Below are 144179 nucleotides of genomic sequence, written 5' to 3'. Positions count from 1 at the left end.
TGATCGGTTGAGGCGTGAAGGCTCGGTATCAGCGGCTGTACTTTAAGGGTCGGGACGAGGTGAGAAGGAACGAGAGTGGTCATCATAAATAGAGGAGGGTGGAAGACGGGACCTTTGTGGCTTGAACCAACGATTTCTGCAATGACGCCTGATATGGCCAACGCAGGAACATGTAAAACAAATAGGTCGGTTATCGGATGTGTGCCATTCGTCTGGATTACGTCGACGCGAGGCTACATAGGCAGGTCGGCCAGAATAACGATCCGGAACGTCGGTGCTATAAGCAAGTTGGCCAGTATATAAACAGAGCGAACGCCAGTGTCAAAAGCAGGTCGGCCAATCTAAACTGCGTGAATGTCGGCGACAGGGGGCGGTGTGATGGCAGCAACAGAGTTGAGTCCCAAGTTGGCGAGCTCTTGGTGGACAAAGGCCTGAATTAGGGGAACGTCCGAGTGGGGGCCGTCGGCCAACTGAGGCGGCAAGGTAGCGGGAGAAATGGCCTCGAGTTCGCGGCGGACGATACGGGTCACATTTTCGGTCGACGTTGGCTGGCGTTGGGGCTTCAAATCTTGACACTAAGTCGGAGCAGTATTAAGAAGGCAGGAAAATTACTATGCTATGCGACGGCTTTTGACGTCATCAAAACGCCAGCATTCTTTGATGATGGTAACAACTGTTTTGCAGTCTTTGTACACTTTAATGCATCGTCTGCGATGCCCTTTAAGGCATGACCAACTTTGGCGGACTCAGACATGTTGTGATCCACTTTGTGGCAAAGGACGAGGACATCCTGAAAGTAGGCCACGTATGATTTGGTGGCTGTCTGTAGACGGGTCTCGAGGGTTCGCTCTGCGGTAAGCTCTCGGCGAAGGGGTTTTCCAAGAGTTCGCGGAGCTTTTCTTTGGAAGTATCCCAACTGGTCAGATTAGCTGGTCTTCGTGAGTACCAGGCTAGCGAGGTAAAAAACAACATTCGCTAGCATGAGGGTGGGGTCCCAGCGATTATATGTGGTCACAAATTCTTACTTGCGCATCCATTCGTTCCCGTCCTGGCTGTTTTCCTGGTACGGCCGTACCAGTAAAACAGGCAAGATTGCGCGGGTGGGTGAGGATGACCGATATCAAGGCCCCTGTTGGTGTGGGGATGGTATCTTGAGGAATAGTCGGGCAGGAAAGCAGGTGGCCGCTGCTGCGGATTTCCGTCGTGCGGAGGCTGACGCCGGGATCAAACGGCCGTGCCTCCACCAAGATGTTACATGGAATCTTAATGCATTTACAGTATATTTACAATAGCCTCAACTGGCATAGCAGCGAGCAGCAATACGGAACCAGAACCAGACCCAGGACAATCAATCTCCGCACGTTTACACGCCAGTTGGCACTATTGTATCAGCTGGAGCTGCCCTGGCGTAAATTATATATTGCTCGCGTGCGTTTAAAGAGGGATTTAAATTCTAGCACGAAGAATTTCGATTGAATTTTGTAGCGAGGTGTTTGATGACTAATGACACCGCATAAGTGTTGTTTATCAATCTGTTCCGTGCACATGAAACATGAATATCAGTGCAATTAAAATGAAATCAAAGATGCGATGACCATCGAATTGTCAAAGCCGTGCACATGCTGCTGTCCTTTGCTTTACTCCGGAATGGCTGCTCCAACAGAGTTATATATTTTGATTTAGATTATTTGACTACTTTCTCGCAAATTTCGAATAAAGGCGCTCACAAGAATAAGTCGAGGTAATCTCAAGGACGTTAGCACTCAAGCGATCCAAATAAAACAAAAAGTGCCCCAGGACCGATTCTAAAAAGAGGAGCCGAGTCGGGAACACATTTAGAGATTCGATATTTGCCTTCTTATTAGCTGATCTTGCTTTTTTATTAGCTCTGTGATGATTTGTAGTTTTGCATTTGCTCAACCAATTGTGAACAGAGAAAGAAGAGTGGTCAGTACTTTTGTGTCTCACATTCAAAAACAGTTTTCGTACTAACGAAAAAAAAAACTATCCTACGGTAAAAGACCTACCAACGCACCTCACCTTTCTAGCACGGGCGCGCAGACTGACTGACAGTGCCGTGAGAATATATATGAGTCTAAAAACACTCGGAAGGCAAACGGAGGGAGAAATCTTCTTTTCATAAAAGATTACCATGATCAGACATTGCATTCGTGCCTAAATTCATGCGATACAGAAGCATGAATACAAGGCCTGAAATGTATATGCCCTGTACAGGTTCAGCAGTAGTGCCTTTATGACTGGCTTTGTACGACGCTGCCGCTGACAACTGTAGACACAGGACATCTTATTCTTTGTTTGCCTCGGATATTACACATTGATCCTGTCTTTTTTAGATTTCCACGTGTGACGTTTGCGATGAAGCCCATCGCTGATCTGCGTTCTACGCATAACAAAACCTTAACGATAGGCGAAAACCCTTCGGTTATCAGTCCTAACCCAGCATCATTTTTTTTAACGTCTCCCTGAACAAACCAAATGCGCCCTTCAAGCTACGGTACCTCGGCGTAAATAAAGCAACTTCCGGGGCACTTTTCTATTTCTGAGTTTCCCCGTCCCTTTCCCGTTACTATTGAAAAAATACCCAAAACATAACTGCGCGAGTGCATGGCACAGCAATACTGTTCAATAAATTCGCCACTGAGAAGGGTCGTTTTTTTTTTTTGTTCCCAATATTCTTGTTTTCCTAAAAAAAAAAAAAAAGCTTTACAGAAACAGAAAATAAATGGGTCTTTAAGAACTATATATGTTGCGTGTACGACTTCGCATTTTATTGCATCTTTTCTTTGCATGAGCTTTCTTTTTTTTTTCAGGTCGGACTGTTTACCATTTGATATTACCAAGAATTGAAAGCGTTCGCAGGAAGGAAACACTGGCGTGAATATTTGTCCAAGTGCGTGAAATAGCTCCATTAAATATTTATGCATGTTATGACATGTATTAAAATACGATTTTCCCGTCGTTATCCAGAAGCTGTTTTCAGCATTTTCGCTGCGTACGAAGATATCATTTTCCGGCGCTCCTTTGTGACTTGGAACAAGGGTTTATGCCATGCGTGAGGCAGAAAATCTCACATTTAGAGTCTCACGTCGGCGAATACAAGGAAAAAGAAAATTCGGGCAAAATTCACACTTCCTTGAAATAAGAGTTTTCGCATTCAGATATTAGGGGGCCAGGAAGTAAGGCTTACAAAGCCTGGAAAAAAATGAAATAAAGTTTTTTTTTTCAGACTTGTTATACATACACAAGCTGTTAGTAAGGCGTGATTCCTTAGATTTTTTGCCCCTATTCAATGCCTGAAAATAGTGGGCACTAAGGAGCTCTGATTCTCAAGGAGGGAGGTGCATCCGCATAGACGTGTACGTACTCGCTACTCCAACACTGACCTTAGAAACATATCATTTGGTGAAGGAACAGTGCAAGGGACGGGACACAGTGACACCAAGAAGCACAAATACAAGACGCTGACTATCAATTGAGGTTTATTTTGAAAAATATAGATTATATAACGAAATGAAAAGTGGGTGGCACATCGATAGCGATAATGCTCTGTCACCGGCCGTCGGAAGAAAGTGACGTCAGTGAGTTAAAACATCTGCTAATGAGCCATCGAGGGAACACAAGATAAACAATTGATTAATAATAATGGAAGATGAAGTGGAAGCGCAATAGCGATAAAATCTATACAGCGTAAAAGGTAAAAAAAGAGGTGTACAAGACCCTGATGAGAACAGAACACACTAAAACATATTGAAACCGAATGGCAGAAGCAATTGAAAGTGCCCAAATAAGGGTAAAATCTTTTAAAAAACAAAAACAAAAGGTAACGTTGCGAGTTGTAAATGGCCTACGGATGAAAAAACAATTGAAACCGGTAAAAGTATAAATACAGCAAATAGTGAGGCGATAACCAACAAAACGCTAACAAGTGATTATTTATATTTTTAGATAAACAAGTTTTGAGATTATGATCATATATTTATAGAATTAGCAAGGACATCTGCTTAATGCCCCGCTTAGTATACAAATAAAAAAAGAAATAGCGTGTTCAAATATATTTCCAAAGGTACATTTATCGTTCTTCACACTGTAAATAGTAAATAAAGGTCATGCTCTCTGGTAATTCGTGTTTAGAATTTAATAAAACGCCACTTATATATAAATAAGCTGCCTTTGTCATTCATTCATTCATTCACTCATTCATTCATTGCTTTATTTCTTTCGGACAATCATTTATTTCTCTCGGACAGAAAAATGACCCCAGGCAAAAAGCTACTTGCAAAGTAGCTTTACTGTGCACGGAATCTTCTTCAGAGCACCATACAGTATGTAAGATTGATTGAATAATATATAATATATGATGATGGATTATAAATAAGTGATTTCATCCTTAATAAATACAAAAATAGAATGCATGAGCAATTTTCATCAATAGAATCAAGCTTATATTGGGAACAGTGTATAATGTAATAGAAAGGAGAAAAACACGCGGACAAAGAAAAATAAAACATAAGAATATAGAACATGCTACCACTCAGCTCTTGTTGAATCCATGATGACGAAAACAAACTGCAATAGTAAGCATATATTATTTCTGAGACAGCAGATAGCAAAATAAAGCATGCCAGAAAAACTAAAAACTAGGTGCTCAAACGAAAAAAAAAAATTATTATTCATGATATATTCTAGAAGTTCCCCAACTAAACACCATCATTGAGGGTGGTATTTTCGCGCCATCCTTCAGTCCATAATTAGTACGTTGCTGAGGTATTGTCCATTTGAGTTTTTGGCGTGTTCGATTAGGTTTGTGTTGAGTTGAGTTGTATGCTACAGGTGGGATTATCCTTGCTTATTCTGCCGGCAGTTGCTCCACCGTAGCTTCACTTATGTGTTCAAGAAAGTCCTAATATCTGCTAAATCTGCCCTACTATGCGCGCAATCACTTGTTCCAGCTTCCACCATCTATCAAGAGCAGTGTCTTGCAGAAATTGTAAACGAAGGCCTCCCTCCTGCATGTGTGGTTTCCCCTCGGGTAGACAATGTCCTGAAGTGCCCTATGAAGAGCTCCTGTCTTCTTAAAGGAAGCGAGCATCGCACACCTTTCCGCTCTGTACTCTGGACAGCACATTATATAATGCTATATATCCCCGTACACACCACATATAGAGCATAGCGGATACGATGCTATGCCCGTCTTATGCATCCAGGCAGGAGCAGAGCCCCTGTTAGTGTTTTTTTTTTTTTTCAAAGATGTCGATTTGCCAAGAAAGTTACTCCGGCGCGTAGCCTTAGATTTCATTAGAAGCAAGATGCTATATTGCAGCATTTTGTTGAGCGCGGAATCTTATGTAAAATAAATAACGGTGATGTAAGTGCTGAATAGCCAGTAGATAATAGTACAAATCGCCCTTTCTGCATAAGAAGTTGGATTATATGTGTACGGGCTGCGGTTCCTCAGACAAAATGGCAATAGTTAATCTTATATTGAAATAATGCATGGTATATCATTTTCGTAATTTTCACTGGCAGTATGTCACGACATCAACACAGCTCATCGACTGTTTTTGATAAATCACAAGTGATGTGTTGGATATGGTCAGACCACTTAAGATGCTCGTCACGAATTACTCCTAGGCTTTTATGCTTCGTGACGACTTCAATGTTATTGATTCTGAAGGTTAGCGACATAGGTGTTCGTGTTATACGGTTTACAGAACCAAAAACTATTGCTTTATGTTGTCACATGCCTAGCACCGCGCGGCCTCGGCGCTGAGCCGCAACGACGATGAAGTGGTTCTCGGGCCGGACTTGCTCGAAGATTATCAGAACGTTTTGTGGATCTACCTGAGTGTCGCTCTGCGTCCGCACAGCGTCTACTCGCACGTCTGAGGCTCTTTGGGTCGTGACATTTGTGGAGGGGCTGGGTATGTGACAATATTTTTTCGGTATTCGCTTCTCGGGAGTTAAGGTTGGGCCAGTGTAGCAGCCTTTCTAAAATAGCATTTCGAGAAGCCAGTAATTCATTTGAAGATCTACTTCAATGGAACAGGCTAGCGTCATCGGCGTGAAATATAAAAGTTTCCACGCCTGTAAACTTCGCAAGGTCGTTAATATATACAGTAAACAGAAAAGGGCCTAACATACTTCTCTGAAGAACACCACACTTAACATATTAAAAGTAGAAGTACGAGCCATTAATTCCAAGACATTATTCGCGGGCATTGAGATATGATGCATTGAGCCGCAATGCATTTCCTCTGGATCAATATCTACGTAATGTATCGTCTAGAATGTTGTGATCAATAAACTCAAAGGCTTTACTGAAATCAATAAACATACCTAAAGCAAGTTGCTTTTCTTCTACATTTTGTAAAACTAATTTTTTTGTTTCAGTAGAGCAAACTCAGTTGATAAGCCCGGGCAGAAAACAGAGCGTCGACAATAAGGGAGCGTTTATTAGAGAAGAATTCTAGACGCCTAAGTAAAACTTTTTTCAGTGGCTTTGAAAATATAGGAAGAATTTTCACCGAGATGTAATTGCTCATTTCATTCTTTGAACCACCTTTGTGACGAACAATACTTTGGCCTGCTTTATTTTATTTGAAATACACTGGATGAAATTATGAAGCTAAACATGTACGATAGGTGAGGCGCATGAAGGTCGGCAACAAATTTATTTGGCTTTTTTTTTTGTGAGACCCTCGGTGTCGAAACTAGTACTGCTACTCAATGCTAAAAGCGTAGAGAGTTACTTGAGATGGATCAGTAGGCTGAAAAAAATAAAGAGTTAGTTATATGCTTCAAAATAGAGCAAGTCGCATTTTCGTTGTATCTGGTATCCCATCGGTTGAAGCGGTCCGCTCCCGCGGCTCCCTTTACTGGCTATCCATCAATTAATACCTCAGCTATGCAATCATTCTAGTTACGGCTGTCGATTGCCTCATCACGGCGAGCCTCATCATTTTCAAATTATTGCTCCTGTTTTTCTGAAACAGTTCTTCACAATAACCTTTTCGGGCCTTGCGTTGCTCAGCAGTCAGAGTTCCTAAACTTTTTGAAAGCTATTAGGCCATCTTTCTCTATACTTATAATGACAATTTTTGATATATAATGTACTTGGTTTTAATCCTGTGAAAAAGTTCGGGAGCTACCCAAGGTTTTATTATTTGTGGTGTTTTCGCTTTGTTATTCAAGAAAATGGGAATTGTAGACTGTTTTAAACTTTTCAATGAATGAAATGTAAACGTCATTAAAGCACGCATGGTTGTAGGCTGACCAATTCTAGCTTTCTATTGTTTGCTTGAATGCAATTAGGTTTTTATTACTGAATTATTGAAATTCTCTAAATGGTTAGGTAACAGTCGTACACCACCGCTCTTTATTGATTCGAGAATCGGATAGTGATCACTAATATCACAGGACATAGTGCCGGCACAGTGAACGTTTAAGTCAACATTAACGATGAAGAAATCAATGAGGCTGAAGCTGGATGGCGTAATTCGTGTTGGCAAAGAGAGCACATTGGTGAATCCATTTGATTCAATGATGCTACAGCATGTTAAAGATCGGGGGCTCTCCTCAGGCGTATTTACATTGAGATATTGTCAATGAAATTTTAAAAGCAAGGACTCATCTTACTCCCAATGAGCGGGGCATTTTATTCTGCATTCTAGTAATTATATGTTCTTTGATATGGGAAGCATTTATGGGGAATGCGGCGGCGGAGAAATAAATTTCAATATTTTTAAGCTGTTCTCAATAGAGAAAGCGAAATACGTTTGCGACGCATAAGACGAAAGGTAAAACAGTAAACATGGTTTCTGAGGGCACGTGGAAGCTCTTTCATAAACCCGTGGGTTTGCTCCGACTCCGCTCTTTCAAGCAATTTTTCATCTCGATTATTGCAAATCCGTGAGTACTCTAGCCGCGAAAAGAACCCGAACTAGCGGTAAAATGCTGCAATCTTTTTAACGCTTCCTTCTTGTCCACGTGCTGGCAATTTGTCAAGTCTTCGTGCTTGGCACGAACCTCTTACCATGTCGTAGCAGCAGCAAGCGACCTTTCACGAGTAGACGGCAGAGGACCTAAACAGTGGCACGTGCGCTTGCATGGAACCAGCAAGAAAGAAAAAAAGATTTCTCTAGGACCGCGTTTTTCTGCACGTGTGCAAACCTCTTGTGGAAGCAGCACACGTTATAAACTTCCTTTCTAAACCTTACCGCTCTAAATGCCGAATTAAAAAGAGGGAACGCGTGAACGATCGATTTTATTTGAATAACTACGTTGCACGGGAATGAATAAGTTGTAGATGTTCGACTATTTACCTCAAGCCTTTGCTACTATCTGGAGTGTGATATGAGATAGAGATTCCTGGATAAAACACTGTTCTGAATATTTTGCATTCGTTGGATGCACTCTGCATTTTAAACAAGTGAGGTCGTGATGCGTTCAATAGCTGCGAGGGAAACAAAACAAGAAAAGGATTTCTGTCATATAAGGCTCAGAATAGCGTACAAAATCTATAAATTATCAGTGGCAGCGCATTGACTGTTTGGGACCTTATTTTATCTAAACCACAGTTAACGATCCAAGCCGTGTGATTTAATTGTAAGAAACCATACTAAATTCCGTAAATAAGGGTTTCGCAAATGGTAAATCAGAGACCAAATTTTATGTCACCAATTTTGGGGTGATAGAGCCGAACGATTATTCAGACAACCAGATGATAAGCATCTCTCTAGTGGCCGTCTGTTTTCATTTCAAAAAGCGATGGTTCCTCTGTTTTGCGGCAATGGAATCAAAGCCCACTTTACAGCACATAAGAGGAGCGCAGTGTACCAGAAAAGAACCCCTGCCTCAAAAAGTACTGCGACACAGATTTACACACGAGGTTATTTTCGGGTTTCACAAGTGTAAGATTGTTTTCGTTTCAACCCATGGTCATTTGCAGGAAAGTATAGCCGGTTTCGGCTTAAACTACATCAGAGGCCCAGGTAATTGGGAGGGAACCGACGTTGGAAAATTAATTATTCCTGCGCACCAGCGCCACGATAAGCTCTGGCGTTGGCCGGTTTCGGTACATCACTAGGTTTCGAGGTACTTTTTTTCGCTGGTGACTGTAAAAATGGCCCTCGAGGACTGAAATTTGTCTTTCTTGGTACTGTTCCCATGACAACTATATGCAATCTAGTACAGGCCTCCTTCTCACTGCTATGAAAGGAATTGGCGCTGTCATATACAAGTAGGCGAACAATGCCTTTTATATAAGTTTACTACCCCTAGCATAGGCAATCTGAGGAGGGGGATGTGAGCTGAAAACATTGCAAGAGAACAAGCTCCATCGTTTTTGCAGCTCGTAGTGGGACGAGGACTAAGCACCGAGCGAAAAGTAACTTATGTGTCTGACTTGTCCCTCCACGCTTTTTCCTAGTCTTGCTACGCGCTGCAAAAAGGGCTGAAAACGTTGAGCATAATCACCTCCAAACCAGGTCCCCGCTATCTAACATGCCGAACTCTTGGCAGGCGACAAGAAAGAGCTTAAGGTAGGAACACAAAATTAACAAATATTACAAGCAAGCTGAGGGCAAAGGGTTCTTTTGTAGCGGGAGCAGCATGTCTTAATGTTTAAATGGGGTCTCTGGGGAAGCGAGTGAGATACTGAGGCGGTCTAGCCCACATATTATTAGCCCGCGCACGATGTTGTGTTTTGAGCATGCGCGACTGTATAAGAGCATAGACATTCGGTCCCCACCTCCAGACTTGCCTACAACTGTAGCTTGAAGCAAACACTCAATGCAACCTTAAACAAATCAAAGGAAACGGCGAGTGTTAGTGTGTTCTTACCCGTCCGCACAAATATTCCTTCATCTTTGCACATGCGCAGAACGAAAGATGGCGTGCCGGTGAATGCATGGTGTGAACCCACCTCCGACACATTGTAACATCTTACACAATGTGATATCCCCCTAATGGATAAAACACGTACGTAACAAAATAGTATGGGACCGCGATCTTGATTCAAAACGTGACGAAGCACGCTCGTCAGTCTCTGCATACAAAAGTAAGTTATCGCCGCATCTAGATATGCACGGAATAAATAGTCCACTATCTAGCGCTATGCATCGGCCTCTTCACGAAATGCAATTCGTGCCAAAATGCCAAAAGCGCAAGCCAGAACTTAAACGCCTGGCCTCGTCTGCATGGTCAAATAATTTTGTTCTGTTCTGCATCGAGAGCTGCTGTCAGAAATGGCAGGGATAGAGAGCAAAGGCTGCTGTTTGCGCTCCCGACTCGGAGCCTCCCCCACCGCACACGTTTCGGCAGCAAATTCCAATCCGCTTACTTTGGCAGATGCGCTATGCCACTAAACGTAGCTCTACAAATGATATTTTCACCCAGCAGCGGAAGTACCTGCGGAACGTCAAGAAATGGGCATGGTTGAATTAGGTGAGGATGTCGTCGGTGAAGCTATGAGAAAAGCTGAAATAATTCCGCTCTACCAGAACTTGACATCCTAGCATCAACGGCTACATTGCCTCTAAAAGACTTGCTCACGTGGTGTGTGTGGACAGTGGACAAGAGTTTTGATGGCCGCAAGCAGTATATAAATAAGTCATCCTAGATGCACGGTTCTGTTTTGTTGCGCAGTTGCTGCATTTTGCAGGTAGTTCAGTCACGTTCTGGTGGTTTAGATTGTAAATGAGAATGATCGTTTGTTATGACCGGCGTACCCACGTGCCTGCTACTGTTTTATTCCAGCTACTGCTGTGTGTTTTCAGCGGTCTTTTCTCGTAGCAATAATGTACACCCTTTGTCAAAAATTTACAGCCCAGGAGGTGTACTTCTGAGCCATTCTATGTGGCTCATAATGCATTCCCAGTTTTCCAAATTTGCTGAAGGTAAGGATATTTTTCGTCCTACCCTCTCTAATGCCTACGACTTCCATGATTGTTAAAGAAGTCATAATATACTGCTTAAAAGCGAACCCTCTGGGCCCCAAACTTCTGACAAAGGCTGTACATTAGGATAGGTCCGGTGTGTTCTGGAAAATTGTCAGGGGCTTGGTGATGGTTCGTAGCGTCCGTGTTGTTCTCCTTGTACTTTTTCCAACATGAGTGCAAGCGTACCAGTTTATTTCACAATTAAGACACGCTCTGTATAATGTAGGGTTTGGGTGCCACAGTTTGGTCACATCAGCAGCTCTCTCTGTGTGCATTGATTTTGTAAATGTGCTCCAGTATGCAATGTGGAGTGAAGAGGTTTGGAACAATGCCTCATGATTGGGTCCATGGATCTCACACTTGTAACATTGCGCTGCTGTCACAACCTATTTAGTTACGAAGCACCTACGATAAATGAGACAGGTTTTGGCTATGATGAATCGGTTCCGAATTCAAAGGTAAAAGAATGACGACACACCTCGTCAACCTCGCATCGTCTTCAGGAGCGTTGGCTCTAAGCTTCCCTGTTTAGACGACACACTGCTCAGGTACTGCTGTATGCCTTTATTTTATAACTAGTCGTATGCGAGTATAGCACGCGGGCCTCTACATCATATTCAGCAATTGCTGCGAACAGGTGGTTGGCGTTGGGCAGCATCGACGCCGGTGCCACGACGCTCAGAACGTTCTCTTGTGCTGGCCTATCAAAACGCGATGCCACAATGTTGGAATTCGATTTGCATAAACTTCCTGTATCCCGAGTAGGCTAGAAAAGGCTTCCTTCATCCTGTGCAGGCCGGGAAACCACCTGTTACCAGCAGCTGTTTTGTTTTACCTAGTATGATAAATCTGTGAACAATGCCTGATGCTTCCCCTCTGTTGAAGACTAGCGACAGTCCGATTCATTTCTGTTCTTTCTTTCTAATGTCCCTTCTGTGTTAAAGAAATGCTACCAAATATGACTTCAAATGCTTTCCAACTCGCCCAAGTTTCCACCTTATTCCCCTATACATTTTTGTCCAAATGCTCTCTGGGAACTTGCTCTTCACGTAGCCTCTTGTTTATATGAGACTGCCTTGTGGGCGTGGCTAAAATGGCCACCGAATTTGTGCTTGTCACTGCTACCTTGAGCACAGTATAGAGTTCAGATTTGGGTGGTGTTCGATACAAGAGCGGAGAATGGGCATATATTGTTTGGAAGTGACTGCCAGATTAGTTAACTGCGAGTGCACAAACCAGGAGAGTACTAACGACGCTCAGACTATTAAAAACCACCAAATATTAGGAAATTGACACGAGCAGTCGTGACACGGATCGCCGTTGCCATCGTTTCCTTTCATCTTTCCGTAAAGATGTCTAAGGAGTCGGCACAGTGTTGAATATTGAAAAGTATACTGAAAATGTACTTTTATGATTATTAGATTCAATCCGAAAAGTTTTCTCACTTGCACTGTTCATATCGCGAATCTCTTGAAATCATCATTGAACTTCATGTTCTCAGTAGGCAAGAGTGACTGGCTTCAACAAATTTATAGTTCTAGCTTCTAGCAGTGCTGACGACAAGAATCATAATGAGTTCCGTTGAACCAAACGAACCGAAAATAAACAGGATTCGAAAGCGGGTTTCACACCCAGCTAAACTTCTCGTGGGTATGCATTGCGTGAGTCTTATCATACCATAAATTCCACCTTCATATGAGCCACAGGATGCACGATCGAGTCAACGTGGAATGTTTTTGCAGACGCGACAGACAGGTAGAGATGGTTTTTTTTATATATTTGCTTCATAGTTACTGTCTATGCATTCCTAGTGGCACTGTATGTAAGGACATGTTGCAATCCTAAAGTCGGAAGAATTTTAATAAGGCTCTTTTCGTTTTTCGCCTCGCTAGCGGTCTAGCGGGCAGACACAGACTGTTTACCAGCTCTTAAATTTTATGTGCACTCGGGCACAGTCCCAAACCTGTGGCCAACTTTTCACAGAAGAAGTAGCAGTCGTTCAACGAGGTTATGGGAAACTCCAGAGGAGGAAATATGTGCAAATAAAGGTCTAGGCATATATATATATATTTTTAAAATTCCGTTATCATTTTTTCTCTTCGTATTATTTATTAAGGGGAAATGAAGCAGCTGCCTAGCCCGGCTTCAGTGATTCTGTAGGCTAACATGGATCCAGAACAAATAAGAACCGTTTTGCTATCAGAGTACCTCAATAATGATTCCGCAGTGTCCGCAGTTGCTAAAAGTAATGCATCGTTATTGTGGGACGTAAAAAACACCTAATGAAAGGTGCAAGACTCCCGAGTGAGTTAGGGAAGAAATGATGCTTGTCGGTATACAAAGCCGAACATTATGTATTGGCTTGATTTCCTATTGCGAGAAGGGTAGACTGCATTTCGGAATGAGCCCATATTTTATAAGGAAAACAGAAGTATATTGTTACAGACATGAACGAAACACATACGACAGACACAGCGGCAAGAAATGCGATTGTTGAAGAAACAATGAAATACTTCTTTTATTTTTGTTGGCAACGGTTTCCGGTGTCTTCGGACTGTTTCAAGTATCTCTCTTCCATTTGACTATGAGCTCGACGTTTTCAGTCAGTATAAATGGTCAGCAGTGTGGCCCAAACGTAGCAGTCAGTCAGCACTTAGTTGAAGTGGATATGAGAAATAAAAGATCAGAAAATTAATTAAGTATGTACGCACTGCAACCAAGTATCTAACTTTGGAGAAAACAAAACATTGAAAGCATTACTTGCTGCAAACCTGCCAGTCACAGCGGCTGTACTTTATTAGCACCGTTTTCTCAATTTCTACTAAAACGAGCATGAGCGGCAATCAGGAGGCATTGACGCTACTAACGCTTACTTTCTTTGGTTTCGCAAAGACAGGCTTCTTGTTGTGACAGCCCTGTTGAAATACGAAAGGAAATAAGAGGGATGCAGAGAAGGAAAGTTCTTTTAGTACGCTGAAGAAAAGATACCAGGCATATTAAGAAATAAATAAAGAAATCGAAACGAATACACGTCGTTCATCACCTCATCAGAGCCAACCGGATCTGAATGGAAGGAATCGCTTGATAAATGACGGCTATGTCTCGGAATAGCGGTGACATTACCTTGAAAGGACAGAAATTGTTTTCTTTTCACATGGTCGACTCTAGCTAACAAACGTTGCAGAGAAGAAGGGCTTTATTGTGTGCGTAGAACCAAGGAACTTTTTTTAGCAAACTTATGTCATTCTATGCCAATTTACTCCCATTCGTTTAGGGCTGTTCGAGGAAGTTAAGGCTTTGGACCTTCGAATCTTACCCTTTTCTAGACTAAGTGAGGCTATAAAGACCACCGCAAATATCCAGTACATTGTGCCAGTATTCAAGCGCGGAACACGGATTACTTGTCTACCTTATTTTATTGCCTATCCTGCTACGACATGCCGTTAAGGGGGAGACAAATCGAGCGTGTCACATGGTGCTAAAACTTTATCATGGCTTTTATGTATAACAATCATAGCTAATTCATGATAAAGATGAAATGGAGTTCTTTCGCGGTGAATAAGTAGATCGTATACCGCTTCCGCATTTCACATTTAAAGCTTGTCCGCTACAGAGGTTCAGGACTGACCATGGTTTTTAAAGCGACAATGTAAAAGCGTAAAGCGCTCCGTACTTGGAATATCTGGCGTTGACGTTGAGGTTGTTAACTTGGGCGTTGTAAGCAAAACACGAGCATGCCTTTAGCAAGCTGTAATGAGCAGCTGATATGACCAAGCAATGATTGGTCGGCAAGTTTTGTGACTTCACGATGAGAGCCAACCCGAGCTCCTCCTGTGAAATGGGAAGCAAGCCTTCAGCACCATGGGATCCCGAGTGACGTAGGCTCCTATGCTATGTAGTCACGTTCGTAAGCCTTGGGTAAAGTATGTCACGGCGTAATATCTGTGTCGAGTGGTCTTCACCATAATGTTCTAGCTTGCGACAGTCTCATTATTATATGTGTCAGATAAATTAGGCAAAATTAAGAACTTGGCAATTAAACGAAGAGTAAAGGATACAAAGGCAAGAACCCCCAGAGCATCTGAAGGCGGAAGTCACTAAGCTGTTGCGCAGTACTCTTGAAGGTGGATATTAAGTGGCCTTCTGACTTGTTCTTCATTTCAAATGGTCACTTCAATACGGAAAAATGAGATAGCAGTAGCTCATTCCTCGTCGTAGTAGGCATCGTGACTAAAACCAGCGGAGGCGACTGTCTCTCCTACACGCTCCAATTTCACCAGCCGCATCCATTTGATCCCCGCGAATTTCCTATTCCTAAACTCATCCATCGTCCTAGGTTTCCGCCGCCTTCTGCCACGCTTTCCTGCGCTTCGAATTCATTCTTGCACTCCATAGTCACATTGTTTCTTCAACTCATGTATACTTTGCATATTTTTGGCCACGTTTTTCAAACAATATTCCTAGAATTGCATGGGCGGGTCTAATTGCGGAGAATCACCTATTCAATCCTTAATTTCCCATCTATACATTTCAACTGTTGCTTAAAGAGAAAGTTGCTTTGTTGAGATGTCTTTACCGCGCCGGCTTGACCGATGGACAGACGGAAAAAGGCAGGCACTAATGTATAGCTGTTAAACTCATTCCTCTATTAAAATAACAAATACGGGTTAGTGGTACCATTTCTAGACCTTTATATTTCAACTCATGCAGACGGGCGTCCTTCGAAGATATTCTCGTTTGGGTCATTACGACTACACTTCGATCAGCAAAGATCACTGCTGGCCAGATGTTTCATCAAAAAGAAAGCGAAGCCAGTGTGGTGCTGTTGTTTCCCCATTTTCAGTCAGCTTTGATGGGACCGAGCCAGACTAGAAACCTTGGTCTAATAGAAAAAAACTGTTTCGTGATACTATTTCTACCCATTCATATCGCAGTCCAATGAGACAGAGGTCCATCGAATTAGTTCTCGTTTGTTCTCATACTGTGATGGCGAGAAATAAAAAAAAAATTTGTTTAGAAGCCTTGAGAAGCTCCTACCTTACGAAAGGTTGCTGACAAGAGGTGAAACGTCTGGTTCTCCTCGTCCTACAGTAAGAAGAAGAACGTAATAAGAACGGGAACAACGGCGAGCTAAACAACGTGCGTATGCAGCAGCCTGATGAGCGCGCCGGTCAACATGTCTATCTGTCTGATGCCTTGGGTGCATCTACAAGTTGAGGGCCTAGTTTAATGAGTGATGTTAACGTTAGCGAGATTATGGAGATAGCCAATAGTTCGGAGACAAGTTTCATGGACGCTCTTAATGCCGATGAGACTATCATTGTTGCTTCAACTGCTGACGATGCTGCATCTATGAATAGTATCGAACGCTACAACTTCAACCGAAGAAAACGCTGTGCTGAAGAAACGCCTTAACAGAGAGAAGAACGGCTTTCACAACCTTCCAGGCTTAACCAAGCTATGCCTTCCAGCCAACGTTTTATTTTAAATCTAAAATCAAGTAAACCATGCAGTATCGGTGATTCGTGCCCTAACTACTACGGTGGGTTCGTACATCTGTATGATACCGGAATATCCTCCGCACAGTGCTGGAGCAGAAATTTCCGCGTTGCTGCGTAAAGTTAGATGAATCTCATTATTGCGTGCGTGCACATTTCTGTCTTTTACGTCATTGAAAATTATATTTAAAGGGACGTCATAAACTATCAGATGGCATATTTTCTAATTTTTATTCATTGCATGGGTACGGCATGGTTGGCAATATAGCATGAAACATGTCACACCAGAAAGCAGCAAACAGACAAGAATTTCTTTTTTATTCTGGCAATAAACTAGAGCTCAACTGAAACTTGAAATATATATCGCTTCTTTAAAAGGAGGCTGACACATGTCCTTGTTTTAAAGTGCCTGTTTTTTTAATTCTCGGAAGATAAAACATACTCTTCTTGTTTTTTGTGTGTTTCTCAACTGGGACCGCATTTTATCTAAATGTTTCATGCCTTTTTTTATTCCTTTCTAAACGTAATCGAAAGGAGACACTTGCAGAATCCAGGCAATGTTGTAAACGGCAGAAAAGACAGGAGGATATTTGTGATAGAGAGTACGATACAACTCCTGACAATAAAGTATTTTATGGGCGCTGTACAGGTCCTCTAGTAGAGAGAACAGAGTTATAAATTTGACAGCGAATAAATTTGTCTGGAACCAGATCTAGTGCCCAAATGAAACACATTTAAAGCTATCCATTGCAATCAGCAGCTCGCTGTATTCGTTTTCTTATTAAGTGTAAACAATTGAATCTAAATTGCCATCCAGAAGCGAATCTAAGGCAGAAGAGATGGCGGCTCTGACGACTGCCCTCGAAAAGCACAAAATTAAATTGGTAAGAGAACAGAGAAAACTAGGGTGGTCAACCTAGCGGCTTGTCTGATGGATGGGGCCGAGCTAAGTGAAAGCAAATATTGCAGTGGCTTTTTGTCGAGATGGCCAACTTCTAGATAAGGAGACAACAGCTATATGTAACAAAGGTAGAGGGGACAAAAATTGGACGCACGCTGCCACTTTTCGTTTTGAAAAATCTAGAGAAGGTTTCAAGCGCAGAAAGGATCCGTGAAGTAAAATATAAAGAGGCGTAAATGAAAGGAAGCCTTGGACAAACAATTCCCGATAATACGAGTTAGAGACACGAAGTCATTTTAATTGAATTGTATGCGACCACGGAAAGGTTGACTTAGCAAGAGTCCTTTCAGTGGAAGTGTCATTGACCACACGAAGCAGATAACAAACTAAGCTGGCGTTGGAAAAAGCAAGTATGAATTCAGCAAAGTAAAATGTGTGGCATGCTGCCCGTTCATTCACGCGCCATAGTCGATTGGAAGCACCTGACTCACCTGACTTTAAACACACTTACCGTACAAAACACTCCTAAATTTCAAACATTTGTCCGTCTGTTGCCAGTATGGAATTTATCTGTTCTTTTAATTCTCAGATTGTACAGTTTTCATATCTCTGAATATGTTTTCTCAACTTATTTGTGTTCATTACTAATAAAGTTATTGTAACAGTTTGTCTATGATGTATACACTGCTTAGATTGCTTCTTTTACTCTCATATTTCTTTCTCCTTTTTTGTTTAGTGCTTAAATTTGCGTGTTTTTTAATTTTATTTATTAGAATTATGAACTAACATCTTTACTTCCTCTTGCACTTTACTGTTGTTTCAAACTTTTCTTTTATCAGTACTGCTTGTGTATCACGCATTTCGTGCATTGCACCTCACACCCTATTTAATACTCACCTATGAGGGCCTATAGGAGTTTTAATGAACGATGGAGTGAACGAATAAATAGGCGCTTTTGTAGCTAGGCAGAGTAGAGTCGTCAACAACAGTAATCCGTTCTCCATCTTGACATAAAACGTAAAGGCAAAGAGAGATCGCGGAATTAGGACGGTATGAAAGGAGCTCATGAAGAAATGCACTGCGTACAGCGGCATGCACGTGTACGTGCGTACGCAAATTCGGAAGAAAATCTGCCTGTTCATGGCTACAGTGCCTACAGAGATGAGCATACAGATATTACAAAGCTTTCAAGATTGCTGTCAATGTCAATCACGTGAAGTACCAAGGGGACCATGTGGTCGTCTCTTGAACTTTAACGCATTCGTCTAAAAAAGAACCATGTGAAAGAGACCGGACCATGCGAACCTAAACATTAAGACGACAGTAACCAGCGCTGTGTCCACACAGAGTCCCGTGGGCTCCCATTGAGCAAAGGACGCTGCAGTCCTTTTATTTTATAAATAAAATAAAATAGCGCTGCAGATATAAACCTGCCACACACTTAATGTCACTGGGGTAAACAAGATTAAACTGTCCGTGTATTTTGCCGCACACGCCACTCCGGCGCCCAGCACACGTATCAGTGTGTGGTCCCTAGCACCTAGGTGTATTTTCTGGCATGGATATGGCGCTTCCTTCGCCTCCATAGGAATTTTTTCTCCTCAAGAGTAAAAAGCTGACTGCCTGAGTGGCGCCATGAAACCGTTTAAAGGCGTTCTAGCATCGGGAACATGAGCCGATTTTGTCTACGAGGTCGGCGCGAGCATATAGCTGCTTTCCTTCGCTGGCGCAGTATCAAGCCCACGAATATCAGTAGTACGCTGATAACTCATGTTGTCCTGCACAAATATTATCATCACCATAATCGGGCAAAAGCCCCTCCCTCTATTTCCCATTAAACCGCGTGTTGCGATAGAAGCAGTAATTTTATTCCCACATACTTCCGGATCTCATCCGCGCACATAACTCCCAACAACTTGCCGCATAAACACGATCCTTACATTAAGAGAATTGTCTTCTCAGAGTCCGAGGAAGTTCCGAACGCTCATGTATTGCCTGGTTGTGTGGAATTCGATATAATTCCTGCAGCTGAACTGCGCTCCGAGATTAGGCCTAGTGCCTTCGGTGGCATGCTGGCGGAGGTACCTTCGTCGGCGCCGCCTGTCATGACGGCTTACCGACCGCACAATTTTTGATATCCTAGCCTGGGTCCCAACTTCTGGTCCATGCCCCTAGTCCACCCGTTGCCACATACATCCTGTCGTCTCAAAACGCACATCAAGCCATGAGTGATATGTCCTCAGGGCGGAGGCCGGGAATGGCTAACCAGCCATCCACTTGGTGATGGAGCTCCTACCAGTGTGCGTGAGGAACCGAGCATCCCAATGAACATGTCTTCAGCGCTACCATCTGGACGGGCAGCACAGCGTGGTGCTCAGAAGCGTCCTCCAGAAGACAGTGCACCGGGGTCCTCTCTGCTAACAACAGATCACAATGGAAGCGTTCCTGTACAGCGGCTGACACCCAGTATTTTCGACACTGGGATTGGCATCCTATAAAGTGACCATTAAGACTGACAACCAAGTGCCTTACGCTTACTCTATTATGGCTGGATTCTACGCCTTCGACCATATAAACCGAGTGTTGTCTACTGTTATAGCTATTTCTGACCTGGCCATATGCGTAGGTACAACACCAGATGAAGATATCCCAGAAAAAGCAGCAACTTACCTGTATGGACTTTGCAAGGCTAAGGACCATGAGATAACCTCTCCAACTTTCCCAACAAACAGAAAACGATTCAAAACATTTATCGTGAGATGCAGAAGCAATGGTCAAAGCATGTTCAAGCATTCAACAGATTTCAGGCTTTCCAGTTGGACGACTATGAATGGCCGAAGCTATCTGAGACCGAGCCACAGGCAATCTCTGCGCCAAATGCTTACAGCGCTAAAATGAGTTCACAACGTTGTCATGAACAAGGTAAAAACGTGAAGAACATTCCGAAATCAACGCATGATGATGTGACGGCAGTTGAAGATCAAAGTGAACGTCTTTTAGCTGAGATGCATAAGCTTCGCAAACATCATAAACTGCTTGCTCGTCGCAGGCAAGCAACAGACTCCGAGACCGTCACATCAATGCTGCCTTCAAAAAAAGCAAGATGCGAAGCATTTTACCTTTGTACTTTTTGTTTTCCTATTGGACGTTGGCCTTATTCAAGATTGAAGTGAGTTCTAGTATGCACACTTCGGTTTGTCCTATGCACCTACATGGGTGTAGAAAACCAAAGTGGGATATGAATAAAGCTATGCAATCTTGCGAATGGGGCAAAATTAGAGGGACGTTTAAGCTTCACTTTAATTGTATACTCGAAGCGCCGTTACCACCGCGTGTTCACTGCTCGACTTTAATTATTTTTTTCTTATTTAAATCATTTCACTTTTAAAATTTGTGGAACCCCGCGGCCCCTCTTCTATTTGTATTGGTACTTGCTCGGGCAGCGCGAGTGCGCATAGACGGGGAGTCGATACGAAGGCTGCATGTTATCGGCGCGGAAGGAGCTCGCGATTTACGCCCAGCGGGAGCGGCGAGGGGCTAGCTCCACAGGCCAGCCTAATGTAGTACACAGACGTAGAGCGGAGCCTTGCCGGACGAGGACTGAAGCGGTGACTGCGGAGAAGGGGTAGGCGTTTTTCTCTGACTTGCTGCCAAGGGGCAGGTAATATTTGTTATTTCGCTCAGAACATTTTGGCCGCATCACATCGCGCTATTCGCACCGGAGTGTGTTTTGCCTTGCTGCGTTAAAACTGTGACCCTCGTTCTGTGTCTTTTTCTTTGTATTGCATCGTTGCGAGCCTCGGCAGCATGTTTTCAGCGCTGGGGCACCCGGTGTAGTTTCTTTTGTGGGTCCTTCCTCGTTTTTTCGCAACGAACCAGTGTTTTTAAAACAGACTGACTTTGTCATTCGTCGGGCGATACCATGGCTCGCATACCCATTTTATAGAAGGCAGAGCCTTCAAATTATTACTACTGTAACATCGATCAGTACACAACCCAAACACACGTTAGTACTATGCGCCACGACGCGATTAATAGGCAGCCTTCTAACCAGCTCGGTACCAACGTCGCCCTTCGTGGTCTAGCAGTTCAGTGCCCGACTGGCATGCAGATGACCTGGATTCGAAAGAGAATGGTGATAAATTTATTTCATTGGGTTAATTCTAAATTTTGAAATACCTCAGTTACAGGAACCTCCATGCCAATTCATTTTATAGCGTTATTTGAACTGCGGGTTGTTTGAAATTCACGCACGAGGTCATGTGGTTAGGAAGTCATAATCCTGTCGACCAACGTGACTTTTTCCGCTCATATATTTTCGCCAAGGGCTGCAGACTACCACGCTGACAGCCTTTCGACCGAACGAGCTGCATTCGCTTTGCGTAATGCGTTAATGGAAACAAATAGTCGCTGCCTGAATTTTTTCTTAGCGGTTTTCTTCCATCATCTCTTTTTTATGATCACAGGTTGTAATTCGTTGCCAGTGTTTACGCATCGAGATAAAAATCAAGCTGCAAATGGTAGCGCGGAGAATTTGCATCTGCAAAGCTGCAAATCCTCCGACAAGATTATAATGCACGTTTTCGTGAAATAAAGCACACATGAAAGAAAGATGAATGCACCTTACTGTCCCTAAATATAGCCGCAAGTTTTAAATGGATGAACTTGCAACTGCTTAGTCTTCAAAACCCCGTGCATGTTTGAATAAAAAAGAACAACAAAATGAAAGGAAAACAAAATCCATTCCATCAAAAAGCGTCGGGAATTTCAACTTCCATATATCTAGCCAAGATCCCTCAGGCGGACCCTCCGGAAGCAATTACGATGTCATCATGGTATCTTCCCGACGTGTAAGTTCTGAGCGTTTTCCCGATCAGCAATTTCGCCCTTAGCGCAGCACCCCCATGTTGGAGCCCTCCATTCGCGTGGGCAAATATGTTCTCATCCTCATAAAGAAGGATCCTATCATCGACCTTGCGAGAACATACGCTGCTTTCGCTGCTGCTTTTATTCTTTTGTGGCTTCAAGAAAACAAATTTAAGAAATCGGCTCGAAAATGGACCCGCCGCTAGCTACACAGGCTGCGGTGTGGTCGATTCCATCCAATTTGTCGCTTAAAATTACGGGCAAATAAAAAACTTGATATATCGACGAAATTCGCGTCTTATTCGTTCAAGCATTTTCAAGCCAAAGAGAAATTGGACCTGACTCCGATGTGCTTCGGCACTTTGAGAAAGCGGTATGCTCCACAGCCCCTTATCTCTAAGAAACAGAAACGGAATAACAAGATAACAAGTCAGTGGAAAAAGCTGGCTAATATTTGTCAAAATGTTCTTGTCATGTGTAGCTTTTCGCTTCTTTTATATAATGCACACACCGAGAGCGGACAAAGGAATATTAAGATGACATCATCGTCGTCATTAGAACCATCATAATGACGGATTACAATTATCAAGTAACAGTCCACTGCGCCATCTGCGACAAACATATACCCAGAGCTTTTGGATCATACCAGGTGGAAAACTCCGCTTAAAAATGTCTTGTTTTAGTGCGCAATTTTTGGACGCCTATAAATTTTCACGCCAACTAGAAGCGATAAAAAAAAGCCTTCAGCTATTGCCGTCATTGCCTTCATACATTACCTTAAGATCTCAAAATATTTTCACTTGTTCTAGACTGCCTCTCGCTCTCAGCTAAGAACACACGACACCCTTTATCTTCTCCACACCAACCATAACAGAACCTTTGATGAGAACCAGCCTTCGATGGTGCAATGGCCGTCCCGACATACTCGTATCTGTCGATTTACACAAGGCGTACGACACCATCAGGCATCAAGCCATTGTAGATGCGCTCATCCAAACATGAGTTGGAGCCCGCGTAATTAACCCTGTGAAATCCTTCCTAAATAACCGAAACTATGAAATTCAAACCGATATCAATCACATGGCACAACATTTTAGAAACGACACGGGTGTGCCTCAAGGCTCAGTCATTTCCCCATCTTTTTAACCAATGGCGAAAATTGCATGGCAACTAGACAAAATTGATAGCCTATGGTTCACAATGTACGCGGACGACATCATGCTTTGGACCACGTACCGTAATGCGGCTCGAGAACAAACGGTAATGCTGAAACTGGCACTAAATACAATAGACTATGAGCTTCATTCTACAGGCATGTGTCCATCACCTCAAAAAACAAAATTTCTAGTCGTGCATCCACCGCCTGGCAGCGTAAGCGTCAACCTTCACTTCGAGGTCAAAGCACCGAACAATCTCCGGAAGGTCATCTCCGGATACTTGGCGTTCCCATCAATAAATTGGGTCTAAGAGCAAAAATCTCAATGGACGCCAACGCTGCGCTTGGTCAAACGGCTCAGTACCTCGAGCTAACCTCATTCATGGGCAGTTCAGCAAGTGAACACAGTCTGTGAACAGTGTTTGGTTGAAAACATGTTCTTGTTAAGTCAGCTTTCCTGCGATTTTGAAGGTTGTAAATTAAGCAACGCGTAGACACTGCTGCGCGGTGACACCGACTGTGGGCGGAGCTTGAGGGAGCCAGCTCACAAGTGCTTGCTGATCCGTGTGTTCCTGCTTGCACTGGGGACGGCAGCACTCAAGTAGTGGTCGGTGCGGCCTGCCGGCCAAGCTTTCGCAGACGTGTCTATGGCTATAAACACGTAGCGCAAAGGACTGGCGAGCGGATTCCTTCAAGCTAGGCCCACAGCTAGCGGTGTCACCCCTGCTGGCCGGCTGGCAGGACCGGGTTGGCAGCTCTACGGCTCTACTCAGATTGGCGGCGTCTTCACGCCACGGAAAGTGTCACCATGACATTGGCGCTCTTCAGACTCACATTGGTTGCCGCCATCCAGCGGTGCGGTCGTCACTCGCAGAGCGATTCGCGATAACGTGCAAGTCGTTGGGCGGACTACGTTCAACTCTTAGAGCGTTTTCATTGGCCACAGCAGAGGGATGAGGCTTCGTCTCACGAAGCAAAGAGTGCGGGCGCAATTAATAGCTGTGAGTTTAATTTGCAATATATTGTCTGTCACTAACAATTAATATTCACGACTACCTGATAGACAAAATAAAGGCAAGAAGGATTTTTTCTAGAAGCCAATTGAGTGCACCTTTAACGTTACAACTGCCAATTTTTCCATTTCATAGGTATCTGCCTTGTCCACAAATTAAGTAAAAGTCTTTTCGTATAGCCTCCACGTTTCATCCCCATAGGTGAGTACCGGTAAGATTCAACTGTTATCTACTCCCTTCATGAGGGATGCCTGTAAGCTGCTAGCCTGCTAGTACTTGCCAAACGCGCAAAAGTATGGGAGTGTAAACCATTTACACATGAGATTTTTAAGACAAGAAGTTTCGGTCGCGGAAGGCGTCTAGGTAACGCTGGAAGTTCCATAAACAATGCTAGCAAATTGATCCAGTGGTATAACACAGATGAGTTGCGGGACGTTGTTATTTTATTCACTGATTTCTTTCTGAAAGAGCGCAATATCGTCGTACAGAACCTTTATTTTAGTGTTGGCTGGCAAGGATTATGGGGCTGTTTCATCGTGCCGCCTTTGTCTGCACGCAGTTGCCTGAATTTTGCTTTGCATTCTTCCTGTCTTATACTTGCATGTCGTGGTACTCTTCTATGAAAAGCGCGCTTGTGAAAAAGATTAATAACGCACCAGTATAATTTAGCCCCTGTTGTCAGCCTTTAGCAGTTCACGCTTTACGCCAATGCGAGGATCGACTGAGCTTAGCGAACAGGATGGAGAGAGATTACAAAAATGTGCCCGACAGAATAGCGGCGATGAGCCGATGAACGATTTCATGAACTAGCGGTTCTGGGCAGGAAATACTGTGCTATTAGATAGGCGCAATTTGGCGCAGAGCGCAATAAAAGGAGATTTATGGGATGCACAACCTCAAGACGCTGTACTCTTCGTATGGTTGAAAGAGCAGGGCACCAGGGGATCGCCTGACGTCAGTAACAAGAAGCGGGTCTCCTTAAGCTTCTTAGAGAATAATCCTTACTCTTTATAGGCAACCATTTCTCTGTCTTGCGCTTTCTCTCCGAGGCGAAAGCCACGTGTGTGCTTTGTCCGCTGAGGCGAGATATACGCATTTAGAAACCCTCGCTGCTTCTAGCTAATACTCCACTTTTTTCTGATCAACGATCGTGTTCCCTAAATGCAGTATTCGCAGCCTCGCCGTACACCAAAGCTTAAACGTGGCTTTTTTTTCTTCCGCGATAATGTTTTTTCCGTTTCCGGCTTAGCAAGGCGCACGGAAAAAAATTTGGTAAACAGATATACTAACACAGCAAGATACCCAGGAAGGCAAATGCACGGCATTTGCGCCATGAATTCAATATTTAAAGAAAAGATCTCGGCAAGTTATTCAAAAAACATTTGAGATCACTGCGCCCAGCCCGCATTGGAGGAATCCGTAAGCCTATCATGCGTTGCTAGGCTGCGCCCATGACGACACGGTGGCAGCTACTATAGCAACCGCGTATTTTGTACGTCGTGTACTTGTTACGTATTTCGGCGTTGTTAAGCTACTCGATGACGTCATGGCTGCTAATACCATAGCAACCTTGTGTAGTTAGTGGTAATTTGATTTTAAAATTAAGTGACATTTTGGAAATGTTTTGGGAATTTTTATGAAATTTTTATTTAACTTTTTCACACATTCTATACAAGTATCCTGACTGAACACTCACCAAGCAATCGGGTCGGTCTACGACGCACGTCATTTTATTACCATATATGGTCATGTTCTGATCTGACATGACGTCTTTCCTGACGTCACACATACCTCAGTACAAATCTGATGTCATCACGTTTCAGCCAATCAGCGCCTGACACGAGACAACCCCTTTTATGACCATAATAGACATCAATTTTTGCAGAGACATGCAACTTTTTCCAGACATGCAAACTTTTGAAGTGATATGCTGACTACTGCACTAACGACAGACCTTATGATGTCCCACCCACGTCGACATCGCACTTTTCCTCATTTCCATCCAGCAAGACATGTGACCGAACACCAAGGCACGTGACCGGAAGTTGAAAACGAAAACCAAAAGTTGGCTGGCGAAAATCTTGGAGTCATTTTACACACTTATTCTGCTCTAACTAATTAACTAATTAAACTACACTGACCGTTCTTAATTCTGGTGCGCATTTTTGATGTCTTATCCGATGACATCATTCCTGGAATGCGGACCAGTACTGGACACACTAAAACTGCCGACATATGTCCTGAAAGCGGACGCATTGAAAATAACACCGACGCATTAGAAGAAACTGCAATTGCCTTAGCCCTCTTGATGTTTAATGTATATGACATAATACTCAGTGATTCGCAGTCTGCATATAGGAATTACCAACGGGGAAGCATTTAAAGCATAGCACTTTAAATCCTTAAATACAGAGCGCCACCTCCCAGACGATTACATCCTATGGACTCCGGGACACACTCACCTGCAAGGAAATGCGGCCGTCAACGCCTCAGCTCAAGGATACGATAACCGAGAATCACTTCCAGAGGGATTTCGGAGAACTCAGGATGCACCCAGGAAGTATACTGATATCCTCCTGCCTTAGAGACTTGACAGAACAAAATATTTCTCACCTCACCCGAAACTAACTAGAGACGAAGCAGTCACCCTTCGAAAAGTAAAAACCAACAGTCATCTCCACGGAACCTTATTATAAAGGATACTGCCCACCACCTACAAATGTGCATTCACATTTTATGAAGTGGTAAACACCCTAAAACATAAGATGTGGGGAGGCGAGCGACCACAGGGTACGATAACCACCAGGGATCTAACGGAAGAGCAGTGCGAGACCCACCTGTCAAGTCCCAGCCTGGATGACAAGCGTTGTTTCATCACCGGTCTAAAGACATGGCTCGGGTTCACGGCCGGCGCCTGAGCTGCAGAGGCTGCCCACCTGGGGCGAATATTTCCCGCTTCTCTTAATAAAAGTTTGTCTCTTCTCCGACTCACATTTTTCAGTTAGTGAGATTGTTTTCAGGCGCCGTTTTAATGGGACGCGCACAACAATAAAGTGTAACTTTTTTTTTACAAACTGAGTTTACTCATTTTAGGTGTATAATTAACCTCTATTATTCGTTTTTCACTTTGGCCACACCCTATATCCTTGTTTAAATCTATCGAATGGTAGCACCCACTACGCAGGCTCTTCTCTGTCGCGGAAACCACATTTCAATGATGAAGGATATAAAGGCACCTTGTGCTGTATGATGCTAGTGCCCGTTAAAGAGTCACAGGTGGCCAAAAGTTTTGGAGTTCATGAGTACGTAGTCTCATCATAGCGTAGGTCGCTTTTGGATGTTAAATATTGCGAAACAAACTACGGCGATATTTAGCAAATACAAAAAAAAACTGCAAGAAATATCGGGAAATTATTTAAAATCATAAGTGTACCACAGGCAGAGGGTATAAGCGATGCGGATCAGACCCATTTACAAGCGCTTGCTTCAAATCACAGAGTCGCCATGACATAATAATAATCACCGTCAGGCGGAGTGTACACACTGCTGGCGAAGACCTCTCCCATGGTCTTCTAATTAACGCGGTCCTGTGCTAGCTGCATCTTCTTGATCCCAGCAAACTTCTTAACCTCATCCGCCCACATAACGTTCTGCCGTCCCCTACTACACCTTCCTTCCTTAGCATCCAACTTGTTACCTTTCGCGACTACCAGTTATCCTCTCGTCGCACTACATGACATGCTCATGCCCATTTCGTCTTTATTTCCACTAGAATGTCATTAACTCAAGTTTTTTCTCTGACCCACAAAGCGTCCTATTATCGTCACGCCTATCATTTTTCGGTCCATAGCTCTCAGCGTTGTTCTCAGCTTGACTAGAACCCTTCCGTTCTCAGCTTCACTAGAACCTGTCATAAGTAGTCATATACTCGCCTACTATTTTCAGTGGTTCACTATTTATGGTGGACTGCTCTTTCTTCCCTAGGCTGTTTAAAATAACCTTAGTCTTCTGTATATGAATATTCAAGACTATTTTTAAATTTTTCCAGCCTAGGTCATCGGCTCTAGAAAACAAGTAGGGCTATGCATTTTCTCCCTAAGACTGGGTTCGCTGTTTCACAGACCCAGGTAGTAACAATAAAATGAAACCTTCGTACTCTTTATGCTAAACTCGTACTATTGTGATACCTTTCAGCTGTACTTTCTGAACCTATATTTATAAAACGTGGCTTTTAGGCACATTCAAGTTGTTAGTTTACTTTCAAATCAAGACCAAGTTTTACATGGGTAATTTTGAAACGTATACATAGCGCTAGTTAGGCTTTATTATAGTCAGCTACATTGTTAACCTGGCAAGTCTCTTATTAAATGTTTCAGGCGCCAGTCGCTGAATACTATGATGAAAGTATGAAATCGTCGCCAAACGGTGCACGTAATGAAAGTTGCATTGAGTGGCTCTGTTGTACAGAGTAGAGCGTTAGACACAATAAAATATATTTTGTACTGGTCTTGCGCTGGTTCATTTTACATGCCTATAATTTCGAAAACAAACACACGCAGCTATCTTATAACGAAACGCAGAATTGAAAAGGAAACGTTCAGCGTCTATAGGTGTCAAAGAGGTACAATTTTTATTCCATTAGTATTATAAATAAACAACCATGATTTCAAGGAGCATGAACCCTGATGATCCTTCAATAATATTAGCGTATCTATTAGCGTACGTAAGATGCAAACAATTTTCAACGCGTGGCTTTCCTTTTTCTTTCTGTTTAATCTCTAGTCATGCATGAAAATGCGTTTTAGCCCGACAGGTGTCGTTCCGTCTTTGTGTACCTGTACTGTGAAGCTAATCGTTGACGGTAGGAAATAACACGGTTTGTTCCTTACTAAAACAAAATGTTAAATTTGGCAGTGATCACCAAGCTGATGGCGTAGTACTATTCACGATAACGGCTTTACAAACACTTTCGATTTTCGCTTTTTGAGCGAAAGCTACACTGCGCTAGCTTTTCAAGCCGTCGGTATGGCAACGTAGCACCGTGCCCCGTCCTCCACTACGGCGTCTCTCATAGCCTGAGTTGCTTTGGGACGTTAAACCCCACAAACCAAACCCGTCACCCTTGCCCAGCAACTGTCACGTGGTATAGACCGAGAGCTGTGCCAGCAGTTGGAGGAAGAAAGAAGAAGAAGACAAAGAGGAAGGAGAAAAATAAAAGAAGACAGACAGATAACTCAATTGTTGGTAGAGGCGAACGACAACAGCAAGTTGCTAGGACCGAAGGTTAATTTTATTCCAACGTTGTGACGGCGGCATATTAAATCCTGGTGTCCGCAGAAACATTCGCTGTATTGCTACCCCCCCCCCCCCCCCTTCTAATTTTCTAATTTGTTCATTTGTTTTGCTATACTATGACATTCTGGTGCCGAAATCTTCTCTCTGTGCTGCCCTCGGAGAATAAAAGGGGACCCATTGGCTCGAGAGTAAGAAGCAACCCGGGGTCTTAAGCTTCTATTTAGAATAGCTGCGCGTTTTGCCTAATTAAGAGTGTGCGAGCTACTAGGTACTGATCCCAGCGCAGATCTCCCTCTACCCGCAATGTACCGCACTTGTAGATTATTTTACTCCAGTTAAAAGAGCACTCGGCATGAAAAGCAAGCCTGAGTATCATACTGGGCGCGAAGGTGCATTGTATGGCGGCCATCTATGAGCTCAACAGCTTCTGCAGCAGGAGACACAGGTTTGTTTGTTTTATTATTTAGGGAAATAGAAGCAGTTGGGGCCGTTAAGTTACTCTTTAAGAATAGCAATCCCTAATTAGAAAATCCTGAATTCCAAGTCACGTTCTCTAAATGGGAGGAATGAAAGCAGGGTTCAGAAGATCACTTGCTACTGACTTCTAGGAAGAACTTTTGAAAACTGCTCATTGACCCACGAAGCTGGGCACGCATCGAGCTTACAAAATAAGTAATTACGCGGATGTTCTCAGTTCCCGGCTATATGCCGGGAATTTTTCTTCCAAATGAAAACGCCCACACGGACTAAGAATATCCCGGGGAACGTGGTTTTTAACGCTTTCCCCTAATAATGTCTTTATTACTACCCAGAACCTACGTCTAAATTTCAGCCGCCTTCCTCTCCCCGGTTGCTGCCACTTGGATGGAAGATCGCTAAGTAGATAAATAGCATGAAACCCCTGTATGCACTCGCCTGTTAAAGATAAGCATATCTCAATAACATGCATACCCTGTGAGCACTCAGAACGCAAAATCTCTCTCTAAAACTCTGTATCTGTTGCACTATGAGGCTTTTTATGCACTGTTTTAGAAAGCGCTTGAGTTGTGAAATAGAATGTTTTTATTTTCAACGGTTCTGTGTTCTTGTACGACCAATATCATCCAACTGGCTGGACCTTTCTAGGTCTCCAAGACCATTAGACTTTGTCGTTTAACATTATTCAAATTTGGCAGTTTAATAGAGTTTTGTTTATACTCTTTATATTCCTGCTAAAATTTCTAGTCCCGTTGTGATGACTTCTCAACGTTTTATCTCCTAGGTAGTATTTTAGTATAGTCAACGGCGCTTAGCTTACCAGCTAGATTAAATCCGGTTTTACACAAAGCCCTCTTTGATTTGTCTTACTGCTCCCTCTGAGCTACAGTTATTTGTATATTTGCATATCATTCAGCATGAGGCTGGTTAAGAATAAATTCCTACCCCACCGCTCCGTTACCACTAGATATCAGTGGATAACCCTTCGAAGCGACCTTAACTTTAGAACTAGTGCTGCAGTATAGCTGGGGTCTTTTAATGGGTTTACGAGTGCCGTGTTACCCTGATATAGAACTGCTGTTTGGCCACTGATATTTTATTGCCAAGGTAATAGCTTATTCTATAGAGCAGAGCACATACAAGTGGAAAGGAGAGTGATGGTAACATATAGGAAGCGCAATGAGGGTGACATGAAGATAAAGTGTGGAATGTATTACCGTGGGTAGGGAAATAAGGGATACAAGGATGGAGGGGGGGGGGGGGGGTAAAAAAAAAGTAATGCAGGTTGGCCGCAAGGACTACCCAATCATTTCTACGTGTTGCGAGATAGGTGTCATCAAGCCCCAGGGGAAGGATTACCTAACGAAGGTTTCGAACGCTAATGTTAGGAGCTAAAGATACCGACTTGCAATACAAAGCGGCGCGAAGTTTAGACGCAGTTAAAAGATCAATAATTAAGAGATCAATAACACAACAAATCCTGCATATTTGTCGGCAACGCGTCCCACTAATGGTCTGCTTTCACCTCTCCCGAGGAACGCAATCCGCCACATAAGGATTGGGACTAATTAGCGTGGGGCATAAACCCCGCTGGGCCGCGTGCGTGCGTGGTCCTTCCCAAGCTGTGAACCCCTTTATGGCAGAGACAGGCGGCATATTTGTCCGGTTTGTCAATAAAATGCGTGTTTAGCATTGCTCCAGCTGCGCTGAAAGTCAGAGCTATGCCAGCCCAGTCGTTCGGATTCGTTATTTGCAATGCACACTCTGCATGCTCCACGGTGGACGCATGCAAATCTGTGCCACCGAGCTCTGTCCTACACATGAGGATTCTTCTCTCTTCCGACCGTCAACTCTGCCTGGCACTTGTATAGGCAACGTTTGCAAATTCGGTTTGCGGTGTTATACGTCTTAGGTTTACACCTGATTCCTGATTTCTTCAGAATCTTGCAGAAAGAGAGAGAGAGAGCGGATTTATTAAGTTCTTACCTTTTTTGTGGGGTCTTGGCGTTAACACTGGAGAAGGCGATACTGTTCCTTGAAAAGACTGCGTTGCTGTGTTTATTGGTCTCTTCCTACGTCCCGCCTGGCAACGACAGAATGCGAGTTAGGATTTGATGTTTAATGTGACAAGTGCTTCTAATTAATTTCAAGACAAACGGAGGCTTAAGCGTACCTACGTAAAAAATTATAGAGCCAAAAAGAGAAAAGAAGTGAAGAAGCATGAAAAGAACCTTGAATTCGTTAGGAGAAACAGAAATAATAGCTCATAATCCAGGACAGAATTTGGGAGGCAGCATCCCTGCAGGAAGATAGAACGTGAAACTTCAACTCCACTGTCCTGAAACGCCATCTGAGAACACAATTTTATGTTCCTCGGCTAAGCGGCTAAACTCGGGGCAGCTAAAATTAAAACTAATTTAAAGGTCGTATAAGCGGACACAGAAAAAAGCATGAATTATAAAGCGGGAGTGAGTCAGAATTGAAACTGAGGCGCATTCGTATTTCCCAGATTGCTGTCACGTCAATTTTTCGTATTTTTTTTAAACAATTATCACTAGATTTCCTGTTCCTATCTACTGTATTGACCGTTTTGTTTGTTTGTTTTTATCTACATACATGCAATTAGCTTGCAAACTAGAGCCACGTTGTGGCGAAAAAGCAAATGACGTCCTTACATTTCACGAATTGCCCTTTAGGAAATCCAGAGGAGTTCTTTTACTCACGTATGAGCAACCATGATGCGTGTGCGGTTCGTTAAATCTTGCGTTCGCGACCTATTCAGAGAACGAGTTTTGTGGTTATTAGAGACCTGGGAGCTTTCATGGGGCTGACTGCTTCGCTTCACAGAACTCTCTACCGTCGGTCCGATAAACGGTTGGTTGGCCCTGCGAGTTCTGGAAGGGGTGATTAGGGCTACATTTTTCGAGTATTCCCAGCAGGCTGTGACGTCTCGCTGTCATGCGTATTCTGGGTACTAATTGGGAATTGGCGTTGACTTGTCGTTAGCTGGCTAATTCAGAGGCCTTGCTGTACGCGCCCCGTACACTGTGCAGTGCGGACGACCTAATGGACCATTTTGTGCTGTAGCGTCTTGTATACGTGTCTGGAATCCCTAAGTACGTGTTGTAAATATCTCTAGGTTTACAGACATTGCAAAACATTCTAAATTCAATACTGCTCGAGTGTTTCATTACATCCATTTTGAAAATGCAGTGCCTAGTTTTTGCCATTCGGATGTTTTAAAACAGCGTGACGCCATCGGTTAAGGGAATATAGAGCAATAGAGGAGCGCAAATGCGCATGCGCAGGACCTTATCTGTCCTTTCGTCCTTGGGTGACAGGGCGACGTTAACAGAAAACTCTTGAAATAGCTTGGCTACTAAGCAGTTAATAGTGTTACCGGGAAACGCGAGACCAAAGTGATGTGCTCACTGACAAAGACGACGATCAAGGAACGCAGGCACGACGAAGCGCTGAAAAAGAGAACGACGCTGAGAGAGCGGATTCTGCACGGCTACCGAAGTCTTGCGTCCAGTTCAGCCCATCGCAGTGCCGTCACATTAAGTACATCCCCGTAACATCTTGGTGGAGGTCGCGGGTTCGACACAATCTGACGCTGGATCTCCGCAGTGGCCGTCACATCGGAACCGTTACGATGACAACCGACGCGGCTCCATCAACCTCCGCAACTCCAACTGTCGTCGTAGCCCACCCCCGTGACCCTGGCACATTCTGCGGTACAGATGAGGTAGACGTCGAGGACTGGCTTTCGCTTTATGAGCGTGTTAGCCAGCACAACAGGTGGGACGCCACGCTGATGCTGGCCAATGTCATCTTCTACCTTACCGGAACGGCACGCGTGTGGTTCGAAACACACGAAGCAGATATACCCTCTTGGGATGTTTGCAAACAAAAACTCCGTGACCTGTTCGGAAAACCGGTTGGCCGTCAACTCGCCGCCAAGAGGGACCTCGCCACACGTGCCCAGACATCTACCGAGCCTTATATTACGTATATACAAGACGTTCTGGCCCTCTGCAGAAAAGTCGACAAAGACATGACAGAACCTGATAAGGTGGGGCACATCCTCAAAGGCATAGCCGACGATGCCTTCAATCTTCTACTCTGTCGGGACTGCTCTACGGTTGACTCCGTTCTGCAAGTTTGTCGACATTTCGAGCAGGCCAAACACAAACGCATTGCACATCGCTTCAATCGGCTCCCCAACACTGCCCCTAGCTCCACGTGCGAGGATCTGCCGACCCTAAGGCAGCCTTCCAACACTGAAAATGTGACCCGCATCGTGCGTCGTGAACTGGAAGCGCTCGCTCCTGCTGCATCCAACCCGCCCTCTTCGGACAGTAACCTAGCGACGATATCCCTCATTCAAGCCGTCGTTCGTCAAGAGGTTGCTAACTTGGGCGTCCCCTATAGCCACAACGTGGAACCCCCCAGTTCGAGCCCCGTCCCTCCCATGGTCGCCCACGCTGCGCCCCGCAACACCTACACGCCACGCTACCGATACCGCAATCCTGAGGAGTGGCGCACCCCTGACGACAGGCCGATCTGTTTCACGTGCTCACGTGTTGGCCACATCTCTCGCTACTGCCGCAGCCGCTGGACATCACCACCTCGACGTTTCCCTTACGTTGACCGCTACTCCGATTACGGTCACCGCCGTTTCACGCCTCGTTATGAGCCGCCCCGCACCGATAACACTCCGCCTCCTCCTGTGTCCAGTCGCTCTCCTTCGCCGCCAGCCCGCCGTTCCCGTTCACCTCTTCCTAACCGCAGTTCCTCGCCGTCCTCTGCCGGCCGCTTCACGGGAAACTAGCCGATGCAGCTCCCGGAGGTGACGCTGCATTGGTACCCCGACCTGAAAATCCTCTGCCCATTTCTTCGCCCTGTAACCTCCTCTCCCTGCTCGTGGATGGTGTTCCCGTCTCTGCCCTCATTGACACTGGTGCCCAAGTCTCGATCATGAGCTCATCATTTTGCCGCCGCCTCAAGAAAGTACAGACCCCCGCCGCTTCGCCCACCGTTCGTGTTGCCGATGGCAGTACTGCTGCCGTCACTGGGCTGTGCACTGCCCGAGTCACCCTTGCCGGTCATCACATCCCTGTTTTGTTCACCGTCCTCAACCAGTGCCCTCACAATGTGATCCTCGGCCTTGACTTTTTAACGGCCCACTCTGCCCTTATCGACTGTTCCAGCGGCCTTCTTCGTTTGGACTTACCTGTCTGCTCAGAACATCCTCCATCTACACCCCGCCTTCGCTCCATCGAGTTCGCTCGCCTGCCCCCAGACTCTGCTGTTTACCTACCTCTGTCCCCTTTCCCGCCTGTGCCTGACGGTGACTACGTTGCTTGCCCTATCACTGAGGTCTTTCTTGACCGCAACGTCGTTCTTCCTCATCTCATCGTACGCGTTACACAGAACAACACCTACCTTCCTATCCTGAACTTCAGTCTGTCACCCCAAGTTCTCCCCGAAGGAATATCCCTTGCTACCTTGTCTCCTCTTACAGACTGCACCATTTGTGCACTCACTCCTGGCCCACATTCAAGCGTCCTTCCAACACCCGTACTCCCCACCACAATTACCGACCCTATTTCCGCAATGATTGCCTCTGACCTCAGCCCCGAACACGCTCAGGACCTGCACAACCTTTTGTTATCCTTCTCCGACATTTTTGACTTTGCTGCCGGTTCTCTGGGCCAAACATCAGTTGTGACTCACCGCATTGACACCGGCGATTCAAAACCTGTACATCGGAGGCCTTATCGTGTGTCCATTTCTGAGCGCCAAGTCATCCAGCAGGAGGTCGACAAGATGTTGGCCAACGATATCATCGAACCTTCGAACAGCCCCTGGGCTTCTCCTGTCGTGCTCGTTAGAAAAAAAGACAACAGTTGGCGCTTTTGCGTCGACTATCGACATCTGAACACGATTACAAGGAAAGATGTTTACCCGCTGCCGCGAATAGACGATGCCTTGGACTGTTTACATGGAGCCCGCTACTTTTCCTCTATCGACCTTCGTAGCGGCTACTGGCAGATTTCTGTTGACGAACAAGACCGCGAGAAGACAGCTTTTGTCACACCCGATGGTCTTTACCAATTTAAGGTTATGCCTTTCGGACTTTGCAACGCCCCTGCTACGTTTGAACGAATGATGGACTCCTTACTCCGCGGCTTCAAATGGACGACTTGTCTATGTTACTTGGATGACGTCATTGTCTTCTCGCCCTCGTTCGAAAGCCATCTTCGTCGCCTTTCTTCCATCTTGGCACTTTTCCGCCGTGCCGGACTTCAACTGAACTCAAAGAAGTGCAGTTTTGGTCGCCGCGAACTTAAAGTGCTTGGCCATTTGGTGAATTCCACCGGCGTGCAACCCGATCCTGACAAAATTCGTGCTGTCAGTGCTTTTCCATCTCCCCGTTCACCCCGTGATGTCCGCAGCTTTATAGGACTGTGCTCTTATTTTCGCCGGTTCGTCCCAAACTTTGCCGCTATTGCTCGTCCTCTCACCAATCTCCTGAAGAAAGGCGTTCCTTTCTCATGGGGACCAGAGCAGGCTAACGCATTCTCCACCCTCATCGCTGTTCTCACCAATCCTCCTGTGTTGGCCCATTTCGACCCGTCTGCCCCAACGGAACTTCGCACCGACGCCAGTGGCCACGGGATTGGTGCCATTCTTGCACAGCGACAACGCGGCCAACACTGCGTGATTGCCTACGCCAGTCGTCTCCTGTCATCAGCGGAACAGAACTATTCGATTACGGAACGGGAGTGCCTGGCTCTCGTCTGGGCCATTGGAAAATTCAGACCCTACTTGTTTGGCCGACCATTCACTGTAATTACCGATCACCACGCCCTATGTTGGCTCTCTTCCCTCAAGGATCCTGCTGGCCGCCTCGGCCGCTGGGCACTGCGCTTGCAGGAGTATACCTTTTCCGTTCTGTACAAATCAGGCCGGCTCCACCAGGATGCAGACTGTCTGTCCCGTTATCCCGTCGATCCCCCTTCCTCTACTGACCACGAGTCGGACCCCTGTGTGTTCTCTATATCGGACTTTTCTCACATAGCCGACGAACAGCGCTTGGACCCAACCCTCAGTTCTCTTATCGACCGCCTCCGCACACACAGCCGTGACTCTTCCCTCGCCCTGTTCTTCCTTCATGGGAATACGCTATACCGCCGCAACATGCGACCTGATGGTGCTGAGCACTTGCTCGTCGTTCCCCAGCACCTACGCTCTGCCGTTCTAGAACAAATGCACGACGCCCCTACAGCTGGTCATCTTGGCCTCTCACGCACATACGATCGCGTGCGCCGGCGTTTCTTCTGGCCTGGACTCTACCGCTCTGTCCAACGTTATGTAGCCGCTTGCGACCTCTGTCAACGCCGGAAGAAACCCCCTGTGCTGCCACCTGGACACCTGCAGCCGATTGCTATCCCGACTGAGCCATTTTCTCGTGTTGGCCTTGACCTCCTAGGGCCCTTCCCCGAGTCCTTATCAGGAAACAAATGGATCGCTGTGGCCACCGATTACGCCACGCGGTACGTGATCACTCGCGCCATTCCAACCAGCTGCGCCACAGACGTTGCTGACTTCCTTTTGTACGACGTCATACTACACCATGGTGCTCCCCGTCAACTACTTACCGACCGTGGCCGCTGTTTCCTTTCCCGAGTTGTTGAGGAAATACTTCGTTCTTGCTCCGTTCGGCACAAGTTCACCACTGCGTACCACCCTCAGACGAACGGCCTTACGGAGCGTATTAACCGCACACTCACCGACATGCTCGCAATGTACGTATCCGACAGTCATCGCGACTGGGATATTAGTCTGCCATTTGTCACCTTTGCATATAACTCTTCGCGTCATGACACTGCTGGGTACTCTCCATTCTATCTTCTCTTTGGACGAGACCCCTTACTGCCCTTTGACACTTTGCTTCCCGCCGCTGGCCCCGTCACCACCTATGCCCGCGATACCATCGCCCGAGCCGACGCTGCTCGCCAGATTGCTCGTCACAACCTCACCGTCTCTCAAGAAGCTCAAAAACGCCGCTACGACGCTCACCACCGCGATGTGCACTATCCTCCCGGATCTCTGGTGTTGCTCTGGCTTCCGTGCCGTCGTGTGGGGTTGTGTCAGAAACTTCTGCCCCACTACACGGGTCCTTACCGTGTACTACGCCCTGTGACCGACGTGACCTATGAGATTGCACCGCTCCACCCAAAGTCACCGACTGCTAAACCCACTTCCGAAATTGTACATGTCGCCCGCCTCAAGCCATATTACTCCCCCTCCACACCGCACGACTAATACGCACCGGGACGGTGCTTTTTGCCGAGGGGGGTAGTGTTACCGGGAAACGCGAGACCAAAGTGATGTGCTCACTGACAAAGACGACGATCAAGGAACGCAGGCACGACGAAGCGCTGAAAAAGAGAACGACGCTGAGAGAGCGGATTCTGCACGGCTACCGAAGTCTTGCGTCCAGTTCAGCCCATCGCAGTGCCGTCACATTAAGTACATCCCCGTAACAATAGGGTCGGGCAAAATGGCGGTGTCCGGCTAAGTTGTCGTCGATCTCCTCACCGCCAATTCGTCGTTGCCGCTCCACTGTGACTTGCGGTCACTGCAAACGAATGGTGAATGAAGCTGTTTCTTTGTCTCATGGTTCCCGCACCACTCAATTCTACCGAAAAATACGCCCTGATTATAGATAGCTTGCTTACAACTACTAGGATAGGCGTATAAGCGCTGTATCGACGGCAGGGAGAGAAAATGCCACAGAGCGCGGGATATTCAAATTGACAAAGGACAGAGGAAAGGGAAGGGAAGCCGACACAGCGTTCGGGTAGTCTTCGCTTCCATCTGTAATGTGGATGAATCCATAATGTGGATTCAGCTGTTCTTTTATGCGTCTAAGGCGAAAAAGGCTTTCTTGCCTCATGCTTCGTGTGACCAGAAAGAGTGACCAGAAATACGTCAGACACTGTAATCATGACTATGACTAACCATGGCTATTGTTATTGAAATCATAATTATTATGATTACTTAGAAATAGTCATCGTTAGTGATAGCTGTAGTTAGGTACGGTTAGTCATATTTATAATTAGTTATGTTTAGTCATATTCATGGTCCGAGTGTCTGAAGTCATTAAAGCTCAATGCATATGGCACCACTGTAGACATGCCCAGACATATCTCAACACGACAGGTACTGGCGCAGTTACGTGCACAACACAAGTCATTAAAAGTGCCGACACAAGCGCATAACCACAATGCTGTCGCATTGCCGAACATGAGGAGGCTTAAATGCTCCTCCCCCCCTCCCGGAAATGTTTCTGGAGAGAACAAAGAGGAAGGCAGTCAGGTATATACCAGGTATTCCTGCTGCATGCTTTTCACTTGTGAAGGAAAAGTAAAAACAAATAATGGCATTGAGAGAACAGTGCCAGTGGCAACTGAATTTTCATAAGACACAAGAAGTAGTACATAACGCTCATGTATTTCACACGTTGGTATGAAAGTGAAACGGTGCGGAAAGCGGTCGATGTAGCTTCATTCAGACAAGGAACAGATTCTCCCTAATATGCAATATTTTATTCGCCACACCTGGGAGTTTCAAGTCTCATCAACGCGTTTTAAACCTTCTAAGTTGCGGGTTTCGAAAGCGTAGCGTTGCCAACAGCGTGCCTTTGGGTACCTTTCTGCTAATGTGAATGGGGTCTTCTAAAAACCGTTATTTGCGGCGTGTCTTTTAGCCTCCGCTCTTCAAACATCTTAGCTGTTGTTCCAGCTACCCAGTGCCATCCTGCAGCTTATCCTGTCCATTTGTGGTACAACTCAGGGCGAGAGCAGCTTTATCCTAATTCCTTGGGCAAACACACAAAGACTTGTTCTGTGGCTAGCAACTGCTTCTGCCACTCCCCTAGCACGGCGGCCTCCTTTTGAGGCTACCGGCATTTTTAAAGCTCGTGTGATGCATCACTACCGCACGTGGCGTGTGGCATCCAAACATGCGACGCTGCTGTTCTAAATCCTTTAGCGCCAGTGTATACTGAAGTGGCGGCATCCCTTTGAGCTCCTGCTTCCTGTACAGCCCGTATCTCGACTAAAAGCGTGCTTGAAATCGAGAACAGGCTTGCAGAAACGCGGTGAAAATAAATGCTGTTTTGAAGTGCAGTATAATATTTTGTTCAACTTGGTACTTTTTATGTTCGATTCGACGCTTAACAGTGGCTTAAGATATGTAAATGTTTTGTTCTAACAGGTTGAGAAAATTTCATTGAGTTTTGTATCTCTCTTTACATCTGAACATAAATGCCTGGTTGCAACTACAAAGAACAGGTAAATATTTCCAGGTCTGGCTTTCCGGGTCCCCTTTTAATTGGGAATAAACCTTGAAATATCGTAATACCTTTTTATTCGCATGCTGATGAAAATGGTTAAAGACCACGGAGCTTAGAAAATATGGCTTGAAATACTTTGTGCGGTTGCAATCAGTAGTTAAGTCCACCTTAAGAAACCAATAACTTGCGTTGTTTAGAATTACTGCTGGGGTTAACTACGTACTATTGTAAGTTACTTTTGAGCACATATTAAAATAAATGCTTTAATCTTCCGATTGGTAGCGGAGTTCTGCTCTTGCAGTTTGTCCAGCGGTTACAATGATTTGGAAGACTGCCATAAATAACCAATGGGACACGTTTTCAAATTATTTCGATGTAATTGTAGGATATTCTAGATACATTTATAAACATATTGAGAAAAATACACTTACGCTTCGATATGTAGTAAAATGTTTAGTTTGAAGTTTTGCCTGGCGATTGTAATAAAGCCTTCTATAAACAAATGGCGTACAGGTTAGAAAATAAAAAGACTTAAAGCTATCGGCTAGTCTATAGAGGATGGGGGAATATATTGGTTGCTGCCGTGGTGGTAATAAAATGAGTGAACAATATACGTTAAAATATATTCTATGATTATATTCTTAAATTTTTCTCACGGATATTTCCGACACAAATCTGAGCACCAATCAGACTACTCTGCATGCAAAACGAGTATTGTGTGTTTTTTTTCTTGTAACACAAAGCCTTTACTACCCTCGTCGATGTAGTATAGCGCGTAGCAGAATGCTTTCATAGTTATCTCTGTAGGACAGCCAACATATACGAACGCCACGGCGCTTTTATTTCCTGAAAATTACGCTTTTCTGTAAAATAAATACTTATCCTTGCAGCTGTTTTAGTACGGCGTACCGATGCCCTCCAGGGATAGAAACAAATTAAGAATAATAAAAGTTCACAATTTATTTTCTCGCCCCAATAAATTATAATATTTAAAGAGCTCCTAGAGATACTTCATTTTCTTAACATTATGCAGAGTTATACGCATAATTACTACTGGGCAATTATATTACAGCCTTTAGCACTATGGCGGTTAAAGAGCGGTAAAATTTATTTTAACGAAAAATAAACGCAGTATTACTCCTATATACGTCTGGTTTACTGATGCCATTCAGGTTAAACTAAAGACCAGAGTTGAGCGATGTTGCCCAGTGTATAGCTTTTAAAGATTATAATGCTTGAAACCCCTCAAATAGCTTGCTATTTAGTTCTTCAATGTTTGCGGCTAAAATTGTGAAGGAGTGCTGAAATGGTTTCATTTTTTGTGACTGTGATAAGGCGTGTTTAACACAACAATGATACATTATTTGAGTGTATAAACAAATATTTTAATGCTAAATCCCGCAACAATGGGCCAGCAAAACCTTTTCTGTATCAGTCGCACTTAGTACCTCTGGGTAATACTTCTTGTACAACACAATGTTCATTTCCGCGCCTACTTTGTTCTGTATTCGCTGGCTGTTCACTTCGCTCATTATCATCCTCCTAAGTATTTACTTGATGGTGTTTCTTATGCAAAACAATCCGCAGTTTGAAATAGAACAAGTGCATTCTTTCTCAAAAACTGAGAGACTATGGAGTTCTGTTCGGAGCCGCACGCTGAGGCTCGTAATATATTCCCAGTTTTATATTATATCCTTGTTACATGACCGCTCTCAACGGCATTTCAGTTGGCGGTCAGTTGAACTCAACAGCAGTAGGTGATATTACACGACAGCGCCAACAGCAGCTGAAATCTCAACTACAGTTCAGTTCAACTGAGGTGGGGGGGTAGCAATTGAACCGGTAAAATAGCTGTGGGTAGATGCGCCACATCAGCTGAGTCGGCAGCATTTCCAATCGCTTCTCAAGTCAACCGGAAGGTAATTGTCCTAGATATTACATGTCCCAGCCTGAAGCGCTAACTATGCAAACGAGGGTCAAAACGCAAGCGCGTAAAGCGGCATCGAAAAAACGAAAACTAAAAGACGGAATCAGAAGTGCTTCAAATGAATTGAAATGGCACTGTGTCGAGTTCAGTTGTAACGTATGGTAAAGAGAAAAGGTGCGCACAAATGGGCAATTAAATAATATAAATCATACAAATATACAAATAATATAAATCATACAAGTTTTTTAAGATGAAAAGAAAATACGTTTTTAATCATAAATTGCTTGCACGTGGCGGCACCCCATGATTCAGAGACTGAACCGAGTTTCGCGATGTGTTCCTAGTAACAGCAGCGGAGCTGAACGGTAGTTTAATTGAATGGAAGTTGGAACTGACCATTTAACACGGGTAATATAAATCTCTCAAAGGTAAGTATATATTTTAGCTTACCTTCTCAGACTGAAAGGAATTCCATTGCTAAAGAGAGCCATTGCAAGGATTAGAAGCAGGTCCGTTGGGCTCTAAGCGTTTCATGAAGACTACATGTGTGTAAAAAATAAGACATATGTCTAATATGTAGCTAAGAAGAACGCACGAAATTTCAGGAAGAAGTTTTTGAAACAAACCTAGATGCAGAAATATTAACCTACATGAAGGGGACTATTTTAACAGGATATTAATCCCAGCACATGCATAAAAGAATACGCAATTTAAATGGCCTTGCAGCTACGTTAGTCTAAAAAGTGTTTTCGTTCCTTATCAAGCAAGGTTTAAAATCAATAAAACACTTCCTTGACCGAAAAGGTGGAACCCAAACTCGTAAAATTCGTGTCATCAGAGTTATTTCTCGTGCTTCTGTTGCAAATTTTATCATGTCATAAGTACGGACGAGAGCGCAGCTATCAAGTTCACCTGACGTAAAACCTCGTGCAAAAATAGAACGTTTAGGCAAAGCAACATTTTGTTTTCCGAAAGCAGACGACATTTCCTAGCGCACGGTGACACTGATTACCTAAAGTGGTTTCGCCTGTCGGCGTTCGTTGTAGTTGACCTGGAATTACATTTCAGGCTCCCTCAAGGGCGCACAAACACTCTCTAGCGCACATCGCCGCATGCCGCGCCAGTAAAATGCAGGTACAGCCAAAAACGTGAGCGAGGCCGCTAAAAGTTGTTTTCAAGTTGTCGCTGGCAGGCCAGAAAATGAAGCGGACGTAGACTCCCGCACTAACGCCCCACTCCAGTCCCCTGAAGGGCATACACAGTGTCTTGCCTCGTCGAGGAAAGGCACGTCCGTTCGTACTATGCACTACGCCGTTCGTAAAATGCAATTTGTAAATTGGCCTTCAAAACAAACCCCGGTTTTCACTACATGTTTAACCCCTAAAGATAGGACATGCAGGAATGTTAGCGCGTGCGAAGAGCCGGAAGAGGCACTAAGCTCTACTGTTTGTTTTTTATTTAAAATTTGATTTCCAACGAGTTCTACCAACGTTCTATCCAGGTATTTAAACAAACGTCTGTGGTTGGCTATTCCTGCCGTGAGGTGGTTTAGTTTGTTTTCGCATGGGGCGTTCTCTTTCAGCCGGATGCAAGGTATTCCATGGTCATGTGCGTGTACAACACAAATGTTTAATGGCATATAATTCAGAAAGCAGAGCACTGCTTCCTTTCTCATGGTGAAGTTAGCGCAATAAACGAGTACTAAGGTAGGACATACACAATATGAGCGCTTTCATCCATCACCACGGCACCCCGTCCACTCGCCTCGTGTTTCTATAAGGGCGCTTCAGAAGAATAGTTTATCATTTCGCAAATTTCGGCTGCATAGTAGCCATCACAATGTACACAGGCGCATTCTGGCTTTCCAATTACGCGGTCTCTCTTGATGCTGACACATTGCAGGTAGCTTTACTCCACACCTGTAAATTCCTTCTTACTCTGTTTTGTAGCATCCCTGGCGAACGAAAGCATGTGCAGTACGAACTTCGGGTTTCAACCTTCTCATCACAATAACTGGCCAGAGTTAAACTTTTGAAGAGCAATACACGAATGGAAAGTGTGAAAGTAACAGCACAAAACTGCGTCGAACTATACTCTCACGTAGTGCAATTATTGCTTTCTGGAACACGTTTCTTAAGTTTCGCGTGTGCTTGTTGCCACACGTTTTACATGGGACTAATAAGCAAGTTGTAGATTTTATCCCGCACAGAATGAAAGTGGAAGAACGAATGACATACAAGATGGCACGAATGTTGCGGCGCAGAATGATCAACAGAAAGTAATACTTATGAACATGAAAAAGCAGTCTACTTGCCGTCACGCATCGCACTTTCTTCAGGAATCGTCCAGCTGAGGTTTAACACTACGGTAGAACGTAAATTCATTTTGACACAGAAGGCCGTAATGAGATGAGAAGACACCTATGAAGTGGTTCACTCGGCATTGTCCCAATAGATCGGGTCTCAGCATTCGCTAAAGGATGCTGCGTGGCGTCTGAAGGTAATGACATCATCAAAGTAATTAATGGCGGCACTGCTTCCCTTCACATTTCAGTTAGTATTTCCTTCTTCTTAGGGATTTGTGGCATAAATATGGGTGTTGACACCAGCCGTAATGGGATAAATATTTATAATAGGGACCAGAAAAAGCCTACCGGATATGTATAAGGGTTTCGCTCAAGAAACAAGATGTCTGGGCCAAGGTTAGGGGCACGTGTCATTCATTGTGTTCGTCCAGAAATTAGGTCCCCTGAGCTGCGAAGCTATACTTTCTGAGTTACTGCGCAATTTATCCCGTTAGTTTTAAAAGTATATCCTTCTTTCTTTGAAATTTTCAATATCTTCCCTGTTGAGAACATTTGTATACTCAGGCTCATCTATCCTATAATTAGGAGTTTTGTCGAAATAACTGAATTGAATGAACCCTTTGAGGCGGGCTATGTTTACTTACCAGCATGTGACCGCTGTGGGGTCAGATGCCCAAACAGATGACCACAGAATAAGTGCAAAGTGAGAGCTCTAAATAAAAGGCATGTTTCAGTCACCCCTGAAAAATGATTTATTGTTATTATAACCTTTCTTTTTTTTTAATACGAGTTACATTTTGAATAATTTAGAAAATAAAATTAGACTATCAAAAAAAAATAATAACGAGCCAAACTTTACTCAGTAAGTTGCACATTTGCACTTTACGGTGCCCGCTTATACGTCTCTATCCACATCGTCATATGGAAAAAGGAAACACGAATGATGCGCACAGCAACACAAAACTGCACAAAAATTTATAAAATTGATCAAGCATTTCATGTTCTTTTAACTAGTCATAATATATTACTACTATGTATGTTGAGTACAGTGCATAAAACTAAAAAAATGACACTCAGAATAATTGGACATTGTGCGCTTCCTGACGACAAACGTTTTGACCATGTTGAAGTGGCAGGTAAACATGAACGTGAATAAAATTATTAGAAAGTATATTTTCTCGATCCAGCCAAATACTGCATGTATTCTTTCAGTAGCTATTACAGTATACATATTAGGAGAAATCGTCAGAACGTAACTGGCGCCTTGTGATCGCTTTTATGGAAGCAACTAAAATCTAGACAAGGTTTTATCATCCTCTCATATATTCTAGAATACACGACCCAGTTTATTACTTCCCCCTTGCATATGTTTTGTATAGCGGCTCACGCATACAATGTGAAAGCATTCAGCAAGCAGCTACTTAAAAAAAATACTCTAAAATATGGCAATCAATAGCACAATTGGCGAGATGTCTCATTGTTTTCACTAAGGTATGTAGCCTAAAACTGCGCAACTCGCGATTCGCTAAATATTACTGGTATCTCGTTGGCACCCCTCTCATCACTGGCCGCACACATGAAGGTTCTTCCTAAACAACTGTGGCAAACCTGGTGCCTTTCTACACACACCATTCACCTGCCCCTCATTCCCACATCCTCCTTCACCAGAGGTGGCCCTAGATTACTGGGAGAACCTACTCACCAGTACCTCCTATAAGAACCAGCGCAAGATCATTACTAGCGCTCTCGCTCGGATAGCCTTCCAAGGGCTTTCCTTTGGTTTGTAAGAGGGCCCTCCGTACATGGAGGGGGCTCTCAAATACCATGTAGGGAGCTACGCACCCACCCTCTGTAATATTGGCAGTACATTTTTCTATCACCACCACTGTGGCCGAAAACACGGTGAATGCAACCACTCAGAACGACGGCATAGGGGCCATCACACAATGGCGGATGATTAATCTGAGGCTTATAGTAAATAAAGGCAAATAAGCTTTGCTTGTTGAGCTCAAGTAATACACCTGCTACTATTACATTTTACACGCTTTTTTCTGCGCACTACATATCATTAGATATGAAATAAATTGTGAACTTTTGGTATCTTACCAAAACCAGGCACCAAATTCCAAACGCTTTATTACGTGAAAAAGGCTAACGAAGAAAGACTAAAACAGGTACATCCATTAAGCTACTCTCAGAGACGCAAGTAACAAAGAGCCGGGCGAGAACTCAAGGCACAATTCGATCGTAAAAACGTCTTCGGAGAGCACATCAAGTAACTCGTCTTGCTAATAAATGTTTTTATTTAGAAGGAGCGTTCTGGAGGGGGGGGGGGGGGGGTGACGCAGTTGGCGGCACGTTTACAACACACCTTAAACGACACGTGAACGACAAGACACTTAAGAAAAGAAGGCCACTAAATGTGGCCAATTCTTCATCATTCATCTGAGAAAAAGCAGTAAGGATCAAAGTGCGGTGCAAATAACCAAAGAACCCACTGGGAGCAACAAGGTAAATGTTTCGGTTAGATGCTTTCACCTGAGCGCTTCTTTGCAGCTAAGAGACAGAAGTGGGTAAAGACAGTGCTTTGCTTTGAATCGCGATGAGCCTGCGTTAGAACGCTAGGGTTAGACAATTGGTAAAGAATTCTTCATGCTGTCGCCGCAAGGTTTCCCTACATTGTAATTCCTTACGCATCCTCTCCGCAACGAAGATTCTACACCAAACACGGCTGCATAAAATGAAAGTCATTTTTCGCGAACGAGGGTGCAATGCATATGTAATAGCCAGTACCATACTGCCACTCGCCGGCTGCAGAGACCACTTTTTATTTCTTACTCATTCTATATTTACATTTCGCACAATATTGATAAACCACCTGCAGTTGCAGCTCCGAGAAAATTTTGCAAACCACTTTTCTTAATGCAGGGGAGAAAATCTACAATTGCTTTTCACTTTGATTTTTTAAGAAAAGCAGTGTTCGCGGGTGAAAGAAAACAGAAAATTACCGCTGTTATAGGGTAAAAAATAAAATATTATGCGCGCGCCGTCCAGACAGACCGAAAATTTAAGCTCAAGCTGCCTATCCCATAGCAATGGTGACCGAATGTAACGGTTCTTCAGTGGTTATCCCATTGGAGACTGAACCATCAACTCTTTAACAGCATCAGAATAAAGATACTCGCAGATATTTCACCCTGTTTCTAGTTGAAGGAATGACTTCAATGACTGAAATTGTTCGCAAGAGAATTTCCCCTAATGTTCTTCTTGAAAAAGTTCCTTTGGTAAAATGCCATAAATAGTCTTCATGGTTTCCGATTGAATAAGCATGCAGTACAAGGTATACGTGTTTGTTTTTCCTGAAATCTCTGAGTATAATCTGGTACGCTCCACCAGTCTATATTTTCTTGTGTTTTGCTTACTCAGTTTTCGATAAGCCTGACAGAGTGGAAAGAATTATTACTTTCATCACTTTCATCATTAAAAAATTGCCGCCGATTACGTTACTTCCTAATGTGAAATTTGAGCGCAGCTCGTCAGCTGTTTCAGCTTTTCGATAGATTGAGGTATGCGTTTCAGCTCGGGCGGTGCACAGTCAATATCCGCCGCCGCCGATCCGGCGGTCTGATTACCGCTGCACAAGGGGTGGCATTGAAGAAGGAGCGAAGAGAGCAATTAAGTTGTCGGGAGGTCGTAGGAGGCACCGCGTGGGCCCATAGGAACGTTGTGCGGCGAAGAGGTAGCAGCGACTGACTGATGCCACTGACGCCGATAGCGAGTCAAGTCAACGCGGCTCTGTGTTCCTGCTTGAGATGCACGCACGGTGATCCGATGATGCCGAGACGGCGCTTCGGCAACCGGAGAACACCGTCGCCGCCACGCAGGAAGAGGGGGGGAGGGGGGAATGTACATGCAGCGGCGAACGGTGGCGGCAGAAGCGCGCAAAGCGATCAGAGAACACGTGCGGTCGCCGCCACGGAGGAAGATAGAGAGGGGGGGGGGGGGGGGGGGGTACACGCAGCGGCGAACGGTGGTGGCGGGAGCGCGCGCTGTCCCAGCTGCGGAGCTGGTTACGAGAGATGACGGCGGCGACGACGCGAAACGCAGGAACGGGCGCCAAAAAGCTGTGCTCTAAAATCAGCTCCAAGATTATGAAAGACCAGACGACGGTCATAGCGAGATTAGAGGCTACAGTTAGCCTTCATTCATATTAAAGGCCCTTATTCTATCGAACAATACTCTAGCAGCACGTAGTATTTAACATTTTTCTGAAGATATATGGAAATGTGTACAGTTATGCTTCTAGATCAGTTGCTTCAGCAAAGTGTTGAATTGGGCGAGTTGGTAGATGTTCATATTGTAAACAGCCCAAGCTATAAGGGACAAGAAAAGAAGAGACACATTACCAGTGCTGACTCGCAACTTTCTTCACTGCGCTTTGGGTTATTCAGAGAATACGGTACAGCACCTTCGCATTTACTATTGGAGTGCAGTTTTAAAAAGCTATACAATGACGCTATTTTTTGTTTTGTTTTGTTTTGTTTTGTTTCAGTAGAAGCAAAACAAAAATCAGAGAAAGCATCTGCTGCAATCTCTGCGGAAGGCTAGAACAAAAACCTAAGCAACATAGGAAAATCTTCGAAATAAATCTTCCTGTTTTTTTTTTAAGCGCGTTTTTCTCTCTTCACAGCGAGAGAAAAGGTGAGCAGCTATTTGACAGGGAACAAATTACCCAGGAAAAAGGGGGGGCCCAAAAAGAAAAGCGTGTCTGCAAACGTTTCCGGTGCACCGGGTGCAGATCTTTCGCCGACGCAATCATCCCCACTGTTTGCAGTTTGTTTCGCATCAGGCAGCAGAGCGGACAAGATAAAAAAAGAGCGTAGAAGCAGCTAGAATGCAAACGGCCTTCGCCCGCTGGCGCCGATAATGCACGAAACAGGAACAAACCAGAGCAGATTCATGCTCCCGGTGGGCTCTGCCTGAGCACCGAAGCTATGCGCAAGGCGTTGGACTAGTGGCCGGAGATGGAGTGAAAATTTATTCAGCCTTCAGGAGGTTTTCCCCCGGCCGTGCTCTCGGGAGCAGCCAGGCTGATTCCCTATTCAAGACGATTTTCTAGGGAGAGGCATCTAGGAGTTTTGCGGCCCCTTCTAGATGTGCGGCCGCTGTTGCGAAGCCTGCAACTGCCCGGCCGGCAGAGGCAATCTATAGAGCCCCGTGGCTTCGACCTGTGCCGAACGCGTTGCTCTGCCTGTGCGTCGATCCCAGCCGCTTGCGACGCCACAGCTTACGGCATGGATCACCCCTGAAAACGTAGGCTCTGCACACGGAGGCGCTCTAATGCTGTCGATGTCCGCAGGCCGACTGCGCAAGTATTCTGTGCCACTGGCAGCAGAAGCCTAACGCGCTGCATAGAGGCTGACTTAACATGTTTCGAAAAGAGGGCATCGTTATTTGGCAGCCACAAAAATTAAAATTTGCAGAGGGAGTTATCTCTGTTAAACCGAAGTCAGAGATCTGGAAAATGTCACAGATCTCCTCAGGTCACATTTTAACGACAACAGTTTACTAGACTGACAAAGCTGAAGAACTGTTGAGTGGAGCTCAATGTCATTTTGCACAGTTAACCTTTCTGGCGAATTATTTGCTGTTGAAAACGCCAACTTTGAACGATCAGAGCGCTCGTCAATCGTCGTGTGTGTTTTCTTTCCTTTTGTCCTCGTCCACGTATTAGCGCTAATTTCTTATTAAATGATTGAATTGTTTTTGTAAACATGTCATAAATAATAAGCCTTCGCTAATTCAAGATGATGCGTCCCTTCGCAGAGACTTATAAACAATAAGCGTGATGACGTAGGTATGAAGTAGGAGGATATATAGGTTTGATGGGATTACGCCATCATGTAATGCCACCTCCGCAACCTTGCTGCTTGTGGAATCCTGGCAAATGACATTTGGCGCGAAAAATGGTGATTTCGGTAACACAGGGACCTATAAACAATAAGCGTGAGCACGTATGTTTTAAAGTAGGAGTATGTACAGGTTTGATGAGTTTATGCTATGATGTAATGCCACCTCCGCAACCTTGCTGCTTGTAGAGTCCTCTCAGATGATATTTGGGGCAAAACTGGTCATTCTGGTAACAAATTCATTCAGCGAACGTTGCGCATACTTTGTTGGTTCCTTGAGAGATTAAAGCTGTATCGCGAGCGCCTGAATGAGTAGGCGCGGTTTTACAGAAAATTTAGAATATGTAGCAGACAAATCATATTGTTCTTTTCACGTGAGGAAATAATTTGACAACGTTTAGAAACGCTTTTCCACTAAGATTCACGCGGTTGCCACTGAAAATAATAAATAAAAGACGGCAATGTGCATTTGGTTGCTGCTAAACTGACGTTAAAAAGTACTTCATACAGTGTTTCGAGTGAGTTGAATTCAATTGCAACTTCTGCTTCTATGGTGTTTCAATCTGAACGCTACAACGAATTTTTATGGTAACCAAAAATAAAACCCTCCATACCGAGTCAATACATTATCATGGGTTATACTGAGCAGGATTCAATGAATGTCACTTTATACTCATAATGTACTGTTTAGCAATTTCCTCATTCGCAACTCATTTTAAGCAATATAGCTTCAAGATAAGATCTAGGCCAAAATGAAAATTCAACGTTTTGCTTTTGTGTTTTAGTTTGAGTAAACAAAGGGTCAGCTACATAGAGGGAACCACGCTAAGCGTGAAAACGCGGAGCAATTATTAGATGAAAAAATGTAATTACTATCTCGTACACTGCTACCCAGCGTGCAGCAAGAGATGTACCCACGTACGAGCACATTCCCCAGTCGGTTTATTTTAATAAGGACAAAAACTGTGAAAAATATAGTACCCAATTCTGCGCAGTCAGATGCCCTCTTTCGTATTCCCAAGCTCTACGATGCCATTGGCTGGCGGAATATTTTAATTACGAAGCAAACTAAGAAGCTGTATCGATGCACTCAAGGCTGGGCTTTAACTCTAACCTAACTCCAAACTTCCGGGTCTCTGCGGGGGACATAAATGAAGACAATAAAATGGAGAGACAGGAATATGCAAGACGTCGGCAAATTGAAGTAGGAGGACTAAATCTTTTCTCAGGCTTTTGTTGATAAAACGTTCTGCGTTCTCGTCTACAGAAGTACGTTCTCGAGAATCAAGCCGCTGTTATAAATTGTGAAGACAGCATCAAAGTATGAAATCGGCATGCATTGTTGACCTTTTTTTTTTTTCCCCCACAGAACTCACTTTTTTACGAAAGATTTACACTATGACACTTTCTTTTTTTTTTCTTTTTTTTTAAGGCGAATAAGAGATTGTAATTGTTTAATACGAACCAAGTCGTTCAATGCAGTGAAGGACGCAGCTGCGACGGAAGGATTTAAGGATAAAAAGTAGAATATACAAAGCAATAGTGAAGTTAGACAACCTATAGCACATATGTTTTTGCTGAGCCAGAGAAGCGAATGAGCTGGAGCATATTCTGTTTTGAAATAGATGAAATAAGCGAGTTCTTCAAGAACGGAAAGTAAAACAAATAAATTCAGCTCGCTCTACACAGCCTGCTTAGGAGATACGAAGGTTGCAAATAATCGCTAATGTAGTACTTTCTCTAATCCTTGTTTTGTATACTCTGATTTCCTTTATTTCATAAATAAACCAGGCTTAAAGCTGATTTGTGCTTACGAAAATTATTAAATATTCGAGATCAAATATTAATTTGAATAATAAGGACATAAAAATAACAGCGCGAACACAAGAAATGCTGTCACCTCACAGCTTTCTATTGTAATACAGTAGATACCTTTATAGACAGCTGTTGGAAGGAACCTACCAGTTGTTTTGCGAACTTAATATTGCCAGTAATATTAAAGGTGATTCCATTTCTCACATTTCCGCCGAAAAAAATGATACTTTTGGCAATTGCAATGATTTCGCTCCAAAAATAGATACACGGCTGAGGAACAGCAGAAATACTCTGTCGATAACCTTGTTTTTCTTTTTTTTTTTTTTTTTGCTCGTATGATCGCATAGAACCCCTTGGGAAATTCGTCGCGGCCGCCTTGTATGTGGCACAGCCAACAGCAGCAGCCTCCACAGAACATGTTTGCAATGTTCTAGAGCCCAATGCGGGCGATGAGCATCCATGCCGTTTTTGATTAGAATGACCAGATCGCGACAACATTTGGGCTCAACTAAAGAAGGGTTTCACTGCACTTACCTTTCAGAGTTCGAACTTTTAATAGACGATGCGTGCCATGGTAATCCCGAGTAGCTATGGGCCTAAAAATGTTCCTTAAAGAAAAGGACATTCCTTGAAATCCTTGTATTTAAGAATCAAAGCAGGACTGTCTGCACTTCTGTTCTGTAGCTTTTGACAGCGTGTACTTTCACTATGACGATAAATCTATTAGGCCCTTTTAATGTGTCTGTTCTATTGTGAACTTTTAATATATTTTTGCGAACCAAAACAAAAAGGGCTGCGCAACTATGTGCCATAATTGCCGCTGAGAAAACCCGGGCACTTGTGCAGTCATTACATTAACTTTAATGGTCGAATAAACAATTCTCGGAGCTACAACGGCGAAAGCTCGGTTGCTATCCCTTGGACGACCCTGAATAGATGTATTATTTTTCTGCTAAATAGAAAGCAGCCAGAGACTTCTTTTGCCTAGCAGGTTTGATGACACCTGAATACACAAAAAAATCCCAATAATCTTTTTTGTTTCTTTTGTGCTGTTCACTATTTACAGGGTGACCGATGTTACGTCCCAATTGTGAGCAATGTCCGTATTTCATTGCACCCTGAATAAAACAAAATTGGCTTTTATTCATAGAGTAATGCTCAGGAACCCTCCTATGTCAGAATAATCTCAAAATAACCTAGATTAACTCGGAGAAAGTGCTGTTTAATAATTTCTTTCCCGAGGTCACCAGCCTTCTCTTTTGGAACACAGTGCGGTATTGGCGAATGCAGTGGTTCTGACTCCTCGATAACTTCTTGTGAAGAGAGCAAGCACGACGATGTACAGTTCACTATTTTTCTAACTCTTTGAGCTGGACCTGTTCTGACAAAGGCCTTGAGGCGTGTTGTGGCTTTAGTGATGTAGCTGGCATGTATTACTCCTTGTGTTAGCTTTTGAGGGGTTAAACGAATACTTATAGGTAGAGGAGAGTGGAGGAAAGTCTGCTTTGCTCAGAATATCCGCCTCGTGTCTCGCAATTTTTATTTTAGGAAGGCGTTTATTAGCGACATTTTTACGTTCCTTTCTTCACCTGTCTGTCCAAACCGCAAGGAAACAATATTGTCAGCTGAACCATGCATATTAATGAAACGTATCAAACGTATTCCGAGTAGTTGAGTTCAAACACAAACACGCATTCGTATACTCTCCCTCGCGTCTATTCTTGTCCTGGCTTGTAGTGGCGGCGTTCGTTTTTGTGGTGTAGTACTGCTTTAACGCGAATGCATTACAATCACCATTACACAAAATCCACCCGGCTTTGGCGTTGTTGATTTTGTCAACCCTCGATGGTGCCCATAAATATCGCGGCTAGTTGAAAGGCATGAAAATCTAATTCAGTACAAAAATGGCACGAGCTGTCGATGTTAAGTTATAGTGCGAAAGCTGAAGAATCTGCAGTTTGAGCTGTACGTTTGGCTCCATCTGGAAGCCACCGAGTAAAATACCGAAGGTCTAACCGGGGCCGACGCGATCAGCTGCTGCGCAACAGCGCGCTTGATCTCGGAGGAAAAGAGCTTAACCGTACTTGTGGCGTAGTCAGAGAGGCACTCTCTAGCGGCGGATTCTTACTTTAAACTGGTTATAATGAGTGAAATCATCTAGCAGAGTAGCTCTGGCAGTGGTTATGACGCTGGGGTTATGACGCTGGGCAGTGGATACACTCCGATATCCGGATTCGAACCCGACTGGTTCCAACCTGGTGTGGTTTTATTATTATTTGTTAGTGTCAAATCACTATAAAAGGTTATGGTCAGTCAGTGTTTAATCAAATGCTCCATCTCTCTATTCGATGTTACAAGAGCCGTCCCGTTATACCGAACTCATCTAACGAAAGAGCTTATCTAATCAGAGCGATGACACAGCAAGATCGCACAAGAGTTTCGGTCGACGGTGGTGAGCGGATGACTACTTTCTCGTCGCCTCGCAGCGGCAAGCCCAGAATATTGCCCATTTGGAGTGTAACAGGCACGCAAGCAGATTATGAGAAAGAAGTTTAATGAATTTAGAAACTTTTGGAGCAAACCTGTGGCCACACAAAAAAACACGCTTTCGTATTCTCACGTGTATACGAAGTCTTAAATGCCTCTTCAGAATACTGTAAAGGCGAAAGCCTTACTCTGGTCATGAGTGGCGAGGACAGGATGTGTTCAAAAAGAGAAGTATAAAATTCCAGTCGTGCCTCGCTGGTGGCCATAGCAACTGCGGCGCCAGCCATCAAAGGCACAAATGTAGCCTGCAGGAACGACTACATTAAAAGAGACTCGTTGCGGTATAAATACAGAAGGCATTGCTTCCTTTCTGGAGATCTGGACACCAAAGACTGTGGTATCCGTGTCTCCTCAAAGGAAGCAATGTCTTCTGTGTTTATACTGTGATTAGTCTATTTTAATGTAGTCATTTTTGCACGCTACATTTGTTGCTACGCGGATTACGCCAGGGGGGCGGGGTCGTTTATGAGATACACGTAAATGTATTTCATTGCCTCCTCTGGGAGCTTTCACACCAAAACACACAATTTCGGGATGGCAAATAAGAATCCTCTGTCATGCTTCATTGAGCAGTTAGGAAAAATATTAAACATTTAACAGTTTTTTATTCGTGTCGATGGAGTAAGTATTGGCGCAAATGGTGTGCAAAGGATAATGCCATCCATTGTAACTTCAAATTTGGCTGAATATTGTTTACACTGTAAAGGTCAACTTATTTGAGCCTCACGCGGTAGCATGGAAAAGCTTCAGTGGATGATACAAAGCCAAAAAAAAAAAAAAAAAATATAGGCTCACCAAAAAAGCTTTCAAAAAAGCCCTTGGCACAAATACAGCCCTTCCATAGTGAAAAAAATCCTGAGTCACAATAACCTCATACAGATTTCTCATAATAAACTCATACAAAAGTCTTACAAATCGCATGTTCTCTTACACAAATATCATTCAACTTATGAGAAATATATGAGATTATGTGAGAGTTGTATGAGTTTAGTATGAGTTTCGTATGAGAAACCTGTATGAGGTTATTGTGACATACGGTTTTTTCACTAGGGTTGTGATAGCAAGCGGGAGCTGAAAGCTGTGCATCAACTTATATGAGAGATTAAAGCTCCGTGGTGCGTCGAGGGTATACCACGCGCGAAGACTATTAACGTTAAAAACAGCAATTGACTTACGAGATAAGAAGTAATATATGTATGCCAAAAAATAAGTTACCCTGGTTGAGCACAAAAAGCAAAATTGCGGCTTTTCTTCCCTTTTTTTGTAACTTTTAACTTCCTCTGCGTCCATTTATGAGCCTTTTCTATTCCAAATTTTCAATGATGACTAATAACAGCGTCTCAGCTCGCTCTAAATATGATCCGGCTCTTAGCCTGCAATGTCTGCTTCCGGCAACAGTGATGTCTCTCCTCACGCAACTCGAACCTAGTGGAAATCATGATACTTACCTTAGATTGTTTCAAAGTCCTCTATCATTTGCCAGCGTATAGTTTTCTACATAGTTTCTTTCTATGAACAGAGCTCACGTTTCCCAGAGGCCGTCCAAACGACCCCAAAACTTTATATTGCTTGTAGTTTCGCTCAATTGGAAAATTTGAGTTCTTATACATCTTGTTCTGTTTTCACATAGCAGCCTCGTCTCAGCCCATGTCTCGAGTTCTTGTGCCTCGCATCAGCAACTTCGTTTTTCAGTTATTCGCTATTTTGTTTTTCATATTCTCATCCTCTTGCATGGTTTTCTGGAAGTCAACAACCCTCATTTTTTTTACGCTGACTACCCATCGCATAAAGGACAACAGCAAACATTGAAACACGCGGATCAATTTACCCTCTAACACGAAGCGTCACTTTATTCACTCAGAGCCTACCGACGCAGCTGCAGCTGCAGTCAGGATCCAAACTCCTGCTTTGTGGAGGATTTTATACTAGCCAATATACTTTTATTACACTATCTTCGAGACCTAGGGAAATTATGATGGTAGCAAGAATTTGCTGAACAGCGGACTGCCTTTGAAGCTTAGCTCAGCAAGAATAGGGTGTTTTCACTCGCGTGCCAACGGCTTTGCTGCTGACTCGAGGTTGTCTGCGTTTATGTCGGACGGGAACAATAATAACTTGTGTTTTATGCACTTGATGAATTCATGCATTTATGCCCTCGATTTGGTGTTATTGCTTCGAGCACACTGCAACCACTTGCCAAAGTTGTACAGTAGATTGTCATTAAAATAGTAGCGATGCCTCACTCTTGCATCAACACTAGATTCTCTCATTATTGAGGAAAGGGCGCAGGCAAGGCCTTACGGAAGTGAAGAACATTATGTTTTTGTATAGAACAAAAAAAAAAAGCAACCGTATCTTATTATCAAGAGTTTGTCGAATGTTGCCGAAATAAATTTCCCTATATATAAGGTGGTCTTTTGAGGACCAAATCATTCGGATAAGCCTTACGCACGTCTATTCGCGAGCAGATTGTGTAAAGAGTGATGTTTAAATGCACCCATGTTATGCTATTCGTGAAGCAGGGGTAAAAAGTTTTTTCGCTGTATTCATAGTAGAATATATATTGTAGCAGTGCCGTCAGTGAGACAGACAAACTGTGCTGGACTAAGCTTCTTGACATGATTACTTAGTGACCTGTCATTTAGACACTTCCGTAAGAACACAAATATTTTCACACAAAACAGAGGCGTACCTTGGCGTGTACCAATAAAAAAATGCAATTAAGACTTGTTAACACGCTTATAACGAGTGAACGCTTATAGGCCTCTTGTAATTATCTTCCGCGATGTCGAGGCTTTATTGCTGAATTGAACAGAATTAAGAGAGTTTTCGGAATATAAATTCAGGTTCTTGGAACAAACTAAAACCAAGTGTTTGGAGGCTTTGGGAGGTGACATTTGGATATAAATACACATTATAAGCGGTGTCCGTGTGCTGTGCGATGTCAGCGCACGTTAATGATCCCCAGGTGGTCAAAATTACTCCGGAGCCCGGCACTACCAGCTCCTCTTTCTCTCTTTCCACTTTCCCTCCCACCCTCCTCCGTTCCCTTACGGCGCGGTTTTTCCACAGAAAGCAAGTGTGACAGATACTGCGCCTATCCCTTCCTCTGAACCAAATATTATTAAAACTATCCATGTGCACCCAAACTAGCTTCGTATTGCTCGGAATCTACCTTGTAATGAGTTTAAGATACTATACTGACCTGCTCTCAGGAAGGATGCACATGTGCTGATTGACACTTATAATCCTCACTAAGGGTTGACGCACGTTGTAAATAGCAGTTGTTTGCAACATTTCAGAATGGTGGAAAGCAATGTCTTCCCACTCTTTAAGTTCTACGGCATTTCAGCGAGCGCACTACAGACCAGCGACCCTGCTTCAGCAGTCAAGATGGTATACCCTCCCTTCCCCTCTCTCCCTTCCTCCTCCTTCTCATTATCCTTCCCTCCCTCCCTCTATGTGTGTTTGTGTGAATGAATAAATAACCAAAAAGTGAACATACCAGAACATTTCAGGGCACCATATTTGTAAAAAAACAAAATTAGCACACGGCTTACACGCGACTGCCTAAAAAAGGCAATTGTGCAAAGGGAGGGCGAAAAAACGAGAAATAAGAGACACGTAGGCAGATGCAATAGTTCGGCGAGTGCATACAAAATGAATGCACATGCACGTGTGGAGAATATTGCCGCGGCGCATCGCACATGCACACAAAAAGAGCACGGGTATGACGACTTGCAACGGAAAAGAGTGCAGACGTAATTTGTGAATGCCTGTTCAGCTTGCGTCCTTTCGCCGGTGTGGTCTCGCACGCCTCTAAGACATATGCACAAGGGTTTAAAGCAACTCATATTGGTGCAGCACAGCGGCGTATGTGGCGCCCAAACTCAGGTGAGGTTTGAAGATGAAGATGTAAAGAGAGGCTCGTTAGGTAAGAGTATAAAGGTAGAAGTTTAATGGAGCCGAATAAACCAAGGGTAATAGAATATACCATTCTTACAGCAACAAAAGTGGTAGTTGTAATCTTCGGAACCACACGGACGTAACCACACTACTCTAGAAATTTCCACGAATATCAGAAAAAGAGTGCGAAATGAAGTATGTACATATTGTAAAACATGCAAGGTCATTGTCAAACAAAACCCGCGTTTATCTCGTGTTACATGATTTCAAGAGGAGGTACTACTTCAACATATTTATACTTTATTTATGTACGTCCCAAATTATTTCTCTAAGCTGCGACGAAAACATACCAAAGCAATTTGTTCCCTTCACTGCATGCTAAAATAACAAACTACAAAAAAAGCAAAAAATTGAACTTTCAATATTTTCAGCCATCTGGACCCCAATGTACGTTCAGCATGATAAGCAGGTGCGTATCATTCTCAACTCTAAGCGGGAACCCTGGAGGCACGAATTTTTAGAGCATATAAGCTCTAGTGCTCGGGGTGAAATTTTAGATTTCGCCTCGCTGGACCTTTCCAAGTACTGACCGAGCCCAATGCTGCTTAGCCCGGCCTCGGCGGCTGCGTTTCGATGGAGGCGAAACGAAGTGGCGTCCGTGTGCTGTGCGATGTCAGCGCACGTTAAAGATCCCCAGGTGGTCGAAATTACTCCGTAGCCCTCCACTACGGCCCCCCTTTCTCTCTATCCACTTTCACTCCCACCTTAATCCCTTCCCTTACGGCGCGGTTCAGGTGTCCACAGAGCAAGTGTGACAGATACTGCGCCTTTCCCTTCCTATGAACCAACCAACCAACCAACCATCGCTGGACCCCTCTCAGTTTGAGCTAATTAAGCCTAGGTGCCATTGTGAAAGGCACGTTAAAGATTCCCAGGTGGTCGAAATTGCTTCGTAGCCCTCCACTACGGCTCCTCTTTCTCTCTTTCCACTTTCACTCCCACCTTCCTCCCTTCCCTTGTGGCGCGGTTGAGGTCTTACGGCGCGGTTCGCACCGCCGGGGTGGTGCAGTGGTAAGACGCCCGACCACTGTGCCGAAGTACCCGGGTTCGAACCCGACCTCGGCGGCTGCGTTTCGATGGAGGCGAAACGAAGAGGCGTCCGTGTGCTCTGGGATGTCAGCGCACGTTAGAGATCCGCAGGTGGTCGAAATTACTCCTTAGCCCTCCACTACGGCTCCTCTTTCTCTCTTTCCACTTTCACTCCCACCTTCCTCCCTTCCCTTAAGGCGTGGTTGAGGTTTCCGCAGAAAACAAGTGAGACAGTTACCGCGCCCTTCCCTTCCTATAAATGACTCACAGTTTTTACGGCACGGTTCAGGTGTCTACAGAAACAAGTATGACAGATACTGCGCATTTCCCTTCCTGTGAACGAATTATTATTATTATTATTATTATTATTATTATTATTATTATTATTATTATTATTATTATTGTAAAAGAAGGCTAGGTTGAGACGGCAAGGTCGTGACGGCAAGGCCAGCGATGCCTTGTCTAGCGTTTTTAATCCGGTGACAAAACCCAGGCGCGTGCCGGAGCCGGCGCCGCGGGACGATGATGATGATATGTACAAATGAAAGAGGAAGATCATGGCATATACAAATGAAATAACATCCACGGAAGGCTCACACAATCTTCCCGGGGGGTCGGAAGCGGCCAGCCTGGCCGCTCCTACCTAACCGATGCATCGCGGCGCACAAACGGTTTCAGGCGAGACACATGAACAATTTCAGTTCCACGGTGGCGTCGATCAGCTGGGGGATCAACAGGCGTCACTTTGTAGTTCACTGGAGAAGTTTGGCTAATGACCTCATAGGGACCTACGTAGCGGTGGTGGAATTTGTCACTAAGGCCAGCGCTGCGCAATGGTGTGTAAAGCAGTACTTCGTCCCCAGGACGAAAAGAGACCACTCGATGTGTAGAATCATAGCGAGTTTTGCGGACTTCCTGGCACGCTGCCGTGTTGACGCGGGCAAGATGACGGCATCTGGCCACACGAGATAAAAAATGGGTAGGTGCTGATGTGGAGTAGTCGGGCGTAGAGAAGAAGGAAGCGTCGAGAATTGTAGTGGGAGGACGGCCGTAAACAAGGAAAAATGGTGAGTAACCGGTAGTTCGCTGTACTGCTGTATTATAGGCGAATGTGACGAATGGTAGAATAGTGTCCCAATTTCGATGATCTGGTGTGATGTACATTGATATCATGTCCGACAAGGTGCGATGAAATCGCTCAGTCAGACCGTTAGTCTGGGGATGGTAGCTTGAGGTTGTCTTATGAAGGGTGGATGAGGCGTGAAGAACTTCGGCAACGACTTTCGATAAGAAGGCTGTACCGCGGTCACTTAGGAGCACCCGAGGAGCGCCATGACGCAATACAATTGATCGCAAAAAGAAATTTGCTACTTCTTCAGCGGAACCAGTCGGTACAGGTGCTGTCTCAGCGTAGCGTGTGAGGTGGTCGACAGCTGTTATAATCCAATGGTTACCCCCATAGGAGAGAGGTAGGGGACCATATAAGTCGATGCCGACTACGTCGAATGGCGTGGAGGGACAAGGAAGAGGTTGTAGAAGGCCAGCGGGCGAAGAAGTCAGCCGTTTGCGACGTTGGCACAGAGGGCAGGATGCGACGTATTTGGCAACGGTAGAAGATAAGCCAGGCCAAAAGAATCGTTTTCTCACGCGGTCGTAGGTTTTGTCAAAACCAAGGTGACCTGCAGTAGCGTCATCGTGGAGAGCCGCCAGTATACGTGGGCGAAGCACACGCGGCGCGACTGGGATCCAGCGAGTTCCATCAGGGCAATACACGTAGCGGAGTAAGATGCCATCTTCGAGCTTGAAATTGCGAAGCTGTCGGCGAAGCCTAGCATTGGGAGGGTCCGAAGCGCCGATAAGGCGGTCGATGATAGGACGGCAGTAGGCATCGGCTAATTGCTGTGAGCGGAGAGCGTGCTTGTTCCCAGAGTCGTCAAAACAAACGGTTGTGATATAAGTCGGGCAAAGAGATGCTCGGCTCTGGTCAGAGGTGGAAATGAATTGGGAAGAAAAGCAGCAAGTGGATTCCGAAAGGGGACAGCGAGAGAGAGCGTCGGCGTCTTGGTGTTGGCGACCAGATTTATAAGTGACGTCGAAATGATATTCTTGTAGGCGTAGAATCCAGCGGCCAAGTCGGCCTGTCAAATTTTTGAGTGAAGACAACCAGCAAAGAGCATGGTGGTCGGTCACAACTGTGAAGTGCCGACCGTATAGGTAAGGGCGAAATTTTTGGACAGCCCAGACGACAGCAAGACACTCCTGCTCGGTAATGGTGTAGTTTTTCTCAGCTGGAGTGAGAGTCCGACTGGCAAAGGCAATCACTTTCTCACGCGATGTTGCATCACGCTGCAGAAGTACAGCGCCAAGACCGTGACCACTGGCATCGGTGTGCAGGATAGTTGGAGCGCTGTCACTGAAGTGGCCAAGAACAGGATCTGATGTGAGGGCGTGCTTGAGGTCATTAAAAGCAGTTTCGCACTGCTCAGTCCACACGAAAGGGCTGCGTGCTTTTAGTAGCTCATGAAGTGGTGCAGCAATAGTTGCAAAATGCCTTATAAAACGCCGGAAATAGGACGCGAGGCCGAGGAAACTGCGCAAATCTGTAGTCCGTTGTGGACGAGCAAAGTTCAAGACCGCGATTATTTTTTCAGGATCAGGGCGAATGCCGTCATGGCTGACCAGATGTCCCAATATTCTAATTTCCTTCTGTGCAAAGTGGCACTTCTTGGTGTTGAGCTGAAGGCCTGCCGAAGCGAGACAGGTGAGGACTTCATTCAGGCGCGTGAGATGGTCATTAAAGGTTGCCGAAAAGATAACAATGTCGTCCAAGTAACACAAACAGGTTCTCCATTTTAGGCCACGAAGTACAGTGTCGATCATTCTTTCAAATGTCGCTGGTGCGTTACAAAGTCCGAAAGGCATAACGTTAAATTCGTAAAGGCCATCGGGTGTTGCGAAAGCGGTTTTTTCTTTGTCGTCCTCGTGCATAGGTATTTGCCAATAACCTGAGCGAAGGTCCAAGGTCGAGAAATATTCGGAGCCTTGGAGGGAGTCAAGGGCGTCATCGATTCGCGGCATCGGATATACATCTTTGCGGGTAATTTTGTTGAGTGCGCGGTAGTCAACACAAAAGCGTACCGAGCCGTCCTTTTTTTTAACTAGCACTACAGGGGAGGACCACGGGCTTGTTGAAGGACGAATTATATTGCGATGGAGCATGTCATTTACATTTTCTTCAATTACTTTTCGTTCAGAGAGGGAAACCCGATAAGGCCGTCGGCGAATGATAGAGTTACCTTCAGTAATGATGCGATGGTGTGCAACACTAGTCCGTCCCAGAGGTGTGGAAGTGGCATCAAAAATGGCTTGGTGGTGTCGAAGCAATGTCAGCAGTTCTTGGCGTTGGTTCGGCGGGAGTTTAGGATTAATAGTCTTTGCGAGAACAGAAAGAGAGACGTCTGTCGAAACACGTTGCTGAGGCGGAGGGGCGGTGAGCACCATCAGGGAAAAAGGTTGAGCATCCACCATACAATTCAGAGAAGTTCCTTTTGGGAGCACGAGGGATTCATGTGAAGTGTTAGTGGCCACTACTGTCGCTGAGCCGTTGTGGAACCGGACAAGACTTGACGGGAAGGCGATGCCGCGTGGAAGATGACTATATGATGGTGCAATGAGTACGTCCCCGTCAGTGATGTGGTCAGAAACAACAGTAAGCAGTTTTTCGCACTGAGGAGGCAAAACAGTATCAGCGGCGGCAACGAGGGGATGATGTCGTTCAGAAAAGTCAGATGAAAAATCGCTGTCTGTCATATGGATAACACGGTCACCACAAGAAATTAACGCTGAAGCGGTTGACAAAAAATCCCATCCGAAAATCATGAGATGCGCACAAGGTGAGAGCACAGCAAACTGCACATGATAGCGGATTCCGTCGATAACAACTCGTACGGTGCACTTCGCTGAAGGGCGCAAAGGGACGTCATTGGCTCCACGGAGTTCAGGCCCATCATATGGGGTTGTCACTTTTCGCAAACGGTAGCACAAATCAGCGTGAATGACAGAAATTGCAGCCCCTGTATCAATCAAAGCTTCAACCGGTAAACCTTCAGCGATAACAGCAATCACGTTATACGGGCGATCAGGAGGACTTTTAGTTAGTTCGCAGAGTGCAGTTTGACCTCCGGAAACTGCAACACTTAGTTTTCCGGATGGCGGACAGGGAGAACGGTCGCGGGGCGGAGAGGGGAAACTGAGCGGCGGTATGGGGATGTGGATCGGCGTCGGGATACATGGTTCCCACGAGGCTCAGAGGAAGATACTGGAGGTGGGGAGGATCGTCGAGGTGGGCTTGGAATAGACCGCCGTTGATAATATGAGGTTGAAGGCATGTCGCATTCGAAGGTGTCGTAACCACGGCGCTCGTTCTGGAGGCGGCGACGACAGAAGCGGGATATATGTCCTCTAATACCACAGTAATAGCAGACTGGTCGGGGGGGACGCCAAGGTGCGTAATTGGGTTGTGTAGGTTGAGCCATCGCCATTGCATTGACGTGATTGTATGTTGGTGCTGGTTGGGGCGGGGGAACCAAAGAAGGGGAGGATGCAGCGACGTGCGCGTAGGTCGGCGCTGGGCGGTTTGCAGAAGGTTCGGTTGTCATAGGGCGGCTGATGGTAGCTAACTCTTCTTTAATCATGTTACGGAGAACGGCGTCATTAGGAGGTGCGGAAGAATGATCGCAGCCATGTCGACAGAAAGGATTGAGGGCTTGAAGCTCCTCGCGGATGATTGCTCGTATCATTGCCCGCAGATCAAGGTCAGCAGAGGTGGGACCAGTTGCGAAGCCGGGCTGTAATCGAGAGGACTGCAGCTGGTCGAGGCGTTGACAGGTCGTAATAATTGAATCAACACTTGAAGGATTCTGGGCAACTAAGGTGTGATATGCCATAGCATTGATCCCTTTTAAGACGTGGTGCACACGTTCAGGTTCCGTCATGGTGGGGCTAATGCGCCGACAAAGTGCAAGAACAGCCTCTATGTAAGACGCATATGATTCATCGGGACCTTGAAGGCGGGAAGCGAGCTTGTTTCTCGCGATCTCAGACCGAACTGCCGGGTCGGCGAAGTATTGGCGGAATTGCTGTTTGAAAGTGGTCCAGTTAGTAGTGTGGGGTTCGCGATTAATGAACCAGTTTCTGGCGACCTCAATTAGATAGAACGAAACGTTGAGGAATTTTAAAGCATCGTCCCACCGGTTATAGGCACTGCAGCGTTCATATGTGTCCAGCCAGTCATCCACGTCTTCGTCACGACGACCAGCGAACAGCGGTGGGTCGCGTTGACGTGTGGGCAGAGTCGGAGGCATTGGTGCAGCTGAGGTAGAGGGTCCGGCCGGGTCGGGATTGCTCTCGGTGGACATGGTTATGGTTGTAGTTGCCAAACGGCGACCGGAACGTATTATTATTATTATTATTATTATTATTATTATTATTATTATTATTATTATTATTATTATTATTATTATTATTATTATTATTATTATTATTATTATTATTATTATTATTATTATTATTATTATTATTACTAATATTATTCCCACAAAGGCAGTGCTGAAGGCACTATCCCGTTTACTTCAGCAAAACTTCAGCATCTCGCTTATTCAAACAATGTACAAATATTGGATAAGCCATGCACAGCCATACCTAAAGAAGCTTTCACTCGTATAACTATAGATGAAGCCATTCTTAAACACCCAGCGTTCCTTTTTTTATGTGACCGCCAACCACTGTCGGCCCGCCGAAATATCGTCGTCTTCTGAAGAGGAACACTCCGGAGCGATAAACTACAGCTGAAAGTGGCATCACTCCATTATTTGAGGTGAGCCTGATTTCGGCGCCTACGTCTTGTTCACTATACTATAACGTCTTACACACAGTGGGATGGGTTTGTAAAGTTCACGCTACAACTCAAAGCAACCACGCCCACCGGGAGCGATCAGAATGGGAAAAATACGCACCAATTGTTTCTAAGAGGCATTTCTATACTTTTGAATACAAGGCTGCGGAAAAATTACTTTTATGGCATGGTTACGGGTAGCCTACTCCAAAAATTCGTATATTCGGTGCTCGGAGTGCCCTCCTTTCGCAATAAAGATGCAGTTAGGAGGGTTGGCGAATGCCCATCATGATTTCGTTCCCTGATTTGAAATACCAGACATTTCAAGTTACAGAGTAATCGGCCATGTAACGAGAACATTTCTTTGTTTCTTGTGCGTTTCAGTAAATGTGTAATGTTACGCACAAATTGTTTATTTCAGAAAGCACTCGGTCCTTATATGTCCTTAATCATATCGCTCATGCTATTTGTTTGTTGTTGCTAGCCAAGTGGATTTATCCGACCTCACTTTGAAGTCTGAGCCAACTTACTATTTGAAATGACCTTTCAGCTGTAGTTCTGCTTCGTAAAAATTAGCTGTGCTGTTCTGTAAAAAAAAATATTTTCTAGATCACCACATCAGAATTACGTTTTTCTCTCAATGTTTTAGGATGCAACAAATGATAAACGCACTGCACGAACAAAACAAAGCTTAAATGGCGTGATAAGACAAAAAGCATATACAGAAAGCGGAAGAGCAGACAGTAGAAATTCACGACATTTAGGGACAGTGGCAGAATTCCTCTCAGTGAGTGCGGCATACAATCATTTCTAGAGTACACCATAGCCGACATAGCTATTCTAGGATGCTCTGGCTGCTAACTGCGTCACGACAGGATCGTTTATCAAGAGCCTCAAACGAAAGCTCAGACAAGAACCAACAAGACGTCCTAGAGCATCTACCCAGCTGCTAACGTCCACTCAGAGGCCCTATACCTCTCATATGCTCTACCGCCTTCGTGCCTTCGCCACAGTTATCCTTAGTTCCCGAGTATGTGATAATTTTTGTGCTGTTAGGGTGCTATTCCCTTAGGCAGAAGTTCTTTGGCTGTGCGGCAACAAGAAACCAACTATTTTCTCGCACATGGGAGACGCGCGGATAATAGCCTTAGTTCTTGATTGGCTTTGCGTGACGTCGTGGGAGCCAGCTAGAAGCATTCGAAGCCCTGACACAAAGAAATAAAGCAGGAGTGTTGCCACTGACAGTGTGGCCATGGACGTCGCTAGTGCACCTTGCTTTACTGTAGGTTGGGCTCCTCAAGGCGCTTGCAGATGTTTTATTTCTTTTGCGTGTTTTTGCCATGAACACCCTCTCTCAGGAGCATACAAAATTGTCTCCAGGCGCCTGCAGCTAATACCTGCAGGCAGTAGACTGGCGTTCTCTGAGTGATGTGAAGCCCCCTACCTGCTTTTACGCTATTCTTAGGGAAAATTAGAGGCTTCAAGCACGCCTTAGACTAATTATGAGTAATCAAAGTAGCGTGCATTTGGCAGGCACTCTCAGGACATAAACACCGGCTTATAAAAATTCCCCGAGGAAAAAATATACAACAGTAGCATCTTGCCAGAATTCAATTATGGCATAGAGACGTGGAGGTACGCGAAATATTCTGGGATGAAACTTAGGACAGACGAAAATAACAGGTGGAACGTAAAAAGACAGAAATTAAGTAGAATGATACAGGAAAACAAAAGAACAAAAAACAATACCCGAGACAAAGATATGAAGAAGGAAGGAACACGGCAGGTAAACCAAACGCATGATAACCGTTGTTCCCTTAACTAGTAACTTGGCTAATGGTAAAAAAGGGCCGGCGATGCAGGAGGCGTCAGTAGGGTGGGCGGATCGAGTTCGCAGATTTGAAGGCACAAGATAGCCGCAGCTGGCACAGAATGAGGTTAATTAGAAGGATTCTGCAGGTGCCTTCGTCATGCAGAGAATGCTGTTCGTCTGTTAATGATTAAGTTGATGTAGTGAAGGTTTCTTTCGTTTTCGTTCCAAACTCATTCCCAATAAATGTATGGCTATACATTGTAAATGGTGCTGAGTGGGATTCGTTGCACCTATGATAGTTTACATTGCTTACATAAAGCTGAACGTCAAGCTACAATTCTGAAATTCAATCTTCACGTTATTAATTGCATTCTACCAAAACGTATGATTTCTTTTCAGACAAGAAAGCAAAAAAAGCAAGACAATTTTCTCACATGTCTAAAGACTTGATAGATACTACTACAGAAGGCAATGTGCGGCAATCAAAGCTATAGTTTCGAGTACAGGTAGCAGCCGGTTGAGATAGTTTTGCCAACTCAATAACTCGGGAATGAATTTGAAGGTGAGAGAAATATTTTTGCTGTTTTACAGCAATGTCGCCACGATGAGAAGACAGTTTTGCGGAGAAGCCATCGCAATGGCTTGATGTTAGCTTGAGCAGCCATGTATTATTGTCATTTGTTGCCGCCATACTTAGGTACAGCCACTGGTTTGTCATACCGACAATTTCTTACTGGAATCTAAACGTCTATCTTACTAATATTTTTAATCACTTGGCTACAAACCTCACAGGGTTTCTTTCATGTGTGCGTTATGACTTCGTTATATTTCAGTGATTCGACGTTTTGTTTGCTTATCTGTTCCCCAGCAAAAGTTTAATTTTGGTCATGTAATTACAGATCTAAAAAAAAATCTCTGCATTCCGATTTTTGGCTCATCCCAATGTGTGGTATGTGCCATCTCTTATGAGGATAACAACGGTAAACAGGAGTGGTGATCGGCTGAAGCAATAGGTGCGGGGTTAAGTACTCGCTTCTTACGATAAATTATTTGCATCGATCATCTCCATTACGGGGTTCTTTTTTACACCAGGACGCTTTCAAGGCCAAGGATTCCACGAGATTCACAGCTGAGTTTGACTGTATTTGAATTTTGAAGCGCTTTGTTACTGAAATGTGTCCATTACCTTGTCTCACCAGAAATAAGAGAGCACCGGATTCCGGACAATGAAAAAATGAGCTCCGGTTTAGCTTGTGGTTAAACCTGCAGTTATTGAAAGCAATCCGCATGGATTTGATTAGGTTCGGCTTCAAAGTTAAAGACATGACTTTTGCGCATAGAAGCTTCCGCTGTGGTTTCATCTTTATTTATGCCATAGGGGAATCACTTCACGTATGAGAACCCCTTGCCTCTCACCGTTGACCATTCTTATTCAGGTGCAGAAGACTTCTAGTGGTATAACAGCGTCTCTATGTTGAACACAGGGGCACATTGCCCTCTCAACGTTCGAACAAACCCGTTCTCGCAACTCGTTGTTGTCATTCGTCTCTACCAACTACCGAGTTATCTGTTTTTTGTTTTTTTTTTCTGCTCCTTCTTCTTATTATTATTCTTCTGCTTCCACACTGCCAAGGTAACACGGTGCCACGCCGACGGCTTGAAGACCTACCGCAGTATAGCTTTCGCTACAAAATATGAGCTTTGATCCTAAGTCCCTTCGAAGCACCATGATTGCCAGAAGTGCTGTAAAACTGTATCTATTTGTTTTGTAGCGAAAGCTACACTGCGGTAGGTTTTCAAGCCGTCGGTGTGGCACCGTGTTACCGTAGCACTGTGGCACGGTGGCACCGTGGAAGACGAAGAAGATGAAGAGCAAAAATAAAAAGAAAGAAGAAGTAAAAGACGAAATGAAATAAGAAAAAAAAATAAGAAAAAAAAAATCAAGTAGAAAAGTAAGAGAAAAGAAAAGAAGCAGAGGAAAAAAAAGAAGTAGAAGAAAATAAGAAGAAAACACGAAGAAGAAGCGAAAGAAGAAGACAGATAAATCGGTAGTTGGTAGAGACGAACAACAACAGTGAGTTGCTAGGACAGAAGGTTCGTTCGAACGTTCAGATGGCGGTGTGCTCCGGAGTTCGAGACGTACGGACGATGTCATATCACTAAAACTCTTCCACATCCGAGTGAGAATGGCCAACGACGAGAGGTAAGGGGTGCTCATCGTGACAGGATTCCCCTGTAGCATAAATAAAGCTCGAAGCATAGACTAAATTACTATGCGCAAAAGCTATGGCTATATTTTGAAGCCGTACCTAAGGGTTGCCACGCGGATTGCTTTAGCGTAACTGTAGATTTAACCACTAGATAAACCACTGCTCATTTTTTATTCTGAAGTATCTTCCAAACATGATAAAAACTAATCATAAATATATTGAAATATAATTGTCCTGAAACTGTAGCGTGCTATAAAATTTTTTGTTTACCAAAACTACCTGATTCCAGACAGCTAAACAGCCGCAAAAAGAAAAAAAAGAACAGGAAAAAGAGGAAGAAGCAGAGAAAGAAGAGAAGGAGGGAGAAAAGAAAGTAGAGAAGGAAGAAGGCGAGGAAGAGGAAGGAGAGGAGGAAGAAGAAGAGGAAGAAAAAAGAGGAGGAGGAGAAAGAAGAGAAGAAAAGAAGAACAGAAGAAAAAGAAGAAATGAAGAAGAGCAGAAAGAAGAAGAAGAAGACAGATAACTCGGTATTCGGTACAGGCGAACGACAACAGCGAGTTGCTAGGACAGAATGTTCGTTTGTTCGTTGAGATGGTGGTGTGCCCTGGAGTTCAACATACCGGCGATGCCATACCACTAAAATTCTTCTACACACAAATGGGAATGGTCAACGATGAGACGCAAGGGGGGCTCATCGTGAAGTGATTACCCTATTGCATACATAAAGCGGAAAGCATAGAGTAAATTAGTATGCGCAAAAGCCATGTCATTACGTTGAAGCCCGAACCTAAACGTTGCCGTGCAGATTGCTTTGGCGTAACTGCAGGTTTAACCATGCAGAAGCGAAACCACGGCGATATTTTTTTTATTCTGAAATAACTTCCATACATAATAAAAACTATAATCATAAATACATTAAAGTACAATTACCCTAAAACAGTCGCGTCTATTAAAATTATATGCTTACCGAAACCATCTGATTCTAGACAGCCAAGAAGCCGAAGCCACAAACAATTTAGCAGGAGACAATTTACCATATTTTGTAGCGAGAGCTACACTACGCTAGGTTTTAAAGCAGTGGGCGTGGCACTGTAGAAGACGAAGAAGATGACGACCAAGAATAAGGAGACGATATAGAAGAAGACAGCAAAGAAGACAACGAAGACGAAGAAGTAGAAGAAGACGAAGTGCAAGGAGAGGAATAAGAAGACGGAAAATACAAATAAGATGAAGTAGAGCAAGACGAAGAAGAAGACGATTTAGACGAAGAAGAAGAACGCTCAGTCACCCGCAGTTATTGCTTTCTCTCCGCATTCGGTTCACCAGCTTGAATCGTTGTATTTGTTTTTTGTAGCGAAAGCTACACTGCGGTAGGTATTCAAGCCATCGGCCTGGCTCCTTGGTACCGTGGAAGACGAAGAAGACGACGAAGGAAAAAAGGAAGAAAAAGAGGAAAAAATACAAGAAGTAGAAGAAGAAAATGAAGAGGAAGAAAAGGAAGAAGAAAAAGAAGGAGAAGAGGAAGAAGAAAAAATAACAAGAAAAATAAGAAGAAAAAGACGACGAAAAAGTGAAATAAGAAGAGGACAGATAATTTGTTAGTTGGTAGAGGCGAACAAGACAACAGCGAGTTGCCAGGACAGATGAGATGGTTTGTTCGAACGTTGTGACGGCGTTGGGCCCCGGAGTTCGACGTAGAAACGATGTCATACTACTAGAAGACTTCTACCCCCAAATGAGAATTGTCAACGACGAGAGGGAAGAGGTTCTCATACGTGAAGTGATTCCCCTATGGCATCAGTAAAGCTAAAACCACTGAGTAAACTACTATGCGCAAAAGATTGCTTTCGTGTAACTCCATGTCTAACCACAAGCTAAACCACAGCTAACTTTATTTTCGTGTTTGTGTCTTGAAACAGTTGCAACAACTTTTATTTTTATTGCCGTAACAGAATGCGTTTTCATTGTATGTTATGTAGTAGCACTAATGCATTCGGTGCACTCTACGCACCATACTCACGACTATATGGTGCGATTACACACACTGCAGTCCAGGAAATGCATCCTCAATGATCTTTCTTTTTTTCTCATGTGACGATCAAGTACAGAAAGAGCAAGAGCGTGTGATCATTCTAGCTTAATTTTCTTTATTCTGTCAGTCCTCAGCAGAATAACTTTGTCTTATTTCTTTCATTCTTAAAGTTCACACACATTTCCGACCGCATATATCTTGCAGGAAAATTTGAATCTTTGAAAACATCATAAGCGGAATAGCTTGCCTGAGTAGTACACTGCATGCTGTAAAAGTGTTTCCGGTGTCTTCCACGTGAGAAGCGTAGAAACGTGGTAATAAAATTGCCTTTGAGCCGCACCTTGCAGCCCGAAGCGTGCTTTGGGCGACTACGCCCAGCGCTAAGCGCACTTCTGATGCGAACGCCTGCACTCCATGTTGGCTCTTGTTGGATGCTGCCTTTGAGGCTATAATTTCGCTGAAAGCATATTATAATTTTTAAGGGGGAAACATTATTTGGCTGTTTGTGAAAACGTGTCCGCAAAACAACAAAATGTAACCTGTAAAATAACGCCACATTAAGATGAGAGTGGTAGTCATGAATGTGTAATGTAATGATAAGTGGTATATAAATGTCATGTCATGCCTAATCATATCATGAGTCACTATAGTTCAGTAATGAGTCACAGCCACACATGTCAGTGAGATTGGAGATCCAATCTGCCTCACTATGACTGGAGGAAGTCGATGTCGAATGTCGGCCACGACTACGGTATACTGATGACATTCAAAAGTTCTGAATCTTGGCAATCTAGGAGCTAAAAAAGAACAGCCAACACATGATTTCACATTTCTGAAATGCAGATCTCTGAAGTGCTCTCTGTTTTTCTGAATTATTCCTTTGCTAAGCGTTTCCTGCTCCTTTTTGTGAGCGGTGCATTACTTAACACTTTAACTCTGTCATGAATGCTCGCTATTCTTGTACTTCTTTTCATTTATGCCTAACAAACGTTGCATGAGCCTTGTGAACGCATGAGTTTCTTTATTCTCAACCTATTTGTTATCTCATTTCAGAATGCATTCATTCGGTTTTCGCCGACATATTCATGTTAATCCGATTGAAGTTCAGTTAAGATGAGGTCAACATAGGCCCTTGAAGGTGTCTATAATGGCTTATCTTTAATATTTTCCACGCCGCAAGATGATGAAAAGTAAGGTCACCAAACAATTAGGGCCCCTGCGTGTACTGTCCGTGCTAAGGTAGAGTGGTAGCGATACAATTACCCTTCCGCGCTATGCGAGAGTGCACAGACTGAAAACGGCCGAGGAGGAGGACCATTCAATCTCCAGAGTGGCTGTGAAAACAGCTGTTCCTTAAACGGGCGTTCGTATATTTATTGACGGCACGTTGGTGAAATGTCGCATAACTCTACTGCATTTGGTAAAGCTATAATACACCAGATCAACAAATCACCCTGTGAAATTGTTTATTGCGAAGTTATAATGTGCTATTTCCTGCGAAATAAAAGCAGGTTCATAAAAAAAATGCAAACATAATACTGACAATCTATACATACATAATACACGCTTAGGGTCGCAAAGCTGACGACTTCGCGGAGTTCTTACTCGGTTGCTATGGGTTTCGACTATGTGTACGCGGGAATATAATTCATGTTATATTAAGTGCTGGTGAGTTTTTTTGCCTATGTTGATATACTGTTTCGCTTTGATTGGGGTTATATGTTGCACTATTAGTTTGGCGCGTTGGAGCGAGAAAGGTAGCGCATTTTTTTTTTTTTTTTTTCAGTTTCAGTGAAGACTAAAGTTTTCTTGCCTCCATCCCTGTATATTTCAAAAGTCGCAACCTGGCGTGTTAGTTTGGCTCTGATTCCTTTACGAAACAAGTCTCGATGTGCAGTTCACTAATTGAACTGTTAAAATTATTCACCTTCACCAATATTCGCGCCATATTGTCTCCGCCTCAGAATTAGACGAATTAGTTAGGGGAGTCCCTGAAGGTAAAGTTGATTTGTAATTAGGTAGTAATTACTCAACGACATCCACCCAAGTGATGCCATACGTCTACAAAAAAAAAAAAAAAAACTTGCTTTGAAATTTCGTACTTAAAAAAAAATTCACACTGGCCCGAGGTTCAAACCAAGCACCACCACCTTTCCGCGGCAGTCAATGTATGAACTGAGCTAGCTAGCACGGCCAGGTTGTCAGGCGAATTCTCGCCCTTTAACGGCAGATAAGATCCTTGGTCCGTGGCCACGGCAGTCGACCGCCTTTAAGGCATACAGACCACTGTTTAGTTATCTAACAGCCACAACTGTGTGACAAACTCTGATTGTCCTCCACGTCCTCTTTCTCTTCCCCTCTTTACACCCTTATCCCTTTTCCCCACTGTAGGGTAGCCAACCGGAGGCCTTTCTGGTTAACATCCCTGCCTTCCATCCTAATCCTTATCTATGTAGACCACCTGGGGATCTTCAACAGGCAATGACATCGCTCTGCACGGACGCATTTTACGTTTCACATCCATGAAAATGCGGAACCTTTTCGGCATTGCCGAACTGAGTCGCATTTTCCTCATGGCATTGCAATTTTCCGCAAGCTGCAGCCTGTAAATTGTTTTGCGACCGAAAAAAAAAAAAGTAGTATTATCTAAAATATAGCAAAAATTTCAGAGTTATTATTCAGTGCTTTTTTGCATTGTTTGCGTCTGCTCCATGCTCGTCGTCTTCACATATGAGGTGTGATTGGCTTTTCTAGGCTGTCAGCGCATGTGGCCTCTGCTTAGTTTGCCTTCATTCCAAATTATCGGTCCCGATTTTTATGTTCATCTGAAGTCCATCGCATCCAACAATCGTTTGTGCGTTCTCCAAATAAAAGTATATTTAAAAAAAAGCGTCTTAATGTTATGCTGTCTCTTATCAGCTCTTCCGATATGGAAGGTCATCCTTCTCTATGGAAGTTTTGGCAAAAGGGGTACTTTGCTGCTCTTTCTTCTTACTGAGTCTCGTGTACAGTGTCGCAATTGCGATTGTAGAAAGATTTGACTTTTTTATGCTCTTTCCTCTATAGAGCATTCGGTACACCTCGTGCACCCTGTAAATGACGTACACTCAGAAGTGTGTAAAGTACCTTTCTCGCCGCGAACAATGATTTTCTTTCATTAGGTACGCATTCATTTGGCCGGAGAAGGCATAGTCCTCAAAAGCGAGTTATTATGCGACTTGGGTAAATTGTCGTAGTTGCGACATTTCTGAAGCAGTTCAACTTCGTTTCAGCAATTATATACAGACGCGCACTATTTCTGGGCTTCCTGCCGCGGACACTGAATGAGAAAGCATGCACTTTGACGTGACTTCTCGATGTCTGTCATCGGATACATCATCCATCATAGAAGCCTCTGACCTTCAATAATAAGCGTGTACTGTAAAAAAAAAAAAAAAAAAAAAAAAAAAAAACGAGGCTTATTTCGCAAGAAGCACTGATCAAACCATGAAACACGCTATGAGTCCCCCCCTCCATATTCACAGGTATTTGAGGTAGAACTATTCTAGTGAGATATTGTTAACAGTGCAGGAAGCGATTCAGAGAGGCTCTAACGTGTATTTTATTTGTTTCAACGTGTAAATACTGATTTTCCTCTCCTTTTACGTTGGCCGTAATTCCGCACACCCACGGGTATTCTTTGCCTACCGCATTTTTAGCACATAGTCAATCATACGTGATTCATAAAGCCAGGCCTTTAGAATCCGATGAGCACAAATCGACGTGACAATGATGGTAATGTCACGCGCTTGTTTATTTACTCTATACTAGCTCTTACAGTCGGGCTCGTTTTCTGTTTATGTTTTATAAAAGAAACATGCCATAGTTTATGAAAGATACAAATGTTGCTTTTCTCTTTCTGTTTACCGTCTCCCTAGGTGGTTGATGCCTCCCACGCCGTTAATCTAAATTAGTTGCCTTCAAGTGAATTTTTTAACTCTCCTTAGATTCCAAGGCAACTGTGTTCATACTTTATTAAACAACAGGATAGGCGCCGAAAACAGGTTGGTTCGTTTATGCGGTTTAACGTCCCAAAGCGACTCGGGCTATGAGAAGGGCCAAAAAAATATACACAAAACAAAAGCAAGACATTTAAGCCAAGCGAAACAATTCTTGGGCCTAAAAATGTACAAAAGAATTTGCGATTTTACTGCCGCTCACACACTCTTCCGTAGCGCCTTCCGGTCATTGATAACCCTCTAAGCTTTGTGACGTACAACCCCAACCAAAGACGAGCCCGCGCAAATGAGCCTTGTCATCAAGTGCGCGTAGGCGCGAAAAATGCGGTGCCCGGGGATGGAAATTAATCACAAACGCTTCTAAACGCTGCTAGAGGTTTCTCTACCGTCTTCTCGGGCAAATACCGAAAACCTCGGACGCAGAGCGAGAGAAGTGTTGGACAGTTTTGGGCGTCACGTTCCGCAACGTGTGTACCTGGTCACGGTGTGTGCGCTGCTAGACTCTTTCGCTATGAAACTTTCTTCCTTGAAGACTTAAGCCTAAACTTTGGGTGCATTACCTCGTGAACAAGTGAAATATTGCTACATGTAGGGTAGTAGTAAGCCTTGATTCATTTCTTTTCAGAGCGTTAGCTCTTGCTTTTTGACATTTGTCGGTTTCTCGTCCGCTTCTTCGTTGCTCTGAGATTCAAGATGACAGCCAAGTCATGTGAATATAGCTACAGAATTGCAAAACAATTACTGAGAGTCAATGATGAGATACAGAGAGGAAAAAAGTATTTACACTCCTCTGCCCCTCCCTCTCCTCCACCTCTCTCTCTCCTCAAACTACACAACTTTGTATCGCATTTTTTGCCGCAGTTTCTTTTTTTGCATGAAATTAAAAATAAAAAAAGAATTGTCAACTTTATCAGCGTATGTTGTGAAGAATGTATTTTGGCCAATGCTTTCTAATAGAGTTTGTTGCGAGAGTCGCTAAACATGGAGTGGTCCTGATTATCATTTTACGTGATAACCGCTCTAATACCAATATCCGAAAATTAGTAACCAAGAAGTCAAGCGGACGGAAATCATTAATGAACGCTCATCAGCTAGAGTTCACAATATTTCATTGTTTCGGTCTGCTCGCATATAAGGGCGGCAAGTAAGGTCTTCAAACCCAAAGAAGCGGTCTGGATATTCAGGAGAAAGTTTATGTTATTTCACACGATCTATTTAGCAAAAAACAGTAGAATGGTGAGCTAATGTATTGTATAGCTTAACGACATCCAATAGCTTTCCAATGCCGCTTTCATCTTTCGCACTATTCCTGTCCTTATTTCTTTATCATGATCACAATAACATCACTTCCTTGTTTATGTTCACATGCGAAAGGCTCTATTTACGAAAACGTGAATATGCCGAGGAAAGTAAAGTAAATTATGACGCTTGCTACCGTGCAATTATTTTTTGGTGTCAACGAAGCGCATTTCTACGAAGTTGCCTAGACATGACTCAAGGACGGCCAGACCCCATCTCTCCTCTAACGTTTCAAGTCGAATGTCAGAGCTCCTTTGCTCGTGTCTCAGATAAAGGCCATTGAGGGCATGACACGCCGCAATGAAGCAGGTTCATTGCAGTCATTAGACACGCGCATTTTCTCCGCTTATGGGCGTGGCCAGAAGAGAACAAAATTCGAGGAATCTTATATTGAATCACTTTCCGCAACGCTGTTTTCTGTCTCCAGTCTGTGGGCGTCCAATAGTTCGTCCTTTTGCCTCCGAGGTGCTTTTGATTTTACAGTGTAGTTCGTCCTTTTGCCTCTGATTTCGGACTCTGAATGCTGATTGAACATTGTTAATGTTTTTTATAAAAAAAAATGAATAAGGGAGCATCTACAAGGCGTTGTATACAGTTACGTCAGTGCCAGCTTCAAAGTGAGGCTTACTAGAATCGCGTACAGCAAAGCATGTTTGTAAATATTTCTCGACAATTAATGCTTTTGACAATACAACCCGGTGTTTTCTTTGTGTTCTAGCTGAAAACATTCGCAGAAATGCTGGGAACAACACTCCGTCATCGAGCCACACTATGTTTACGCCTGGAACATTTGGAAGCAGATTCCTTATTCATAATAACAGTGGTAGTCGGATAACGCGGTAGTTAGGACTGTCTGCCAATAAAAATGTATGCGGTATTGAAGGCACAAGTTATTAAATTGTTAAATAGAGCATAATGTGCAAGTAAGCGAACGAGCAACCGCAAAGGCATTATTAATCCGCAGTATCCTTAAAAGCTGAGCTTAACTGTCACCGATAAGTATTGTTTCAAAGTTGTATGCGACCGACCCCTTTCCCGAAGCACTACACTCTACTACTGCTATATAAATCCTGTATGTGTGTATACATATATATATATATATATATATATATATATATATATATATATATATATATATATAGAGAGAGAGAGAGAGAGAGAGAGAGAGAGAAATTTTCAAGGAGCAGACAGTCTACCAGTCCAAAGAGGAAACGTTGCAGATTCTTTTATCTTTAGTTGTTGGTATTTGACAAAAATTAGACTTATGGTGATTATCGGGATAAAGAATATTACATGCAAAGTGGAAGGGAAAACAACGCGCCGATGGTGGCCCCAATGTTTGCTTTGGACACGTAGACTGTCTGCTCCTTTAAACTCTATAATAACTGGCCCTTCATTTCCCTTTCAATTGTCTGCATATATATATATATATATATATATATATATATATATATATATATATATATATATATATATATATATATATATATATATATATATATATATATATATATATATATATATATATATTAGACTTATGGTGATTATCGGGATAAAGAATATTACATGCAAAGTGGAAGGGAAAACAACGCGCCGATGGTGGCCCCCAATGTTTGCTTTGGACACGTAGACTGTCTGCTCCTTTAAACTCTATAATAACTGGCCCTTCATTTCCCTTTCAATTGTCTGCATATATATATATATATATATATATATATATATATATATATATATATATATATATATATATGTAAGAGCTTCGCGTGAAACTATAATTTTCAAATATTTTTAAAAAATTCTCACGGCGACCTCTGGCAACTGATTTGGACGGTGCACCACCGTGCGCAAGCCTCCTTATGGCCGTTATCCGGGGCTTGGTGGGTGCGCCTTCTCATAGGGCGCTCCCATACTACGCGGGCAGGAATGTACGGGGTCTATATATATATATATATATATACAAGACTCGGCAGCAATGCCTATCTATTTTCGTAGTTTTCTTCCTCTCCGCGGCTACTAAAATTGCTCTGAGCTGTTCTTTCGTTTGTTTATAGGAGCTAGACATATATATATATATATATATATATATATATATATATATATATATATATATATATATATATATATATATATATATATATATATATATATATATATATATATATATATATATATATATATATATATATATATATATATATATATATATATAGGAAGGGGGTTGAAGCTCCAATGGGTCCGGTAGGGCATAGACTTAAGGTAGGTGACACACGGTAGAAAAAAACAACACTTTATTCCGACGTTTCGGCCGGGGTCCGGCCTTTGCCAAGGAATGTAGCTACATTCCTTGACAAAGGCCGGACCCCGGCCGAAACGTCGGAATAAAGTGTTGTTTTTTTCTACCGTGTGTCACCTACCTTAAGTCTATATATATATATATATATATATATATATCTAGCTCCTATAAACAAACGAAAGAACAGCTCAGAGCAATTTTAGCAGCCGCGGAGAGGAAGAAAACTACGAAAATAGATAGGCATTGCTGCCGAGTCTTGTGCAGTAGATGCACGTTTTGCCGAAGACATTTGGAACAAAGCGGACGCGGCCATTCTGGGTAGTTGTCGCCGCTTTTCTCAGAGGGAGTCCTTGTTTGTCAAGTGAACCGTTAGCAAGCAGAGGCAGGCAGATCCGTTAACGCTTTGGCAGCGGACTCTCCCCCTGTCTTTGTCTCAACAGGCCTCTTCTTGATATCATTTTCCGCCCCCCACGTGTAGGGTAGCCTACTGGGCATCGCCTGGTCAACTCTCCTGTCTCTCTGTTTTATTTTCTCTCTTTCTTGTACTTGAAGCGTTTTGTCTAAACTACGTGACCTTGTTTCTCTGTTACGACTCAGAGAGCGTGAAAGTACACCTCTCTTTTCTCGGGCAAGTAAGACGCATCGCTAATGGCGCCTGCTCCTGATTGGCTCTGGGTCGAATCTCGAGTGAGCTTGTTCGGGCTCCATTGCTAACGGCCGGAACTTCCCTTTGGCAGGATAGCTGTGTCTCATGGAATGATTTTTTTCAGGCTATAGCATCGCTTGCCTATGGGCAGCGCTTGACACCGTCAAGAGATTTATAGTGGTGTGCCATTCAAGCTCAAAAGCTTTGTTAGCCTCCAAACAAAAACTTTGCTCAGGAGGTGTATACATCTTTGTTTCCGAATAAGCGATTTGAAGGAAGAAAATGAGCAAAGTAAAATAATGAGCTTTGCCGACACTTTCCTTCCGAAACTAAGACTACAAGCATCGTAGCTAATATCTTTATAAGGTAAGTAGAACGTATAAAGTTAAGCTTTCGATATCTAAACACGTTATTAGCGGAATAACAAGAATAACATTTAAATGCCTATAAGAACGTTGCAGCTTAATTGTTGCTTTTCCTACTATTATTCTTTGCTGATTTTGCACTATTTTTGCAGTTTGGTGGGTATGGTTTGACCCACGTGCTGTTCCTGGGATCGCAGTGGCTCCTGTTAAGTTTACTACATACTTGTTGATACAGCTTTTCTAAACTGGCTTGGTGTGAACAGTGTGTTAGCAAAATATGTGTTGACCGGAAGAATGTATATAGCAGAGGAGACGCCTAGAGGCTTATCAGTTTGATCCTATCACGAAATTTGGGGTATATATGAAGCCTGCTTTCTCTGTTGCTTTTAGGTTCTCTCATAACCTGAGTCGCTTTGGGACGTTAAACCCCACAAAGCAAGGTTTCTGGCGGGTAAAAGATACTCATTTTGATTTATGCACACGACATTGTAGTGGCTTCATCAATAATTCCTTTCTTCAATGCGCAGGCTCAAGTTATATCTAAATACACTTCTTTCTAAGACACACTATCAGTGTTAAAGTGCTCATACGATCGTCAGAGCTAAGCAAACGAGTATCTTGCGCCTTGCTGAATACGGTACAAACTTTACCTTTATGGTAATCCCAGCCGACTCATGACTGATAGGTGCTCTAAACAACATTGTTTGAAAAACCCTTGCGTAATTTCCAACCAGTAAAGCGATCATAAGACAATCCTCAGGAATTTATAGCCTAAATCTCCCAGTAAATACGTTTAACATTAAAAAAAAAATCCTTTTGCCAGCCTTTCAGAGCTAGATTTCAATGCCAAACAATAGGGTCCTTTTTATATCTACATCAGCTATACCAGAGCAGCAAAATACCATTGAAAGTACGGAACATTTGCTATACTGGAGTAGCAATTAAGGTTAAAATGACCCTACTGCTTTAGCACGAGTTCTACGGCTCCAATTCAGCTAAGCTTTCGGCAGTGTTTCGTAGGTGGCCTGTTTGTTCGCGAGAATCTGTTGCGAAGCTAACAGGGTCACGAGACCACAGCGGCGTCGCGACCTGATGCGAGATTTCCTTGCAATTCACCACGTCAAGTGAAGCATTATGTCACACGTGGTGCGAAACTGAATAAAGCATCACACGTAGAGCGAACTAAGTACCCCGCAAGTATCAAATAATTTAGGATGAACTTAATATTGCTTAAAGAAAAACTTTAAGAACTTTAGGCTCGAGGCAGAATTTTAACCTATGGCCTTTTATTTTGCAAACACGCAAGGCACGCTTGCGAAGTTTCCGAACAAGTGGGTCATTAGAATAATTTTATATGGTGTTTCACGTAAAGCGCTCTCGTATGGCTTCATTCTAATGAGCATGTGCGTAATTGCGGAGGACCATAAGCCCCTGTCGTGTGATATAACTAAAGACGAGGTCTTTCTGTTTACGTATCAAGATTTCATTTCTTCAGGCTGGATTTTTATTTTCTTGTATACTTCAGCTAGTCGATGGATAATTAGGAACAAACTAGGCACGTATCAAGTTAGATTTCTTTTAGCTTTGAGGCAGGAACAGAGATATCATGAGCACCTCTATCAGATAACGTAACACCGTAAGAAAGTTGAACTCTAACCTCAGTGTCTTTTTCAAACTTCTCAAACAGTGGCCAATGGCCGTTGCTTGAAGAATGAAGACTTCGTATGCAGATCAACTTTCACCGCGTAAAGTGTAAGATAGCCTGTCATTTTCCACCAGGCCTAATCTTTCCAACGAGAGAGGATGCTGCGCTACCAGATGCACACAGAAAACGTGTTTTCGGTTCTTTCTGTCACCATCTGTCCCTTTGCGTCACTTTCTTACGTCCTCCTTCTACCACAGCTCCAGGTGAAATCTTTCCAACCAGAGATCTTTTCCCATTCATTATATTAAGTGTGACGATGGCGTTTTAGATCACATGGTCGAAAAAAAAGTGTTTGCAGATCCTGTTCTCAGTCTTATTTCCTGCACTTCCTTCATAGGATCAGTGTGATCTGTATCCCTGGCCATCCCCTTCTTCCCATTGACCGCTGTGCAAATTGAAGGTGGAACAATGGTGACCATCGTCGCAGTTTGGGCGAAATACGCTGCGATGGCCCCCGATGTCGAAAGCCCGCCGTTCCACTGATTGCTCGGAGGGCAGTAACAATGCTGGCACCCTGCTTGATGGCTTTCATTGTTAAGCTCCTGGTATATATCACGGCCCTCATGGCGACGTCGCTCCTGTTTGTTTTTGCTTGTTTGTTTGTTCCAGAGTGCAGGTCGTATGCGCCCGTTCTGCGGCTGAGCCCCGTCACCGATGTTGTGTGTGTAACCGGAGCGACAGAATAACATTCCGCAATACATGTACAAGCAATCACGAGTATGTGCATGTCCTCCTAATAAATTTCTCTTATATTCCCTCAGGGCCTGTGGGTATTACCAAGGGGGTGGGCATCGTATTTTACCTCAAAAAGATTCTAACAATGTGTAAGAATTACAAAGACAACAAAAAGACCACAAATCTAACAGTGAAATGCGCACCGCGCAAAGGAACAAAAATTAATACAGAGTGGCGTAAAATAGTTACGAATAACGGATTTGAACGACAATCAACTACAAGGTGGTTTCACTATGCACTCCTCAATGGATGTAAAATAATCATGTTCCAGCTTACCCGATGCTATGGATTTCAAGATAATTTCGAGGTCATTATTAAACATTTCACATTTCAGAGCCAGTTCATGTCTCGTACAGTTCGTATTTTTGGATTCAGTCAGGTCTACTTATATGCACATAATATTTAAACTGGAGACTGAGCCTCTTGCCTGCTGTCATTATTCAAGAGGGAGTAGAATGGACACAAATACGAAGTGTTATTAAGGCCCGTAGTTGGCGAGGGGGTTCTGTAAGGTGCATTGATGAATCCCTGATCATGTCTTGCAATGGCACTCGTAGACTAAGACCGAGTAGAATTCTGTGAGGTCATAAATCTTGTCGCCGAAGACCCCAGTTGCTTCTTACAATGACGAAGTAAAAGTCCTCTGCCCACCAGCAGCGCACGCTCGTTCACAGCTGGAAAGTTGAGAGTAGAAAAGAGATATATTACAAAACAGAAGATGCACTTGCTTCACAAATTCTTGCTTTTTGCGAGGCCCCATTACCACCCCTCTCTTCTTGAAACTTTCCATATTATTGGGGTGCGGGAGGCGGCACAAGATGGCCATATTGCCTTTTTGAAATTGTTTTCAAAGGATGCGTGAATCACTTCTTTCTCCAATTCAGCGAAGCTGTTCTAAGCACCAAGTTCACATTTTGCACGTACCGTTTTTAAATGCAGGTGGCTTAGTTCTAGGGCGCTTGACGTCTGAAGAAAAGGATCCGGGTGAAATACCAGCCGCCGCTTACATTTTTTATGGTTGCAAGAACCAGTGCTCTGTATTCGTTGTGACGGCATTTTGTGCTAAAGACCGGATGGCTGCAATTATCCGAGTACCACACCGGAGCTATTGTTGCATTAGTTGCTCAGGGAAGTTACTGACTATAAACCACAAGCCATCAATAGTATCTATAGCTGCTGACAAAGCTAAAAAAGATAGCACTTCACTGTCCATGGAATACGCAATCACTTGATAAGATATTTCGTATTCACTTTATGCTTTCACAGGGAATGTCGACCTATGAAAGTCTAAAAACAACGTTTATTTGCTTATTCGAGAAACATCTGCTGTACGAGCTTTACTGCGGGGCCGAGTACCTCCCTTGTCCTGAGAGAACCAAACCCCAAGCCAGACACCTGGCTAGTCATACGTTCTTTTAGTGAATCACTACAGGCTTCATACAGAGCAAGCTGTACATTGAAGCTGGACATGAAGTTATATTGCATGAGGTGATGCATGCAGGGTCATAATTCCACTGGCTTTAAGTGAGGCCTGTGCCAGCAGCCTCAGGATGAATGTACTCTTGGAGAAATACAGACAAGCAGTGAGTGTCATGCTTTCAGTTAGGCTTTAAAATTATTCTTCCAGCGTCGTATTTACATTCATTCTACTCACCAGTCCGATTTCCGCTTCTTGTGATGTGTATTGAATTGCGCCCTTCCCGTTTATACATGCACTCGTGATATCAATGCTCGGAAGAAGCTTCTGCCGGAAGTTAAACCGCAGTAGGCATGTGCACTGAGCAAAGTATTTATATATCAGCGCAACATCACTGTAACAGAAAACAGTTAAACCTTCCTGGTCCACCAAAGAAGGTTTGTCCCATTACAGCCTACTTGAAGAACAACGAAGATTAAATTTCCGAAGTAGCAACTGCCGTCAACAGGACGAGCTTTAACGCATCTGTAACTGAAGCAGGTGAACAAAACTTCAGAAAATGCTGCTTCCCGAAAGCGGCTGTTTAAAGTTTGGTAACTGGTCTGGGTACAAAAACGTTTGTTGCGCGTCATTTGTCATGAGCGTTTAGGGCCAAGCTAAGCTTTTGAAATGTGATGTTTTCGCTTTTGGGAACGTCGTTTGGCCTCTGCCTAAGCAACGTCTGCTGCTGGCTTTCACTCGCGTGTTCGTTCAAGGGAAGTTTCCGAAGCATGCCACTCAGCGATCTCGTTTATGGGTTCTGAGTTTCGTACAATCTTCAGTAGCACAAGTGGCCTCTTTAGCAAGGAGCGTAGTGCTAAATATGGGAACTGGCGGTGAGAAAAAGATGGTTCATACCTTAACGACTAGGCCCTCACCGCTTCATGACGTAGGTAGCTGTAGTTGGTTAGGGTCTAAGGTCGAATGCAGTGAGTGAAAATGCGGCTTGTGTTGAGAATAGAAGCTACTCAAGGAAAAGTGCGTTCAATGGCACGTGCAGCGCTATTGAGAGTAACCAAACTTACTAAGGTCTATGATGCTTTGAAAAAGAAAGATAAATGAAGAGTGGTTATTGCCAGAAAGTTCCAAACTGCAGACACCAGATTAAATAAGTCGCTAAATACATGTACCCTCCTCATAAGCGCTGTACAGAAAAGAACACGAAACAAAACATTTGAGTATGAGGGAATGAGAAGTTTGTAGCGGTCAGGGAAGAGTGTGGGAGGAGGTTATTCATTCCTAAATTTTGATAGGAGTTGCTTGAAGTGGGACTTGACGTTAGTTGGAGCAAACGCATTTCAGTGAACAGAGGGTCTAATACATGTATTCTTTATTCGTACGCTGCCATCAGCATTTTACGCTCGCACTGTCAGCACTCTTTATCTTCGCTCTGCCTCTATTATACATTTTTGCTCCATATTTTACTAACACACATACAGACATAGTGAAAATTTATGAGCAATTTGGTCGTAGTCACTCGCAAGTAGGCCGTGTACTTTCCTACTTTATACAAAAACACAATATACATCTGCCAGAAAATAATTTCAGAATTGGTTAAATCCACAAAATGCCAGTTTCTATCTTCATTATAGCCTATGACCCATTTTTGATGAAAAGCCTTCCAAACCCGTACCCTGGAAACCCTTTTCCAAGCTTGGCAGCCTACATAAGTTACGAGTATACCTCAGGTTATGGCTCAGGCAGGTAACATTTTCAGGTGACATTGCCGGGCACTCAAATAATTATACGTAAAATGTGTGCCGCCACCCATTTTTCTCTGGCTTATGGAAGCTAGTCGACGGACGTGCGATTTTTTAGGAAGTTGATGGAGGTCGCTATACCTGGTGGCATGCTCTACTTAGAAGGCGCTCTGAACTTCGGCAGCTCCTCCTGTCATTTAAGGCGGGAAATGAATCAACCCCACCAGACCGTTGGACCCCACGTTTCAAGCCTGGCCGCCTGAGAAATTCAGGCATACCTCAAAGTACCGCCATGGCAATGTCTACCTCCCTCACCACAACATATTTGGAATCCCATGAAGTTCGAAATCTTCATATGAAAATGATTTACACAGCAAAAAGATATTTCATATTGCATAGGTAACCTAAAAGGAAACAGCCACCGCTCCATAAATGACTGAGAAACGAGCATCATTTATGTAGTAATGCATATTAACGTGGAATGCTGCAGAATAGCAGCGCCCTCACATATACTCGGCATGGATCGCACTGATCGTCTGTGGCACTTTGAATGCGAAATTGCTTTCTTCGCCTCCTCAATCTCCTCTAATTGAACAACCGGATCTGTGAACCCTGCCCATAGTTTCGTTTCATTTGTTCGCCTTGGATGTTGATGTCACTTTAAAATTGTAGTGTAAAACATGGCTCTCAAGCGAGGCCACAGCACTGAAATGCCTAAAAATTAAGAAATTATTCCTTTTGCGAAGATATGCTCAGTCGCAGAGGTGCATCTTGGCCACAAAATGGCGTCCCTGGAGGATTGGCTTAAATGTTAGGGCTTTCAAAGCTGATCAGAAAGCCTTGGCCCACAGACAATGCGATGTCTGGCTGTTCAATTGTTTGACGTCACCCAGCCCCGCACTGCCTAGCGCATATGCAGTGGAGTAAGCACTCCGCCTGTGGCACTAAGAACTGCGACAGTTTTTTTTTTTTTTCGGAATAAAGCACAAAACTACTTTTTTTAAACAAATATGGGAAGTATAATTAATCACATAATGTAGTGAGAATACGATAGCATGAACGTCAGACGTCAGCTAGGCCTGCTTCGCCTACCTCTTTATTTTGCTTCTCACTGCTCCACAGAGGGGGAACAACATCCGATACTCAATCCTCAGCCGAATTCTTTCTGTTTATGAAGCGAGTTCTTAGATCACATTTTGCTCACCTTTTTGATACCCACTAAATGTCGCGTGTAGCAGATGGCGCGTACTCTGCTTCGTACCGGACGCCGTATTTTGTTTTCACGACGGGGCCTCTGATGACGATGCAGTGAAAAAAGCCGCAAAATATTGAGCAAACATGAGGTGATATTTCATCTTTACACATTTCTCACTTGTTTTTAATAAATACTGGAGCTCTCTTGCAGGCTGTTCTAAGTAAGATTGAAATCTTTAAACGTTTCCAATCGCGTCCGTAAGATATCAGTAGTAGACGACAGTTGCCGAATGTAAGTTCGTTGTGGAGATGCTGGACACCTGCGAATGAAAATACAGGATTGGACGACCAATCTGAAAATATGCGATCAATGCACTAAATTATCAATCAAGGAATTGAGTGTGCTTTGTATTAGAAAATACATCCACAATTATGTCACTTTTTTTGTTATTCTATTTTCCACGGGGTAGAACCTAACTGCATCGTTTCACTCCCACTTTACCCCATGCTGGACACTACAAATTGTAATTTGTTTTTCACTATGGCTGGCGAGCGGCTCTTCCAAGAGCGATGCGAAGCAAGAATTCATGGCTGGTAAATGTTTAAGATTCTCCAAAATCTAGCAGCTGTTCGTAAAGAGAGCTAGGGGACAAAGTTGAAGACTGGTAAGGCAAGGAAAGACGTAAATGTGTCACAGCGCTCTAGTATGTACCATATGGCAATGCGTGTAATATGACATTAGAAATTAATTTTCTTGCGAAATCAAGTAGTATAGCATGAAATCAGGGTATTAGTAGCTCAGCAGCAATAGCTTTTTCATGTAGTTTATACACGAACTCTCTGATTGAAGTGAAGATGTTCATAGGCAAAAGGACGACTGAAACTACTTTTCAGCCAAATGTTTGCTTCACTCTCGCTGATTTTAAATTTCCATTTCATTTGCTTTAAGCCTACATTCCCCGATTACGGTTAACTAAAACTTATTTTTCTTCGCAAGATCTTTTTATTTGCTTCGAATCTGGTTTTACCTTTCTCTACGCATTAACCCTGTAATTACTTTTTTCTTCCTATTATTCAAGGTCCCTTTTTCAATGGTAAGCAAATCTGGTCCTCTTTTGTATTTGTCTGAAGCAATTTTCCTGACATGAGAGAACGTAATAATCAGTCAATCTGAGATGCCAATGCATTGCCATCTTTCTTATTAAGACGATAGCTCGAATCAGAAAATATAAATCACTACGTGTCTTGGCCGTCTTGCTTTTTGAGTCAGTTAGGTAACTAATTCACAGGGAAGAGTTGTTTGCAACTAATGACTGCAATCAGCGGTGTCTAGGATGTTTTTTTTTTTGTCCGGTATATTAGGATAAGAGCTCTGTATAAGACAACCAAAGATATCAAAGGAAGCTTTTGTGCTAAGCTGGGCGTGATAAAGGACAAACGAGGCAAGGACCTCACTGAAGCCTCATAGATAAAGAAGAGGTGGCAGGAATACACAGAAGAACTGTACAAGAAGGACCCGAATCTGCAAACCCAACATAAGACGGTTGTGATTACTGATCTCGAGCCGGGCATCCTGAAGAGTGAAGTTGAATGGGCCTTAGCCAGCCTTGCTAAGAACAAAGCTAGCGGAATTGATGGCATTCCAGCTGAGTTGCTTCAAAACCTCACCCATGACGCTGTTAACATTCTGCATACATTATGTCAGAAGATTTGGACAACCCTGCAGTGACCACAGGATTGGAGGAGGTCAGTTTACATCCCCATTCCAAAGAAAGGCAGTGCCAAAGATTGTTCCAACTACCGCACGATAGTGCTTATTTCGCATGCTAGCAAGGTGATGTTGAAAATCCTCCAAGGTAGGCTGCAGCAGTATGTGGATCGGGAGCTTCCGGACGTGCAAGCTGGGTTTCGCAAGGGCAGAGGAACTAGAGACCAAATTGCCAACCTTCGCTGAATCAGGGAAAAAGCAAGAGAGTTCCAGAAACCCATCTACTTCTGCGTTATTGATTATGCGAAAGCGTTTGACTGCGTAGATCACAGCAGATTGTGGCAAGCTCTCCAAGAAATGGGAGTTCCAATTCAGCTCATCTGTCTCCTCAGGAACCTGTATGAAGGGCAAGAGGCCACAGTCAGAACTGGGCATGGTCTTACTTATTGGTTTCCGAATGAGAAAGGAGTGAGGCAAGGCTGCATACTGTCGCCCTGCCTATTTAACCTATATGCAGAGTGCATCATGAGGAAGGCCGGTCTGGACGAGTCTTCAGCTGGAGTGAAAATTGCTGGAAAACGTATCAACAACCTTAGATATGCGGATGATACCACTTTGTGGCAGAAAGTGGATTGGAACTCAAGAGACTTCTGATGCGCGTACAAGAAGAGAGGGAGAAGTTTGGGCTTAAACTTAACATTTAAAAGACAACAATCATGGCGTCTTGCCCTATCAAGTCCTGGAGCATCAATGGACAAGAAGTGGAAGCTGTGACAGATTTTCTCTTCTTGGGCTCCAAGATTACCTCGGAAGGAGACTGCAGCCATGAAATTAGGAGACGCCTGCTTCTGGGAAAGAGAGCAATGGTTAGCCTTGACCGCCTAGTAAAGAGCAGAGACATTAGTCTGCCAACCAAGATCCGTATAACTCGTGCTATGGTCTTTCCAGTTGTGATGTATGGATGCAAGAGTTGGACTGTGAAAAAGGCTGACCGCCGAAGAATTGACGCGTTTGAATTGTGGTGCTGGCGAAGACTCTTGAGAGTTCCTTGGACTGCCAGAAGATCAAATCAGTCGATATTGTCGACCATAAACGCTGACTGCTCATTGGGGGGTCAAATTCTAAAGTTAAAGCTCAGCTACTTTGGTCATCTGATGAGAAGAGAGGAGTCGCTGGAGAAAGGTTTGATGTTGGGAAAGGTTGAGGGTCGCCGGAGAAGGGGTAGGCAGCGAACGCGATGGTTAGATGGCATCCTCGAGGCACTGCAGATGAAGTTATGTGATGTTAGGAAGATAGTGAGAGACCGGAAAGCGTGGCGTGACATGGTCCATAGGGTCATGAAGAGTCGGACACAACTGAACGACTGAACTGATGATGAAGTGATATTAAGATAATGAAGTCAAACCTAAAGTATATTCGTGTGCTTCACATTCTTTGAACGGATGTATACTTTGTCGCATCATGAGAAAAGATCGAAAATAACACTCAAAAGGTGGCATAGCTCGACAAAACTGCATTTCATCGCCTTCTAGGAACAGCTGTCTGGGATCGAGACAATCGTGGCAGTGCTTCATTTTGTGACATGTGTCGTTTCAATATCTCTGTCGCTGTCGGTAGATGGCGTTTAGATGCAGTTCTCCTTCAAGACACGTTTTTTTCGAACTTCAACACCGTCTGACTGTTATGTACTCCTCTTGCTCACGACTGTACCTCGCTATGAATACATAGGCAAGGCTTGCGTCGTGGTTTGCAAAAATCATAAGCTAGAGCTTACGGAATAGATATGCATGCGCTATGAAGTTTCAACCGCTTATAAGCCAAAAGAAATATCTGTTACCATTGCTCTCCTGCGTTGAACCATTCACGCGTCATTCGCAGCACTACTAGATTATTTAGCAAGTCCTTTTGAATTTCTATTTCGGCCGGTGCACATCATAGACCCAACGGTTTCCACCGCTGTGCCTGATGAAATCGCTGCCTCTTAGCCGCTTCCCCTCCCTGCAGTTTTGTGCATGCCACTGCTTGAATTTTAGTTTTCTATTTATGCAAATGGTGAGAAATTGTTTATGCTGATAGCGATCGTGATGGCGAGAATGGAAAGAGCGTAAACGATTTGCAAATAATGCATGCAAATAATTCACTGAAGCGCTCGCTTTTTTAGCACAATTTGCCAAATTGTTTTCCAGTAATGTCGCCCCATTCAGTACGGCGGGGAGAAAAAATATTTTCATCGAATCTGGTTTTTACGCGCAAACGCCGATTATCTACTTCGTAAATAGCTTCAACTTTTTTTCAGAAATGTGTACCATTTCGCCCGCATGGGCAGTTCGCGATAGCGCTTTATGTGAAGGGCTACCGAAAGGCAAAAATGGAAAGCAGTTTTCTTTTTTTCATATTTGTTATGTAAAGTGCCCTATCTACCTGGGCTGTGCGCAAGAGATTTTGATAATTCTTGTTTTTTTGCGCACATCGCTTTCGCGAATAAAGAAATTTAATCATTCTGCTTCTAAAATATTCTGTGGTCAATCACTTAATCATTATGCTCATTTTATCGTTAGCGTTCTCTCATTTTGGCGGACAAGCATCATTGTGCCTTCTTCATAACGCATTATAAAAGCTACACCTTTGATATCTTGGTCCTTGCTTTTAATTTCGAAATATTTGTAAACAAATTCATGAATTAGGTCCCCCAAGCGTTAGGGCAAAGATTAAAACTGTTCAAAAAATGTCGAGTGATATTTAGCAATAAACAAGCTTATACTTAGCAAGGAATTAAGGAATCAGAACTTTGAAACATAATATGCATAAGAGCATGCATTAGGGTGAACGCGCTGGCTTTTAACGCCCAGCGTACGAGGCGTCTGACACGTCGGGACGACGTGATGCTCGCCAGCAAGCGTCACATGAGTTCTAAATGAGAACCATTCAAAACAAACTTTCTAACACTATTTTTGTGCCTTCCGCGTCCTATTGGACTGATTCACATGGGAGACGCTCTTTTCTGGTGCTAACTTGAGGCCGATGCAATTAGCTCCGTGGTGATTTGAGCAGAAGAGCACAAAGCCGCATCTCTTGAGCAGATATAAACGTGGAGATGCGGCAGCGACAGTACCTGGAGGCTTGATTTACCAACGCAAATAAAACGAGGCATGAAAGATTTCGCCCATGTAGTTAGGTTGTGTTATAATTAAAAGACTAGAGCGGGAATCACGGTTATAGGATCGCGTCTCGTATCGTTTGCTCTTCCACTCCCTCTGCTGCTTCAGATTTCACCGGCTCCACGTTTAAGGTAATTAAATATTGCCATCGACGAAGTATCACTACTTTAAACCTTCTAAGATTATTAATTAACATGGTTATCTCAGAAGGAGTTCCTCGTTACAACGGTTTTGGTTAAACTCCACGGTACAGACTAAAAAGGTTGGGAGACTTCAGTATCATTCACGGAGAGGGAGTGTGCTCTTTGAGCAGCAAAATAATATTTCATTAAAAATTTTGAAGTGCGGACAATTGCACGTTGGGCAATCTAGTTTACTTGAATATTAAATATTAGTCATCATTTCGGGACCCGTGATGGGTGCCGATGGCTGTTCGGCTGCTGCTCCCAAGCTCGCGGTTTCAATTCCAACAGCGGAGCGCTTATATTGATAGCGAATTTATACAAAAGAGCACAGATATTGGCAATATCAGCACATATAAAGATCACAGCGTGTCCTAAATTAATTTGGACCCCCTTCCTATCAGAGTGCGCTTCATTGCCTGAGTCGGTTCGGGACTTTCGAATTTCACAATTCACAGTGATCTACTGGAGTATATAAGAAACCTGAAGCTTTATAACGCCCGACTAGATCTCATCAAGGTGTTGCAGTTCTTTGAAAATCCTGCTGAATTGAAGTGATCTTGCTAGTGCGCCTAACTGTACCGAAATTCCATGGTGCCGAGTATGGCACATGTGTGGATGTCTATGACGATGCTTCCGTACGTGCACGAACTAGTCGTCGCGTTTTGTGACGTCGTGATATACCACATCAGATGGCCATTTTTTTAATGCGCTGCATAATCCGGTTTCGACTTTGAAATGGGAGGATGAGATCATAATGCAGCCTTACAGGACCGCCGTACCCCGGTTTTAACACCCTTACCTCTAGGCCAGGCGGGAACTTTCGTACCCCCAGAAAGCGTGGCCTCATATCACGTCAGGGATGTTTTGTATAATCAAGCATTTTAAAACTCTGTATAATTAACGTGCTTGGGGTAATGGACGGTATTGTCAAAAGATTATTAATATACGAGCTGCAAAGCTCTTGTAAATAAACAAGGATCAGCAACGGAAGGAGGAAAACAGGAGCGGATAACGCTGTTCGTTCATAGCTTTATAGGCACTTTGTGTTTACTCTTACCTTCAATGCTACGTCAATCACAGTATGAAGCTCTTCATCATATGCGATGACGGGCACTGCAGCGCTGGAAGAAAGTACGAGAGCCAAACACGAAACTAATACGGAGCTATTTTTTTCAATCATGCAAGTCCTATTTTTGCTCCCTATTTATAAAATGTGGGTAGAGGATCTCGCGAACGGAATCCAATAAAAATAAAAAATTGTCATGAAACTGCACCAATTGCTTGCAATCCAGAAATGCAATTGATATGATGTGTACAATGACGACAACCAAAAGAAGTAGCAGCCCAGTTCCTAGATAGTATAATAATTCTATCCGCTCATGAATAGGAACGTCAAAACCGATAGTTCCCAAGACTTTGAGGCTGGAAGCGAAATAGCTCGAACGGTGTACCATGATGGTGTGTCCTGCATTACAATCAACCAGAAACACTGTTATTACTTGCAATTAGAAATATAGCCTAATATGTGCCAGTTTTATTACATTCTTCTTTAAATTCTGTAGCGCTGCTCACTATTCCAAGCAGTTGTTTATCTTTTTTCTACATGTAATCAGTATTTTCCCATAAGCCAAATATATACGCATGCATAAGGCATGAAACTTACGCATTCGCTGCCTTTTCTCTTCCATCTTTATAAGCATCCAGCCCTTTTTCTATAAACAATGTAGAAGAAACGTGTGTCCTCCTGTTTTCCCCCTAACGTTTGTCCTCCTATTTTACTCTTCACGGCCTTATCAGACCCGACTCGCCAAGTATTTCCAAAAAACGTTTTCGTTTTTCAGAGGCACTCACTAAGCATATCCAACCCTTTTCCTACAAACAATGTAGAAGAAATGTTCGTCTTCCTGTTTTCTCCCTAACGTTTGCCCTCCTCTCCTTCTCTTCACTTCCTTTTCAAACCCGGCTCGCCAAGTATTTCCAAAAATCATTTTCGTTTTTCAGGGGCACTCACAGCCTTTATCCTTGGCTGTCTCTCACTGTGTAGATCTTTAATACCCTTTCGCAAATTATTCCATTACCGTTACAGTAACTGAGAATGAAGAGTTGAGAGAAACGCTGTGCGGGACGATATAGGTAATTGCATACGAATAAAGTGAGCTGATAAACAGCGGCGGAGGAACGTTCCAATGGGCATCCAGGTAAATGGATGCCTGCAGTTGGACGATAAATCAAATGCACATGTGGGAGACTGCGGTGACCAGAGTTAAAATTCTTTTCCGATGACGGTATTAGGCTTCTCAATATAATGGCGGGCAAGAAAAGGAATAGCATTAGGAACTTTCTGCTCCCTAAATCCAAACTCAAAGAAACTGAGATCAAAATAACAGATATAACAATCACTGTGCGGCATAAACACAGCATAAACACAGCACCGCCGCTCATGCATGCTTATAGCTGCTTCTTACAGGGCTGACGTGCGCCAGTTTTACGGAACAGCGTACAAAGCTCGTTCTGTCGAAAAGGCGTCGCGTTGCCGTCGTGACCACCAATCGTTCCCAGCGTGTCAACCAAATGCACTCGATTTTGAATCGAAACTGCGATGCAATCGCTTTTTATATAGCGTTCAGGGCAGGGTCATATCATTCTGCTTCCCATTTAGCGCTTATTTCCTGGTCATGTTATCGGTTAGATTGCGATAAAGATTGCAACCGACGACATGCGCACCTTAATTTATATGCCGTTAATTGTAAGTGCAGGTTTCCACCAACGAATAAAACAGATACTGCGCCTTTTCTCTGACCAAACACCGAGCCATCTAGAAACGTTTAACACTACCAAGGTCTGTCGCTGTGTTTCAAATCCAAATCGACAAACACACGCACGGCACAACATGCTAATCAGTGTTTTCGAACTTCTTAATCACATTAGGAACAGTTAAAACAGGGCTGATTTTACGCGAGAGGGCATACAGCTTGTTCCACCACCAGGACTCCGTTGCCATGACCCGGAATCGCGACGGAAAAGTTGACCCCGATAGCGTGCATGTTTTTCCGACACGTTTGGCGACAGATGGCGCGATGCCAATACAAGGCAACCGCACATTTTCGGCGGAATGACCTGCATACACTGCCCAGCAAGGGGTGTGTCTGCTCCTGGCCCTACGAGGCTGGGACTGTTAGCCTGCCACCGGTGGCTGTACCTGTTGTAGGCCGTCTTGCACCCGCCACCGCTTCGGTGGCAGACGACGGCCATTGCGACGCCCGTCTTTCTCTCTCGCTATTTTCTTTCTTTCTTTGCTCGATGCTCGACACTCGAGATGCTCGATGGTCATGAGATGACGTTTAATGAAATCTGTGAGCGTGCTCGTACCTGCCCGCGCCATTGCCCTCTTCTTCCTTCTTCGTCCGTAACAATATTGTGAGTGGAGTGACTACAGTAAAGTACAGGTATAAGTCCCCAGTTTAATAATGCATTTAAACCGCAAAAATAATTTGATTCTTTTCGCATCAATTTTGACATGCACCATACAAATTGTGGTGCTGGCGAAGACTCTTGAGAGTTCCTTGGACTGCCAGAAGATCAAATCAGTCGATATTGTCGACCATAAACCCTGACTGCTCATTGGAGGGTCAAATTTTAAAGTTAAAGCTCAGCTACTTTGGTCATCTGATGAGAAGGGAGGAGTCGCTGGAGAAAGATTTGATATTGGGAAAGGTTGAGGGTCGCCGGAGAAGGGGTAGGCAGCGAACGCGATGGTTAGATGGCATCCTCGAGGCACTGCAGATGAAGTTATGTGATGTTAGGAAGATAGTGAGAGACCGGAAAGCGTGGCGTGACATGGTCCATAGGGTCACGAAGAGTCGGACACGACTGAACTGAACTGAACTGATACAAAAATAAGAAATTTCGAGTGTTTTCTTTCTATGCATCTTACTTTGAACTTGGAAGTGGTTTAAAAAATAAGAAAACTTGCCTTAAAACCACAAAGAAATTGAAAAAAAAAACAAGCTCGATTAATCTTCATAATGCGTGTTGAACACCGGTATTTATTCGCCGAAAACGACAAAAAAAATTTAAAAAAAAGCTCCCAAATCTTAGCATGATACAACGTATTTCAATTTAAATTCGCATACGCTTATGGTCAACCCAAGCGGTAGAACTACTAAACACGCAAAAAGAAGATGAACGTACCCATAATTAGTACTCCAATCTGATTTGGTTCTTACAACATAATTTGGCTAAAAAATCTCACATAAAGTTCGGCGCCACATGGATATGAAATAAGAGCGTATTTTACCAGGAAACAACTCTGTGAAGAACCCTACTCCTGCCTTATTGCTCGCCGGGAGAACTGTCAGACTGCATTGAATGCCAAATTGCGTATGAGAAAATCTTTAATAATTTATTCCTGAAGCATCAGCTATGAACATTTTACCCTTGGATAACGTTGCTGCCTGCAGTGCAAAGAAAACACGAAGTAAAGAAGTAAATATGTATGAAGTCGTATCATGTTCACATTTCTGGACAGACGCAAGAGAAGCCTGAAGGAGACAGAGCGACACTGTGCGCTGGTCTTAGCTGGATAGACGGTGATTTACTGAAGGTTGATTCGAGCAAGTTGAAAGATTTGAGGCTGGCAACGTTTTGTACCCCACAAAAAAGTAAAGCTCATCAAAGTGGTTTGATGATGCAGTCGTTCGCACGTTATACAGTTGAGGGCGAAGGCAGGCGAAAGTATATACGCACCATCGATATCCAATAACTATTCCCTGAAATTTTCGAATCCGAATCAGGAATGTCTTATGAATAGGCAACGACAATGAGAGCGCTATATTTTTAGAGCCCCTTTCATCAGTTGAAGATTATAGCGGTGGCTAAGTAGCAAGGACGTTAAGCTATTGAGCACCGGTTTGAAGCTTAAAATCCAGGCCTTGGTAGTGAAATATCTAAGGCAGTAAAACGTGTAAACGGTGCCATATCAATCCCCGTAAAAGAAAAAAAAAAAAGGACGCCAACAGGACAAAAAGCATATGCGCTTGTCTAACTCGTCACTGACAGGTGATTCACGAGAGGGTGTCAACACGTACCACTAAAAGCCATCAATCAATTCTGACACTGAGTCGCCAAGATATCAAATAAGACCTGGCTCACTAGAAATAAAGGGAAATTCGGTGCTCGGAGAACAGAACTTGTTTACAGAGATAAAGACTGAACTGGATCTATGTATCTTGAATTGGATTAATGTGCCCAGTGTTGTGGCGGCTAGACACCAAAGAATGTAAGAATGGTGACATTTCGTGCTTGTCTAGGTATTATCCTGTTTTTAAAAACTAAGGGCACAAAAAAACACTCACTTCGGGAAAAAAAATTATTATTTAGAAAAAGTACTGATAAATATTAAACCATGCACGGACTATCGCTAGGAAATGTTCCATTATGAACGACATTTAAAACTCTTGCCAAGGAAGATTAAACTGCAGTGGGTGTATAGAACGCAAGCAGGAGCCATGTTTTTTGTATTTGTTTTTTTATTTTTAGCTACCACAGCCTTTTAGAGATGTCAGGGCTGAAAGCCAGTCAACTCTCATTCACAGAGAAGAAAAAGAGCAGGAATGAAAGCTGACAAAAACGGAACAAAGGTCCTAAACCGACGACAAAAAACACGGGACAAACTTATACCGTCTTCGTAGCTTCCTGTTTGCTAACTTTATAAAGAGCTTTAGAAAGCGAGCGCATAATGGCCCATCTAGTCAGCGAGTCTTTGTTCATTAGTTGCGGTAGAGTAGACTAGTCAAGTAACTACAACTATTTGCGGTGAAAACGTCGCAGAGATTGACGAAGCAAAAACCGCTAACACACTTTGAAAAACTGTAGGCTATTGCGATTAAGCGACGGGTGAGATGAGCTCGTTTAGAGCTTGCACGCACGTTCTAAAGAAGGGGAGGTACTTACGGATAGTTGTAGGAAAGATGGTTAAAGGTCGTTTGTACTCTTATATCTAAGGGGGCTTTTTATTTCTAGATTACAATGGTCTTTGAATTAAATAAAGCCGTAAAAGATTTCGAAGTAGAGTTCTTTGATTTACATATGAGAACAAAAAATCGTTCTCCTCTTCCTCCACAGATATAAGATTTCCAAATTTTCTGCTACAGGATAGAGCAGTCATGCAGCTTTTCCTGGCTTAAATGCAGAAAAAACCGCACGAAAAAAAAACTAGAACGACGAGACACTCAAACACAGCTTGGCACTGTTTGCGTGTTCCTTTGTCATTGTTTTGTTTTCGAGGTTTTCTTTGGCCGCGCAGCCACGAACCCACTAAACCATGCCAAATTTTTTATTTCTTTACTTTTTATGAACGATTTATAGATATGTTTTCTAGATATATATAGCGTGTTCACTGCGAGACGCTTCAGTTCATGAAGCATGTAAGTCTACAATACTCTAAGGGAGTGCTTTATTTCCGATAGTGTACAGCTTCAGCAATTGAGATATATAACAAAAATAATAATCAGAAAAATAATTTATGTTTACAGTTTGCTAACTATCTAAGAAGGCAACTTTGCTTCACTAGTAAAGCCAAAGTTTAACAACGTAACCAACTATTTAACTTCGCACGATGAATTTCTTTTTCCGCATTTTTATCATTTGTGTCACTGCGCGAGTTTTTATGAAGATCCCACCTGTGCCGTCCCGTAGCTGTAGTTGGTTCATGGTGTCTGATCGAAGCTGCCAGGAAAAGAAACATAAGAAAAAAGAGCTAACCGGTGACGACAGGAAGAAGGAAAGAACTGAGCCAAAAGATACGGGAAGCTGCAAGTAAAAGAGAGATAAAAAGCATAGAAAGAAATGACTGCCTATTCAGCTTGGTTATTCGAATAGCCAATTATGTGAATGAGCATTTAGGTTTCCTGATGGATACTTCAGTCAACATTTCAAATATTTTAGAAGGATTGAAACGCATTACGTTTTATAGCGTTGTCCCCGCGTGACAGCGACCGTTTACGGGGGATTGATGCTGCTGTGTTATCGACGAATTCGTAAACGCAAGAAGTTACTGCGCTCAGCGTGTGGGGTGTCATCTTGGTTGTCAATGCTTGATAACCTGAAAGGTCCAAAAAGAACGACACTGTGCGCTAATTAATCAGAGCCGCGAAGGACGGGGAAATATGTTTCGTTTCTCAGCAGCATCGTTTACAGAGAGAATAGGTTCAGCTTTGCGCGGTCCGCTTCGACACCGCACTCCCGATGCTGCAAGCGCGCACAAAGCTGGCATTCTCCATTTAGGCGGATCACGATATTCGAAAATTCGGTAATAAGGAGAACGGAACACTTTTGGTATAAACGTTATAACCGAGAAGTAAACAGTGCTTTTTCTTCAACGCAATAGTGAAATTATAACTAAAATGTCAAAAAGCACTGACTCCAATCCCTTGTAAATGGCGTAAATTAGTGTAGGCACGAAAAAAGAAAGGAAAAAAAAACATTAGCCAGCCCACACAAAGTAAAGGTCTGTAAATTACAATGAGAACTGCTATTTACTTGCTAACTGAGAACTACAATTTCCTGAAGAAAAACAAAACTGCTATTGAATGTGGCGTCCTTAGTCGCAAGCACCGTTATTCTGAAGCGGTACCGCTCTCTAAGCAGGTTAGGATATCCACCTTTCGTTCCGACGCACCCTCATTGTGCGGTCGCTTCTGCGCTGCCATCGAATAGTGACTCGCGGCGAATTATCGCACACAACAGCGAACCAAGGCTCTGAGGTTTAAGCCTGATAACACAACAGCAAGCACTTGGCGGTAGAAGCAAGTGATGCAGAAGCAGTGGGCGGAGTGCGCGATACAACCGGAATCCGGCGGAGACGGAAACAGAGGAGAGGGCAGCAATGAGTACTGCTATGGCGCTGCGCTTGCCTAACTAGTTTTGGTTTCGACACTGTTTTCCGTTCTATTTACGCGGTGGGGAAAAATTTGAGTACCGAATAACGAAATTTTGTTTTACATTGCTTTAATACAAAACTAACCACTTTTGAGGTGTCTGTTTCCTTTAAACGCTAGTCAATTTAACTATACTCACCGTTCACCGAGATAATAGTGTATTATATATTGCTCACGTGACAAAAAAGCCAATGCTCAAACCTACAAAATTTTATTTCTCCATTCCTTACGATTTCTGAACTACAGATGAATATGCGTTGCTTTATGAAGTATTCATTGCCTTACCATTAAATATTTATCGCATTCTCTTTGCTTCAAAACTGTATAAGAACACAGGCGCTCGGTTACCTGGCGACTACAGCGCTGGCTTGTAGCCGTTGACTCTGCCGCCGCGGCCAGGATCAACGCTGCGCCTTAACGATCAGCAGTTGTCAGCCATAACCAGTGAGTACCAGGAGGGAAGTTACAAAAGCAAAGATGCATGTCAAGCCCAATAATCAGAGCTTAGAATTTCACCATACGCCAATGACAATAATAATTAAAAAAAGAAAATGTGCTGCTATGCTTTTCTCGTACGAAACAAAAATTAGTTGTGGTTTAACTCTGGTTAACCCTAGTTGAATTGCGATAGCAATGGCGGAAGCTTCTTTTGCCTGGTACATATTATTCCCCAATCACGCCCTATCAGTGTAAGGTGCTACATTATTGGGGACACTTAAGCTCATTCTTTAAGAGTATAAGAGATGACGGCGTTCCTCTGCTTCTTCTTCTTCTTCTCCTTCGTGGCTGTTCAAGGTGAAACATGGCCCTTCCCGGGATTACGCGACAGGCCGAAACCTGGCGCAGTATTGCTATCGCAATAAAAACACAGCAGTCCCGCCCCCCCCCCTTACAAACTTTAGCAGTGTATCTCAAAGGGGGACACAGCTTGTCATGAAAGTGACGCAGAAATACCTGCCTATGACCTGGCTTGCCGAAGGGTTGCGATGCACTTATGTGTCTTAGATTATAAATAGGTCTCTACAGAAAACCCACATGCGGACCGTAACACGATGGTAGCTATTGCATAACGACATACCCACTTGGATGGTGTACGTCAGGGCACTTCTACCCTTGCTCGTATTAGCGTGTAATTTTTGAGAAAAATTGTACTTTACTCATATTTTCGATGTAATGTGAATCACTTGTCTGCTGTGATTGCTGCATGGTTTAAGTTCTAAGCATTAGATAAACTGGATATCTGTACAAGGAACCATCAACTAGCCCTTTTAATTATTACACCATGGTAAAGTTACTAAGCACCCAGACTGTGCAAAGAAACTATATTCTTGATCACATTTTTGACATTTTTATCGCGCAGTATTCACAATTATGTGCCACCAAACTCAGTAGGACCAGTTCCTGTGCAGCTTTTTTTCACGGCTTCAAAATTGGCGTGGTTTCGTCTTCTGTTCACTTACAACTTTAATTATTAGCCGCTTCCATTTTGCAAGTATGGGGGATTACGTTCTCTCTCTGTCTACCCAGCCAAATAAGATATGAAAGAAACACAAATTAGGTTGCATTAGGCATTACATGACTTCACTGTTTTCATACTTTACGGCTTTTTGAAATAGTTGCACTTTACCTGGACGTAAAGCTGCAGTTCTCTGACCTTTTCACGGCTTAGGATGTCATGGTTTTAATATATATTTTGATAGGCAATTTCTTTCTATCCAATGTGCGTCAGTGGTATGCCAAATGCATTACCTATGCAACCCCGTTAAAAGACCAGACCAGAACCTTCTTCTCATTTGATCCTTTTGTGCTTTTTTCTGGGGAGCATTTTCTCTGTCCTTGTCTCATTACTCTCAGACGAGTTTAAATACTTCCCGCAGAAACTTTCTTCACCTAAACATTACATACTAGTGTTTGAAAAATGAAGCCCTCAAGAAGTACACACATGCATAAACAAAGGCAGAAAGACACTAAAGGGCCGTAATTAGCAGCTCTCGCAACGTACCTAGGCAGTTAACTAGGGACGAATTTTAAACTCTAACAAAGGAAACCTGACTGCTTATAATTAGTAGAAGGTGTGCTTGAAGCGCACTTTATTGGTGCCTCAGTTTGCCGAACAATAGCTTAAAAGGAGGTTGGAACCAACCTACACTCGGGAAGCACCATTATATTGCTTGTAAGCGTCTGTGCCAGCTGTATGGGAGACCATAATTCTGTCTGGCACGTTCGAGGGGAGCGTGCCAGCGACAGAAACACGCTGCGAAAAAATCGAAATAGTTAAACGCGCCTTCGGGAACCTGGCCTAAATACTTAAAAACATTTACAGCACAATGCGCCTTTACCACCGGAGAGAACGCTGCAACTCCGCTTCATCGGCTCTAGATGCCGAGCGCTATTTGGAGGCACCCAAAACATAGAAAAAAAAATAATAAAGAGCATAGGCTGTTATCCATTCATCCCAATAGGCAAGGAATAATCACAGTTATTACTGCAGCAGTAGAGAGAGAGGGAAGAGCCCTGGGGGTAGATCTAATGAGTGTACAAGGCCATAAATGAAAACTCTCGGGATAAAAAGACAAACATGTTAACAAGGGAGACGCGGAAAAGGGTGAGTGGATGCTGTCAGCGGTGCGGCATGCTATTGTGACTGCGTCAGGGTATTTCCTGAGCTTTGTGTGTGCTTTTGATAAATGAGGCTCTGTACAAAATTAACATTGAAAGACTCGTACAATGATTGCGACGACTGTGTTGGCGTGCACGGGAAGCAAATATCAGCATTAAAACCGCTATGAGAGTTTCTGCTTCCTTACTCGCTTCCGGCTCTTCACAAGCCGCGTTTTAAAGCACGTATTTGCTATGGAACGGGCACAATACAAGATAGGTGTGCATTATTATGCTTGTTCTGATCTAAACAGGTCTGTTAGCCATTCAGCGTGTGGTCTTCCTAGGGGACAGGAGCCAGACTGGGGAATAAGAAAAAAGTGCCTGCGAGGTTACTTAGGACGAAGCGCTAGGAGTCATGCAGTTTTAAAAATATGCCCACTTTGTAGCGCGACTGCGACAACAGCAAGAACACAAGGAATTCCTTGGTTTGGGCCCCTTGTACAGCTGACACGAGAATAATTTCGCATTCGTTCAGAATATTAGGGAGGAGAAGAGTCTGTATGTTTATTTTTTCTCGTGAAATATACTCGGACTGATTATATTCCGTTTTAACGTAAACTCTTCCTTTTGACTTCTGTAAGTGTGATGCTACACGAACAATCTACAGCTTTGCAGACAGAATATATTGCGTTGTAACGTAAAATCTTAATTTTGACTTCAATAACTGCGATGCTATACGAAACGTCTACAGCTTTTCTTGGTAATTCGATTACGTAAGGAAATTGCGGAAGGTCATGGAGCCCTCAAGTGCTCAGAAGTAGCGATGTCATTCTTCTTAGACACCAAAATATTCTTACCACTCATTGTTTTCTCCAATGTAGCTGCAGAAATAAACCAATAGGCACTTACTGTTGATAATATTATTATTTAGAGAATGCTTACTATTAAATGTTTGAAATGGGATCTTCACCACCAAAAGACGATGATTTCATTAATTTCAGTGACAGAATACAGCTGATAATGGTTAAAGTTTAGGTTTAGGTTTGTATGTTAAAGTTAAAGGTTTCCGGAGTCATGATAGTTGATGGAGTCGATTCTTCATAGCTTCCGCTCCATGAGCAAATCTGAGTTTGCTTTGTCAAAAGTTTCACTGGAAAGTCATGAGCCCTTGGGCAATCAGTGAGCGCTGTAGGGCAGAGCACTGCACCAACATCGAGCCATGAGTCGATACTGCGAAAACGCCAGAACGCTGTCACTAATGACGAGGAAAAGCGCGAAAGAACAACATCAGTTTGGGTACCATGGTTTTGGAAATCACTACACGCCAATTGGTTCCGCGCAAAGTGAAACTTTATCCTCTTATAGTAAAAAAAAAATATAAAAACAAAAAAAAAATGTATTAAAACTTAAAATTCAAATAGTATTTTTTCGACATACTTAATGTTGGTTCAGCAGTTAGCCCAAATTGCTCTGAAGGCCGGAATCAGCCCTATCGTTCTAGTTTGACAATTGCAATAGCTGTGGTAATTAATGAGTCAGGTTATCTTAACAAGGATTTTCGCCATCAAAAAGCTAGCATTTACCAATCACTTAGTGCACTGTATTGTATCAGATGCTCTGTAACAAACGCAAATTCACAACAATCACAAAATACCATGCCAATACTTGGAATGTTGAAGATAAGATAATAAAAGTTAAGCTTTCTACTTTTCTTTGGTAGAAATTCATAAAATTTATTCATGAAACCGTAGGAGTGACATGCGAATAAAAAATGACGGGCAGCACAGCACTACTGCTAAAAGGCAATATCAAGCCTCAATATATGCCTAGATTCACAAAGGTAATATATGCAACTTCATTCCTTTTAGCAGCAACACTCACATAGATGTTGAGTCAGGCGATCGATTACCGGGCATTAGATCGGTAATCTCGAGAAGCAATCGTTGGTCTGCATAATCGGAAGCTGCCCGGTGGTGGCACTATAATGTTGACGCACACAGCCTGGTGCCTGGCGCCTGGCTCCCGTCCCATCATCGGGTGGTAGCGAGAAGTACGGTCGTTGCTATACACCGGCCTGGGCGGAATACGCGGAACTCCATCTTTTAGAATACAAGTAGTGTCATCTAGCAACTGTCGTGTATCACGTGTCATGATTTCATATTGATCGTATGGTATATACACGTTGTTCGTATGCGACGGCTACGCTGGGATGCCATTTTGAAACAATGGCACTCATGACGTTAGATTGCGAAAAACATGACTTTGAGAAACGTAATTAGTAGAGGAACGCTCTATAAATGCACCCGATGCAATAGCTCAGATGTTTGAATGATTGCTTCTAATCAGTTTAAATCCGCATAAACTATCAGGCCTGCTATATAAAATAGATATATAGGAGTGATATTTTTCATAGAGTGTTGTTGAACACTGAAAGTGCTATTGTTTTCAAGCAGTTAGGGTGATTATTGCGCCCAGTAAACTAGCGCGTTCAATAATTCAATAAAAACATCTGCCGGCGCGCTTGACAGCCTTCTGGCAAACTGCACGCACCACAAGGTTTTTTATTTGTGAACGCCATGATTCATGTCTTCTGGCGCTTATATATCCCACCTCTCTTGTTTGGACATGTGACATGTCCACAGTATCGTAAGTAAATAAAATAACCATAAAAAAGATACAATCACCAGAAATCAACTGGAATGCTTGTTCGAAAGCCAAAATTATGGGAAGAGTTATCCTGTTAACTGCTGCTTCAAAACCCGTTCTAGTGGGCTGTCTTTTGATTCGCAAGTTTGATTCGTAAAGTTGGCTTCTTCTATGCAAGACCCTTGATGTGGCAGAGCACCCTTCGCAGGCCACATGCAACTTTAACAATACATATTAACGACAATTGGTTCACAGGAAGGGAACGGCGCAGTATCTTTCACACTAGCTCTGTGGAGACCTGAACTGCGCTGTTAGGGAAGGGAGGAAGGTGGGAGTGAAAGTGAAAGGGGAGCCTTAGTGGAGGGCTACGGAGTAATTTCGACCACCTGAGCATCTTTAACGTGATTGATTGATTTATAGGAAGGGAAAGGGGCGGTAACCGTCTCACTTATTTTCTGTGGACACCTCAACCACGCTGTAAGAGAAGGGATGAAGGTTGAAGTGAAACTGTGAAGAAAGAGGAGCTGTAGTGGAGGACTACGGAGTAATTTCGACCACGCGGGAGAAGGAGGAAGAACATTTATTTCCGCCGAAAATGGCGCGGCAGCCACCTCCGGGTCCGCACGAAGACGTCCTGGGAGGCAGTCTGTCGCACCGCAGCCGGAGGACACCCGGTCCAGTCTAGGAGAAGAGGTCTTCAGCCTCGGCCGCCAGGCGTAGGGCGAATTGCTGAGTTTTTTGGTTGGTTGGTTTGTGGAGTTTAACGTCCCAAAGCAACTCGGGCTATGAGAGACGCCGTAGTGGAGGGCTCCGGAAATTTCGACCACCTGGGGTTCTTTAACGTGCGCTGACATCGCACAGCACACGGGCGCCTTGCTTTTCGCCTCCACCGAAAAGCGGCCGCCGAGGCCGGGATTCGATCCCGCATCCTCGGGAACAGTAGTCGAGCGCCGTAACCACTGCGCCAGCTTCTTAGCGTGGTCTCCCATTCATCACTAGTTTTATTCGCGTTGCGCCCTGGGGCACGAACGCATATCCATATAATGTGATCTAATGTTGCCACGTGGCCGCAAAATTTGTAAATTTCAGTTTCTGCACCGTCCCTCTTCCGCCCTCTGGCACCCGTCCAACTCCTCCACAGGGACGAAAATAAATTTCGAGCTTGGAGTCTTCTCCAGTCGTATGATTCCTTTTTACTCAGGGATCTATCCGGTGGCGGATATATCCTCCGGTCTTTCTTCAGGTTGTCGGTTACATCCCTAAACGTACCAATGCATTCTTTGCTTTTAGATGTCATTGTGGAGGCGTCCGCAGCGCCCCGAGTTGCGAGGAGCGGGCGAGCATGTGGGCAGCGTCGTTGCCGAAGAGACCGGCATGTGCCGGGGTCCAGATTATGGTCACGTTTTCGTGAGAGACGACTCGTTCAGAATTCTTGCAGCACGATTGCTGACTCTACCCTTGCTAAAGTTCCTGACCGCCGCTTTGCTATTGCTGATGACGTGTTTCACGCCTGGTCGTGCAATGGCAATGGCTAGTGCAATCTTCTCCGCCTCTACCGGTGGTAGATCTTGGTTTCTTTCGATTCCTATGGCGATCCCGGTGTCTAATAGGGCGACCGAGGTTACGTCGCCTTCTTTCCCGATCGCTGCATCGGTGTAGGCGACCGATTCCGGTGGGAGTTTGTCTAATTTTTTAGCGAGGTGCTTAGCTCTGCTTTTCCTCCTCCCCTCTTCGTGTACGGGGTGCATGTTCTTCGGTACAGGCGAGACGTATAGATGCTTTCTGATTTCTCGATCTATGCTTTCTCTTACACTTTCGCCTTCCCCGGGAGCCAGTAGGTTTACCCAGTCGAGGATTTGTCTACCCACCGCCGTTCCTCCGAGTCGCTCTCTCTGAGACAGCCTAACCGCCGCAGCTAACTATTTCCACTCATTATGCAACCCCATTTTCTCTAGAATGTCGTTAGAAGTAGTTATGGGGAGTCCTAGAGAGCCCTTCGTGCGTCTCTCAATTATAGTGTTTAACTCGCGTTCTGTGGTCTTGTTGGTATTTAGAATGGAGTCGCGTAGCAGATTCTGCTCGTGACAGAAGCTTGTACGAGTCCGAGTTTACTAGCCTACGTGAGACCGCTCCTTCTTCTGGACGTCTTCTTAAATACTCCGACTACAAGCTCCGTTTGATCTTTGAATTTCTTAATCAGGCTTTTTTACTACCCCTGCGGTTGATAATCATACCTAATATTCTAATTTCATCTACTTTCGGGACTTTGTTCCCGTTGACTTTAATTTTGATATCTGGAGTTATCTTCCCACTACTGCTGGTCATTACCAGGAGCTCCGATTTTTCTGGCGATAGCATAGACCTACGTCCTCTGCGTGTTTGCTGATTATATCTGCTGCCTCTTGGAGCCTGGATGTGATGTACGAGTCGTTCCCTTCGCACATCAAGATGGTCATATCGTCCGCGTAGATGCTTAGTTTTAAGTCATCGAGATGGCCAAGCTTACGGGGAGCTTCCTCATTACGATGTTAAAAAGGGAAGGTGAAAGCACAGCCACCTGCGGAGTGCCTCTGTTACCCAGCGGGAACTCCTCCGTATTAAAGCCCTAAAAGCTAATGATCGCCATCCTGTCTCGCAGGAATGATCTAATGTAGTTGTAGGTTCTTTCGCCTACTCTTAGCTCAGCGATCCCGTCGAGAATGGCGTCGTGGCTGATGTTGTCGAAAGCTCTCTTAAGATCTAAGCCTAGAATACCTTTCGTATCTTTTTTTTCTAAAGTCTCTTACTACATCGTTATGTAGTCTGAGCATGCTATCTTGCGTACAGAGGCCGGGCCTGAATCCGACCTATTCGGCCGGCCACGCATCATTCCCTTCGGTGTATTTGGTTAGCCTCCTCTGAATGACTTTCTCAAGTAGTTTGCCTACGCAGGATGTTAGTGATATTAGGCGGAGATTCTCCAAGCCCGGTGGTTTTCCCTGCTTGTGGATTAGGGTGATTTTAGCACTCTTCCACTCTTGGGGTGCTTGACCACTCTCCCACACCTGATTTAAATATCTGGTTAGGGCATTGATCGATTCGTCGTCCAGATTTGCGAGCATCTTGTTATTAACGAGGTCCGGCCCGGGGGGCCGAGCGTCTTTTTAGGCCGTGCAGCTCCGCTCTGACTTCTGCCACTGTTATGGATGAGTCAAGCTCGCTGTTCGCCGGTTCATTGTTATCTCTGTAATGCGCTGTGGCGGGGGGAGGTACTTACGTGGACTTGAGCTTGTCAATGAGCTGTTTTCTTGTACCCTTAAAGTTATACCTCGCCTTGACCTGTTCTATGTTGGCGACCGTTTTGTGCTTACTGGGGTCTATCAGGAACCTGAGCAGTTGCCAGGTCTTGGCCCCATTCATGGTGCCCTCCCTCTCGTCGCATTTGTTATCCCAACGTTGCGACTCGAGTTTCCGGGCGTATGTTTCTATTTCGACGTTTTGTCTGGCTATCTCTCTCCTGAGATTTCGGTTCCACTTTTGCTTTTTGAGCTTCTTCGTTAGCTCTTCTTTCTTTTTGAACATGCCGAATAGCCTACTATCCATCGCCTCAGGCAGAGTTTCGCCTTTAATTTCTTCGGTGGCCTCGTTTACATGGGTAATTAATTGGGCGGCCCAATTTTGATCGCACTCTATATCTCCAATTTCTTCCCGTTCTTTGATCTGTCTGAATTTATCCCAATCCATTTGGGTTTCCGTCCGATACACAGCGGGCTTAAAGCTCACTTTCCTGCTTAGTTTTAATTCTAGCACGTAGTGGTCACTACCTAGATCCTGATGCTTGTTCATCCACTTGACTATGCCAGTTCTATGGCAGAGAGTCAAGTCCGGGTTTGTGTCCGCTGACGCACTGTTTCCCACCGTCGTCAGGCATCTAATGTCGTTAGCGATGTAGAGGTTTGACTCATTGATAACTTCCAACAGCGTTTGACCCTTCGGGCTGCTGGTCGTGTAACTCCATTCTCGATGTCTGGCATTAAAGTCGCCGGATCTTTAACGTGCGCTGACATCGCACAGCACACGGACGCCTCTTCGTCTCGCCTCCATCGAAACGCAGCCGCCGCGGTAGGGATCGAGCCCGAGAACTCCGGCACAGTGGTCGGGAGTCTTACCACACCACCACCACGGCGGGGCTTATTAACAGTTTCTGGTATTGCCTTTGAACTTCAGCGAAACATCATAATTGGTTTTGAGGAAAGGAAACCCTTCTCATCAGTAAGTGCGACTGCGACTTCGATAGAATTACTGTACTGCTTGATTGATTGATTGATTTGTAGAAAGGGAAAGGCGTGGTAGCTGTCTCACTTGTTTCCCGTGAATACCTCAACTGCGCCGCAAGGGAAGGAAGGAAGGTGGGAGTGAAAGTGGAAAGAGAGAAAGAGGAGCCGTAATGGAGGGCTATGGAGTAATTTCGATCACCTGGGGATATTTTATGTACTTTAGCACCACAAACCGACTTAGGCTATGAGAGACGCCGTAGTAGAGGGGCCCAGAAATATGGACCGCTTGGGTTCTTTAACGTGCACGGATATCGCACAGCACACGGGTGCCTTGCTTTTCGCCACCATCGAAAAGTGGGTGCCGTGGCCGGTATACAGTCCCGCATCCTGGGGCACAGTAGTCGAGCGCCCTAACCACTGCGCTACCCTGTGTGAGAAGAGTATCTGGTAAATTGCGCCTAAAGACCATATACATGAGAGTGGAAAGTTCATTAGACAGCCTGAAGAAACTCTATACCCACATTGGGCAAACCAATGAACAAAATCTGCACAAACTATGATTTTAACACTGTTCTGATCTCTTTAACATAAATTCACTCTGATTTCCAAGCATTCGCTGTGTTTGCGCAAAAACAGAAATAATAATTATAATGGTGAACTACTATACGCTAAGGCAAGCTGCACATTTCTGTGAAAAAGGGACGGACCCTTTCACATTAGTGATCGATCCCGGAAACACAATAAATTGTCGTTGTAAAGGCTGAAATTTTAAGAAAATGTATAGTCTCGTTGTCAGGAGTGAAACATTTAGCAATGATACAAAGAAATGAATCAAAAGAGTAGAAAAGAATGAAATAATTTCTTTCGTACAAAATATTCTTGCTGTATCCTTACCTGTCCAACTGAAATAAAGCTAATCCTTCCGTACAATCAGAATTAAAGCGATGTAATATGGCGATGATAATTATTGCCACTTTATAACTTTGTCGACGTGCGAAGGAATATTCATCGCTAAAATTAGCCAAATATTCCGGTTCATTAAAGACCGTCGAAGCGAAAAATGGTGTTTTTGGTACTCCCATCAAACTAATACTGGTGCTTTTTTACAATATAAAACTCAATTTCCGCCTATTCAGAGCGCTTACCTATGCTCTTTGCGTATTAATAAGCCGCTTGAGCATTCCATACATGAATGAGGATATTGTTTACATTTCAGCGTAGCGATATCCCGTACAATTTTGTAATACGTGGAGGAGAATAGCTGGCTTATATGGCACGTACTGAACGGAAAAACGAAGAGGTATCTGAAAGAGCAATATGAAGGCTATTATTGTTCCTCTTCAATGTCTGGACAGAAAACGTGTTCTATGCTGCAAATTAAATTGTGATGATTTGGTGGCTAAAAGCGCGCCCATAAGGATTCTCAAACATATTAAAAATATAATAATAATTGGTTCACAAGAAGGGAAAGGCGCAGTATTTGTCACACTTGTGTCTGTGGACACCTGAACTGCGCCGTAAGGGAAGGGAGGAAGGTGAGATTGAAAGTGGACAGAGAGAAAGATGAGCCATAGTGGAGGGCTACGGAGTAATTTCGACCACCTGGGGATCTTTAACGCGCACTGACATCGCACAGCACACGGACACCTCTTCGTTTCGCCTCCATCGAAACGCAGCCGCTGTGGTCGGGTTCGAACCCGGGTATTCCGGACAGTAGTCGGGCGTCTTACCACTGTACCACACCGGCGGGGCAACTCTCAAATAGTGATTTCATATTTTACAACAGCCATAATGAAAGCTATCGCCATGAAATTTTCTAGCAATCTTCAAAATAAAAGCACCTGCCTAAGATATCCAGACTATATTTAAGTCTTGCAAGTTTTTATTGTGTTGGTTGTTGTTTGTTCCATTTATGCACTTGTTTATAAATATCCTAGAAACTGTGTCCTGAATTTTTGTATTCCAGTATAAACTGCTAGACTACAATAACAACACTTTACTTTAAATAACAAACTAATTCATTATCGCTTCATTTCTATATATTCGCCACAATATTACTCAGAATAAGTACTTATTCGTAGAGATTGGACTACCTTAAGATATTGGCTCTACCTGACGTAATATAAAAGCATTGCACATGGTCGCACAAAGGAATAACTGTTCAAAATGCTAGTAATCAGTTGAAACGTATTTTTTTAAAGCTATTATAATTACCTGTAAGAATATTTCGGCTTTAAGATTTGTTAAAGAAAAAAAAACAGATTAAAGAAATGCGAACTAAAATCCTAATCTTTCTGCTCAATGTCACTCCCCCTCCCACCCAAAACAAAAAACAAATAAAAATACTTTTAACACCACACATATTGAAGTGTGACATATCTTCTATAAGTTAGAGAAATACTGTATCAAAAGGGTACAAAATATAAAAGAATTTTTGATAAAATAGTCTTGCCGTATTTTCTACCACTTAAAACAGTCATCAACAAGGCAGGTTCAAAAGCAGGCTTGACTTTTTCTTTGTGTAAATCTTCATTTTATAAAACAAATCTGGGGTCTTTCAATAATGGGGTAACAAAAATATCAGAATAAAGGGCTCCACAACGTTTTAGTTTGGGTCGTAACGGTAGGCGCATCTCCCCCGGTACACCATACGGGAAGAATGTGTTTGAACTCCCAGGATAAAAGGTGATCCGCGCGCTCGAAGTCCATTTTGTCTTGTATATTAATCGCCACTAAATTTCCCGACTGCCATGAAATAATGCCGGAGAAAGATTAAGAAACAAAAAAGTTGTTGGTAGGAAGTTTAAAATCTGGCGCATTTATCAAAGACGCTACGATAAAATAAAAGACGTGATATGAAAGCTCGATTACCCTTACACAAAAAGGCTCAAAAAGAAGAAAAGTGAATTTTGGGTAGGTTTGATCAATTTTCGTGTAGCGATGCTCAGTACTTTGTGAGTGCGGTGGAAAAGAGACACCGATGTTTGATAGAGTGTTTGCAGACATTTGAGCAGAGGAAGTATGAATCTCTCTGGGTAGATGTCACGTTGCAGGATATGTTTTTCAAAAGGAGTCATTAAACAATGAGCCCCTCCTTCCCCCATGGGATTTGGGAGTGGGGAACTGTTATGAGAAAATAGGAGAAATTGTATACAAGGGGCCGTTTCACATAAAGTAGATTTAGTGAAAGCAGGGAAAAACGACAACATTTCTAGTTTTGTGCGCAAGCGATAGAAGACGTTTGCGGTATGTGAATGTCGCTTCTTATCCTGTATGACATGCACTGGCCTCAATGTACACAGCCTGTTTTCAGCATAAACTTTGGCTTTTGACGAAGCTTGAACTGATTCATAGTATAGCTCTCGACGGCTCGATTTGACGCTTCACGGCTCTCACCTCTTTCCTCCTTCATACTTAATTTCGCAGTAGTAGTTGAATGTTGCTTTGTAACTTCTTTTCTGCCAATCTCCTTTTTTTCTTTTGTTATTCTGATCACTGTCCTTATTAACTGGTGTTGCTTTAACTAAATATTGTGTTGCTGGGCAAGAAGCAAATAAACTAGTACTTATGTTACCTCACTACGTCATGAGCTGCATTTTTGTTGGCTAGGTAGGGTACTGTACTGCACTGTACGGTACGCTATGGTATGATGGTGGGGTGGGATATGGTATGGTATTGCAGGGTGTGGCACGGTATTGTATGATATGGCATGGCAAAGTACAGCATAGCACGCTTGGCATGCGTACTATGGATCATATCACTCTTGCTTCACTTCTGTTCCGTTCCTTGTATAATTCCCAGTGAGGGATTGTCACGAATACAGTACGAGAGCGGCCAGCACAAAACTCCAGATTTTCCGTGTGAAAATTGGTAAACAAGCTGACGCTGTTGCTTATCATTGTGGGAAAATACAACAGTCACCTTTCATGCATTCGTAATTTGCAAAATAAGCCATTCATCCGTATAATCACTTTTGCCCCATTGAGGTCGAATATTTTACATAGACAGTCTAACATAACACTCTTCCTGTCGACCTTCAATTTAAACTTAATTTAGCACTTCTTATATATAGCGTTTGTAATTACCAACTCAAACTTGATACTACTGACCCTCCCCCCCCCCCCCCCCCAATAATATGTAAAACACGAACATAAGAACATTTTCAGAACACGACCATCTACTTGTTCTAAGAATTCGTACTAAGTATAGTGAGCAATCAGTGTTCTTTTCATAGATATTAATCTCAAACTTTTTACCCACTCATATGAAATTATTACGCACATCACAATCATTTCATCAATCATTGAAGATCTACTTGCTATCTACATCATCATAGTGATTATTTTCCTTTAATTTTCATCTTTCTTCACTAGTATCTGATATATTATGCAATGTTTTGCAAATAATTTGGTTCAAATATATATATTTTTTTTTTCATTTTACTTTTTCCGGTAGTATTGATAACATTCGTTTTCTTTTTTACATTCTTTGTCAATCGTATTGATGAGTTCACTATTGTTGTTAGGTTTGTTTTGCATATTTCTGTACGGACATGGTAACAACAAAAAATTGTTCATACATTCAAAGTTTTCTTTATATGATTAACATGTTACTGCGCACTTCTTCTGTAGACTATGTTTCGCTGCTTTATCTTTGAATTTTAATTGATACATTCAATTACAGGAGGTACTCCTGACAATGTTTACCTGGGGACCTCCTGTAGAATTTCTTCCATATTTTCATACGTACCGCATGAACACAAACAAAATATCAGTTAATCCAGCCCAATTAATGTAATCTATCCTTATCCCTAGTTATCGTGCCCAATCAAGCATATCAAGTCAGCAATCAGCCTTAAGTACTACACTATTACCACATACGCACATACAACAACGCCATAATGTTTTGACACGTTCCTGACACTCACCTCTTTAACTAGTGTACGGCGAGCGACAGTGACTACTTAAGCACAAAGAAAAAAATAGGCTACTCGATAAAAATATTTCTCCGCCTCCAGTTTTTGGCTAATTCGAGGCAAGCACACATATTCACTTCGACTCCACTGACGAAATTCAGAAAAGCATAACTCAATATTTGCGTGACCTTTATGCTAAAAAATAATGATCAGTTTACTATTTTAATGAGAAGCGCATTCAACGAGATAAAAGCGGAAGTCGAAACGCAGGCCTATTTCGTAATACCTTCCTCACTCCCAGCGCTCTGTTTTACAAGTGAACTATGTTTCCCAAATTAATATCAGGGCTCTTAATAACAAACATTTCTCTTACAGAAAGCTTTACCATGGAATAATTCATCTGAGCACGCTCAGACAAAATCTTTCATATTCTTTCTTCAGTTTCTTAATGCTGTTATCTGCAGCCGTTCAAATTGGAAGTTGGAATTGAGTCAGCCTTAAGACCGAACATGCGCTGGTCCTCTTAATCCACCCCTTAGTTAACATTCGCTTTTACCAATGCTCTCGGCGAATTTGGGAGTACAGAAAGAGGAAGTAATAATGGGCACGAATGGTTGCTCTGCATATGGCAGTGTTTTTATGTTCTTTCATGATTTTTGAAATATGGCAAAATGAAAAGATTTTGCGAAATGCGCTCCTACATACAAATTTGATTTCTCTAATCCCGTTCGCAATTTAAAACTGGGCGGTGATTTGGCCTGTGTCTTTATTATTATTTTTTGCTTCTGACTCTACAACTGTTACTGATTAATTTTAAATCAAGCGTCAGTGTCGAATCTCGCTTTGTTAGTTTGGCGCTGTAAAGTTTGACAGATAACTAAAGGAAACGAAAAAGTGCAAGAATGATAGGTATTGAACGCACAGACGTAACAAGTACACATGAGCACATAACTCTCATATTTTTCATTTTGTTATAGCAAATGTTCTAACAAACACTCAATTGCTTCTTTAACAAACAGAAATAAAGAAGCAGCCTTGCATGCTTATGGGCCACGCCGACTGAAGAATTAAAAGATGCCGAGTCACCACGATACTGTCAAACTATTATCTAGCCAGAATTTAGCAGATGCTGGAAAAATATCGCAATATCTCTGTTTTTGTTTTTTGTTCAATATGAGCCTTTACCAACTCGCCCCACCTAACACATTCCTTTTCACCCAGTGTCTTTCTTTAGTGGGGGTAGGTTCTGTGATGCTTCCTTCTTTATTGTGGTATACGACGAAGATACTTAATCCATATTACTGGCGTTTTCGGCTCCGAGAATAGTGTTCTCTTCTCGTATTAGATGAAAGGAAAGGGGGAGCATAGGCATATACAGCGTGTTCTCTTGTTTGCCTCACTGTTGCCACCTTGTTACTGATTTCTGTCCTCTGCCATACAGCACGGGATTTATTGCGTTGCGAATCGTTCTGTCGATTCTATGGGTTCTGATCAGCGGCGATTCTTTACTGCATATCAAGGTGACCCTTCTGCTGCTGCTACCGCAAGTGTACACTGTCATACAACTAATGCCCTTGTTGTGCTTACAGAGCTAACGAACGATTTCTTGATGATGACAATGAAATGCGAGCCCATTTTGAAAAATAAACAGAGGCAGACGCTCTCGCATGAAGTACTTAATTCTTCATCGAGTGTTTGGTGGCTGTCTGAAGAGAATTTGGAATAAGGACTTAGTGCTTCAACTATAAATGAACCTTAATATGAAAAGTGGATAATATGATGTGAAGTAAAAGACCTAGACAAAAGAAAATGTTAAAATATATTCCGCCCTGTACAAACAATTGCTTGCGTTAGCTTGTGAGTTCTATCCGGGGAGTGGTTGAGCGTAAGCAATGTGCGTAGTTCCCGTTGCAATCTCAACACACACCTGTCTTTTCTGTTACAGAATCCCTTTGTAAGGAGTTCTCCTTTTCTTGCATAAATATCAAGCGACCTTCTAACCAGGTCTTCGGTTCTGTCTCTTGGGGGAACCAGACTTCTTATTTAAAGTTTCCATCTTGGTGCGCTTAACTGTGCTCTTAAACAACAGCAGCTTTAAGTATTTTGAGAAATCACTCAGAAAGTTCGACCCATCGCGACTTTCTTACTTCAGCTAAGAAGCCCATTCCGTCGTCCTGCCAACGATAGAGCGTCACCCGCACACTTAAATGGCATTTGGTGCGTTGTGTGTTCGTGATAATGTTTCTGGTTAGCAATGATGGTATGAGTATGTTTTACAAGTGTGTTTATGGTCAAACATGGCCTATGACGCATGGTACTTGATCGGGCATTGCCATGACTAAATAACTAACTGCTAGTTACCGGTGTGTCTGCAAGCCATAGTTTCATATATAGCCGGGAATTCGTGCATGTAGTACGAAGAGCCATATCACTGAGTAGAAGATGCGATGCATGCTCATGACTAGCTTATTTTGCCTTGACTAATTATGACTAACAGATTTGGCGGAAATTGACCAGTGGCGAATGCTATGCATAGAATGCCTGCAACAGCCCAGGCTGCACAAAGTGCAGCGACTGTGATGACAACGGCCAGCCTACAATGAACCAGTACAATGCCAACACAGTTCAATATTGAGTTGATCATTTTTGTTGCCTGGTATGATTCAGTTATGACTTATGGGAATAAAATCATGCCTCAATAGAAACTTCAGGTGTTCAGTAGAGATCGACTTATCACGGAGGACGTCATCGTGGTAACGATACCGCGTGACGGTACAATGAAGTCACCATGGTAGAGTAATACAGTAGTCGTGATTCGAATTCGAGCAGTCGTAATACAGTCATGACTCGAACAACCATTACTGCCTTAGCGAATGTGTAAACTGTCTGCTCTACGCCGACGTTCTGAAATCGAATCCACATTTCTCCTGGTCATGCGTAAGTACGCTTGAGCGTGTTGAGGGAAAGGATAACAGCGGCGGTGGAGAGGAAAAGGGAAATTTTAGTGATGGAGCCTAGAGGGGAATATCAATGGCGGCAGCACACTCGCGGCGCGCTCGTCCGCCTTGCATAATTCACCACGTGGGTTCAGAGCGTCAGTCTGCGTGACTATCTGTGACGACTCACTAGGTTCTACTCGCGGGCAGGGTAGATTGGGAAGTACGCTACTGTGGAAGACGCTAGAGCAGCTCGAAATTACGTTTGGCGTAGCCGACGTAAGGGAAGAGAATTTGGGTTACCTGTGGGTGGTGATTGAAGTGTGTGCGGGGAGAGTCGGTTGTCATAGCGAAAGAATAAAAAAGCCAAAACGTTTACAGGAACGTCCAAACTAAACTTTCACATCCTCATTCTTAGAAATTTCTAAGCGTGTCCTGTGAGTTTGTTCTGAAGGCGATTTCTTCAGCTTACTGGCACTTATTGTAATATTATAAATTATATAAATTATAAGAAGGTAGCCGCAGACTGTGATCAGCACAGCTACACCTCCAGGCACGCAAATACCCTTAACTGTTGGCAGCTGCCACTATCATCCTTTCAAATCCGGACCAGCCCGGGAAAGACATTTAGAGGGCGGTGATAAGCTTCTTTCCCATGTTACCGTTTTGCATGCGGTAAACATATTCCTGGAGTAAACCGCGGGCTACTACTACTGTTTTCAGGGAGGGCAGTAAGGCACACTCGCAGTTTTTTTAATGTAGGCAATAACAAAGTTATAATCTAAAACTTCGGACAAGCCACATGATGTACACCCCGGTGAAGCCGTGAAATGTGCCTTATTCATCGCTAGTGGCTAGCAAGCAGAATCCGCCCTAATAAGGTGTCGCCGAGCGGCTTCTGGTCCCTTTTGGCCATTGGTCACATTTTGGAATTGAATGGCCACCATAGAGACGTGGATTGATTGAGAGCTGTTTTGCACAAGAATGTCTATTTAATCTTCAGATTCCTGTCTTGGCAGGTCACCTAATTGGGCTTCATGGTACTGCTTATGTCTTTCGTAGGCTTCTCTTTCTTCGGACACAAATTAGAAAGAAGCTAAGCTTTGCATCATTAGTTAATATGACGGCGCTTCTGGTGTGCCTATGCTGTCTCAAAGGATAGTTCATTCAAGTGGACGGCGAACCACAAGCGTAGCCGCCGTACAGGATCCATTAAGCCTTTCTCATCATACACTAAGGCGAAGCTTAAGTGTCCACACAGTTGTTTATGACCACGGTCTACGGCAGCGGTGGCTTTTCGGCGGAACGAGCTGCGTGTGCTATCGTGTAGAAGCGTCTACGATATGTGTAAATATAACGCGAGTAGGAAAAGCTTGCGTTGCTGCTTCAGTAGCAACTCGAAATTAGAGAAGAAAACACAGCCGTCTAATGCGACGCTTTCTGCGCAAAGACATATTTTCGAAACTGATTTCAGTCTATCGGCCGCATAGGGCGGAATGGATACCGTAGTGCAAACTAGAACTAAAAACTAACAATATGCGCGCGGGTTTGGCGATGTCTTCTTGGTGTGCATTTATTTATTTTACTTTTATTTCAGTTAATGTTTTGGTAGAGGAGATCAACATCACAAAACAGCGGCGTCAGATCGTCTTACAACGCTTTTTACACATAAAACAAATGAACTCGCTCAGAAATCTAAATTAACAAAAAGCAAAACTCTATGGAACGCGGCTGGTGCCTTGTGTAGAAAACACCTGTGCAAGCCTACAGGAAGTCATAGTTGCTAGGTATAACAGCTGTCTGTTGGTCTAGGTGAATAAACCATGTTGCGATCAACGCTTTTCCCAGTCAGTTCGTTCGTCCGTCTTCTTCCGCTGCGTTCTTGCTCTTCTGCAATTAAAATGAATCCGCCACTTGTGCGTCGCCCAACAAACCCTTTAACATCGAAATATGAGAGTACAGGCGGAAAAACTCAATCGGAAGGCGGCTGCGCTGTTGCTTCGGCGAACCGAGAGGTTCCGTACAGAGCACATGCTAAGCTGCGAACTTAGCGTATGAGCATAAGGACAGGTTTAGCTACGATCAGCGAAGCTTTCTCAGTGCGTAGCTCTTCCGCAATGGCGTAGTCTTTGCCGCAACTTGCCTCGAAGGCAGAATGAGAGAGAAAAAAAAAAAAGCTCATAAAGAGCGGTCTTGTTTCCTTAAGGAGCTTAGAGAGGTCATTTTTGGTAACAAAGTGAGGCAATCCCCTGGTATCGTGCTCTTTGAACCAAAACAGGAGTATAGTGCCTTTTAGGTTGCACACCCCATAAATCTCCTTTTATGATGTTCGGCAGCGGACTGTGCCTCTATAATAGCTGCTACTTTCCCTCTTAGAAATTCTCATGCTTGAAGGCGTTCATCAGCCGGCGCTGCTGCTGCTGCTCTGTTCGAAGAGCTTTTCCTAATCCCTCGCCGTCCCGTTCGGAAGCCCCGACAACGTGGATGTTTGGCAATGCGTGAACTTATATGGGCGGACAAGCGACCGAAATTAGATTGCTTCTTTTCTTTTTCTTGAGCGGCAACGTTAATCGAAGGGCTTCGCAGTATGCTCAGGAAATAAAGCAGGCATAAAAAAGATAGTCCCCTAACAGGTACGTGAAAAGAAACAGCAAAAGAAAAAGATGCTGATTGGCCCAGCCATCGCTATCGTCGCCCCCGGTCAGCATGCGTTCAAAGAGCGATTCTATTAAGTACTGTCTCCGGTATTGGAGAGAGGAAGCAACGGGATAGATTTGTTTCCGTGTACTTGTTTACGGATACTGAAATCCACAAAAAGAGATTTTGTCAGGTTTAAATAGATTGCACCTCAAAGTGTGGTAGGTAACAGAACTAAGCGAAGCCAGAGTATACCGTGAATAAGGCAATGCAGTAAATATTATTTTAAAACACAATGCACTGTGAATATAATAGATGAGGCGCATTTTAATATTTACGCTATTAACTAAGACCGACAGCCAACTATGATAAAGGAGGCTGATTAATTCCTGTTTAGTTGGTCAAGTTATTCCGTTCAATTACTGTCCTGTGTAAAAACACATCATTTATCTGAATTAGTTTTAAAAAATAAGTTGTAACCTTTACTTGATTTGATACATCTGCCTGGTTGCGTATCAGGGCTAAATTTGGTTAAATAACACAGGTGAATCTTGAATCCTCTAGTCGTATCGGAATTTTTATACTATCCCAGCGACCATTCACGATGGTTGCTTTCTTTACAAGACTAATAGATCTCTTAGTCCTCTACTCATCAATTTCAGGACAGGGCAATGACTGTTTGATAAAGAGTGTTGAAGTTCAACAAGGTTAACTACTGCGCGAGCAGGTTTGGTTCCTATTAAAACCAGCAAAAAGACAACACAAAGAAGAGATGAGCATAAGATAGGGTGGACTCCCAACTAAAAGTTTGTTGCACGGAAGGAGCAAACGAAAACTCACAATTCGATGACCGCGCACCAAACCAAAACCAGTGAAATAGCAGGAAATAACCAAAAGTCGTAGTCATATGCTAGTGAGTTACCTAAAAAGTAAATTCCTTACTATGCAAGTTAACCGACTATTTAGCCACAGACGTGTACTTATAGCTTTGGCGTTGTAATAAGCCTCAACAATCTCTCGAGAAATTTGTTGATGACTTTCATAAACCACAGAAATGTCGCTGCATCCAGGCGTGCAAAGAGGCGGGTCACCCTCCGATTTGCAATCCCGCGATTGCACAGAGTAGAGTTAACTTTCTTCTCAGAAGAGGCAGTTCTCCGTCAGGCGCACATTAGGACCTCTGCTTGTCTGGTCGCAGTTGCTTCGATCGCAAGACAGCGGAACGCGATAAGCCACATTCCTTACAGAGGCGATGAGCTTTGTCTTATGCAATACTATGCATATTAATCGATTACCTGTCGTTTTATCCAGTATGGTTTTAACGTTGGAGCAAAGACCACCTATCTTGTTTTCAGCCATGAAGACGACAACGTTAGACTTCATGGTAAGTTTCTTGAGTCAGTGCAAAACACTGTGAAGGTAAGACATGACAGCCATCCCGTTATCATCAACCGGTCTCGTATTGCTGTTCCTCAAGAGAGTCGAAACGCGCTCTGGCAGGCGGCCGAGATGCGCATTCAGAAACCCAGCGGCCACAAGGTTCAAAACCTTTTGTTAGAATGCGCCCTCAACACGGTGATGGTATGGCTTGCATAAAGCGGTTGTGATGCACTCGATTGCCAATCCATCCTTAACCACCCTTGAGTTGTCTGACTCATAGCTAATAAGGTTTACCTCATCTGTGGTTATATCCCCAACACATGTGATCATCCCGAAAGCACAGATACAAATAAAAAGACTGCATATGGTTCTGTTTAGGAAATTCATATTTAGAAGACAGGCCTTAACCACAAACCATGAAGAATTATAAAACATATTTTGTCAGCTTATCTTGGCCATCCTTGTCCAAGAAAATTAAGCACTAATCAAAGTAGCGAAACGCTACTATGCCGAGGGCTTCCAAATAGGGCTCTCAAGCAGTATCAACTTTAGAAGGAAAGATATTGAGCAATTAGGTAAAGGTGGGACCTGGGACCCTCTACAAACGCCTGACTTCTGGACGTAAATTCTGCCTTGCCAGTACAAAAAATGGAGTTGAGGTAAAAGGAAAACAGCTCCATGAAGCTAGCAACTGAAATTTCGCACGCAACTGTAAAAGCCTGTTGATCAATATCCACTGCCCTGCGAGCAGACAAAAATAGACGAGGAAAATCGACAACAGCACCATGAAGCTAGCAAGACAAATTCCGCACGCAACTGTAAAAGCCTGTTCATTATTATCCACTGCCTGCCAGTAGACAAAATATAGTTGAGGTTAAAGAACAACAGCTCCATGAAGCTAGCAACAAAAATTCCGCACGCCACTGTAAAAACATGTTCATCATTATCCACTGTGAAGCAGCCTTGCACACACCTGTTCTATTCATTGTCGCAGAATAATTTTACAGACATGGACCGGGGGCAGCTTTGGACCGCGGCGTACAGAAGCGCAGCATATGTGTACTTGACCTAAATGCTTCAACTGCTGCCGTTAGTTGTGCTCACCGGTTGAGGTTAACACCATTCCTAATACAAAATTCAGTCCAAAGCTGCATTAGACTTCAAATTTATAAGATTTTTGTATCATGCACCAATTTTACGTACTCGGTGACTGCGATCACGGCTACTGCAATAATAGCTCGCGCTGTCAACCCTGTAAACAGCCCTTTCGAGCTGGATTTGAATCGCGCGCGGTGAAGAAAGGTAAACAAAGACCTCGACCAGACAAGATGGTGCCGAGCTCGTTTCCGGCTTAACAAAATTATAAGGACACCTCCACTAATTTTTCTTCCCCAGTGCAAACCGGCGAAGGGCAGCCCTCGCATCCGGCTTCAAAAAAACCGTCTTTATGGCCTCTCCTAAACTTTTCTCCCTTCACGACAGGCAGCTTTCTCATAGCTGACACTGGTGGCGTCATCTAATGGATATCCGCGGAAGGATAGTTTAACCTTTGAAGTTGCGATGACTGGGGGCGTTAGCAGCTGCATTGACGTAAGGCTCTTACATTGACGATGCTCTTGATGCTCTCTCGGAGGCCTTTACAATAGTGAGCTCAGAAAACGTTCTTTGAACAAAACAGCGCATTGCAAAATTTCAGACACGCTGTAGAATTCTTCTCCCAGCTAAACCGCGTAATCCTCGAAGTTCAAATTTTGCATAGAAATTGCATTTTGTCGTCAGTATTTTAATACCGAGTTTATTTGGTGTACTTGTCTAATTCAACCAGAAGAAGCAGACGTTCTTATCGTATTCGTAGGCGGCGAATCAAGAGAAGCCGCTGCCTCAGCGCTGGCATTGGTGGCGCTATCTTGGCGCTATTTGCAACAACCTCCCATTGCCCTTTTGCTGTGAAAAAGTTGGGGAAACAGAACTAGATGGCGCCTCCAGTGCCAGCGTTGAGATAGCAGCTTGGCATGCTTCACCGCCTAATACGATAAGAACATCTACTTGTTCTGATTGAATCAGGCAAGTGCACCAACAAATTTGGTATTAAAGTAAATGCTTGTTTCGAGTTTTTACTGCAGCCTTCACCGAGAATTGTTTTATTAAAAAATCATTTGAGAATATTATCTGAAGTGACATTTAAAACGATATGCTCTCATATACCATCTCTGCGTTATATACACTTCAGCACGAATACGCAGACAGTTTAAGCGGAAGGAGCATTTTAGGGTGCACGTATATGTTCTATTTCGATATAAGATCTATTTGGTTATCTGGCGTTGGTTGGGTGGCGAAGCCGCGAATTTCAAGCATCTGTGGAAAACGACTAGACCATTGTCCCATTAGCAATGACAAAAAAACATTGGCCTCATCAAGCCAGTATTCAGATGGCGCCTGCGCTACGAGGATTGATAGTTATCGCCGACGGCGGAACCCGCTATGTGTTGCTATGTATAACACGGCATACGGGGCCAGTCGCTCCATCAAGCGGCTTTTTAGCACCTGTTCTTTTCCTCATATTAAAGGAAATTATTATTATATTATATTATATTATTATTATTATTATTATTATTATTATTATTATTATTATTATTATTATTATTATTATTATTATTATTATTATTATTATTATTATTATTATTATTATTGCGAAGAAGAAGAAGAAGATCGGCAGTGGCACGAGAGAAGCCCTCGCGCTAGGCCAACCAATATATCATCCTTCACCCTATCGCCATGTTGTGCTGTCCTCTTCGCTTGTCACCACGTAACATTTTTGGTTGGAGGTGCGGCGTCGCCTTGGAGCATAGATGCCATCTGTGAGCCGGGACCATCGACCGAAGGCCCAGGGACATCGCCGAGCAGCTTCGCCCCAGCCCTTCCAGCCCAGACCCGACCAACTACTACCGCCCAGCCCCCAGCCCAGATCTGAAGAGAAGGAGAACACACAGACCGATCGAAACCGAGACGAAGGACCTGAAAGACCCGAATGACCCGAAGGAACCGTTGGACACGAACACGCAACCCCCGCCCAAGCCGCCCGACGCGACATCGAGGCATCGGTCCCATGGATGCTTTGGTGGCGGATGATTGAAGATCTCCAGGGGAGGCAAATCACCCACGCATCAGATATCGTGGTGGCAAGCAGGTCATTCACTCCTGTCTTTCTTTAAAATCCTCACCGTCACGTCACCATCAACTTCAAGCGAACCGATCGGGACGATCGCTCGGTGGCCCCGGGAAGTGTTACGAAGAAGAAGATCGGCAGTGGTGCAAGTGGAGCCCTCGCGCTAGGCCAACCATTATGTCATCCTTAAATCACACGTAAAGGCAATGTAGCGCTCATAGACGTTGCAGTATGTGATATGTGGCCCATGAAATGCCTGACGCGCAATTTATGAGCAATGAACAAACCGCAAAATTTCCAATAACAACGACGATTTGACTGCGAAGCGGAGCGGGCTGCATAACAGCTGGCGCCATGTTCAAAACCTGATTTCAGCATACGGAAGAGTCACGAACAGTTAACTAAAAAAATAACGAGTGCAAACAAAGGTTAGTTTAAAGTTTAATACAGAATTTCACAAATACGCTCTATAAAGCATGTCATTCATGCATATGCTTTACGGGCAGTTTTTACTGGCTGGCACTACATTTTCCTCCGTCGTCGTAGCACTCATCGTAGCTTTTGTAGCGCAGCAAGGAACTGCTGAGAGATAGTATATACTATCGCCGCAGCCGATCATCGCCTATTTAGAACAAAAAAAAAACTTGGGCTCTGCAGTGAACATAGTCGGTTTTATGAAGTTTAAATTTCAACAAACTCCCGCACTATGCAGTTAATATCGTCGTCTTCCTGTGCTTCAATATCCGCCACTGCTTTATTAAAGCTACGTAAATATGCCGTACACATACGCCATATGGGCGAATGCGAGTGACGTCCGCGAGGGTAGTAACTTGCTTACGTGACAGAACAGAAAAAAAAAACCATGGGCGCTACTAAAGATCTGCCGTAAGGGTATGACGCGACAGCATCGGCTACCAGCCCAACTCTAAGCAAGCCGAGTGAACATTCCTGCATGGCCTAGGAATAACGCGAATGTAACGTTCCTGACCGGGTGGTTTTGATATCACACTCCCATTTGAGAGGAGAGGCATAATTGTCAGCTTCGGCCATAAACAATGTCAGGCACACCTATATTGAGTCAGAGCTCAGCTATGACAGCTGCCAGCTATCGTATGCCAGGTCACGCTGGTAATTTTTGGCTCAGAATGCTTATGCCGAACGCCGGCCCCAACGCACGATTTTCTGTGAACGGAGCCGTTAACTCTACCGCGTTAACAAATGATTCCGATTTGTCTAGTTTCTCAATACCCGCAGCAACGGTAAGACTTTTACTTTTCTCCAGAGGAGGTTCTTTATTGCTCACGTTCTTTTTAACGCGGCAGCGTTAAGGGCCGGTAACGCAGATACACGGTGTTCAATATCAGATTTGTGAGTGAACAGCCAGTGGCAAGGTGCTGGCTCGTGGTAGCTGGTAGCTGACATTGCCCAGCACTGATTTTTTGATGGTTCTTGCGACTTCACAAAATCACATCATGTCAGAAAGCTTAAAGGAGCAGCCAACGCGGGCTGTTCATTTAATGTGAGAAAGTGGTATAAGAATCAACATTGCAGTGGTCTAGTGGATGCCTTCTCTTGGAGAAAATCTTTATTAATTCAGTGATTCATTTATCGACATTGGAGTTCGAATCCATGTCCTCTAAATAGCAGGCATGCACGCAACGTATAGGCCATGAAGGGTCCTTGGTGCTAAGAGTGTCAGAGGAGCAACTGGTGATAGAGGTACGTACGACTTGATGATGCGTGTTTACGATGTGGGCTGATCTTAAAATAAACGTCATTTAAGAAATATAAACATTTTAAGAAAATTTCGCGGAATGAAGTCTGGTGCAAAACACGCAATCGTGTCAATTTGTACGGTGAAACTTTAGCATCCTCGTCATCTGTAGTCCATCTTCGAGCACTATAAACTTATTGCCTCTGAACACACCAGTGGACTGATGCTAGAAGACGCCGCCAAAAACGAATATTTATTGCCTACAGTCCTCCGGGCCTGGTTGTACGTTTGTGGTCACGGCACGTCAGTGGACGCTCAGAAGTGCAACGGCGCAACACGCCTAACTTAGATGTTTTACCACGCTCAACTACTTCGCGTTTTTGCTTTCGCCCGTTTTTTTTTTTTCTCTGCTGGCGCGTTTGAGGCGTTCACGGTGAAATGAGTTAGTATTGCACCTTTTCATTGCCACGAAGGCAGCCAGGAGCGAAGGACAACACATTTTACGCATGCGTTAATCCATGACCATGGTATGATTTACTGGATAAGTTTTCAGATTACAACGAACTTCCTTCTCTGTGTGGTCGAATTTCTCAGCTATAGGGCACTCTATACATATGTGTTGTGTTGTGTTGGGTTTAGTGGCGCATAAGCAACTTAGGCTATCATGCGCCAATTTCATGGTTAAGAGTGTTGTATTTATGTAATTTAATCTTACATTCTGTTTAGGACGTTTGCTTCTATTAAAAACCTGAAAACACAGGGCAAATCAACAAGCGCATTTTCACCTAAAAGCAAAGCTGGATGAAGAGGAATGTGTTGTTTGTAAAACTGTGTAAAATGTTTTTTCCTCAGTTGTTCAAGTTGTCTGCATGAGATTAAAATGTGGATGACTGTTAGCTCGTGTCCGCATGAATCACACAGGGGCTTATCCTGTTTAGTTAAAATGAAACTATGTGTTAAATGTGTGTGTCCTATGCGAAGACGGCATAGAGCCACTTCTTTGGAACGTTCAAGATGGGTGCTCGATTTCCACTCTTCTATTACAGGCTTTATGAGGTGTAGCTTGTTATTTGTTTCAGTGTTCCAAGTGGACTGCCATTTTTGTATCAGTCTACTCTGTACCAATTTCATGCAGTCTTGAGATGGTATCTGCACTTGTTTTATTTTCTTGTCTCGAGCTTTGGCAGCGCACATATCTGCTTTTTCATTACCTCGGATTCCTACATGACTGGGTACCCAGCAAATTTTTATGCTTCGTCCTTCATCTGTAAGTGTTGCTATGCTGTGTATGATGTTTCCAAGTATTGGTATAACTGCATTTCTAGTGTGAAGGGCTGTGACTACACTTAGGGAATCTGTGTAAATAATACTTCTCCTGAGGTTTTCTTTCATTATTTTCTCTATGGCAACAGAGACAGCATAGCATTCAGCAGTAAAGATGGACGCGCACTGTGGGAGTCTCATTATTTCCTCCCATTCGCCTTGAACAACTGCGCTTCCGACATAATGATCTGTTTTCGAGCCATCCGTGTAAAAGTCTGTAAAGTTACTGTATTTTTCTTTCAGCTGAAGGAATTCTTGTATGAAGTGCTCTTGTGGGGTTATTGTTTTTTGGAACTGTGTAAGAGAGAGGTCGCAAACTTCAGGGACCAGGTACCAAGGAGGCAGAGGGTTAGGTCTTTTGGCAATGCTAGGTAAACAATCCGGTAGCTCAACCTCTTGACACATTTGCTCAAATCTTAGGAGCAGTGGTCTCACTGCATTGGGTTTGTTGGTGAATAGTGTTCTAGAAGGGCATTTAGTTACTAGAGAATAGCAGATATGCTTTGGCAGAGATCTGATTTTAAATATATAGGCACATGTAAGTGAAGTTCTTCTGATTTCAAGAGGAGGTTCATTTGTTTCCACAAGCAGACTGGATATAGGAGAAGTTCGGTATGCTCCACATGAGAGTCGAAGTCCTGTGTTATGTACCGGGTCTAGTTTTTTTAAATATGATGGTCTAGCTGACCCATACACTATGCAGCCATAGTCTAAGGTGGAGCGTACGACAGATCTGTAAATGTGTTTAAGGCACGTCCTGTCAGCGCCCCAGTGTTTACGGGAAAGAACTTTTAGTATGTTTAGAGATTTGGAAGCCTTTTTCTTCAGGACATTTATATGAGGAAGAAAGGTGAGTTTTTTGTCAAAAGTTACGCCTAGAAATTTGTGTTCGTTTTTCACCGGTAATTTCGTTTTGTTCAGGTGTAGTGTAGGATCTGTTTGTAAGCCTCGTTTGAGAGAGAATAGGAGAGCCACTGTTTTTTGAGGAGAAAACTGAAATCCGTTTGTGTCTGCCCATGCTGCTAGTTTATTTATGGTCAACTGCACCTGTCTCTCACATGTAGATACGTTAGAGGATGTGTATGCAATCTGTAGATCGTCAACATAAGCTGAATACATTACGGATTTCGGGATAACTGTGCTTATGGAATTCATTTTTACTATAAAGAGGGTTGTGCTTAAGACGCATCCCTGTGGTACGCCATTCTCCTGCACAAAGTTCCTTGAAAAAGTTGAGCCCAAACGCACACGGAATGAGCGATTTGACAAGAAGTCCTTTAGACAGTTTAACATCCTACCACGTATGCCTAAATATGCTAGGTCACGGAGGATGCCAAACCTCCATGTAGTATCATACGCCTTTTCCATATCAAAGAAGACGGCAAGGCAGTGCTGTTTGTGAATAAATGCTTCACGAACAGTGTTTTCAAGGCGGACTAGATGGTCCGTGGTAGAACATGCTGTTTTGAACCCACATTGGTGTATGTCTAGAAGTTCTTGGGAATGAAGGACAAAGGCTAATCTGGTATTAAGAACACTTTCAAAAGACTTTGCTAGGCAACTTGTGAGAGCTATGGGTCTATAACTGCTGGGGGCCGTTGGTGGCTTTCCTGGTTTCAGGAAAGGCACAATAATAGCTTTTTTCCAGGCCTCAGGAATACTCCCGGATACCCATACTTTGTTGAAAAATTTCAGAAGTGCTTCTAATGCAGGTGTAGAAAGATGTGCTAGCATCTGATAGTGAATTTGATCTGGGCCAGGTGCAGTCTTCTTGCCGGCAGAAAGAACAGTGTTTATTTCTTGTAGTGTTATTAACTTGTTGTATGTTTCATTAGTACTTCCACTTGTTGGCAGTTTTTGTTTTTCGGCCTTGTTTTTGTATGTTATAAAAGATTTTGGGTAGTGTAGTGAGCTTGAAATTGCAGAAAAATGATCACCTAGAATATCTGCCTGTTCCTGTAAGTTTGTTTGGGTGCCAGGAGATGTTAGAAAGGGGACTGTGTACGGGGAGAAGTTGCCATCCAGTTTGTGAACAAGCTCCCACATTTTTTTTGATGTGATTGAGCTATTTATGGATGATATGTATTTTTGCCAAGAAGCCTTCTCAGCGTTTCGGCGGATGTACCGTGCCCTAGCTTTCGCCTGTTTGAATTTTACGAGGTTTTCGTTTGTAGGGTACCTGCGAAAGGTTCCCCAAGCTTTGTTTTGTTTCTTCTTTGCATCTCTGCACTCCTGAGAATACCAGACTTTGCGATTTTTCAGTACCACTCCTGAAGACTGTGGTATAGCTACAAGTGCTGCGTCAATGATGCAGGCCGTAAATTTTTCATTTATCTCGTCAACACTGAGTTTTTCGGAAAAGACCTTTTCCAGGCTGGCTTCAGACTGGAATAGAGCCCAGTTCGCAAGGTGCAGCTTCCACCGCTTGGGTTTGTTTAGAGTGATGGAGGGTGAGGGTGTTAGGCTGATAATGACAGGCAAATGATCACTTCCTAGAGGATTGTCAAAGACGTCCCATTTAAAATCAGTAAAAATTGATGGGGAGCTAAATGATAAATCTAAAACGCTCATTTTCCCCGTGCTTGGGGAGTAGTATGTATGCTTTCCTGTATTTAGCAGGCAGACATCATTGTATAATATAAAATCCTCTAATATACGACCTCTAGTGTCTGTCTGATCGCTTCTCCAAAAAGTGGAGTGCGCATTAAAATCTCCAACAACCAGATATGGTTCTGGCAGTTGTTCTAAAAGCTCTTCCAGATCATGAAGGGTTACAGTTAGGTGCGGTTGGAGATACAGTGAGCATATAGTTATTGTTTTATAATGAATGATAGAAACAGCAACAGCTTCGAACTTGGTTTTGAGGCTAATTTCACGTGTTGCTACTCCATTCTGCACTACAATAGCGACACCTCCAGATAACCTATTTGCTTCTTTTCGGTCGCAGCGAAAAACGTTGTGTCCTTTTAAAATGTTTTGGTGTGGTCCTAAGTTAGTTTCCTGTAGGCAAAGGGCTACAGGAGAAAATGAATGTAAAATGTCTTTTATATCGTTGTAGTTGTTTATGAGACCTCGGCAGTTCCAGTGTATGAGGAACGCCATTTTTTTTTTTTTTTTGGAATGTACCTGAATTTAGGTTTCAGGTTTTTCTGGTCCTGTTATACGAGGTTTTTCTCTCCGTTTTCTTTCTAGAGAGTTATGCCGCCGCTGCAGCGTGGACGAGGAAGGGGTTGTGTTCATTGCCTCAGGGGCTTTGGACGTTTGGGGAGAGTTAGGAGTGTTGGTTGCAGGCTTCCCTTCTGGGGGAGAAGCCTTTTGGGCTGTTGGCTCTGGGGCCAGTGTGCCCTGTTTCTGCGATGGCAGGGCAGCTTTCGCTGCTTCTGCCTGGGGCAAGGATGGCCCTGCCTGAGGCTTACCCTCGGCGGAGACCAAATCCTGTTGTGGTGTGCTGCCCCCATGCTCCACCACATTGGAATAGTTCGGTTTGGCTGTGAACAAAAAAGTGCCCTGTTTAACAAGATATCGCTGTCGTGCCTCTTTAAACGTTATGTTTTCCTTGACTTTTATGGTAATGATGTCTTTCTCCTTCTTCCAAGAAGGACATGACCGTGAGTATGCGGCGTGTTCACCTGCACAGTTTGCGCAGTGTGGCGCAGCTTCACACTCGTCAGATTTGTGTTCATTTGAGGCACATTTTGCACATGTTTGTCGGCCACGGCAGCTCTGGGAGCCATGACCGAATCTTTGGCAGTTGAAACAACGTCTAGGGTTTGGAATGTAGGGCCGGATGTCTACTTTGATGTAACCGACTTCAATGGATTCAGGGAGTTTGCTGGAGTTGAAAGTCAGAACTATGTGCTTTGTTGGTATTTCTTGGTTGTTCTTCCGGATTTTGATCCTGTGTACACCGATCACATTTTGCTCAGAAAGACCTTCAAGAAGTTCTTCTTCGGTAAGTGACAGGAAGTCATTCTCTGATATCACGCCTTGGACTGTGTTCAAGGATCTGTGAGCACTGACCGTTATTGGGATATCCCCAAATGTTGTAAGTTGCTGAAGGTTGCTGTACTGGAGTTTGCTTTGCAGCTCAAGCAGGAGATCCCCGCTAGCCAGTTTACTAACTTTGTATCCTGGGCCTAGTATGGTTGTGAGAGACCTAGATACTGCAAAGGGGGATATTAGCCGAGCTTGTTTGGCAGGGCTTTCACTGTGGATCACATGATATTTAGGGAAAGTGTCATGCTTTGCTGAAAAGAACTGGGCTGATACATCGGTCCGCCTTTTCTTGGAAAGGCGATCAGTTTGTTTGGAGGAAGAAGCCATAAATAATGTATGATGTTCGGCCGCGGCGCCAGCCACCCACCATGGAGCCCAACGAGGGGACGGGGCAGGAATTGGCAGGCAAGTCCTGTCCACGTCAGCTGTACACCGTAACTATAACCTAATATGGCGTAACTCAGGGTAGTCAGCCACACAAGGTTAACCCTCGCCACCTGGAAGTAAGGAAAAACCGGAAGAGAGTAGAGGACAGGAGAGTTGTAGGATAGAAGATAGGAACGTGAAAGATGAAGGGGAGGATAGGAAAAGGCGACTGCCGATTTCCCCCGGGTGGGTCAGCCCGAAGGTGCCGTCTATGGGAAGCGTGGGCCAAAGTGGTGTGTTGCCTCCACCGAGGGGCCTTAAGGGTCCAAACACTCGGCATCGGCTCAACCACCAGGATCCCCTTTTCCCCAGACACGACGATGCCACGCACGGCTAAGCGTGGGTGCTCGGGGTCCGTGGTGTCGCACAAAACACACAAACACCTGCTTTAACAGGTGCCCCCTGCGGGGGCACTCTATACATATTTAGCAGCTCTAGCATGTCACCAGAAACTGACCCACGACAGTAGGCTTAGCCTTAGGTTCGCCTTTGGCTTGCCTTCAATTCGCCTCAGTGTCCTGCTCTGGTGAAGAGCCATGTTCTCAAAGGTGGAGCGCTCAGAGTGTGCGCTAAACGATTTTACAAAGGAAATCTCTTTACTCGACGAAAATTTTCTTTGCAGTTGGCCTTTATTGTTCTTGCTCGTACTGCCATTACCAAAAAACCGCGCCAACTCAAATCACCGCAATAACTGGATATCATCTCGGGAAGCCCAAGAAAATTGGCCCATTGCTTGTTCTTAATGTAATCCTCATCTCGGGGCAACATTATTTTGAATGACTCTCAGAAGGCTCAAATATTTATTCCATCCAGTAATGTCAAATTGGTCGAAATCTATGAAAAGCGATTTGTTTGGGCAGGAGGATGCGAAACATTTATCTTGAAAGCGTCCATAATGTCGTGCTTCAGCGCATGCTTTGCTTCCCAGTAGGCAAGTGGAAGAGACAGTAACACACTGAACACAGTGGCTAGCATAGCTAAAAGAGATCGTGCCATCGCACCCCACTGAAGACAACGCAGTATGACCTAAGAGCGTGAAAAACAGCCTGTGATATGTGCCTGTTCCTTTTATTCGTTTCACATCCCAATAGAGCGCTCGAAATAGGGAATGATTTCCAATTAGTTTTTGTTGTAATTTATTGCACAGAAGGCTGTCAAGCGGAAAAAAGAAGTTCATTACCATCATGTTTCTGTGAAAGATATGATACTTTCGCAACCCCACGTATATTTATTGTTGTGGAAATTGATTGCTAAAGAAGCAGAATATGTCACAAAGACACTGATTCCACAATTTGGACAATAGACAGATCTGGAAAAAGAGGAAATTAGCTGCCAAAATTTGTTGTGGTCTCCAATTTGTTCACGCCTGTTCTGCGCGTGGCTACGACAGGGTCTGAAAGCGACGCCGAAATAGAGCAATCAAAAGGTGACGGTGTGGCATCGAATGACAGACGGCGACATCTCTAGTTTATTGCTTGCTCCTTCCTATGAACGAGACATCTTATTGTAACAGTAACGCGGTGGCACCGGTGACATCGATGCAGGCCTATTTCACTATTTTCTCAGTGTGCAAAACGTATACGATTCTTATGACGGCTTTTAGAGTACTGTTTTAGTCCCCAGGCCCTTAAACAGCGCATATGCAAACCTAACTTAATTTTATTGAAAGGCGGTTCATCTTATTAGTAAGAGCTCTTGCTGTTATACCGCTATTATTGGTTATTTCCAATGTATGCGATGGTGTACTTCATCAGGTGACGCATGTCTCTCGAAGCTTCATCGTCGAACTGCTTCATTAATCGATTGGCGTACTTCGACGCGCTTCACGGGCTCAAGATTCCGGTTTTTTGTAGTCGTAAACTGCTCATCCAGTGGTAGGAAATAAAGTCACGCATCGGGTTTCTAATCGATGAGTTTGTAATTGTCCTTGCTTGCTTTGAGCACAAGCGTATTTCCTGATAGACCTACGCCACAGGTGACTGTTTGGCGAACGGAAAATTTCATGTCCTACGAATTTTTCGTTACATAATTTAACCAATTGTTAAAGAGTATTACTGTGTTATAGATTTCTTAAAACGGCACATATCCCTGGTCGAGAATATTGGATGTAAACTTTATTCCTGACAACCTCAAGACCAACGGTAAAGTGGATGGCCGCCTGAAGAATCCCGCCAGCCTGTATTGAGGGAGGCCTTACTACTGCAAGTTAAGCCGTGCAGAAGGGACGTTGTCACTAAGAAATCCCACATGCTCGTTTCTGCAGGTCTTGCTTTGTGCCCTATATTTGAGGATATCAAATACCGATCAATATTTGCAGAAATAAGCGTTACAGAAACAAAGATGAATGATGTAGGCTCTAAATCGGGGGACTGTGTGGTTCCTTGCTTATTGTGCCACAATAACTGATATTACCCATTTGCTCCAGTGCATCATTTTGATTCCTGGAAACCCACCGTTATATAAATGATGCCACCAAATTGGTCATATTCTTCTTCACTGCCAAACTCGACTTCCTTGCTTTTGTACTGCAGAGCGATGCACGCACGCCTCCATTTTATGCATTAGTAGCTATAATGAATGCTCCGGAGGAACTGTATACGACTGGCAGCCTATAAGAAGCGGCAGTTATCAGAGTAGGCAATGCTATCTAGCCGAAACGTTAATATACTGTTTCCGACAGCCCAATTTCTCCGGAATGGAGTGACGTATCCCAGCTGCATTCGGAAGGGCAGCTGCTTACGGTCGCCAATCTGTCCGCAGATTCTCCTGAGTGCGATTGCCTGACGCGTGAAACGGCACTAAGAAGCCCCTTCAGTTCACGTTTAGTGTTCTAGTTTCTTTTCTGTCGGCTACTCGGTCTTGTGCAGTAGAAGCTGTATAGTGACACAGTGAGTGCACAATGCAAGCGCCTGAAAGCCACTGCTGGGTCAAACAGCCTTGCGAGTATTATAACCGATCAGCAACGCTACCACTTCGAGTTATTGATCAATTCGCTCTCGCCCTACCATCTGATATGCTGACCGCCCTGGTTAGCTTAGTGGGTAGAGCGACTGCCCCGGAAGAGCAATGGTCAGGGGTTCAATTCCCAGACCAGGACAAATTTTTCTTCAACTACATGGTTTCTGTGAAAGCTCTGTAGCTTAGGGCTGTGATTGGGTGGATGCCTATAAGTAATTACTTCCTTATTAAAATTAAAATATCTGGTCTGTAAGTGTGGCTTCGAAGCGATGTGCATCGCATATTAGAAGGTCTTCTGAGAAAATCGAAATGATATAAATGCCTAGGCGTAACCATGTGCGAAGATCTAACCGGGAACTCGCATGTCACCAACATCCTATCATAAGCTAACATATATTTTGATTTCTTAAGACGGCACTTGCACCACGCATCACAAGACGTAAAACCTCTCACATACAAGTCACTCATACGAACAAAACTAGAATATGCATCCCCCAACTAGAGTCTAAACCAAATCAATCTGATAACTTCACTTGACTCCATACAGAATCGAGCCGCTAGAATCATTTATTCCTGCTATTCATAAAATGCTAGTATTTCATCTTTAAAAGCTAAGTCCGGTCTAAAACTAAAAAGTCCTTCAGTTCGTCATCGAGTCGCCAGTATGTGTTCTTTTCATATGTTTCTTTCCAGCTCATTTCGAATTCCGCCCTACATCAGCACTCTAGCACGCATTTCACCTCGCATTGGTCATCCCCTGCAAGTTGACCGTCCACAATCTTAAACTGCAACATTTGCTGCATCATTCTTTTCTCGCTCAGCCGTCGACTGGAATAGCCTTCCACACGACATTGCTTAAATCATCTTGTAATTGTATAACTGCCATATTTACCTAATAATATTTTTTTGTATATAATGTTTATACGTTTACCCACCTCTTCCTTTCATTCAATATTGCAGCGCAAAGACGGGCGGAACAAGAGGAGGACACAACAGCGCTGTTGTTTCCTCCCCTTGTTCCGTCCGTCTTTGCGCTGTAATAATGAATGTATGTAACCAACTCGCCCAAAATGTTGTATTATGGAACCCACCTCTTATGTAACACCCCCCGAACTTTAAGGTAACTAAGTGAAGTAATGTGATGTGGTGATCTCTTGGACTCCACTAACGGCTCTACAGAGCAGTTTGTAGGGAGTCTCCGCAGTTCGCCACTGCTTTGACGAGGGCTCAGTTCTAGCACATAATGGTCGGGACATCTGAGGGATAAAGGCAGGTATGCTAGCTACTTGCTCACACCCCCTTAGTATCGGTGCTAGCAGGACACTATACGGTGATATTGCTTAGTGTTAATGCCACCCTTCGCCATCATGCAGCCCATCGAATTGCTATCAGGTATCTGATATTGAACCTATTTATCCGGCTCCGCCTGTGAAGCCAGATGACATCCTACAAGAGTCTCATTTAGGCGTTGTGTTGAAAGCTGAGCCATATTTTTCCCACACGCTCCCCCAACAGAAGCCACTGCAGGATTAATGTGGGCAGCCTCGTGCCCATGTTGTCATCTCAAACCCACTTGGGCCCGTCACTGTGCTACTGGGAGGCTGAAAGCTCACCTGGCTACTGGGGTTGGCGGATTCGTGAGAGCACATTCATTACGTTTGTGCATATTTATTGCTAAGATATATAACAAACAGCACTAGCGTAGACAAAAAAAAAAAGCGATTGGATTGTACTTGTAGGAGAGGGGAAAGAAAATTTAGAACAGTGAATAAAACTGCCCCCGTGCCTATGTGAGCCTGTGTGCATTCTCGTGCGTGCGTGTGTGTAGGCACATATGTGCCCGTACGTGTGTATTTGTGTTGTGTCCACTTTGAGATAACTTGTCACCACCAAATTTGCATAAGCTGGTAGCACAGATAACTCATTTGCGGCGCAAAAATTTCCCGGCAGACAGTCATTATGTGTTTGTTGCCAGCGAACTTGTGTGCTTTGGACAGGAAACCGTCTCCGTCTACATGCCAAAGGCATTAAATAGGTCTCGCAATTGCGTTACTTCAGAAGTCTAAGACCTGAATATCGCTGGTCTGGTGCGAAACGTACAAAAATCGCACGGAAGGCTCCTAAGACTGCTTATGTGCGCGGAAGACGAGTGCATAAAGTGTCATCGATAGTTTACATACCATGAGATAAAATTCCTGCCATGAACAAGCGTCCAACTGGCAGCTGTATGCAATGCGCAATAAAAAATATAATGACACCACCCAAAATCTGTACTATCGACTGTGGTGTCACAGTTGTTAAACGAACGTCGTAGAAAGACGCAGCATTGAACGTACACCTCCGGAATATTCCTACCTGAACGCACAAACGTCGACCGCCAAGCAGATAAGCGCCGTTTGACGCCCAGAGACGAAACCATCGTGAATACAGTGAATACGCGCATGCGCGAAATGAACCCTCCAGGACAGTTTTCTTCCGCCAGGCTGTTACAGATATCAAGCGCAACCCCAATTGCTTTTTTATTTTTTTATGCGTTATCGCTTTTATTCCGCGTTCGGCTTGCCCCTGAAAAAATATTAGTAGAGGAAACGTGGTGCCGTCTCCTTTCAAGGAAAGAAAGATGTCAATTGATAACACAAATAACCCCATAAGACGTTGGCGTTGTCACACTTCATATATTACAACACGTTTCATCAGCTTGCTAACCAGTGCAAGCAAAGAAATCCTTATTGAGGGCTAGTTATTTTAATTTTTTTTTTTTTGCTCTCGACAAACTCAATTAATTTAGTTCAGGTAAGACATTGGTAGACATCTGCGCTATTATTTGCAAGGTGAAAGTTTTTAATCAGCAGGACTTGCAGCATAGCTCCTCCTATGTTTTGTCACGCTTGCTGGTGCCATAGTTAGGGCCCTCGACGTTTATGCCCAAGTATGCGGGATCTAATCCCGGCCACGGCGGCCGTTTTTCGTTGTAGGCGAAAAGCTAGGCGTCCGAGTGCTTTACGATGTCAGATAACTTTAAAGCACCCCTGGTGGTCAAAATTTCCGGTGCCCTCTACTATGCCGTCCAGACAGCCTGAGTGGCTCGGGGATTTAAACCTCATAAACCAACCAACTAGCCTCCTATATTTTCTATCTCCCTCAACCGGCGTGGCCGTTCAAGAGTGTTGTCTAAAATCTCGGATTGTTGGCGCCAATTCGCGTGATGCATAAAATACCAGGTGTTCTCTGTGATGATGCACGTTTCCGCAATGAGGCGCTCGCACCACAATGCTCCCACTTGATGCACGGCGCACAATTTTGTGTGCCAATCCTAGCCGCAACCACCGCAACATGTTATGTCACAGTGTTTGCGCGCTTTATGCGGCACTAATGCGCTAGCGAATACATGCTGACGATCCGGATATATGTAAAAGAACATGTTTTGAGCAAGGCAACACGCAAAATTACTGGAAACAGGTGGCAAAACCGTGGGCCATCAACATAAAAAAAAAATACCAGAGAGCGATTGAAGAGCCGTATGCGGAAATTCACTTCACTTTTGTGCGGAGTGCACCACTTTATGAAAATGTATCTCATCGAGCCGATAGCTGTCGATAAATATGGCAGGGTTCCCGCGTGGGTTGAAGGTTTATGGGACACTACGGGCACACGTTACTTCAACAACCCAGTAGCTGCGCTGATCGAGATGTCCCTTTGTATGAAAACCAAGAAGCTCCTTAAGCACTTTGCACAGCTAAGGGGGAGACATACGTACTGCACAGTGGCTGAACGGGAAAAAAATATAGTCAAATGTTTAACGCTGCTAAACCGAAGAAAACAAAGCGAAAGTTGCGGCAAGTGTCGCTCTACCCACCTGTCTTCGTCTCTGTGCGGCAGCCTCTCGGTGAGCTACGTCGACAGGATGTTAGGATTCGGCCTGTCGTCTTCGCAAGCTCTGATACGCACACAGTCCACGAGGCGCCTCGCCTGGATCATCCATGACGCCTGCTGCCGTTAAACTGTCGGGAGCTGTTGCGATCCGTTGGTACCGGCTAAGAGCGTTTAACCGGCATTTTAACCGGCGTTTAAAGGTGCCTGCTTCACTCCCAGCTTTTGACGCCAACCGATATGGTGGAATCAATGAAGAGCGTAATCAGTCGTCTAGTCCATGCCATTTATGGAAGCATCTACCCCAGGTCATACGCGAGTGCGCTTAGCTCGGGCTAAGGCGGCGCTTGATCGTTATTTTAAACAGCAGCGGAGACTATCTAGACAGAGCGGGTGCCACGGCTCCAGCGTATCAGCGGTTGAGTGACGTCATGGTCGTCCCAAAGGTGACCGTGGAGCCGCCCGACTGGGGGGGGGGGGGGGGGGGGGGGGGGGGGGGGGGGGGGGGGGGGGGGGGTATGGATGAACGCCTACAAACCTACACATAAACTGCTAAAAATTATAGATTTGGAAGAAAACTGATGCCACCATCGGAAAGGCTGTGCCTTGTCTGCAGGCCTAAAATTTTGTAAATCCGGTTTGGGCCTACCATACCCAAACAGAAGCTAGAGACGATGACAAATATTGGAATTGTGGGTGAGAGGGTCGCTCGAACAAGTAGTTTGGGAGCGCCCTGGCTCCCGGATGGCAGGGAAAATATCAGGGTAAAAATGCCTGTGAAGGCCTGCTGCGAAGCGATGTCCCCGCTGAACAGCTACGCGCAATTCGCATGGCGGCCGAAGCGGCGAAGACGCCTATGTCTTTCCCAGCCCCGGACCACGTCGTGAGTCTGCGCACCGCGGGCGTGGAGTAGGAGCTTCCTACATTGCTGGAAGAATAAAGTTTTCAATCAATCAATCAATCAAGGCGAGGGCGCGGTTACTTCGGTTTCGGTGGCGGCGCCGCCGCCGGCGATGGCGGCTGAGCGACGTCATAGCTGCCACGTGATTTCTCCTTGGTTGAAGGTCAAAAACGAGCACACGGCGCACACGGCGAAGACATTACGGATGGGAGTAGTAAAAGCTTTCGCTCTTGAAAGAACGCAAGCTTACAAAGAAATATAATGACTTATTCCCGACTTTGATGGTTGTCTTCATTTCATTCCACACGCTAGTGCCGAAAGGTATCAGTACAGCGGCTGAAAGGGTATAGACGCAGACACACAAGAGGCTGCGGGCTACGGCTAGGATCGGCTCCAAAATGCATGGCTGGTGGTGTCGAGAGCGCTCTGCTCTGCACCCTTCGTGGCCGGCCATGGTAATGGAAGCACAGTTTTTTTCCACGAAATAGTCGTTTTATTTCAGTAGAGCAAATACCGCATCTGCTGCAGGGGCCGAAGGTAAAGGCTTTGACGCCTGACAAAGGTCTCTGTTCATCTGCAGTCGAAAGACGTGCAGTCAATTAACGCACGATAAATAAGTAATGCACATAAATAAAAAAAAATCTGTTTAAGCAAAACTAACGGAATCCCAACATTGACACTGAGACGCCATAACAATATGTACAACGAAAATGAAACCATAATAAACAGAGATTTCATTGAGTACCACTATGCAATGTATTGCTAGACCCCCCCCCCCCCCCCCCCCCCCTCGACAAAATGAAGATTATATACTAGGGAACACGATTCGAGAAAATATAGATTACTTACCAGGATGCAGTAGAAGGATATCTTAGGAATTCAATCTGAACCTGTCTATACTGGCTTCGAAATCTATTGCATCTTATACTTTATTAAGCGTGGGTACATTTGGTATGCGACCGTTTGTTTATTGTTCATTCGTGTGAATGGCGTCTTTCTTTTAATATGTCGAAATGGATAAACATAATTTCCTGCTGCATTGAAAGTTTAGAGCTTTCAGATTTTCATGTGCTGTAGTAGTTTGTAGTCGTAAAGCTGGTCAGCCCTCAGCATTTTGTATTTTAATACCCAAAGCAGAAGTTCGTAGAACCTAGCAAGACCCATCATAATTTTTATAAAATGCAATATTTTATTCTGTAGTATTATAAGCTTGTTGTATTTAGTGTTTGCTGTGGTTCCTCACAACACCATTTCATAGTAGAGTTTTGAACAGAGCAGTACGTGTTACACAAAAGGGGCTTGAGGTAGCACAAAGTGATCTATGAAGGGTGGGCCCCGGTGGGTCCGATGTGGGCAATGCAGGACAGCCCCGGTGGGCTCAATGTGGGTGCTGCAAGAGGGGCCGACGTAGGCCGGAAGGGGGCTGTCGACAAAGCCCCGATGGGCCCCACTAGGGACTGATGCAGGCAACCCTTGCGGGGCTTCCCGCATTTTTCCGGCATTGTCAAAAGGGCACATCCCGCCAACTCCCCCCGATGGTCCTACTTTGGACAGATTTGGGCAGCCGCTCGGGATGAACACTTTTTTTTATTTCGGTTAGCCCCACAGATAATGACATAGGACCGATGCCGATTCTATAGCGCAAGCCGCACTTGGGCTTGCCCACATTATTCTCATAGGGGCCCGACGCCGGAAATTGATGGAAAGCCCTAGTCGATTTTTGCCAATCAATACTTATGCGCATAATTAAGTAATTATTTCATACATGTCTACACTTTCTGAACAGCCGCAATATTAAATTTTACAATAATTGCTAACATGAAACTAGCCTAATTGACTTCATGTACATCTTGCTCAGGCTACGGAGATGTGTGATCTGAACAGTATTATTGTGCTGAGAGTTGCAGGCTGTCCACAGCAACCACATAAGGGGCAACAGTTAGCAATCAGATTGTTTTAGTATGTTTAGCGCAATTTACATCAGCGCGAGAACTAAAGCCATGTAAATATCTAACCGACTAAACATGGCAACAAATGTTATAAAAGTCATCTATAATAGTAATTTAGGACAACAACAAATGCAAATAAAGGTTGGAAGCAATGATTAAGCAATTGCACGCACGCCTTCTAGCCCCATTACGGCCTATGTGGGACCTAAAGCGGTTTTGTGTGGGCAGTCCCAATTGGGCTGGGTGTTGTTTCTGAACCTAGAGCCCAACTTCTGTTGCACGTGCCTTCAAAGTCCCCACAAGGGACCGATTTTGGTACTATGCGAGCACGCCCGCCTTAGTGCCCCATTACAGCCTATGGGAGACCTAAAGCGGTTTAGCTAAGACTGCCTCATTTGGGCTTCATGAGGGCTTGCCCAAACTGAGCTCTAGCTTATATATATTTCACCTGCCCTCAAGTAACCTACAAGGCGCCGATTGGGGCAGCATGTGGGTATGTCCGTTTTCTTGCCCCACTACGGCCGATGTTGGTCCCACAAAGATTTAATGGGGGCGGCCTCATTTCGGTGCTTTCCCATAAAAAGCCCACATTTAGGTTTGATTGCCTCAAATATTCGACAAGGGACTCTCGTGGTCTGAATGCTGGAATGTGCTCTGCATTAGCCCAAGCATTGTCGCTATGGGACGTTCTTCCTATGGAAAAATATATCCCAGGTAGCACAGAATGTGGGACCCCAGTAAGTCCGATGTAGGCATGTGGGGCTCAGGCAAACACCATAAAACCCGCATCGGTCCCCGACGGGGCAAAAGTGGGCTTGCCCACTTCTGCCCCGTCGGGGACCGATGCGGGTTTTATGGTGTTTGCCTGAGCCCCACATGCCTACATCGGACTTACTGGGGTCCCACATTCTGTGCTACCTGGGATATATTTTTCCATAGGGGGAACAACATGCTACTTTGTATAAGAAAGCAACGGTTCTTGCCAGTTCATTAATTAATGGTTTACATGTGGCATCCATGACAATTGTTCTTTGAATCACATGCCTACGGAAGCTTCTTCTTTAACCGAGGAAAGGCATTGCTCATTAAACTTCAGGGCTATTGTGATATGTAGTGATTATTTAATAGGGCGAAATACAATAAAGGTTTTCTTTTTTTAATTCAGTTCCGGCATATTTGCCTTGAGCCACCTGGAGGGGTACATAAGGCAGTCTCTTATAACATGCATAATCAAGGTACTAAGAAGAGGGAAAAGACACACGCGCATAACCAACTCACCCAAACTGCCGTTTTAACGCGACAGCTTAATGGCTTATTCTCACGGCGTCCGGCGCCCTGTCCCACTATAGCGGTCAATCAAATGACATCATAAACCGAAACGCACATCATAATCCTTCTTTTCTACCGCCAGAAAGATAGTTATAAATAAATAAATCCTGCCTCCATAGGAAATTCAACCTCCATCTCTTGGATCCCCAGCCCAGCGCTTTAACCAACTGCATCACGCCCGGGATTTTTTTTTTTTCAGCATGTTATATATTAGTGAAACGCCGATCATAATTATTCTTGACTACGGTGAGGATGAGAGTCAAAAAATTCTGCCTGCATCCGGGATCGCACCTCCATCTCTTGGATCCCCAGCCGAGCGCTTTTACTTACCAGTACCCTTATACCAATCCATATATTGTGGAGGCTCAGGACAAGATGTCCTAAAAGAGTAGAGAAGATGCCGGTTAAGATGATCGTCAAATCGTTTTTCTTCAAGCTTCACTCTGGTACCCTTCTAGTTAAGACATGGCTTATAGTAAAATGTATATTGGGTCCCTAACTCCCCTACCTCTAAAACATTAGAGATCATCCGTCACCTTTTTATATACTGCTGGGATCCTGTTTTTCAGTGGGATATATTACTAAGGCCTTTAAAGAAAGAACTACCTGTTAATCCTTACGGAATCCGGTGACGAGGTCCCGTACGATATGATTATGGTTCCGGGCCGCCACATTAACGCTTTTAATATACCGTTTTAGCCAAAGGTGTAGGGATTTTAATACCTGTATGTACTTTGTTGACGGAAATAAAGAAAAATAACTGCGCCATGCACGAGATTATGAAACGCATGTCATAATTCTCCTTGTCTGCCTTGAGG

The 144179-nt window shown here is 43.8% G+C and overlaps 1 long non-coding RNA gene across 1 annotated transcript; it reads right to left on the bottom strand.

The window, feature by feature from the left end:
* Positions 1-27228: 27228 nt before the first annotated feature.
* Positions 27229-139516, bottom strand: LOC146198771 (uncharacterized). Its single transcript, XR_014704726.1, has 3 exons — positions 139169-139516; positions 32151-32247; positions 27229-27328 (listed from the first exon to the last, which is right to left on the bottom strand). It is a non-coding gene; the product is annotated as an uncharacterized LOC146198771 (long non-coding RNA).
* Between the last annotated feature and the right edge of the window lie 4663 nt (positions 139517-144179).

The sequence above is a fragment of the Amblyomma maculatum genome, chromosome 2, assembly GCF_055883805.1.
Source record: "Amblyomma maculatum isolate TAMU_Amacu chromosome 2, ASM5588380v1, whole genome shotgun sequence".
In the NCBI taxonomy this organism is placed as follows: domain Eukaryota; kingdom Metazoa; phylum Arthropoda; class Arachnida; order Ixodida; family Ixodidae; genus Amblyomma; species Amblyomma maculatum.
This window is presented reverse-complemented; position numbering and strand designations above follow the sequence as displayed.